Genomic DNA, 144,179 nt, shown 5'->3' with positions numbered 1-144,179 from the left:
GCATTCATCATTATCTTTTCCTTTCATTTTAGCCAATCTGACAGGTGTGTAGTGATATCTCAGAGTTGCCTGGACAAATTTCTTAACCTCATTTTCCTCAACTGTAAAATAGGGACAATAGTAGCTCCTACCTTGCAGGATTGTTGTGAGGTTTAAAGGAAATAATATTTGGCAAGTGCTTAGCATGGTATCTTGCATATGGTAGATATATGTGTGTGTGTGTGTGTGTGTGTGTGTGTGTGTGTGTGTGTGTGTGTGTGTAAATGCTAACAACTTGTTTAGTTTCTTAGAAGTGACAAAATATGATCCTTCATACTTAAAAGTGAAAAAAAAAAAAGAAAATATGGTAGATTTTAAACTAAGTCAAGTAGATTGAAACAATGTTTTCAGGCTGGCCTTTAAGGAAGTTCAATGGTATACTCTGCCTCCTATGAGGAAACATCTACATAATATTTTTTACTGTGTTCAATTATATATTCAAAATGTGTTTTGAAGTTTTAGAAAAAAAATGAAAGGATTGGCTTTCTTTCAGAACTTCAGTAAAGAGGAAAAAAAAGAATCAGGAGTGGAGAAGTAATAAAATGTTAAATGGCTTACTGATTAAAAGGAAAACTTTAAAGCAGGTATGCAGTGGCAAGGAAATTTACCAGAAACCCCAAGGTGGAATTGTGTTTATGTCTTTTCAAATGAGACCTGAGCTGAGCTGATTTTATAGCTGCCCTCTTCAGAGAAAATGGAACCTAATAAAAAAGAGGGAGATACATAAAATTTAGCAGCTGAACCTCAGGGAAAGGATCAGAGTTCATATTAACAACCGGTTAAGGCCCTTTTGTTGTTTAGTTGTTTTTTCAGTCATATCCAACTCTTTGTGATTCCATTTGGAGTTTTCTTGGCAAAGACACTAGAATAGTTTGTCATTTCCTTCTTCAGCTCATTTTTTTTTTTTAACCAATGAGGAAACTGAGGCAAAGAGAGTTAACGCACAGGATCACATAGCTAATAAGTATCTGAATCTGGATTTGAACTTAGATCTTCCTGATTTGATGCCCAGCATTTTATCTACTGAGCCAACTAGCTGACAAAGCTTTTGATAAAGTGGTCATCAGCTATTGATTGAGGACCTCTGGTTTTAAGCAGAGCTATATACATTAGGAAAATTACCTTCAGGGTAATGTGTCAAATGGATTGGATGGGAGGAGATTTTGGAAGTAAGGTGACAGTTTAGGATGTCATAGATGGAATTTCTGTTCAGGAGGGTTGGATTAGATGAATTCTGATGTTTTTTGCAGCTCTGAAATTTTTTGTTTCCAGGGAGCCTCAATAGAGGATGTGAATTAAATTAAAGGCATTGGAATAGATAGGAATGGATATTAGAGATCCTAAGTATAGAACTGGAAGTAAATTAATCTAACTTCCTCTTAATCAGCAGTCTTCAATCAATAGCTGATGATTACTTTGTCAAAGATATGGTAGAAGGAATTCTTGTTTGGGTCTGAGTTGGATTAATAGGCAGCTGGATGTCTCAGTGAATAAAGTGCTGGACATGAATATATAGCATACTGTTCAGAGTTCTGAGAGTTATCAAGTTTAGAAAAGGTATAACATCTTTTTTGGAACTTACAATCTTTTTGAAGAATAAGATATGTAGATACAAAAAACTATAATACACAAATAAGTGTTAAACTTATTAGCAAGTTATAAAGCAAAGTGCAAAATTTTAAAACATGAAAGTCGAGCAGGACAGTGTTTACTGATCAGAAGAATGAGGCAGACTTTCTAGAAAAAATGGCATTTGAGTGGGCTTTAAAGGTTGGACAAAAATTCAGCACATAAAGATGGGAAGGCATAGAAAACAATAAAGGCATGGAGGAGGGAGAATATAGGGCATATTTGAGAGCCAGAGAAGTACCCATGAAGGAGAGCAATAGGAAAATTTGGGTATATATACTATATTGCAGAAAAGCTTGAATCCAAGGCATAAGAATTTGAATTACTTCCAGTAATCAATAAGGAACTATTCAAGTTTTTGAGCAGAGAGGTCTGTGTGTGCCTAATACATATTTATCAGTCTGTATGGGCATGTTTTCCTGATATACACAAATGGCAATATTTTTAGTGTATAGTACTGGATTTAGAATCAAGTTGACTTCTGAATGATGTCCACCTCATTATTTTTTTCTTTTAATCCTGCTCCTGAGGTGCAGCAAGGTGGTGCAATGGTTAGAGCACCAGCCCTAAAGTCAGGAGTTACCTGAGTTCAAATCTGGTCTCAGACAATTAATATTTCCTAGCTGTTTGACCCTGGGCAAGTCACAGAACCCCAACTGCCTCAGGGGGAAAAAATCCTGCCCCTGACATTTATAAGATGTGTGATCCTAGCTATGTCATTTCACTTTCTTTGAAAAATTAATTTTCATGACTTAAAAAGTATTTTCCAGTCTTTCTCCCCTTTTCTTCCTTCCAGAATCATCCCATGTAAGAAATAACTTTTTTTAAAGAAAAAAGAAACCAAAAAAACCAGGAAAACTGATTGGGGGTTGGGAGTAAGGGGACATAATACATGGGGAAAAAATATGTGCAATGTATCACAGCCATGGATTTCACAGTTCTGCAAAAGAGTAAGGGTAAAAGTTATCTTTTATATCTTCATTGGCGACATGCCCATTCTTTGTAATTACGCAATCTTCCTTTTTACTTGTTTGTGATTGTTCTTTGCAGTTACATTGTTATAATCATTGTATATATTGTTTTCTCGGCTGTGCTTGTTTTATTTGGCTTTAGATGGAATAAATCTTTCAATGCGGCCAATTCACTCAACTTTCATGTATTCAGGTCTTACCTATTAAATCATAGATCAGGTTGGATCTGGGCTAAGATTTGCATTTGCCGTAGAAGTTCTCACGCTAGGAATCAGTAAAGAAACTTTGCATGCTATCTTTACTCACCCACACCTTCACCTCAGAATAATTCTATGCACTTGACCTTATCAGTGATATGTGAAATCAAAGCCCCATATGTGGGGAAGGTGGGGGAGACAAGGAAAAATAAAGAGAAGGAAGAAGACATTCTTATCCCTCCACCAGGTTGTAAAAACAAATGCAAACCCAATTCTTCTGATCATTTTGCTGTAGAAATTTTGCTGTAGACATTTTCCTTCCTGTGGACTTTCTTATTGTAGACACTTCCCCAGTAAGATGGCATTCTAGCTATTCTTCCTGTCTGGGAAATGTTACCCTCCAAACTCAGATAACTTGTGCCCTGATCATGTAGGGAATTTTAACAGTATCATTTAAAAAACCACTTCAAAAAAGACATCCTCTATCCATATTGTGGGAGTCATAGGATGTTTTTAGTTCTTTAATACAATCCTCCTCTGATGCCTGAATGAAATGGAGGTAGCCCGGGAATGCAATCACTATGCCATTTATTACACAAGCTCTGGCAGAAACTACCAGGTTGGAATGGCTTCAAATAGGAACCTGGCAGTGGGTTCTGTGAGTCTGTTGTCTGAAAATCAGCCCCAAGTTTAGGGAAGCTCAACATCATAATGTTGGCCACCAGATGAAGGCTTGGTTTTTTGTTTTTGCTTTTTTTTTTGCCATAGTAACTGTTTAGAGTCATTATTTACAGGTACTTGGAGAAGTTTCAGGGAGAGGTCAGGCGAGTCCCTGCCTTTATTCTGACATCTTGCTATTAAACTGTATACAAAGGCATACATAAGCTGAATTTTGGGTCAGTAATGTTAATAGCAATCAAAGGATGTCAACATAATGCCAAAGTATATTTTCAACTTAAAGGTTATTATAATGAAGTTACAAATTACTGCAGCTTGAACAGATTTTTCTTTTAATTTTGAAAATACAATTATCAATGCTACTAATGTAAAAGCTACGGTTTCTATAGCTGACTTTCCACGATTATGAAATCAGAAATGTCTTTAGTCAGAAGGAAACTCAGCAACCATCTAGTTCATCCATAACTGAAAAGGAATCCCCATTACAATTTATTTAAGTGGCCATCCAATCTCTGATCAAGAAGTTCAAGGCTTCACATACAGCTCTATTTTTAGTTCTTAGTGTGTTGGGGTATTTGTGTTTGTTGATGGTTGTTAAGTTTGTGATTAAACAAAATAAAAAATTTTAAAACCCTCTAAGACTTCTAGTGAAGGAATATCTACTAACTGAAAAGATAATTCACTCCACTTTTGACATAGCTCTAATTACTGAAAAGTTTTTCTTTACATCCAACCTAAATTTTCTATTTTTTCCCTCTTCTTTCCATTCTTTTTTAAATGGTTAAATCAAAAAAGTCAAATCTCTCTTCCATGTGACAGTTTCATGTACTTTTCATGTACTCTGAGTCATTTTATTCAAGCTAAACATAGTTTCCTTCTTCCTCAAAACCTTTAATTGAACTCAAATGACATAGACTTAAGCTGATGGTCCTTCTGGAAGCTTTCTTCTGGATTTTTATTCAGTCATTTCACTCATGTCTGATGCTATGTGACTCCATTTGGGCTCTTCTTGGCAAAGATACTGGAGTGGTTTGCCATTTCCTTCTCCAGCTCATTTTAAAGGTGAGGAAACTGAGGCAAGCAGGGTTAAATAACTCATCCAGGGTCACACAGCTGTCTGAAGGCAGATTTGAACTCGAAGATGTCTTCCTGACTTCAGGCCTGGCATAGTCTCTGGTTTATCAGTGCCTTTCCTAAACTCTGGTACCCTGGAGTTAACAGAATTCTTCAAAGATTTTTGTTTGTAAAAAAAAAGCTTTTAAATTTTATATTACCCTAATTTTTGTGTTTTGTAATTTTCTCTGTGTCTGGTAACAAACTCTTTCCCTGGCTATAGGAGAAGTAAATATGCCTTTCTATTCCCTTCTGATTTTTTTTTTTTCAGAGCTTGATTTTTTTGGGGGGGGTTATTTATCTATTTGGAATTTGTTGTGGCATATGGCAATCAGGTGTTTGCATAAATAATAATAACAACTAACAATTATACAGTATTACAATATGCCAGACACTGTTCTAAGATTGATTGTTTTACAAAGATTTTTTCAATGATTTTTTTTTTTTTAATACTCACCATTTCCTTGGGAAGTAGGTGTTATTATTCCCATTTTACAGAGGAAACTGAGGCAAATAGCAGTTAAGTGACTTCCTGAAGGCCACTAGTAAGGGTCTGAGGCCGAATTTGAATTCATTTCTTCCTGACTCCAAGTCTAGAAATCCTTTCATTGTGCCATCTACATATATTACTCTTTCATGTTGTGGCTTGTACCGTAGAGGGCAAATAAGGTTTAAGGCTAGAAAAGATTTGTTTGGAGTCTCCAGGCATATAAACCCCCGTGGTGAGATGATTTATATCTTCTTGGTGAATCCTTATCCACATGACACAAGTTCTTTTAGTGTTATTTATGACAAGAATTTGGATTTGGGGATTGCTGGGGGAAACAGTAAATAGAGCACTGGCCCTTGAGTCAGAAGGACCTGAATGTTCTTCTGACTGTTCAAATACAGCCTCAGATACTTAGTATCACTAGCCAAATCACTTAATCCCAATTGCCTCAAGAAAAAAAAAGAAAGGGTTTGGACATTAATCCAATGAGATAAAACAGATTAAAAAGTAGGGAAAGGATGTTTACATAGGAATCGTAAGTGGGGGTGAGGGAAATTAATAAGAGAAAAGATAGAGAAGAAAGTAGGGAGAATGTACTGCTTCATGCATTCCTCATCATTTATGGTTCTCAAATGTTGACTTGTGACCTCCTATAAAATCAAAATTTTTCTGTACAACCCTTAGAGCCCTTCATGCTGCAGCTTTAACCTATCTTTCTATACCTTTGCTCCAATCATGCTGGTCTACTTGCTCTTCTTCACATGCTGTGTCCCATCACCTGCCTCCATGATGTTGGATCAAGACTTCAGAGTTTCTTTTGGCAGATGTAAAGATGTAAAGTAGCCTGGCTGGCTATTTGAACCTCAGGGAAATCTAGGAACAGTATGAATCTTAAAGAGACAATGCTGCCTTCCCCATTGACCTAGAAGGAAAAAATATCCCTTAAAATGTATGAGTTGGCCTAGATTGAGTGGAGTTAGATTTGAGAGACTACAAGAGCCTAGAGGCAGGTTTGGTCTGGTGACTAAGCAGCAACCAGGGCTGTGAGATGGAAACTAGATGGTTTTTTTTAGAAGGATAGAACCTTCCTCCATCTTGTTTTGAACATCCATCTTCTCTCATTAGTCCAAAGCCAAGAGATTGGCTCTGTAGACTTATACTGATTTTTCCCCTCTGAGAGACTTGTTACAATATAGTAATAGCTACCTCCAATTCTCCACTTTCTCCTCAAAATATGTTAAATCTAAGGTTTATCTGTACATTAAATTTTGTTTACATTTGTTTAATTAATACTGAATGCTAGCTCCTGATTTATACATGGTTTGCTCTTTTCAAGAGCTCTTGAAAATGAGGAACCAGAAAAAAGAATAGTAACAGGGCTAACACAGAGAAAAAAAATAAAGAGAAAGAAAAATAGACTCTGTAATTGTTGGTGGTTTTTGACTGAGGACTCTGGAGCTAAATGAAAGAGAACTGTATTAATTTTTAATATTTCATGCCCCTCACCGAAAACAAACAAACAAAAAAATGTCAAGAGGTAAATAATCTAATTTCTTCCTTGCTGGCATAGTGTGTGCTAATCTTTTTCTTTTCTTTCTTTTTTTTTTCTTTTTTGCTAATTGGGGTTAAGTGACTTGCCCAGGGTTACAAAGCTAGGAAGTGTTAAGTGTCTGAGGCCAGACTTGAACTTAGGTCTTCCTCACTTCAGGGCTGATGCCCTATCCACTGTACCACCTAAAGAGAGTTAGTCTTGAAACCAGGAAGACCTGGGAGCATTTCTGGTAGGCTATATGATCCTGGGCAAGTCAGTTAAATCCTTGGCATTTACACAGAACTCAGAAATTATGCTACTGAAATATAAATCCACACCTAAAACTAGAATATACCTGTCCTATCTAATATTTGAGCAGAGTGACTTTAGGAGAGAAAAATTTACTTCTACTACTAGGTAGACAAAAAAGCCAACTGCTTCCCCTTAGGAATTTAGGCCCAAGAGATGAAATGACTTGCCCAATGAAACAGATAGTTACAAAATTATGAACTGGAGATAGGCTTTATCACTGCCAACTCGATTTACTATAACATGCTTGCTGACTGACTCTCTTACTTTTTCTGTAATTCAAATCCTATTCATTCTTCAAGGAAAATCCTCAAAATTCTCTCCAGTCTTCACTCTCTTATGTGAATTCTCTTATCATTTTCTGTCCATTGAATTCATATTTAGTACTTAATAAATATTTATTAGCATCTACTATATAGTAGAAAGGGGGCTATACAAAGGCAGAAATGAAACAGTTCTTACCCTCAAGAAACTTACAGTCTTCACAGATACCACCTTCTATGCTATTTAACTATTTCAAGTATATTTTTGTCCTCTTGCCCTAAGAAAAGATAAACTCCTTAAAGTTTAGACATCCTCCCTCAGTGTTTAGCAATGTGCAAACTACACATAATAGATATTTATTAGACATCCTTTTTCTATAAAGAGGGTACAAAAGCCCATGCTGTGTTTTTTTTTTTTTTTTTTAATTAGCAATAATAGCAACACTTTCCTGCTACAAAATAGCAAAGTATAGCATAGCCTACTAGGAAGAGCCCTGTCCTGGCACTGTCTGTTCCTAACCAGTCCTGTGACTTTGAGAAGTCCTAATCTCTTGAGACCTCTGTTTCTTTTTCTGTAAAATGGAGTCAAACTATGTGAAATGTTTTCCAAACCTTAGAACAATATATAAATGTGATTTATTATTACTAAAGGCTCTTTTCAGCCCTAATGGTCTATGATTCTATTTTATTTCCTCTTTTCCCCATCTCTTTTCACATCCTCTCTGAAATTAACCAAGCACATACCCAGCAGGCTTACGTAGTGCTTAGACACAAGCCCTGTTTGAATTTGGTTAGACGAATTTCCTGGCATCAGAAGCATGTGATTCAGCACAGGAAGAGTCTACTCATTTATAACCTCATTCAGTAGATTTAAAAACAGCTCTTCCTCTCTGAAGCCTTCTTCCGCAGGAACTTCTTTTATGGGCAAATACTCATCCAGGCTTGAGCAGACTTAGCTGAGCTGGGGGTTTTATTTCTTTAGAATATTTTGGCATTTTATATTGGAAAATTGCAAACAAAGGTGAATAAGCTATGTTTTGCAGTAAAGGCAGAAGGGACGAGGGAAGCTAATAGTAAATAAGAGGCTAAGTATTCCAACAAGTGCAAAAGAGTGAGTGAGAACCCCAGAGTTTTATGAAACTCTTACCTTTTCTTATCTTAACTTGTATTAAAGTTTTAGGGGAGTATTGCTTTTATCTTCTTGCTAAATTGTAAATTCTTTCTCTTCATTCACATAGTCATCATTCTAGCTCAGTCTCACTTCTTCTTGCTTGGGCTAGTATAATATATATATATAGTATAGTATAATAGCTCACTTTTTGGGTCCTCCATTTAAAGCCTCTCCTCTCTCCAATCCATCCTCCATATAGTTACCAAAGTGATATTTCTAAAATTTAACTCTGATTTTGTCACTCATCAATACAAAGAGTTCTAGCATTTCCCTATTGTCTCTAGGATAAAACACAAACTTTTGCACCATTTAGAGCCCTCTACAATCTGTCTCCAGGCTACCTTTATATACTTTTGTAATATACTCTTTAAAATGTAATATTCTCTGTTGAGGTTTTCTTGGGGTCTCTGGAGGCAGCCTTTGTTTCAGTTCAGTGTAATCACCACACCAGTAGCCAGGTATTAAAGTCCAAATCCTTTATTGTCTCCGCTAGTTTTCTTAGAGGCCTACCTCTCTCCTTGGTTCTGAGAGCTTGAGCTCCTGTCTGCCTTCTCTGGCTTCAGAATCTCCCTGAATTCCAAGGGTTTGTGCTTCAGCCTCCAGCCACAACAAAGGTGGAAGATGGAATGAATCTGTCTCAGCCTCAGAGAGCTTCTAGTGTGCTTCTAGTGATCCTTTCTGGCCCTGAGAGCTTCTAGTTTATATGTCCCACACTGAGTATACACCAATCATTATATCACTAGGAAACCATTATTTGTTGTAGGAATAAATCAATGTGAAACTAGATTTAACCATTGTCTCCTCAATTCCACTTAGTACCTTGTTTCAAGTTCTGAGTTCTAGCCCATAACATACTTATTACACATTCTATGTTTCTGCCAGACTAATCCACTGTTTCTCTTACATAATATTAGGCTTCCCAGCTGCATACCTTAACAGAGGCTGTCTTTCAATCCAGAAACGTCTTCTTTCCTCACCTTGATTTCTTAAAATTCTGAGCTTCCTTCAAAGCTAGCTTCCAAGTGAAGCCTTTTCTGTTTTGTTCAGCTGATACTGTCCCCTTCTCATTCAAAATTACTTTTTTTTTTTTAAATATCCTTTCTATATCTAACACAGAGACTGGCCAGGTACCACTTGTTAACTGAGGTTTGTCTTTTACTCCTGTTTGTGGTTTTGCCCTGGGTTCAGGGTGAACTGGAGCCAACTTCTACTAGTTTGCAAGGATAATTGTTAAATTTCCAGTGGGAGTATTTATGTCTTGGAAATTGGTGAACATTGCAAATTAGGTTTGATTCATTTTATTGTTGATTTTCCAGCCTTAGAGTGATGGAAAAAAAATGTTAATATACAGATTAAATTGAAGTGTTTCTTGCAAGCCTCCTTTCCCTTCCCCAACGTGTACTAGAACATTCTTTTCTGGTTTCACTTTTCTGGGGCAGCCTGTCTTCCCAATAGGGGAACTAGGCTCCTATTCTGTCCTATTTCAGATTCCTAAGGAAAAATTTTATTTTTGGATTTATAGTAGTTCCAAGAGGAATGGGTATAAGGAAGATGATGGTGGGGTGGGATTAAGAAGTCAACCAAAGTACCGATATAACTCAGGTATTATATCATCAAACATACATTGATTTTGTGAACCCAAAGATTTAAAATTGGAAAAGACCTTATGGCTAATATAGTCTAACTAAAACTTCATTTTACAGAGAAATACATTAGAGGAGGAAACAAAGGCACAGATAGTGACAGTACCAGGATTTGAGTCCCTATTCCCCAGCTTCAAAATCTAGTGCTCTCTCTATTACAGTATAGACACACATGTATGAATAAATCCCAGTAACATTTCTAATCATAGTTTTTATCTGAAAGACATGTGATTTAGGGGAATTCTGGCTTCTAAAAACTAGAACTAAGGGTCCTAAGGGCAAGGTGGGTACTCTGAGAAGGAGCATCCCCTAATGCCCCAAAGCCATTTTTCATGAGTTTAGACAAAGATAAGCAGGCTTAGAATGTTCCCTTCATGAGGCCTGTTTTGCTAAGGCTCTTATTTTTCTCAAGAGTTTTGTTGTTTGTCCTTCAAACAACAGAAACTAGGAGACAGCCAAGTGCTGAACTTGGAATCAAGAAGACTCATCTTTATGAGTTCAAATCTGGTCTCTGACACTTACTTACTGTGTGACTTGTCACTTAATCCTGTTTGCCTCAATTCCTCATCTGTAAAATGATCTGGAGAAGTGAGTAGAAAATCCTTCCAGTATCTTTGCCAAAAAAACTCCAAATGGAGTCACAGAGAGTCAGACATAACTGAAAAACAATTGAATGACAACAAATGAGTATATAAAGAATGATATCTGCTTATATATTCTCCTGTTATAGAAAACTTTCATCTGCCTAAGGATATGATTATAGTATTTCTCTTTTACTCCCAATCTTTCCTTTTTGTTTTTTCATACCTCAGCTGGTGCTGAGAAAAATATCCTATATCCCTTTAAAAGGAATAAAATCAGAGGCAGATAGATTGTTAGGTTCTTACTAAGTGCTAAGTTGGTACTTGACAATTTTCTAGTTCCGGCCTTTCCTGGTAGTTTTTACTTGTGAATTCCTGGAGAAGAGCTTGAATGCTCAGGAGGAGCAAGTTCATTGGTTGGAGTAATTCTTCCTAGAAGCCCTTGCATTATCCCATGCCCATTCTCTGGGAGGATAAAGAGGGCAGCTCTGGAGGAGATAGAGAGTCTCTGCTTTAGACCAGGCTTGAGCAATCGGCAGCTTCTGGAGACAATAGCACGTTACAATAGGTGTTACAGTGGACAGAGCACAGGTCGGGAGTCCAGGAGGAGCTGAGTTTAAATCTGGCTACAGACACTTAATACTTACTAGCTATGTGATCCTGGGCAAGTCACTTAACCCTAATTACCTCAAGGTGGGAAAATAATCAAAATCTCTTCTCAAATCTCAATTCTTGCATCAAAGAATTTCTTCAGACTTCACAGAAGGGTGCATAACAGAGATTGGTCTTTGATGGTGTCTCCCCATAGAGAAGGTGGAGAGCCTGTTTTTGGCAGTCATAATGACATGTAAATGGAAGTGTATTGGAAAGATGGTGGAGCATCTATAGTCATTAATTGGGTCTAGCCTGCTAATCATATGGTAAATGGCAGATGGCCCAGTCAGAAGTAGGGGAGTTTTCAAAAGGTCCTAGTCTGCCTCAGCCTCTCAATTTGGCAGCTCTTTTGGTTTGACTTCTCTGTTTGAATCAGAATATGAGCTGACCACTGGCTGAACAAAGATTGATTGAGCCCTGGGTCATCTTTAAAAGCTAAATATTACCCAATCTGGAAACAGTTCAAGATATTTGAGTCAGGGAGAAGCATCATGACCCCTGTGCTTCTGACAGATGGCTGAAAAGTCAGCGAGGGGACTTTCTCCTATCTTCCTATTAAGAGCAATTCATTTAGTAGGACATAATGAAACCAGTTGGGAGCAGGGAGAGACATATAACAGGTACAGAGTCAGAACCATGCTTCAAGAACTGAGGATTTTGGCAGAAAAAAAAGTGATTAGAAAGTCAATATGAAGAAAGCAGTAGATCCAAGGAACTCACATGAGCAACTGGCTCAGAAGAGGATGGCCCAGGTGGCCATGGAACAGGGATACTATTCAAAGAGGAAAGATGTTGAGACCTTGAAGTACCATAAAAATGAGTTTTCTTGGTTATTTGTGTTCTCCACATTCATGACTCACTACTAGTGGCCTTTGTATTAATAATAATGGATACTGCGTTTATTTGAGGATAAAAGGAAATCCTATTACACATCCCTCTGCTGCAGTCCCTTCACAACAGATAGCATCTGCCCATGGCTCAGGCTGCCAACTTCATCAAGGAAAACAAGCAAAACCAGATTATTCAACACAAAGTTTTTTCAAGGCCAATTCTTCATCATTTAAAAAAAATTTAAAGGCAATGAACCCTTTCATCTGATAATTACATCAATTCCAGGCAATGTGTACACCTTATTTGGAATAATATTATTTTATCAAGCCATTGAAGGGGGTAGGGTGCAGTTCTTACCATGTCATATTAGTAAATGTCTTTGTTCTAATTCTGTCTGTTAAAGTGAGAATTTGTGAGATTTGGTTTTAGGGGTACAAACCTAAAGAGTACTTTTACATCTAGGAATATTGCTGTCTTTTGGGAGTAATAGCCATCCTCCTGGGAACTCATGAGTGTTGATTTGGAAAGGTAGCTAACTTCCATAGCTACTCATATGCTACCCTCTAAAGTGGGATGTAGGTAATATCCAGAGGTTTTATTTGTAATCCTGCACAGAGACACACAGAATAATTCAAGGGAGAACCTGATCATGAGGTAAACAGCATAACTGAGCATTAGCTGCCTTTGCCTAGCAGCCAGGAGGGTTAGGCCTCTATTTTTCCTTCTGTCTCTTTCTTCCCTAATGGAGTGGAAAGAAAGGTAAGTCTAAAAATGAGCATCCCCTCAATTTCAATGATCACAATCTTGTTAAGCATCCCGATAAGAGTCTAAGAGGAATGGAACAAGGGATTAGACATAAAAGTCAGACAGAATGCTCAACCCTGCCAACCTCATTTTTATTTGCATCATTCATGAGAAGAACATGCCCTTCTGGCTTCTTTCTCCCACACATCTCCAAGGCTATGTTCAAAAATAAGTTACCAAATAATTGAATTCTTGGAGAATCTTCCATTTCTGGAAGCTATATCAATGCTTTGTGGGAAGTAATCTAAGGTTATGCTCATATATGTATTTATTTTATCTTTCCGTGGGAAAGAAAGTTCCTTGAGGAAAATTACTACTTATTTGAGATTTGCATGCTTCTGCTTATTTATTTGCTACTCTATTTTTCAGCTCTTAAAATGGCCCATGAAATGCCCTATGGCATTGAAGCTTTAATAGAAAAGGGGTTGTTTGCAATTAATTGTCTACATACAAAAGAGAAATATTGCATGGAAGCATTTTAAAAGCTGCAAAGCACTTTACAAATATCATTATATTTTATTCTTCTCACCTTCTCACCCAACTTGTGGATGAGGAAACTAAGTCAAAAAGCATTTAAGTAACTTGCCCAGGATCACACAGTCAGTAAGTGTCAAAGGCAAGATTTCAACTCTAAATCTGACATGGCACCTAACTGGAATGGTTAGGCAGACCTGTGTTCAAATCCAGCCTCAGATACTTACTTTTTTGACCCTGAGCAAGTCATTTTACCTTTAGGATTTTCAATTTCTCCATTTTTAAAATGGGAATGATAACATCTCAAGTAGCTATTTCATGGGGTTGTTGTAAGGCTTAAGTTAGATAATTTATGTAAAAGTGCTTTTTACTAATTCTGAATTTTTATATTAATGCTGCTTGTATTTAAAATATCTGGTGTCCAACTTTAAAAAATGGGAATTTCCTATCAATTTCCTCATTCTTTTTTAGTAGCTGCTGATCCAGTAGCCTGGGAAAGAGAGGAGATATCTCAGAGATAACTGTGAACTAGGATAAAGCAAGAGAAGTTCACTGACTCTGGCTGTATCCCAAAGCTAAGCCTACATTAAAGGACTAATTATTAGGCAGAGTCTTTCTAGCTTCCTCTGATACCTGGGAGAGTGGAGGATAAAAGGAAATCCTATTACACATCCCTCTGCTGCAGTCCCTTCACAACAGATAGCATCTGCCCATGGCTCAGGCTGCCAACTTCATCAAGGAAAACAAGCAAAACCAGATTATTCAACACAAAGTTTCTTCAAGGCCAATTTTTCATCATTTAAAAAAAAATTTAAAGGCAATGAACCCTTTCATCTGATAATTACATCAATTCCAGGCAATGTGTACACCTTATTTGGAATAATATTATTTTATCATGATGAACATAAGAATAACACAGGTCATGTTGATAGTCAGTCAGCCAATACACATTTATAAAGTGCCTGCTTTGTGCCAGGCAGTGTGCTAAGTGCTAGGATTTAAAGAAAAGGTAAAAGACACAGAGGAGGACTTCACATGCAACTCATGATTTACAAATACACCAGGAAATGATTGACAGATGGAAGAATTAAGAAGAGTTGGAAAGAGCTTCCATGGATAAGGTGAAACTGAGGTAGAGATTAGGATGAAAAATATGAGAAGGGCATGGGGAACAGCCCAGTCAGGGAAAAATGCTGGATATTAGGAGATGTTAGGAGAGTATATTGAGTATCTAGTTTGAAAAGTGGCAAGGAGTCAGTCTTACTGAATTACCTAATAGGAGTATAAGGTGGAGGGATGTAAGGATATAAGGAATAAATCTGGAAAATTCTATGAGGAGGAAAGAAAGAAGGTCAATGAAGGCTTTTGAATGTTAAACTGAGGTTTTTATATTTGATCTTGGAAGTTATAGGGAGCTACCATAGTTCATTTAATAAGGAAGTGATGGGATCAGACCTCCGTGTTAGGAAAATCACTTTGAGAGCTGAGTGAAAAATAGACTAAAGTAGAGAGAAACCTATGGCAGACAAGCCAGCCAGTAGGCTATTGTGAGAATATGGATTCTCATGAGGTGATGAAGGTCTGTACCAGGGTTCTATCAGTAGAAGAGGAGAAAAGGGGGCATATGGAAAGAGATTTTACAAGGTAAAATGAACAAGCCTTGGCCACAATTTAGCCCAATCACAAACAAGAAGCACATTGTTAAGTATGACTCATTTTAGACATTTAAGTGATTATATAATTACAGTGGGTCTGGAATAGTTTTGGTTTTTATCATATTTTATTTTCTCTGCCCTTCTACTAAATGGAATTTAAAAACAGGAGAAAATAAAGCCATCATCCTTCTTCACAAGGGAAAAATTCATTTCATGGAAGAAGAGATACAGAAAGTCAGCAGGAATTTGCAAAGATCACAACTGGAGAAATGTCCCAGTTGATTTTGTTTCCTGTTCCAAAGTGAAACTGACTCTCTAATGTCTTGTACCACCTTTCTGATAAGTGCAAGTTGATATAAATTCTGTCCCAAAATTAAATTTCTTGGAAAACTACTTGAGAGGTTCCCCCTCTCCCAGTTATTTATAATACAACATGCCAGATTCTCTTTGCTATATGATATATTTCATTCATTTGCAAATACACCAGGTTGGGATTTTATTATCTTTAAGGAAAAAGAGAAGTCTTAAAAATTTGAGAAGCATGTACGCTGATTCCTAAAAAAGGAAACAAACAGTCGTGTTATTTCAGATGACAACACAATAAAAGGCAGAAGAGAAGTAGACTCACCCCTCCCCAAGGACTTTCCTTTGTGGTTTGTGTGTTTTAAGTGAACTCAAGGTTGCATGAGTCAGGTTTCATTGTATAGAGCAATGGTCCTTCTTTGGTGGGAAATCAAAACAAATTGATTCAGAATGAATTTTTTTTAATGTTATACAAAGAGAAATAATAATATAAACTGTGAGAACTTAAGTGGAACCCAAATCTCAGCTCAAAAGGAATTGCTCATGAGAACAATGGATAATAATTCTGATATTAAATAATTTATTCTTAGCTCAAAATGCTGGTCAGATTAGGCAGCTGTAGTCAAGTGGGAAGAGTCTCTCAGAAAAAAAAAAAAGATAGAGAGTGAGAGAATATGGAATGTTAGGTGACTGGAAATCAATGAGAAATTGAAACAGGAGGCCTGAGTTTGAATCCAGTTAGTGATAACTGCTAGCTAATCATCTGGCTATTCTTCCCATCTGAGACAGTATTCCACTTCTGTGTCTTTGTACAGGCTGTCCTCTATGGCTGGAGTACACTCCCTCTTTACCTTTGCCTCCAAAAATTCCAACATCAAAACTCAGTTCAAGAACTATCTCCTACATGAGATATTTCCTGATCTTTCCAACTGGTAATACCCTATTCCTCTAATTAAATTGTCTTATATTTACTCTGTATATTATTATGCATAAATAAAATTTACTCTGAAAAATGTTGTATTTCCCTATTAGACCATAGCTTTAGACAAACATCTCATGTCATGTTCCACAATAAATTCCAAATAATTATATGATCTAAACAAAAAAGAAGAGGGAAGAGAAGAAAGAAGAGAGGAAGGAGGAAAAAAAAAGAGGAGAAGGAGAGAGATGAGGAGGAGAGAAAAAGGAGGAAGAGAAAAAGAACAAGAAGAAAATGATGATGATGAAGAAAAGAGGAGGAGGAATTGATTAACCACTTATATATAAGGCATTTATTAATTACTTATTATGTATGGAATTTATTAAACACTATTTTAAAAAACTACATATAAGGTACTTAACTATATATAAAGTTTTTAAAAAATGACATAATCTCTACCCTTAAGGAGTTTACATCCTTCTCTTAATATTTAGGTTTGGAGTGAGAAAGGGCAGAAATATCTATAATGTCCAATTCCAAATTTTTCCTTTTAAGTTAATAATGACTTAGATAATTGATAAAACCCCAGAATTGGATGGGAACCAAAAAGTATTAGTACAAAATTCCCTAAACAATTTTGTTGTTTTTATTATTAATCTAGCACTTAGCATAGTACCTGACACTTAACAATAGGTACTTAATAGATGTTTGTTGACTTCATTAAAAAAGCTAGGCTTTCTAAGTTCTAAGAACAGACAAAATTATTAATTAAATGTTTAATATTTGTTGTAGTCAGCATACCAATTTTATATTAAATTTATGATAAAGTAAAATATAGTTTATATGAGACTCATAAAGGCTTGGCATACAGCATACATATATCTTTTATTTGCTATTTTAAATAACATGGAGATTTACACATGGTTTAGTTTTGCCTTTAAGGCATAATGTTGGTCATTGCTATAATGTTTTAGTTGTTGTTTCAGCTGAATTATAGATGAAGATATGGCCCTCAATTATAACATTACTACTCTAAGTAAATATGGTCCACTTTCTCTGTTTTCCAAAAAAAAGCAGGAAAGTAGGGCTTGATATATATACTGTTAGTCCTGAAACTGAGTTCATTCTTGGAGCCAACAGGCAGCAAACTTATCACTAACTTTCTTTTTTCAATTACTCCTTTTTTGCTACCCCCCTCCAATTGGTGATCCTATGGGATCAAAGGAAGAAGGGGAAATGTCTTCCCTTTACTGATTCTTTGAAAGCATCATGGCATTGGTGTTTTCTCCCTCGTATGTGTCACTAAGTAGTTAGTGTTGCAACTGAGCTAAATAAACTTAATTTGAGATGAATGGATTCCTAGCAACACCTATCTTCTGTCACCACTTATTTTTTCCTTTGGAAGGATAACTGTTCTCTTTGTGACTGATGATCTATACTCCATTGATCATTCTATATGATCTACATCACTACTCATTTATCATCATCATGGGAAAAGATTTGAGACAGAGATATACTTGATGCATTTATCTAAGTTTTGTCTTCAGTTTGCATATACTGATAAGTCTGCTTTTACTTTTCCCTTCTGAATAATTGTCTCCTCCCCCCTTAAAAAAGAGGTTAGCATATGGGCAGGAATATTAGATATTGATGTTTGATTTGATATTAATAAGCAAACATTTATTAAGCACCATATTGTCAACAAAATTGTGGTAAATGTCCGTAGGAGATGAGGAGGAAAAAATAATAAGACACAGACAGACAGAAAAGACAAAGAAAGATAGACACACACAGACACAAACAGAAACAGAAAGACAAAAACAAAGAGAGAGAGAGAAATTGAGAAATAGAGAAAGACACACAGAGAGAGAAGTATTTGGCTCCCATTCTTAAGGAGCTTAAAATTTAGTTAGGAAGAAAATGCAAAACACTTAAAATGCATTTTTAAAAACAATATCACATTTCCACATGTAATGCAATGTACAAATTAGCTAGATTTGGAGTTTGGACATTCAGTGATTGTAAAGAAGTATCTGAGAACAAATACTTAAAACATGAATTTAGTGTACCTAAGATAAGAAGTCTTTTAATTTTTGGTTGTATATTAGATTTTTTCCTTTCATCCCACCTCCTTACACTCATGGAAAATTAGGTCTCCTTTAACGATACAATCTTGGTCACACTCTGCAATACCACATGTACTTTCTGTACTTTCTACCCCACTGCAATGTTAGACCAGAAGGGGGACTAAATATGTTTTTTGCTCCTTGTTGACACTTCCAGTTCTGTCCCACTTCCCTTCAATTAGTGACCTTTCTTTGCCACTATGCTTTTATAATTCCCCCCACTCCTCTGCCTCATCTCTGACATAGTACTTTAAGAACTCATCTTGGGATTCTGGTAAAACTGGTGAGCATTCACCATACATGGTTTGGTCCCATCAGAATACTACCCCATCATCTTCATGCCATGGAACCTGAATATACTTTTCTTGCTACTTCCATACTCTACTTTTCTCCTCTTGCTGTGAGAATACTCATTAAATCAACACCATCAAAATGCTACTTCCTGTCTACCATTACCCTACATGTATTTTGTTTCCTATTAAAATATAATCATCTTGAAAATGACAGAATAGAGAAAGCTTTACAGCTGAGCACTCCCAACATACCTTTCCAAATAACTTTAAAATAATATTTCAAATTGAATTCTGGAGCAACAGAGACAACAAAAGTTTGGAAGGGGACATTTTTCCAGTCCAAGACAAGTTGGGAGGTCAAAAGGAGAAATCCATGACCTTGGAATTGGAGCTGGTTCAGAGCACACATGGAGCAAAACCTTGGAGGAAGCTGTGAAAATGGCAACAGGAGTTTTGGGAATTTTCAGTCCAAAGATGGAAAGGGAGTTGAACAACTGGTCAGAAAGAGATTATAAAGGACCCCAGTACTAGCAGTGAGTTGTTTGGAAACTCCATTGCCCATACTCACTTTAGATCATGGTTCCAGAAAGAAAAGGAGTCTCATGGTCAAAAGGGATCAAGAATTCTTTCTGGGTTGAAACCAAAGTATAGATCAGAAGAGCAGTTACCAAACCTCTCCTAGATCATAACATCTTAGAAGCACTGAAAATTCCCAAAGCCCCAGAACTAGCTCTGAAAACAGTAATATAAAAATTTTGAAGATTAGATTAGCCCCGTTCCCCCTCTCCCTGTAGGTAAGCAGAATCCGATTTCAACATAAAGTTCAAAGCCAAGAAACAGTTTCACAAATTGATAAACAATTACAATAGAACTTGAGCATAAAAAGCTATTATGGTAACAGGAAAGATCAAGACATATTCAGAAGATAAATGAAGTTAAAACACTTGCTAACAAAGCCTTAAGGAAAAATGAAAATTGAAATAAACCCAAAAAGAATTCCTAAAAAAGCTAAAAAACAAACAAACAAACAAAAAATGTAAATCAAATAAAAATGGTAGAGGAAAAATTGGGGGGAAATGATAATTATGCAATAAAATTATGAAAAGACAATCAATAGCTTGGTAAAAGAGGCACCATAAAATACTGAAGAAAATAACATCTTAAAATTAGAATTGAGTACATGAGACATCAAGAAAGAATAAAACAAAGGCAAAGAATAAAAAAAAAAAAATAAGAGAAATGTAAAGTATCTCATTGGAAAAAAAAAACTGACCTAGAAAATAGCTAATTTTAAAATTATTAAGCTACCTTAAAGTTATGATTTAAAAAAGAAGATAGACATATTTCAAGATATTTGAAATCTTGATCTCTTAGAAACCAGAAGATAAAATAGAAATTGATGCAACACAGGGCAGCTAGATGGCACAGTGGATAGAGCACCACTCCTAAAGTCAGGAGAACCTGAGTTCATGTTTGAGGCCAGATTTGGTCCCAAATGCTTACTTAATACTTCCTTATCTGTATAACTATGGGCAAGTCTTCAATTGCCAAAAAAAGAAAAAGAAAAAGAAAAAAAAAAAAGAAATGGATGCAACATATATATATACACACACATCACTGATCACCTCCTAAAAGAGATCTCAAAATAAAAACTCCCAGGAATATTCTAGTAAAATTCCAGATTTTCCAGGTCAAAGAAACAATATTACAAGCATCCAGAAAGAAATCACTTAAATATTATAGAATCACAGTCAGGCTTACACAAGATTTGGCAACTACCACATTAAAGGAATGGAGGGCTTGTAACATGGTATCTTAGAAGGCAAAGGAGCTAAGATTACACTCAAAGATAATTTACCCAGCAAAATGAAGTATAATTTTTCAGGGAAAAAAGTATATTTAATGAAATAGAGGACTTTCAACTTTTCCTGATGAAAATACCAGAAATGCATAGAAAATATGACCTTTAAATACAAGATTCAAGAGAAACATAAAAAGAATTATTAATTATCCATGATTTTATTAGTATCATCACACTTTGAAAATCTCCACTCACTGGGACCAGGGAATTATTTACTGGTTGGATTAGCATCTATTATCATTCAATATGGATATACCCTATATAAAAGGAAAAGAAAAAACTTGGAATGTTTATCATGTAGAAGTATAAGTATTAACATGCACACTTCATTCTGATTTTTAAAATGCTCCAAGTTTTGAAATCTTCTTGTTATACTTGCCCTTACAAGTTGATTTTCAAGTATGATTAATAAATATCAAAAATGAAAACAAAAAAAATACTGTGGGTATCTGGAAATTGAATCCTATGCTTTCTTTTTTTAAAAAAAATTATTTTTAATATACATTGCTTTTTGAATCATGTTGGAAGGGAAAAATCAGAGCAAAAGTGGAAAACCATGGCAGAGAAGGAAAAAAAAAACAGAAAAAAAGAAGTTGATTTACATTCAATTTCCACAGTTCTTTTTCTGGATGCAAATCCATTTTTTGTTCAGTCTATTGGGATTGCTTTGAATCACTGAACCACTGAGAAGAACCAAGTATTTCATAGTTGATCATTGCATATTCTTGCTGTTATTGTGTACAATGTATTCCTAGTTCTGCTTGATTCACTCAGTTTGTTAAATCATTCCAGTCCTTTCTAAAATTAGCTTGTTCATCATTTTTTTATAGAACCATAATATCTCATTATCTTCATATATCACAACTTATTCAGCCATTCTCCAATTGATGGGCATCAACTCATTTTCCAATTCTTTGCCACCACAAAAAGAGCTTCTACAAACATTTTTACACATTTTGCCCTCTTTTAAGATTTCCTTGGGATACAGACCCAGTAGTGGCACTGCTGAGTCAAAGGATATACAGTTTGATATTCCTTTGGGCATAGTTCCAGATTGCTATCCAGAATGACTGGATCATTTCACAACCCCAACAACAATGCATTAATATCCCAGTTTTCCTAAATCCCCTCCTACATTTATCATTTTCTTTTCCTGTTATCTTAGCCAATCTGAGAGGTGTGAGGTGATACCTTATACATTTTGTTTGAGTCTCTAATCAATAGTGATTTAGAGCATTTAAAAAATTATACAACAAAGTATTTATAGGCTGATAACTTTTAGGAGCTGGTTAACATCAATACTGTACATTTTTACATTTTTATCAAATACATAGTTTGAGTTACAAAATAAGAGCATGCATTATTACCTCCAAGAATACTACATGTACAAGCTTTTTTAAAAAATCCCCAATGTCATAGAATGTTAAGTGGAAATAGTTTTATGTACAAACATTAAATCCATAAAACAGCAGTAATACATTTTCAAAACCTATTTTCAGTTTCTTTTGAGCATTTTAAAAATATTTATAATTTCTTCAAATCTTTTGACCATTTATGAATTGGGAATGATTTATATTCTTATAAATTTGACACAGTTCTTTATATATTTTAGAAATAAGACCTTTATCAGAAACACTGGCTGTAAAGATTTTTTCCCAGTCTTGTATTACCTTTTAATCTTGTTTCTATTGGTTTTGTTTATGCAAAACCTTTTTGATTTAATGTAATCAAAGTTGTCCATTTTGTCTTTCATAATGTTCTGTAGTTCTTCTTTCTTCATAAATTCCTCCCTTCCCCAAAGATCTGATAGGTAAATTATCCTTTGTTCTACTAATTTGTTTACAAGCATCATCCTTTATGCTCAAATCATGTTCCTGAATCCTATGTTTTCTTCTCTCTTCTGGGCCCTCTACTCTCACTTTAATTAGTTAATTAAATTAGCTAATTAATGAACCCAGGCTCAGGAGAGCAATAACTCTATGTTGTTTCTTATGTGAAACTGTCAATAAAAAAAAGATAAAATGAATTTTACATTGCTGACAACATGTAAGAAATGGGCTAAATTGCCCTCCTTTCTAAATGAATGGATAATTCCTTTGGAATGAATTGACTTAGAAAATACAGTTCAATCTTAGACATTTTAGGAAATTCTTCCTTTCTTTTCCTCTCAATCCTAACTCATCCCTTGCAAATCACCAGATCACAAGACTGAGTCAGATGAGGTAGTATTTCCTTAAGAAGAGATATATGTTCCTCAGCCACAGAGCTGGTTTCTTCTGGAAGAGTAGCCATTCAAGCCAAATGACCCCATTTAAAAATTATTTAATATACAAATTTCCAGTCCTCTCTGGTTAGAAAAGTTAATCAAGCAAATAGAGAGTCCTACTACTCTCAAATCTAAAAGCTATAGTTGATCAAAATAGAGGTTGAATCTGGTGTTTCTTCTCTAAACAGAGATTCAAGATTTAAGTTTCATTAGAACCTATGCTGTACAAGCAAAACTGTGGCACTGTTTTAACAGGGAAGTTTAAAGTTTCCTTTTCTTTGAAGTTACAACTTTTATTTATTAATTTATATACATCAGATATATTGGAAGAAATAGTAGCAAGAATGCATTGTTTTGTGAGCTTTATAGTGGAGTTTTATTTGCATCTAAAGGAGAAGAGGATAAATTTTGAAATATTTAATGATTATATTTTTCTAAAGTTTCTATTTGTTAAAAATAAATGATAAATTGTAGATAATGTATGACATTAATAATGCTACATTACTCTCTATATTCAATTTATGTTCAAATGACCCTGTTTTCCCCATATATTATATAACATTTCCTTGATTACTGTGAGATAAAATACCCACTAAGCTTTTTTTTTAGTTTAAATTTTCTTTTCCTTTTGAAATAAAAAAAAAGAATGCATCTCAACCTACTCTCAGAGAAAGAGAGCGAGAGAGAAAAAGAGAGAGGGGGGGGAGAGAGAGAGAGAGAGAGAGAGAGAGAGAGAGAGAGAGAGAGAGAGAGAGAGAGAGAGAATATTTTTTTAAAAGAATATAGGCACTTTATTGTCAGGGCTTGCTTTGCTTGATTATATTTCTTTTCCCAGAACTTGATAAAGTGTTTGTCACTGGTTAGTGCTTAACAGATGTTTTTTCACTCTTTCATCAATTTGTGTAACAATGTGCTTAGAATTATTTTACATAGGATAAACATGATCCTATAGTTTTGTTTACATTGATTTATCAAACCATTTCTTCATGCATAATAAAAAAGAAATATTTAACTCACATAATTTTTATGGATTCCAAATATTAATGAAGTTTATTATAGCATAAATAACTCAAATTAGAACCTTATTGTGTTAATATTGATTTTTTGGATCCTATTTATACAATTATAGAGAATCTTACAGGAAATTTGTCCTTGTTTTTTCAGGTATCATATTGAATGAATGAATGAATGAAAATATTTATTAAGTATTAACATACATGACGCACTGAACTAAGCTCTGGATATATGGGTACCAAAGTAAAATAGTCCTTCCCTCTTCTCAAGGAGCTCCCATTCTTATGGGGGGAACAGGGAAGGGAGAAGAGAAAACACACATGGAACGTTACAGATGCAAATTAGAAAGATCCCATAGTTTTGAGCAGAGGTATCAAAAATGCTGATATATGCTGTCCAAAGCACTCCCCAGTGCAGCCTGAACCAGATTAAAAGATAATTGGGAATTATTTAACAATATAAATAAAAATACAAGAGGACAGCAAAAAACACTTATATGTGGTTCTCTAAGTCTATGTGCCCCCAGAGGGATTCTTATGTATGATTTAGTGGCCCTAGGTTTCTATTTGAGTTTGTCTTGCCAAGTTAGTGCCCTCTTTGTTAATGTCATTTCCATTGATAATTTCATAACAATTTCTTTATAAAATCATGCCATATTATTTCATTAGTTCTTCAAAAATAAAGAATTTTATAAAAAGTTGTATAATAAATTCTTCACACAGAACATAAAACAATGAGAAAACATTTTACTTTTTTTTTTTAAGCAGTGGTTTCCCAAAACTACAGAAATGTCAAGTTCCTTTGTTTAAACAAACTAAATAATTTCTTTGTCCCTTGTACTCACAGCAGATTTTTTTGCCTTCCCTCCTGTTCCTGGAGGAAAACTGCTGGAAGTGCTTCCTAAGTAAATAGACTTTAGTATGAACTCTGTTCAAAAGTGATGTGCTTCTGAAAGCATTTATTTTTCCTCCAGGTATCAGCTGACTCATTTTAGATGTTTTTCTCAGCCTGAATACTCAAAATGCTAAAGATATGACATCTACAATAACAGATTTTTAAACACAATGAAAAAGAAAAGCAATGCACTAGAATAGCAGAACTGATGAACTTTCACTGGAGAATATTGACAAAACTGAGTGATATCCTACAGTGGGTCTCCTAGGAGTCAGTCTACTGTGCCCTATAACATTCCCAAATATTGCCTACAGTTCTGAATTATCCTCTGCTGTATATATTTTGAACTGAGTGAAGTGAGTGACTTTGGGAAAGATGTCAAAATAGGAATAAATCTATAAAGGATTTAGAAGGGCATTTGTTTTGGGCCTATAATCATCATATTGAACCTTAATTTTTTTTTTCCATTTGGGAGTTGTCAGTTGGTTTTGGCCCAAATATTCAGCCCTTTCCTTCACCCACCTATTTCCAAGAAAACCAAGAAAGATTAAGAATGAGATTTGTATCTGATAAGCCTAATTAGGTCAGAACTTTTTATATTCATTTTTTTCCTGAGTATGTGATTAAGGAGGGCTGTCTCAGGCAACTAAAACCTTGACAGTGGCCAAAAGTTTGGCAGTATGACCTACCTTTGTTTTGTGGCCTATTTTTTCTCCACAAAGAGAGTTTTTGTATAGACTACAGTAAGCTCTTCCTAGAAGTAGGGAAAGTCACGACAATGGTAGAGAATAGAACTTGATTTCTTTTTACATTATTTGCTACTGAAAATGAGAAAGGGTGATAGAATAATCTAGTCAAACCAATTTTTAGATGATTGGGATTGGGGTGGTGGAAGAAAAGGTGCTAACAATATAGGGAAGTCCACTTGCTGAGGGTGAGAGTGGAATAGAAGTACTGAAATCTTTTAACCATCAACAATTTCTGGTTTGTCTACCAATTTGGTCCTAAATTTACTCTGCAAGAAAAGTGGAAGTCACACTAGTCAGCTTAAATACAAATGCATTACAAATGTAGAATAGAAGGTTGAACCTGCTAATATTCCCTAATTCTAGTCCTCTACTGATATTCTGTCATGGGCCCTCTCCTCTTCTCTCTTTCTATTCTCCTTGAGATAATCTATCTCATCATCTATTGCTATGGGATTCATTACCATCTCAGCAACATGCCATAACTCTGACTGGGTCCACCACAAATTTATGTTACATAACCTCAACTGGGCCCTCATTGTTGATAGGTAATCATACTATAACTCCCTTATCAATTCACCATCCCACTCTTCATAGAGATTCTTCCAAAACTTTTTAATTCCTCTTCAAACCTCCTATGGTACACTCATTCCTTAGTCTCTTACTGAGAACTTTTCCTTATATTTTACAGAAAAAAAATTGAGGGCTTTTGTTATGAACTTTCTTTTCTCCCCCTTTCATCTCCCATAACTCAGATACCTTCTGCCACTTTCTTTTCTTTTACCCCTATTTCACATGATAAAGTACCCTCACTCCTTACAAGGCTAATTTATCTGCTTGTTTAGTCGATCCCTTTCCATTTTCTCCTCCAATAGGAATCTCCCCTGTTATCCCCCTACTTTCAACTTATTTTAAAAATCTTTCTCCCTCTCTATTGGCTCAGTTCTTACTGCTTATAAACATTCCTATGTCTTCCTTATTCTGAAATAGATCTTTTTATTGCCACTATCAAACTATATTCTTCTGCCCTTTTTCAGCAAAATTCCTAGAAAAAGGTCATCAACAATAGCTTCCAGTTTGTATCTTTTTAAATTCTTGTAATTTCTCACAATCTGGCTTCTGACCTTATTCTCCTGAAACTGCTCTCTCCAAAGTTACTAATGATCTCTTACTTGTCAAATCCAATGTTCTTTTTACAATCCTTACTCTCTGTGACCTCTATGAAACTTTTCACATGTTAAATCATTGTCCTTGATAGAATCTTCTAGGTTTTCAGTGCACCACTCCCTCCTAATTCTCCCATATATTTGATTGTTCTATTTCTGTTTTCTTTCACTCTGTTGGCCCTCTTCTTTCTCCCTCTAAACTATTTCACTTAGTGATCTCATCAGATCCCATGGATTTTATCATATCTCTGTTGATGATTTTCAAGTCTCAAATCTCTGATTGCCTTTCAGATATCTCAAACCAGATGTCCAATAAACATCATAAACTCAATATGGCCAAAATGGAACTCGTTCTCTTTCCCCTGTTAGAAAGCCCATACCAGAACCACTCCTCTCTTTTCACTCTTTTCTTATTATGAGGAGACAGTTTTGTTTTCCAGAGTGAAGGCCCAGCAAACAAGCTGTGCTTTGAGCCTAGCATAAAACTGTTATTTGAGCTCATCCAGAGGATGAGTTCTGCTGCAGCTAAATCAAACCAGCCTCCGCCAGTCCCTAAGCTTAGGCAAGCACCTGCAGGAACCACATTCCAGTCATGAAGCCTTGCTATGAATAGACTTTGTGTCACTAGACAAACTTGCCACTTTTTGTTGCCATTCCATATCATAGTTGCTGTTATGCAACTTTCCTTCATTCTTTGTCTTGCCATCTCTACATATTTCAATGGCTCACTATCATGGGACTCCTTGCTTCTAGACCACACTGGTATAAGTATTTTGTTTCCCTTCTGCAGTGGAATAAAGAAACTTTTTTTTTCCTATAACCATCATGCGCTCCTTGGTATTTTTCTTTTATTTTTCAGAGTTGACACCCCAAATCTTCCCCCTCCCCTTCTCTATTCTTATAGAAGACAGCACCATCTTCCCAGTCTCATAAGCTTTCAATCTAGGAATTATCCTGGATTCCTCAATATCTCTCATCCCTTATTTTTCAATTTGTTCCCAAGGTCCATCAACTTTACCTTTGGAACATTTCTTTTTTTATTATTATTATTATTAATTTTATAATTATAAAATTTTTGACAGTACATATGCATAGGTAATTTTTTACAACATTATCCCATGTACTCCCTTCTGTTCCGAATTTTTCCCCTCCTTCCCTCCATCCCTTCCCCTAGATGGCAGGCATTCCCATATATATTAAATATGTTAAAGTATATCCTAGGTACAATATATATTTGCAGAACCGAATTTTGTTGTTGTTGTTGTTGAAAAGGAAGAATTGGCTTCGGAAGGTAAAAATAATCTGGGGGAGAAAAAACAAAAAATGCTAACAGTTTACACTCATTTCCCAGTGTTTCTTCTCTGGATGTAGCTGATTCTGTCCATCATTGATCAATTGGAATTGGATTAGCTTTTCTCTATGTTGAAGATATCCACTTCCATCAGAACACATCCTCATACAGTATCATTATTGAAGTGCAAAATGATCTCCTAGTTCTGCTCGTTTCACTCAGGATCAGTTGATATAAGTCTCTCCAAGCCTCTCTGTACTCCTCCTGCTGGTTATTTCTTACAGAACAATAGTATTCCATAAACTCCATTCATTTTCCAGTTTCTAGCCACTACAAAAAGAGCTGCCACAAACATTTTGGCACATACAGATCCCTTTCCCTTCTTTAGTATTTCCTTGGGATATAAGCCCAGTAGTAGCACTGCTGGATCAAAGAGTATGCACAGTTTGATAACTTTTTGGGCATAATTCCAGATTGCTCTCCAGAATGGCCGGATTCTTTCACAACTCCACCAACAATGCATCAGTGTCCCAGTTTTTCCATATCCCCTCTAACATTCATTGTTATTTGTTCCTGTCATTTTAGCCAATCTGACAGGTGTGTAATGACATCTCAGAGTTGTCTTATTTTGCATTTCTCTGATCAATAGTGATTTGGAACACTCTTTCATATGAGTGGAAATAGTTTCAATTTCATCATCTGAAAATTGTCTGTTCATATCCTTTGACCATTTATCAATTGGAGAATGGCTTGATTTCTTATAAATTAAAGTCAATTCTCTGTATATTTTGGAGATAAGGCCTTTATCAAAACCTTTAACTGTAAAAATGTTTTCCCAATTTGTTACTTCCCTTCTAATCTTGTTTGCATTAGTTTTGTTTGTACAAAAGGAAACATTTCTTAAATATGCCTCCTTTCTTCTTCGGGAGATTGACACCACTCTATTGCAGTCTCTCATCATCACATATCTGGATTACTGCAATATCCTGGTCTACTTGAAGGTTCTCCCCAACTCCAATCTAGCCTCCATTCATCCATTGAAATGATTTCCTAAAGTGTAAATCCAATTATATCACTTCTCTACTCCATAAACTCCAGGGGCTTCCTATTATTTCTAGGATCAAATACAAAATGCTATTTTTTGTCATTCAAAGAACTTCATTATCTAGCCCTTTTTTACCTTTCCAGTTTTTTTATTTGTTTGTTTGTTTTTTTATATCTTCCTCCTTGACTAGTAACTTTCCATCTACATTCACTGGTGTTCTGACTATTCCACAAACAAAATACTCCATCTCTTGGCTCAGGGTATTTTCTCTAGCTGTTCCCCATGCTTAGAATACTTTCCTTTCTTTGTTCTCTCTGATCTCTCTAGCTTCCTTTAAGTACTACTGGAGGACTTTCCAGGTTTTGTTGTCATTGTTATTTTTCCTGAAAGCTTCATGTATCTCATTCCTCCTCCTATCTTCCTGCAGGATAAAATAGATTTCTTTACCCATATTGAATGTGTATATTATTTCCTCTTTAATCTAATTCTGAATAGAGTAAGGTTCACTCATTTACCCTCTCCTCCCCTTCTTTACCTCCACTGGAAAAGCTTTTTCTTGCCTTTTTTTTTTTTTAATAGCAGATAATTTACACCATTCCCCTTCTCCCTTTCCCTTTCTCCTAGTACATTCCTCTCTCACCCTTTAATTTCATCTTTTTTTTTTAAAGGATATTATCCCTTTATAGTCAATTCATACTTAAGCTCTCTCTCTCTTTCTCTTTCTCTCTCTCTCTTTCTCTCTCTCTCTCTTTCTCTCTCTCTCTCTTTCTCTCTCTCTCTCTCTCTCTCTCTCTCTCTATATATATATATATATATATATATATATATATATATATATCCTACTGCCATAGTAATGAGAAAATTCTAATGAGTTACAAATATTATCCTTCCAGGTAGGAAGACAGATAAACTTTATATGCTTCTCCTGAGTCCTGTGTTTAAAAAATCAAATTTTTCACTCAGTTCGTGTCTTTTCTTCACAAATGCTTAAAAATCCTTTATTTCACTGAATTTTCACTTTTTCCCCCTAAAGAATTATAATCACTTTTTCTAGGTAGGTGATTCTTGCTCATAATCCTGACTCCATTGCTTTCCAGAATATCATATTCCAAGTCGTCTAGTCCTTTAATGTAGAAGTTGCTAAATCTTGTGTTATCCTAACTTTGGCTCCACTATACTTGAATTGTTTCTTTCTAGATGCTTGCAATATTATCTCCTTGATCTGTGAATTCTAGTATTTGGCTATAATATTCCTGGGAGTTTTTATTTTGGGATCTTTCAGGAGGTAGCTGGTGAATTCTTTCAATTTCTATTTTACCCTCTGGTTCTAGAATATTAGAAATTTTCCTTGATAATTTCTTGAAAGATGATGTCCAGGTTCTTTTCTGATCACAACTTTCAGGCAGATGAATAATTTTTAAGTTATCTCTCCTGGGTTTATTTTCTAGGTCAATTGCTTTTTTCCAATGATATATTTCATTTTTTCTGTCCCCCCCCCATTTTTCAGTTTTGCTTTATTGTATTTTGATTTCTCATAAAATCATTAGCTTTCATTTTCTCAATTCTAATTTTTAAGAAATTATTTTCCTCAGTGAGCATTTGTACTTCCTTTCTTAATTGGCCAATTTTGCTTTTTAAGGCATTCTTCTCCTTATTAGCTTTTTTTGTATTTCCTTTTGCACCACTCTCAATTCTTTTCCTAATTTTTCCTCTATCCCTCTTACTTAATATTTAAAATCCCTTTTGAATTCTTCATGACCTGAGTCTAATTCTTATTTTTCTTGGAGGCTTTGGATGTAGGAGTTTTGACTGTTACGTTCTGAGTGTGTTTTGATCTTCCTTGTCACCATAAAAACTTTGTGGCTAAAATTTTTGTTGTCTACTAATTTTCCTAGTCCAATACTCAATTTTTTTATTTATTTATTTTTTTCACAGTATATATGCATGAGTAATTTTTTTTATAATATTATCCCTTGTATTCATTTTTCCAAATTATCCCCTCCCTCCCTCTACTCCCTCCCCTTGATGATAGGCAATCCCATACATTTTACATATGTTACAATATAACCCAGATATAATATATGTGTGTAAATACCATTTTCTTGTTGCACGTTAAGTATTAGATTCTGAAGGTATAAGTAACCTGGGTAGATAGACAGTAGTGCTAACAATTTACATTCACTTCTCAGTGTTCCTTCTCTGGGTGTAGTTGTTTCTGTCCATCATTGATCAACTGGAAGTGAGTTAGATCTTCTTTATGTTGAAGATATCCACTTCCATCAGAACACATCTTCATACAACATTGAAGTGTACAGAGATCTTCTGGTTCTGCTCATTTCACTCAGCATCAGTTCATGTAAATCTCTCCAAGCCTCTCTGTATTCCTCCTGCTGGTCATTTCTTACAGAGCAATAATATTCCATAACATTCATATACCACAATTTACCCAACCATTCTCCAATTGATGGACATCCATTCATCTTCCACTTTCTAGCTACAACAAAAAGAGCTGCCACAAACATTTTGGCACATACAGGTTCCTTTCCCCTTCTCAGTATTTCTTTGGGATATAATCCCAATAGCAGCAATGCTGGGTCAAAGGGTATGCACAGTTTGATAACTTTTTGGGCATAGTTCTAAATTGCTCTCCAGAATGGCTGGATTCTTTCACAACTCCACCAGCAATGTATTAGTGTCCCAGTTTTCCCACATCCCCTCCAACATTCATCATTATTTGTTCCTGTCATCTTAGCCAATCTGACAGGTGTGCCAACACTTAATTTTTAACTTTGTTTAAGTAGGGCTCTGTTTCCAGGCTGGAGGGTACATTGTCCCAGGCTTCAGTGACTTTGTGCAACTGTTTTCAGAGATCCTTCTAGATTTTTAGAGATATGACCACAAGTTCTCTTTTCTGCCCTGGAGTTATTAGGAGTATCCCCACCCTATTGTAGTTGCAAGATAACAGAGTCCCATTTTTCTGGCTCTGGGGCCAGAGCTAGGGCAGGGGATAGGGCAATCTGGTATGGCCTTTGCTGGGATTGCATGCTGGACTCCCACTCCATTGCCACAGATCTTTTTTGCTGACCTTCCAAGTCCTTGTAAATGTCTCTGGCCTAAAGGTCTGAAGCCACAAACCATTATTGCTGCTGATTCAGAGGTCCTACTTTGCTGACATGGGGTTGGGGCTGGGACCAGGACTAAAGATGTGCTGTTGCAGCCTGTACTAGAACAGCACACTGGTAACCTTCTAAGTTGTCTTCCTCTGGAAAAAGTTCTAGTGTCTTTTTGGGTGTTCTGATGCTCTAAAATTTATTTAATAATTATTTAAAGGAATTTGAACCATTTGGGGAGAAGTTGGGCTGTTACTTAGCCATCTTGGCTCCACCTCCTACAATACTTTCCTCTTTTAATCATTTCCTATTTATTCTGTATTCATCTTGCTTTGTATATATTTGTTTGCATATTGCCAACACTACTGCTCCCATTAGATTGTAAGCTCCTTGAAGGCAGGGAACTGACTTTTTGCCTCTTTTTGTATCCTCAACATTTAGCACAGTGCCTGGAACATAGCAAGCAATTAATAAGTGTATATTGCTTGATTTCCAAACCTATACATGTTGCCTTAATCTCTCCTGAACTCCAATCCCACATGATCAACTGTCTGTTGATAGTCCTTGTTATCTCAACTTATTTTAAACAAAATTGATCATCTTTCTTCCTAAACCTAATTTTAAATCAAATCTTTAAATTACTACCACCACCTTCCAAAAGTATTTAATACCTTCAATTCCCCCCCTTTTAAAAGTTATATCTCTGTATAGAGTTATGAAAAAAAAGGACAAAAGTAGAAAATAAGTTGCATTACTTTTGCTCATGTGATTCTATAGAACTGAATTTATGTGCCCCTCAAAACAGTCTACTAAAGTGTGGGGAGAATAGAATCAAGCTCATATACATATACTCTTAGTTCTTGTACATGCACAGATTTTTTTGCATTGTTTTGAATCTGTTGAATGTCTTCTAGGAAGCTGATGGTATAGTAGAAAGTGCTGGGTCTTCAATCAAGAAAACCTGAGCCTCAGATACTAAATAGTTATGTGACCCTATAGACAAGTCACTTAATTTCTGCCTGCTGCTTAGCTCAACTATAAAATGTGGATAATAATAATAGCATCTACTTTGGAGGGTTTTAAACATCTTTCCATACTTGTCATATTGTTCAAGAAAAAAAAAAATCAGACCAAAAGGGGGAAATCTGGTAAAAAAAAAAAAAAAAAAAAAAAAAAAAAAAACTTTGAGACTTTGCTGGCAAAGAAAGCAAGACAATTCCTGTCAAGGTGAAAATGTTGAATGAGCTGAATCAACTCATTATAGAGAAACTTATCCTCTGAAGGCTGGCCACAGGAATTTAGGAAGGTCCTATCTACCAAGTAAAGGAAAGGTTGTGATTATTTTGATGAAGGATGTGTCTATAGGAAATGAAGTACTGAGGTTCCTTTCTTAGGACTTACATGGGAATTTTTCACTAAAAAATAGATTTAAGATTATTTTTCTAACACAAATCTGAATTTGCGGAGACAAGGATGGGGATAATTTGTTTTTCTTTTAGAACTCAGCTTAGTCCCTTTGTCTTTGAAAAATCACTGGGAAGTTATTGGACCTGAAACATTGTCACCTACATGTATGATTTTTAAAGCTAGAGAAAACTTTGAGCACAGATAAAAGTCAGAAGAATATGTTTTCAATAATACACCACTATGGAAAGATCCAAAGATCGATGAAATCATAGACATAGAATTCTAATGACTTTTTTTTTCCATCTTGCATAGTTGATGAGCCTTCTAGGTCAGGGTTCTTTCAGAGCACCAAATTCTTCTTCCAGACTCCTGTGACTCTTCCACCAGATTTTTATACGTAAGATTTTATGTGGAGCAGTTACTAAGTAGGAAACTCTGAAGACTCCAGCTATAATCATATGTAGTACACATTAGTCATGTATACATGGTCACCATAGACCATGAGTAATAATCTTTTTAGAGTTGAGGTACCAGGAATTCTAGCCTCTGTTTATCATCTATGCAGAGAAGCAGAGACTATGGTCCAAGAGGGCAAAGGGCTTGTTTCACTAATTCAATTAGGATTAACAAATGAATTTAACTTTTAACTTTTAAAATGTAAAGAATGGAGGTCAGATAAGCATTACTTAGAGTGCTAAAGAGAGGTTATGTGCATTGAGCCCCCTTAATTTTATTTCCCTTTACACCTTTTATATTGCTTTATATTCTTCATAAGACCAACATACTACCAAAGTATGCAATAAATACTTGTTAAATCATATATAAAGTAGGGGAGTATGGAATTAAGACAGGATGTAAAATTAGCTATAAAAATATACAGTCAAGAATTATGCCATGAATCTAAAAAAATTGACATGAACTGATGTTGCCTAAAGTGAGCAGAACCAAGAGAACATTGTACATAGTAATAGCAACATTATGCAATAAGCAACTGTGAGGGTCTTAATTCTCAGCAATGCAATAATCCGAGATAATTCTAAGATTTGTGATGGGAAATGCTGGAATCTGAATACAGATAGAAGCATACTGTTTTAACTATTTCTTTGTTTTGTTCTTTCTCATGGTTTTTCCCCTGAGTTTTCTCTCACAACATAACTGATTTAGAAATTTTTAACATGATTGTACATGTATTACCCATATTAGATTTCTTGCTGTCTTGGGGAGTAGGGAAGGGATGGAAGAAGAGAGAAAATAATGGAGCTCAAAATCTTACAAAAATGAATGTTGAAAACTATTTTACATGTAATTGGGGGAAAAAACTATTAAGTTATAAAAAAATATGCCACAGATCTACAGAAAGTGATTCCTTTGTTGTACTAAGAAGTGATTAGATTACTAGAACACCATGTTCTGTTCTGTGTTCCATAACTTCAAGAGGAATAAGAAGAACCTGGAGGATGTTAAAGAAAAAAAAAAAGTGACAGATGGCTAAAGATTTAAAAAAAAAAAAAAAAAAAGGGCATAAGATAAACTGTTATTCATTTAGTATTATTTCTTCAGGAGAAAAAAGGATTAGAATATGACTGTTTTATCATTTAGCAGTAGATCCTGAGGATCTTCAAGAAGAAATGTTTCACCATAGTATTAGAAATTTCCATGAAAAATAAGGAAAAATTTCATGTCAGTAAACAAATTTATGGGATCTCCTTTTTTAAATTGTGAAGATGTTCCTCTGGTTTATGTGTCTGCTTTATGCTGAGGTGATATACTAGATGATTTTGTGTCTACACAAAAAATTTATAATTCTATGTGTTTAAGAAAAATATAACCTAAAAATAAGATTTATTCATTTTCTTCAAGAGCACTCTGAAAGAACAATGTCTGTATAATAGAATAAATTTGGCACTACTTTAATACACCTTAATACAAACTTTAGATATGAGGCTTACAATAAAGTCTTTATAAATAACATGAATAAATAGTTTTATGATGATGTAAAAATATTTCTGCTTTAAAGAAACTAAATGAAGAGAAAATGCCAAGTGACAAGTGAGAATATTTTAAGGGCCAATTTGTACCAACTCTTTAAGATGCTAATGAAGTTGGCAAAATTCCTGGTATTCTGGGTATTTTGATTTGGAATAATTAGCAAGTATAGTATTTAATCTAAAACTGTACAAGGCATTAAGTATTGATATTTTACCAACTGGTATCAAAAAGCAGAAAAATCAGGAATTAAAATGAAAATTAACACTACAAAAGGGGATCTATTTTTAACTCCATTTAAAACCATGGAAATCTTTCAGCAGTCCTTTTGTGTCATAGTTTGGGTCTTCCTGTCTGAGAATGGTTAAGGGTCCCAGATGATGCTATAGCTGTTCCCACCAACACAAAACTTGCATTTGCAAATGAGCTGTGCATTCATACAAAAAAGAACAAACATAAATGACCATCTTCCCATGCATCTGCAGGAAGGGAACACAGAGATACTTCATTTTATATCTCTCAGTAGCACTAATGAGGCAGAAGATTTGTATAAAATGGAAGGGAATTTTGGACAAAACAGAGCATCATCATGATTGTTTTCATATGCAAATCTTCTGATCATGTCAGAAAAAAGACCTGGACTTTATTTATATGTCTTAAGCTATTCCTGTAAGAAAAAGAATGTTAAATTTAAGACTTGTTCACTGCTTCCTAAAAATAAACAAAATAAAATAAAACCCCTCAAATTTTCTAATAGAAAAACCAGGAGAGGAAAAATAATTTACTTTGTATTTACTTGAATTTTAATTATATACATGAGTAGCAACAAAAGTACAAGGAGTTCAGGGACTTATAAATTATCTCTAGGTAAAAGGATATCAAACCAGTACATTCTGATATATGGCATCACCAGAGATAACAAAGAGAACAAGTGTAATTTTTTCATGAAAAAGAAAGATACTTTATTGCATTCAATATCAACATCTCTGGCATCTTTCTTTATCTGCTCAAAATACTGGTTTCTGAATGGAGTCTTTGGAGTACATCTAAAAAAAAGAGAGACAAGAAAAACAGAAAAACATGAACAAGATTAGTTCTGAAAAACAATGGCTACTATAAAAATTGAGGGTGTTCTTTTTTATAGATGTTTCATATTTAAATAATTAGAGAAACTATGGAATGAAGGAAAAGCAATGATATTACTACAAGACTAATGCATTCTAGGCTAGGAAAAGGGCAATTATTCTCTCTTTACATATGAAAAGCTGAGGCTCAGAAAGGTTAAAGTTCATTTAACATACTTCTGATTTTTTTTTTATCTCACACACAAAAAATTTTTTTCATTTATTTAAAGATACATACACACAACCCAGAAGATGTTACAACAACAATAAATTTTTTTTCTATATTAGTTTACTTCATAAATTTTTTTAAATTGAGGAACAGAGAAATGTTAGAGACTATTCATTAGCTATGTCTAGTACAGAAAAGAATACATAAACTAGTCAACATCTCATCTTTCTTATGATACTTTATGAATCTTTTCTGGATCTTCCTCTTAAGTGAATAGAAATTACACATAGAATGAAATGAGGCTACAATTCAGGGCATTATGGAAAGGTTTCATATAACTGAATGTAAAAAAAAAAAACACCAAAAAAATCTCCATGTTTTCTTTAAAGTTCTAAAGAAATGATTTCTGAGAATTTCTAAACAAATAGCCAGATTTGAATCTCAAAAGGGACTATGACTTCAAACAGTAGGAAAAATAAAAGGGAAAATAAGTCTTCTTAAAAACAATATTGCTCTTTAATCCTTTTAATTGCAGAAGATGACAGTCACTTTTTTTTTAAAAGTTCATTATTTGGTTCTATTGTGTCATTTACTATACTGGAAGTTGCTGAGTGCTTCAAAACTTTCTGTAGTTATTTTCTATATAGTAATAATGTGTGGGAAAAATATATATCTATAAAATCCACGTAGTAATAATTTGGGGAAAATAGTTCTAGTAACTTTTTTAAAATATTCACATTCCAATTGGCAAAATTATTTTTTAAACAAATTTTGTTATCCTCTATAATTGTGCTAAGCGAACAATCTGCATATCATATGTAATTGTAATGTTTTGTATTAGAACCATCTACTTAAAGATTTCAAAGTTCAAAAAATACTAGATATTTAAAGCAAAAGCTCAACATACCTTTATAACTAGTTATCTGTAAATCATATGGCATTATGTGCACAGATAGAATAATGTTAATAACTAGTGTGGCTGACATATTCAGCATAGGGAAAGGGGAGAATAATTTATTAAAAGTCTATTATTTGACATAAGAAAACAGAAGAAAGTTCACAAGGGGGATATAGATAAGCAGTTTTGGAACTACCATATAAAAATTTAAAAAACCAAGTTGTACATAATGGAGAGTCATTATTTCATATTCAGTGTCTTTTTCTGTTCTTTCTATAGTACAATCTCCTGTTTGTCAAGTTCACAATGATAAAAAAGAAAAAAATAATTTAAAGACTCCATTTTTGCTAGGCACTGTGCTAAGCACTTTACATATATCATTTTATTTGATTCTCACAGCAACCCTCTGAAGTAGGTGCTACTATTATCCTCATTTTATAGTTGAGCAAACTGAGGCAGGTAGAAGTTGAGTGACTTGTCTGGGATCACATAACTATTTAGTCTGAGGTCACATTTGAACTCAGGTTTTTCAGACTGAAGGCCCAGCATTCTATCTACTGGACCATCAGCTGCCTACAAGGGATTCAGTAGATTAAAAACAAAATAAAAACAAACAAAAAAACCTTTACATGGTTAACTGAACACAAATAAAGAAAATACAGTTGATTTCTTTAAACCTGACCTATTTATCCTCAGCTTACCCATTTGTAAAATGGGAATAATTATGGCTATATTACCTTTCTGTTTTAAAATGTACTACAAGCATACCAAGATAAGATCAAAATGGGTCCATGATTTAGGCATAAAGAATGAGATCATAAATAGACTAGAGGAACAAAGGATAGTCTACCTCTCAGACCTGTGGAGGAGGAAGGAATTTATGACCAGAGGAGAACTAGAGATCATTATTGATCACAAAATAGAAGATTTTGATTACATCAAACTAAAAAGTTTCTGTACAAACAATACTAATGCAAACAAGATTAGAAGGGAAGTAACAAATTGGGAAAATATTTTTACAGTTAAAGCTTCTGATAAAGGTTTCATTTCCAAAATATATAGAACTGACTCTAATTTATAAGAAATCAACCATTCTCCAATTGATAAATGGTCAAAGGATATGAACAGACAATTCTCAGATGAGGAAATTGGAACTATATCCACTCATATGAAAGAGTGTTCCAAATCACTACTGATCAGAGAAATGCAAATTAAGACAACTCTGAGATACCACTACACACCTGTCAGATTGGCTAAGATGACAGGAACAAATAATGATGAATGTTGGAGGGGATGTGGGAAAACTGGGACACTAATACATTGTTGGTGGGGTTGTAAAAGAATCCAACCATTCTGGAGAGCAATTTGGAACTATGCCCAAAAAGTTACCAAACTGTGCATACCCTTTGATCCAGCAGTGCTACTACTGGGCTTATATCCCAAAGAAATACTAAAGAGGAGAAAGGGACCTATATGAGCCAAAATGTTTGTGGCAGCTCTTTTTGTTGTAGCTAAAAACTGGAAGATGAATGGATGTCCATCAATTGGAGAATGGTTGGGTAAATTATGGTATATGAAAGTTATGGAATATTATTGCTCTGTAAGAAATGACCAGCAGGATGAATTCAGAAAGGTTTGGAGAGATTTACATGAACTGATGCTGAGTAAAATAAGCAGAACCAGAAGATCACTATACACTTCAACAACAATAATGTATGAAGATATATTCTGATGGAAGTGGATATCTTCAACATAAAGAAGATCCAACTCACTTCCAGTTGATCAATGATGGACAGAAATAACTACACCCAGAGAAGGAACACTGGGAATTCAATGTAAATTGTTAGCACTACTGTCTATCTACCCAGGTTACTTATACTTTTGGAATCTAATACTTAACATGCAACAAGAAAATTGGATTTACACACATATATTGTATCTAGGTTATACTGTAACACATGTAAAATGTATGGGATTGCCTATCATCTAGGGGAGGAAATAGAGGGAGGGAAGGGAAAATTTGGAAAAATGAATACAAGTGATGATGTTATTTAAAAAATTACTCATGCATATATACTGTCAAAAAAATTTTATAATTATAAAATTTTTAAAAAATAAACAAATTTTAAAAAATCTTCTTAAAAAGGTAAAAAAAAGTACTACAAGCATAACAGTAATCAGCAATATAATCAACTAAGATTGCTTTGTAATTATTTATATTTAAACGAATGACATTTAATGCATAAATTATCAAAAACTTTTCAGTCACTCCCTTTAAGCATCCAATAAATTTCTTTGTTCATTCACTCCCATTTGCTTTTTCTTTTAGGTAGTCAGTTGGCAGGACCATTTGTTCTGTTTCTACTTTTTTTTTCATTTTTCATAAAGTTCCCTTGAGATTGTTTTATCCTATTATTCTAATACATCAACATGCAAGAATTTAACAACTCCTCTATTATTAGATTTAAATTGAATCTAAATTTCTTTTTTTTAGTAACAAATAATGTTATAAAAATCTTTAACTACATAGTTACTTTTTTGTTCAGGTTTGATAATATTCCCAACAAGAGAATTATTAGGCCAAATGGCATGGTAATTTTGGTAACTTTAATTAGATAAATGCTTTCATTTTACTACCTTGAAATTTTAGCAGCAGTGACAAAAATGTAAATCTGTTTCTTCGTAACTATACCAAAATTCAATTTCATTGACTTTAATTGTTTTTTGTCAATTTTATGGGTGTGAAATAGTACTTTGAGTTATTTTAATGCTTAACTCTATTAGTAAGATTGAACATTCTCTAAGTGTTTGTTAACAATTTGCACTTATTCTTTTGTAAATTTTCTGTTTATATACCTTACATATTTATCTATTATGAGTGAAGAGTTTGCCTTGGTAAATTTTTTTTTTAAAGAGTTCCTTGTATATAATTATGTCAAATTCATATCTATTGTATTATATTGGCCATAAACATTTTCTTAATCAATTACTTTTCTTTTATTTATTGTTTTATGATATCTAAGAACTAAGTCTCTATATCTAAGTACTTATACCTGAATTGAATTTCTTTCTTTTTTTTTTTAGTGTTACAAAAAACTTTTTTTTTTAAATTAAAGCTTTTTATTTTCAAAACATATGCATGGGTAATTTTTCAACATTAAACTTTGTAAAACCTTGTGTTCCAGTTTTCCCTCCCCTAGATAGCAAGTAATCCAATATATGTTAAACATGGTAGAAATAAATGCTAAATCCAATATATACATACATATTTATATAATTATCTTGCTGCACAAGAAAAATCAGATCAAACAGGAAAAAAAAAGAAAAAAAATGCAAACAAACAACAAAAAAAAGTGAAAATGCTATTCTGTGAACTATATTCAGTTCCTACACTTCTCTTCTCTGGGTGTAAATGGCTCTCTTCATCACAACATCATTGGAACTGGTCTGAATCATGTCCATCAGAATTGATCATCGTATAATCTTGTTGCTGTGTAACATGATCTCTTGGTTCTGCTCATTTCACTTAGCATCAGCAGTCTTGAATTTCTCAATGGCACAGTGTAAATAATCACAAAGATTAAAGTATCATGTGTTCAAAGTTATCATCCCAAACTATTACTTTTTTATTAACTAAAATAAGCAAACTAATATCAACAATGCTATTTTAGCTTGCCAAAACAAATTTAGTTAAGTAATTTATATCATTTGAACATAAGAATTACATATAAATTGGCTAGAACATTACCCCATCTCCCAATTTTCCCCATCAACCTGAAATAGCTGTAAACAAATTCTTTAAAATTGGCTAAGATTATAGTTAGCAGGGGCAGCTAAGTGTCACAGTAGATAGAGCACCAGCTCTTTAGTCAGGAGGACCTGAGTTCAGATTTGGCCTCCTTAACACTTCCTAGCTGTGTGACCCTGGGCAAGTCACTTAACCCCAATTGCCTCAGCAAAAAAAAAAAAAAAAAAAAAAAAAAGACAAGAAAAAAGAAAAAGATCATAATTAGCAAAAAATATACACAAAACTCTTTTGTTTACCTGGTGAAAATGGGCGGCAATAGAACCATTCTATTTATTTCTTTGTTTAGATGACTGCTTCACATCTTCAGCCTTATAAAACAAAAATATAGAATTAATGCACAGACTAAGCAAGTTCAGCAAAGAACTGAGATTCAAAATCTGACTTAAAAACAAATCTTAAGTATTGTAAGAACATTTCTTCTATTAAAAAAAAAAAAGTAAATTGTTATTTACAGGCTTCACTTAACAAGTTAGTTTTTTTAAAGTATCTGCATAATAGTGCATAGCTTTTACTAATCCTGACAAACCTCTATATAGGACTACACCTTGACTTTTCCCTTAAACAGGTTAAACTGAACCACACCCACTGTGCCTCTCCCCAGTCCTGGAAAACATAATTACGGCACATCATGAAAGAAATGTGATCTGGGAAAATTACTTATAACTGAGAGTCAGACTCAACTGTAGCCATCAATAATGCATCATACATAAAACATGTGTGTAGTATGGAGGGAAAAGTTCATGTTCCCTAAGGCCAAAGCCTTTTTATTTTCATTTAGTTTGCAATTCTGAAAAGCCACATTTGTTAATTTACTAGTCTAGAATCTCATTAGCTTTTCTTGCCAATTAGTATTTTATCCTGTTCATACTTCTAGTACATTCAGGGATTTCCCATCTGCAAATCACATCATGATACCTCCTTCTCTCCCCCTAACTATGACCTTGAAATCACATTTTAGGCTGCCGGGTCCTCTGACTTAACTGAGAGAAATTATAAAAATTTCTGAGATGTAAAGAGTATAATCTGAATATCCTGTAACCAGTCAAAGGGATGTCCCTACATCTACTCATTGTATAGGTTCTAGGGCTACAGTAGCTTTCTGGTTATTTCAGGAAACCCTAAGGGATTCTGGTTTAGTTCAGAATTTGAATCTTTCATGAATCATCATCAGCATTATCATAACTTACACTTAATGTAGAACTTTAAGGGTACAAAGATTTTCCTCAAGATTGCATTATCACACTCATCTTTATAGAATAAGAAATTCAGGCTCAGAGAGTTACACTGCCGAGAAACCTGACTTAGGAAAATGACCAAATCTGAATGGCAGCTGGATCCTTGAGAAGGTTTCCAGAATATTTACTAGGGTCTACTGCACTACTTCACTACACATACCAGCCAGGGATTTCAGAGGCAAATACAAGGCTTTGGTATTTTTTTAGACAGAAAATTCTCAGAAACATTAAAGTGAAACAAAGGACATGGGAATGGTGAGGTAGGAAGGAAGGCTCCCCCCTCCCACACACACACACACACACACACACACTCAGGAAGTGATTTGCGCATTGTTCCCCATATCTAGTCATGCTTCCCCTCTTCCCTGTTTGGACAATGCATCAAGTAAAGCTCTGGTGACTTTAGGACCAAAAACATATAGCTGCAAGAGTAACAGAGAAATCACTTTACATTTTAAAATATAATTCAAAAGGAAGCTGTAGTATAAGAAAGAAAAAAAAGTATCTATCCACTTCCTCATATACCTTAGTTAGAAAAATAGTGATCAACTAATCTAATAATCCTGCATATGTCTGTCACTTAGCTCTCAGTTTCAATTACTTCATCTGCAAAATAAGGGGCTGAACTCTAGTCTCTAAAAACCCTTCCTATTTCTAAATCTACTATACTTAATGATCACCAACACTAGTATATTAATCACAAAACATGACTATGGAAGAGGACCCTTGACTTCCTTCCTAGCCATTTAGCTGTCCCATTCTCGAGATTAAATTCATGAGGCATACTCAAGAACAGAGGAGCTCGGAAGGAATGATAGATGTATCAGTTTGGTAATTACAGGGAAAGATTTTTATGCAGTTTTAGGACCTGGAAGCTGCACAGGACAGGAAACTGATTACAGGCTAACATACTACTGGATTTTAATCAATATTATAGAAACATATAAGAATTAAGAAGACCTGGAAAATTAGAGGGAAAAATAATTGGTTGTGAGAAAGGATGGGACACAGCCTGAAAAAGTAAAGTACAAATTAAAGCTTATCTCCAAGGCTATTGTGGTCCAAATTATTTTTGAATAATGTTTTTAGCATTCTCAATATAACATGATCATTGCTGAAATATTAGTAGTCATGGAAGTATGTCAGTCTTTCAAATGAACTATCCACTAGCCTTTTCATTTCTAGGGCCCTGGCTTGAAGCCAGAAAACAACCACATGAAAACACACTTCTGATTTAAGAAAACAACTCTTATTAGGAACACTTAGACTATTTAGACTTCAAAGGATAACTGCCTGGTCTAGCCAAAAACTTGTCACTGTAACTTCTGCATTTCCATCTGACACAATCACTTCTGCATAAAACCAGTTTCTAATATCTTTCTTAAATGTGACTTTTCATGGTAAGTGATCTTCTCTATAGATTTAATTTTATTTTCCAATTTGTCTTAGTTATTTCTACACTATAGTAAACAAGGCATTTCAATAAGAAATACATTAAGTATGAAAGATAATTTTCTGCATTTATTTTTAGGAAATGAGGACTGGAAGAAAATATGGGTGACCAAAACCTTTCAATTTTGTTGCCTGTAATGTGGGCTAGTTTAGTCATCAGAAAACAGAGTTTTGAGGGCCAAACTCAGAGCCTTCGAACGTGGGAAAGCTGTCATTACATCATGAGAAGATTCCGGAGGACCAATCTAGCTGAACATAAAGAGACATGTCACAGTAGGGTTGCCACCTAATGATGAAATGTTTTCATGTAAGTGAAGGAAAGAAAAATTTTAAATTGCCCTCAACCCCAGCTGATAAATGGTCAAAGGATGTGAACAGACAGTTTTCAGACAAAGAAATCAAAGCTACCTCTAATCATATTAAAAAGTACTCTGAATCACTACTGATTAAAAAAAGAAGGAAATTAAAACAACTATGAGATACTACTTTATACGAATCCAAATTACAAATATGGCAGGAAAAAATGATAAATGTTGGAGGGAATGTGGAAAAATAGGCACACTAATGCACTGTTGGTAGAATTGTGAATTGATCTAATCATTCTGGAGAATAATTTGGAACTATGTTCAAAGGGATATAAAACTATGCATATAGTCTTTGATCCAGAAATATCACTGCTCAGTCTATATCTCAAAGATATTAAGAAAAGAGAAAAGGACCTTATTTATACGAAAATGTTTGTAGCAGTTCTTTTTGTAGTGGCTAAGAATTGAAAATCGAGAGGATGCACATCAATTGGGGCTAAATAAGCTGTGGCATATAATTATGATGGAATACTATTGTGCTATAAGAAATGACAAGCAGGATGATTTCAGAAAAATGTGGAAAGATACATGAACTGATACAAAATGAAGCAAACAGAACCAGGAAAATATTGTACACAGTAACAGCAACATTCTAAAATAAAAAACTATGAATGACAGCTATTTTCAGCAATACAATGATCTAAGACAGCCCCAAAGGTTTAATAATTTAGCACAGTATCTGCCTCTAAGAGAAAGAATTGATATTGTTTAAATACATACTGATTGATGCTATTTTTCATTTTCTTTTATTTGAGTCTTCTTGTAAGAAATGACTAATATGGAAAGGTTTTACATTAATGCACATGTATAATTTACATGTGATTGCTTATCATCTTGGGGAGGAGGAAGAGAAGTTGGAACTCAAAACTTTTCTTAAAAATATTTAAAAATCATTCTAACATGTAGCTAGGGAAAAAGGAAATGTAGCTAAATGTTAAAAAAAATTGCCCTCAGTTATGCTTATTTGGTGTGGCAGCAGAGTAGTGATAAAAGGAATAGAAAATGGTTTTGGACAGACAACATATGCCAATTTTACTTTCAATCATCTAAATCTGAGATCCTTGACCAGTGATCAACAAGTCATATCAATTATGCTAAATCATATCAATTTTAATCATTCTTGCTATAAAGAAAGCCAGTGGAAAGAAGGAAATTTAATGGGAGAATGGCTCATAGGTATTATTTGGAACAATGAAGAAAGGAATTGGTGGAGTACGTTTTATCATACGTCTAAAAGTTTCAGGAAACACAATTTTATAGGACATTAGATTATCACATATTACAGTACCAATGAAAAATATTTGCTAAAAGACCACCATGAAAATAACTGCAACTTTATGTGGCAACATTGGTTGCTAAGGATGAGCCATCAGAGAAGTTCTATGAAGAACTTGATAAGATTCTTCAATCAAATCAAATAAATATTCACTCTGATGCTGTGTGAATTCAATGAAAAAGCGAGACTGGATAGAAAACACACATGCAAGTATGGTTCAGGAAAAAAAATGAGAGAAATCAAAGACTTGCCAATTTCATAAAAATCTCATACCACCAGATCATGAATACCTTGTTTAAAAAAAAAATTGGTAGACAAAGAGAGCTCTTCCACCCAATTTATGGAAAAGATGTTTTAATATATGAATTATCTTTGAGTTAACTATCTATGTATAATCAGATCAATGAATTGACAGAGCAAAAATAAACTTTATCAAAATAAAACCAAAACCCAATAAAAATAAAAATGGGAAAAAGGAAAGTGCAATTACAATGACTGAATGTTGAAACTATTTGTGAAAGTAACTGAAAAGCAAAAATGGGAAAATGGTGACAGAATTGACATCAACAATGACTAAAATGTAATAAAAATAAATTAATTGCTACAAGAACACCAGAAGAGTCCAGAAAAAAAGTGCTTTGGTCATCAAATGCCTGACTTATATGCCAAGTGGAAAGACATGACTAGGAAATTCTGGGTTAAAATATAAATTTATCTTTAGATTTTATAATGGACAATTATAATCAGTATGATCTTGTAAAGCACAGAAAAGCAATGGAGGATAAAACTAGTTTAAAGAAAATATGGAAAGATATTCAGCTAAGACCTTAGGACATCTAAAGAGGAAAATGACAGACTATAAACAAAAAAAAAATTGGAAAAGATCTGTAAAAGCCACTTTAACTAAATGACTTCTTCAACAAAGAGAATGGAATGACCAAATTTGGCTGCTATTTATCACAGTCCCTAAGGTGCTTAGAGGGAGGCAGAAATGAGATTAAAGTGAACATATGTGAAAAAATAGCCAAATAGGACCAAGTGTATATACAGAAGAGATCCCATGCTTGGGATGATTTAATTGTGAAGACATTGATGGACCAATAATCCAAGGTATCTGAAGGAGAACAAGATGCTAAAGGGGGGAAAAAAGTCTCAAACAAAATTATGGTAAATAATATTTCACAATGGACCATATCTTTTACTACTTCACAATTAGCTCAAAGGGGTAAAGAATATAAAATCCCATTGAGTTTGTTGATTATGAAAAAGCCTTTGATAAAATGGAACAAAATACTGACTAACAAGACCTTATACAGCAAAACACCTCCCATCCACAAATCAAAATTCATATTCTTGGAATATATATCAATAGAAATAATCCTCCTCAGTGATTTTCTGATAATAAATGCTAAACAAAGAGTAACAAAAGGACATGGGAGATACAAATATCAAATATCTGCCACTGTTATAGAAAATATTCAGTTTAAGGGCAATGAGGAGGTTCTGCAAACCCTCCTATTTGCAGATGAAATTTAAATTCCAACATACTGCAAAACCTTCTACAAAAAATATATAATTAGCCCAAATATATAAGTTTTATCCACAGAAGAAGCAAGTAAATAAAAATGTCTACTGTACAGATTTCAACGTACATTAGCATGGCTCCTCCTCTCTACTATCCAACAATATAGAAGCACTAGATAACACAATGGAGGGGCTCTGAGCCTAAAGTCAGGAAGATCTGAGTCTTAGACACTTACTGGTGATGTGGTCTAGGATGAGTCACTTAACCTCAGCACAGCACAAACAAATAGACAATGAGGTAGGCCCAGAATTGAAAAAGAGGGGTAACTGGTAGGCCAAGGATTGCTTTTTGAAAATGGCAAAGCTCTTTGACTGACTCAGCTTCCCACAGGCAGGTAGGTGATAGAGGGAATAGAGTAGTAGTTTTGAATTCTTTGTAAAGGGATTTGTCTCATTGGAGGAAGTACCCACATCAATGAGCTTACAGGTCCACTGAAGTATCCATGGCAGATATCTACAATTTTTAGATAAGAAAACATGGAACAAGTACAAATGAGCTGTTAAAGATTGCAAAGCAGGAGTTCAAGTTCCAGAAATGAGGCATTAAGGTCAGGAGTACAGACCCCACTATTCCACACAGAATCTCAGAAAAATAAGTAAAGCTTAGAATGTCTGTAAAATCTAAGTAACTTAGATGCCAGTATCAGAGTAACTAGGAGCCTTTTCTTGTCTTTTCCTGACTCTAGGACAGATGCATGTTTGCCCTTCTCCGACACCAGGGGATGTCGATTATTTCTGGCAGATGAAGTTCCTGATTAAGAGGACAAAAGTACAAGACCATTTTTAATCAAATGATTCTGTCATAGCCAAACTAAAAGTGTTTAGAAATCTAAGTAACACCATGTGGAGAAAGAGAAAACAGGGTATGTTTACTCAGGGTGGCTACTGCAATTTTTCTTTTTTTCTTTTGCTCAGCTAGCAAGTGTCTGAATAAACTTTTAAAAACAAGTTTTGAAAATTCTGCTAGGTCTGTCATACTATTCACATGTTTTGTTTCTTTAGAACAATACTTTCCCTTTGAAAATTATCTAAAAGTTTCCTTAACTAGTATCACTGACTTTGCCATATGTTTGGCTATTATAATTTTAACAAATTTGTTATATCTTTCCAAACCCAATAGAAGTCTAAAGTGCATCTTTAATGTGTCTCACCACAAGAGTGAGAATTAAATCATTTTAACAGATTTAACACAAGGTTATCAAAGAAATAAATAACAAATTAACACTTTGATACCTTCTGTGTATGAGCCTTAGATTATATTTCTTAAGTGCTGACACAGATTTAGTATATAGAGGAATAATTCTGAAATGCTTTACTCTGGTTGTCCAAATGAAAACTTTGATAGATTTTTGATATATCTTCAAAAGCTCCCAAATCTGAACCTTATTAATAATCCCCATTTTCAGTTTTAACCCCTAGCCATAGCCACAATGATCATATCTTCTTGCACATTTCTGATGAGATGTTATGTTTGCTTGACTATTAGAGTTAGGCTGACAAAACTAAAAGGCATTTTCACTCAAAAGATAGCAGACATATTTTCACAATGTATTAGTTCTTAAAAGTAATAAAGGATGAGATATGAAAAAATGTCAAAGATGTGTAGGGGATTTGGAGTAACCCTTGGACATTGAGTATTGGAAAGTTAACAACCAAGAATAAATTTCTTATATATAGTCTTTTATATCTTATTCAACACTACTACTTCTTATTCTAGAAAATAAAACTGGGAATTCCCTTTGTTAAGGAACATTTTCTTTGCCTAATACATGATTCACAAGTCGTTAGGAGAATTGTTCTTGCATGACATTTAGCTGATCTTAAAATCCCTGAAAATAATGACTGATCATCCAGCTTAAAATGTGAGTATTAGAAAAAAAGAAATTTATTGAACATGAAAACCATAATGTCATTGAATGAGTTAGCTTACTTAAGGGAATACCTACCACTACCGGTGCAAAAAGACTGCTAACACTTGCATGTGTGGTTGTTTTCCTTCATTATTTAAAAAAGGGGTAAGGGCTATAAAAATCTAATGGCAAAAACTAATTCTGTTATCTCTTAATCCTTACAATTTATAACAAATCTTTCTTCATCACTATTCTTACTGAAGCTTTCCAAGGAACTCTACTATTTTTCATTTAAGTGTCTCCATGCACTTAATTAGTATTATTTTAGCAATCTAGTCTATAAGCAGTATAAGGAGAAAGGAAAAATTATAAAAGTGGGCTTTGGCAGTATACATTTTAAGGCTCATTAAATTTCCATTGTATATAAAAAAGAGAAAGGAAAGAAAAAGGAAGAAAAGCCTCCCAAAAAGAGCCTACATGTAATTTTTTAAAAAGGTTCAGATCAGAATATGAGTAAATTTTATATATAATTTATGTAAATGGTTAACAGAAACCAGTTCTGTTGCAACATATGAATTACTCAAGGCAGAGTTCTGCCTCTGTTACCAAGAGGAGAAGTATGTTATTGCTTTGTGGTTTCTGGTGCTTATCTGTTCACATTTATCCTATAAACCATCCTGCATGGTAATTTAATCCCATTTTCCAAATTTCCTTACATTTCCTAGTTTCTGAAGTTTTCTTATTTACAATCTTCTATACTACCCAACAGTACAGATTAGCTTGGATTTTTAAAATGGAAAAACAAGATAAAAAAAATAAATTATATAGAAATAAAAGGTCTTTATCTTCAAGTGTGTAGTATTTCAGAAGGGGTTGCCAAATGAAACTTGATATAGTTAGAATTTCTTACTTCAAGAACTCATTCCAACAGACCCCTAAACAACTACTGCTTAGATCCAAGCAGGGCCAAAAGTCAATAAAGTACTTCACTGAAATAGTACAAGAAATTATACATGTGGATAATAGGGAAGGATTTGGGACTTTATTTTATTAATGACTTCAAAATTGTAATTGTTATTATACATCTGAATGCTTTTTTGGAAAACAATTTATTGTAAAGATTTTTGTGTCAACAATGAAGCTTATCTTCCCTCTATTTATAATAAAGAAGGTCTGCTTATGAACTTAATGAAAGCTAGATCTGCATTCTCCTATGTGCCAAGTTACTCTGTCCCCTGCTCACCCTTCTCAGAGGCAGACCACAACAATAATCTTTTATACTTCTGTGGATGCCGAAGCAGACATTTAATATGAGCTTAGTATATAGTTTTCTCCCTATGAAAGTTGCCAGATAGCATCCTAGGTCAAAGAAAATGAGTAACCTATGATAAACAGATATAAGTATACGTGTACGCACATACATACACGTACCACATAGGATTTTTGTACATATAAACAAGAATTTTGCATACATCCTCATGTACATGTACACATGTTGTTCACAAAGCATTCTAACTATGTCATTCTCATGACCAGGATGTGAAGTTGGGGGTTGTTTGGATATAGGTTTCCCTTTTAGAAGAAGTGAGAGGGATCCCACCTTATTTCTTTTGCCAGTTTTATAAGGAATATTACATAAAGTATTCTTCCATGGGCACACTTCCTTGTAGTCCAGGGGAATGGAATTCATTTCTAGAAGTAGCTTTGTATATAATAATCAAAAGCAGTAAAATAGATGAATTATGATTCTTATAAATCATAAATACAAAAAAGTGAAAATTGAGAGTGAGATAATAGCAGGACATAAATAAGGACATCACTGATTCAGGATTGCTGAGAATGTCCAAATGTTAAAGTGGTTTTGCATTTAGCCACACTCCTTCCAATCCCTACCAGAACTACAAGGATATGAAGTTTTATGTTCTTTTTTGAAACTCTGAACAAAGAGATTAATTTTTATTAATAAATTATTAAAGTCATTTATTACCTTCTCCTGCTTTGTATCCGTTTGAAAGTATGTCTTCCACACATCTTCTAGGATTATGAATACTCGCAGGCCCCAATCATACAATTTCTCTCCATTGATCTTAAAACAAAAGTTGAAGATTAATATAAAGGCAACATAAATATAAAACAAAGGTAATATTAAATAACAATGATTTTCCCAATTTTTGTTAAAAGTTTAAAAGAAAAAAAAAAGAGAGAAAAAAAAAAGTTTAAAAGAAATCATTATCTTCACATACCTCATAGAGATTTGGGGTTTACGTATTAAAAAACAGTATTAAGTAAGCAAAAATTAGGACAGTAAGAATGATTCAAAGAGTAAAAAAGATGACAAGGGAAGCCTGTGATCAATTGCAAGTACTTTAAAACTTTATTTGCAATAAATAAATGGAAAATACCAAAAATTTAGGCACACCAACCATTTTAACTCCATCCCTATCTTCTAATTCCACACATGTCCCATAAAAAAAAAAAAAAAAACTAAAAACAAAACAAAAAACTAGAAGATTAAACCCAGCAATAGTTTAGTTTTTTTTTTTTTTCTTTTTAATAAGGAGATGATCTAAAAAAAAAAAAAAAAACAAAAAAACTTATTAGAACTACTTAATTTTTAAGGCCCCAAAAATCATCGAATGTCTTTTTTTTTTTTTTTTTTTTTTTTTTTTTTGCTGAGGCAATTGGGGTTAAGTAACTTGCCCAGGGCCACATATCTAGGAAGTGTTAAGTGTCTGAGACCACATTTGAACTCAGATCCTCCTGACTTCAGGGCTGGTACTCTATCCACTACACCATTTAGATGTCCCTCATTGAAAGTCTTTTTAGTCCAACTTTTCACACAATGCTGTAATAGTCTCTATAACATGCAAAACATAAATATTTACTCTCTTTAAATAATTTTAATGACAAAGTGCTCATTATTTCATAACCATCTAATTTTTGAATACTTCAAATAGTTTTAAAGTTTTTTCTTATATCAAGTTGAAACCTGTCTTTTAACTTGTTCTGATTTGTCCTCATTCTGCTCTCTAATGAGACACCAAACTGCTTCCTCTTTCACCTGATAATTCTTCAAATATTTGGAAATATTTGAATAGTTTTCTTCTCCTCTTCCCCCACTGCCATGACTCACCTTTCCCATCCCCAGAATTTTCTTTGCCAGATTAAAAATACTTAGTTTTTTCATAGTTCCTCCAATTATTCCTAATGGGGCACAATTTCCAGACTTTTCATAATCTTAGAAGTACTTTCAAACTTTGAGTGGATATGGAAAAAGGATGCTTTAAAAACTCTTATCTCCAAGTATCTAATAAGCATTTGTTAAGTAGTGCTATATTCGAGGACCTGGGAATTCAAGGACAAAAATGAAATGATCCCTGCCCTTAGAAGCTTCTGGTGTATAAGAGAGGAGAATAATATGTACAAATGTAATTTTTTTACAAAATTACATAATTCTGGGTGATAGGCACTAATAGGAAATAGACAGACACTCTTTAGATTAAATGCTTGCCTAAACTATAAAAAGAAATCATGAAACAGTAATTTGATCTGAAAATGTCATCATGATCCCAAAGTTATTATTTAATAATATGCCCCAAATAACAAAAATTTATTAATATTTTAATATGAAAAGATAACTATTTTTGTTAGCTTATTGAACAGGTTAAATAATTTAATATTCTTTCCCCATATGTGTATGTAATCCTATCTCTGAAAAGAAAAATAAATTATATTTTGAGTGGGGATTAGAAAAGTGGGACAGCAAAAGAATATTAGTTTTTGAATTTGAGAAGAACAAGTTGGATTAGAAATGTTTATTACATCTAAATGACCACTGTATTTCATAAACATCTGCCTAAAAAACTCTCTATTGGAAAGATAATTTGTATGACTATGGTTAATTCCTTCAAATTTGTGGTAAGATATATTCAACATGCTAAACTTTTCCTAAATGATTATAATTAAAGAAATACTACCTGAAAAAAATTCTGTCACAACAAATAATTCAATTGCTCATCCTTAAGGAATTCTAATATTCATTTCAGAGAACATTTTGCATATGGTATAGTTATTCTGTTCTATGGACTCAACTAATTAATCTAATCATTCTAAAAAGTCAGTCAAATAAATAATTCACATGAATTTTGCACATTTATTTAAAAGTGTTCTTTTACAAATCAAATAAGGAATTTCTTATAAATTTGGACCTAAAGTGATTATATAGGAATCTGATTAAGATTCTACAGGCCAAATATTTCTTCCATCTCCAAATAGATACATATTCCAAAGAAAAAAAGATAAGAAAATATTTATTCAACACTTCATAAGACCAAATTTAGTATCACATCTAAATGTCTGACGTAATAAAGTAAAAGTATAATGAAATGTTTCACCATTAAGAAGTCAAATCCAGATATTCAACATCTAAATTTTATAAAAGCAACAAAATCTGAAATACAGAATATTAATACTAAATTCTAAATACAATCTTTCATATGCAAACATGCACCAGGAGAGACATAGAGGAGAGTTAACAATGAAAACATGGATTAACATAGTTAAAATGCTTAATATGATCAGATATTTCTGGGGCTTTAAGTGTTACTTGTTATTGCTGGATGGCAAACAGATTTAAGATTGAGCAAAATAAATGCTAAAATGAAAATCTGTAGTTCTAAAAAAAAGTGCCTTTCATGTCTTTGGAGAACTATTATAGATAAATATTCTTATTAAATGATGAAAATAAATAAGTGTAATAAAGAATATACTACCAACCAAGTTAGCTAAAGAAACGATATTTCATCATGAAAGAATGGATTTTTTTTTCTCTGTAATTCATACCTCTACTGAAATTTGATGTCAATGCCTTACTGGTATGGAAGAGTCCCTTAGTTTTTGAAAGCAAAAGAACACAAGCTCTGGCATGTCTTATTAAAGGATAAAGGCTTTGAGTCCACACCTCTAATATTGGCTAGAAAAGATAATGATGAACGTTGGAGAGGATGTAGAAAAACTGGAACACTGATACATTGCTGGTAGAATTGTGAATGAATCCAACCAATCTGGAGAGCAATTTGGAACTATGCTCAAAAAGTTATCAAATTGTGCATACCCCTTGACCCAGCAGTGTTACTGCTAGACTTTTATATCCTAAAGAGATCTTAAAGGAGGGAAAGGGCCTCACATGTGCAAAAATATTTGTGGTAGCCCTCTTTGTAGTGGCTAAAATTGGAAACTGAGTGGACACTCATCAGTTGGAGAATGGCTGAATAAATTATGGTATGTGAATGTTAAGGAATATTAATGTTTTGTAAGAAATGACCAATAGGATGATTTCAAAGATGCCTGGAGAGACTTACATGAACTGATGCTAAGTGAAATGAACAGAACCAGGAGATCATTATACACAGCAACAAGATTATACGATGATCAACTCTGATGGACATGGCTCTCTTCAACAATGAGATGATTCATACCAGTTCCAATTGTTCAGTAATAAAGAGAGTCATCTACACCCAGAGAGAGAACTATAGGAAATGAGTGTGGACTACAATATAGCATCTTTCTGTTATTGTTTGCTTGCATTTTTGTTTTCCTTCTCAGGTTTTTTCTTTCTTTCTATATCCGTTTTTTCTTGTGCAGCAAAATAAATGTATAAATATGTACACATATATTGGATTTAACATATACTTTCATATATTTAACATGTATTGGATTACCTGCCATCTAGGGGAGGGAGAGGCGGAAGGAGGGGAAATTTGTAACAGAAGATTTTGCAAGGGTCAATATTGAAAAATTACCCGTGCATATATTATATAAATAAAAAGCTATAATAATAATAATTTTTAAAAAATAAAATAAAAGCTCTGAGTATATATTACCTGAAAAAAATTCTGTCACAACAAATAATTCATTTGCCCATCCTTAAGGAATTCTAATATTCATTTCAGAGAACATTTTGCATATAGTTATAGTTATTTTGTTCTATGGACTCAACTAATTTACCTAATCATTCTTATAATTATGTAAGATTATGTATTTGTTCTCCAAGGTCTAACCTTGCAGAGAGTCTCAGAGAGATTCACTACTAGTTTGGTTTCAGGGTGATGGGATTTTTTTTGACAATAGCAACTCTCAAAAACTGTCTATGTGTACTAAACGATCGATTTAATAACAACAGCCTCCTTGAAGTTCATGAGCAAAATACTAAATCAAGACTTCAGATTTTTAAGGTTATCATACCCCTCTGCTGAATGAATCAGTCAATATGCACTCATTAAGTACCTACAAAGTGCCAGGTACCATGCTATGAACTAATGATATATAATTAATAAAGTTCCTGCCTTCTTCCTGCTCACAATCTAACAAGGGAGATAACATGCAAACAAGAACAAGTGATAACAAGACTCATATTTAAGTTGCTTTCACCTATCATAGCTATGTGAATTCTGAAACTCTCCTCTTGACAGGAAATGCTAAAGTAAAGTGTTCATCCTAGGAACTTAGTTTTCCAGTTTGTATTATTACTATAATTAAGGCAATCATGATGTTCCTATAGCATCTTTAAGATATCTATGATAGGAACTATTTTGTTTTGCTCTGATGGGAACCAAGTTTTCCCAGAATATCTTTAACACAGCCTCAATATCTCAATACCCATACTTTTATCTCTTCAATTCTTCCCTGGTACTTCCCCTGAGAAAACCCATAGTTATTTTTCCCCCTATAAAAGTTGTGCTTATGATGAAGATTTTTGCTAAGTCCTTTTCAGGACTAAGCTCACTATGAGATACTCTCTCCCTCCTCATAATGTCTTCCATGTAAAGAAGTCTTTCTCCTTGTTATAGCTAACTTTTTTAGGGTGCTACATCTTTTTTGGGATAGCCCATCATGTAATACATGGGGGTCTCTCTTCTCACTTTCTTTTCCCCTTTGTCTCATGGTTCCTTTCTCCCTATTATAGCTAACTCTGGTTAGTTTGCTAAACTCTTATGGATTTAACCTGCCAATGATGTATTCCCACCTCATGGTATAGTTCTTTAATGTGTCTTTCAAATCCCTTTCCTATATAACTATAATATTCTTTCTATTGCTCTCCCAAAATCTATTTCATATTTACCACTCCTATTATCTATTTTGCCTCTTAATTTTGTCTGTAATTTCTTCATATAGGATACATATAATATAAGGATAAAAGACTCCCAAACAGGAATTTTCACACAAAACTATGTTAGCAACAGAGCCCAACTTCAATTTAGTTCAATTTTCAACAAAATACTATGTGCAAATGTTGAGGACCATGCCTAAGTTCGAAATACAGAAAGCTTGTAAAGGGTTAAAGGGGACTGTATCATCAAGGGGCAGGTCTGTTCTCTGAAAGCCCCCACAGCTGTGAATCATAGCACATATGAAGGAATTGCAAATAGGCCTTTACTGACACAGATGTTGCTTGTGAATTGTGAATGAAATAAATCAGAGGCAAGAGGGAAGAGGAGAGAAGTCAGAGAATGCAACTGCCTCTCAGTCTCCTTATATTGTTATCATCTTGTCACATGAAGGGATCTATTCTGCTGGTCAGAATTAGATCCCCAGCAAGCACTAGCAGGTAACTCCCATAACATCAAAGGTAAGCATTGATGATACAATGATAGATACAAAATATACCCTGATTTCAGGGAGTTTATAATCAATGATAGGGGAAATAAATCAATACCCAGCTAATATTTGGGGAAAGGCTAAAATAATCATGGTATATGAATATAATGCACTATTATTGCATTAAAAAATTATGAAAGGGCCAGATTTAGAGAAACTAGGAGAGATCTATATTAATTAATTCAGAGCCAAGTGACTGGAGGCAGAATAATTTTACATAATCTACAACACTGTAAAGGAAAACAACTGTTAAAGAACTACGTGCATAAGAATTATGATTAATGCAATGTCCAAATGATGTGGCACAAGATTTTTAATCAGTCCATTCTGCTTCTATTGTCAGAAATGATATAGAACTTTAAATTAATACCAATATTATTTACTATTCATGTAATTATGGAGGGGGTCAGCAACATTAATTATCTGCTACACACAACATGCTTATATTTGTTATGGCAACATAACATAAACATAACATAAATTGTGATTTTTCCTCTTTGAGATTCTTCTTTCATAACATGACTAAAGTGAAAATATGTTTAACATGGTTGTACATGTACAACCTATATCAGATTGTTTACTGTCTTGGGGAGGAGTGAAGGAAAGGAAGGAGAGAAAAATATTTGGAATTCAAATTCTTATAAAATGAATACTGAAAATTATGATAACTCAGATACTACTTCAATCGTTTCAAGTTGGCTAAGATGACAGGAAAAGATAATGATAAATGTTGGAGGGAATATGGGAAAACTGAGACACTAATAACATTGTTGATGGACTTGTGAACTGATCCAATTGTTCTGGAGAGCAATTTGGAACTATGATCAAAGGCCTATCAAATTCTATATACCCTTTGATCCAATAGTTTGTCTACTGAATTTGGATCCCGAAGAGATCATTAAAAAAAGGGAAAGGGACTCACATGTACAAAAATGTTTGCAGCAGCCCTTTTTGTGGTAGCAAGGAACAAAAATTGGGTGGATGCTTATCATCTGGGAAATGGCTGAATAAGTTATGGTATATGAATATTGTGGAATATTATTGTTCTATAAGAATTATCAGTAAGATGATTTCAGAGAGGCCTGGAGAGACTTAGATGAACTGATGCTAAGTAAAGTGAATAGAACCAAGAGAACATTGTACACAGCAACAAGATTATGTGATGATTAACTGTGATAGACTTGGCTCTTTTCAACAATGGACAATTCTAATACACTTGTGATGGAGAGAGCCATCCACATTCAGAAAAAAAAACTATGGGGATTGAATATGGATAACAACATAGTATTTTCACCTTTGTTGTTGTTGTTGTTTGTTGATTTGTTTTTCTCATTTTTCCATCTTTTGATCTGATTCTTCTTGTGCAGCATGATTAATGTGGAAATATATTTAGAAGAACTATACATAAAATGTTTGTAGCACCTTTTTCTGTGGTAGCAAAGAATTGGAAAAGGAGTGGATGCTCATCAATTGGAGAATGGCTGAACAAGCTGTAGTACATGAAGGTAGTGGAATATTGCTTGCTATCTAGGGGGAGGAGGAAACAAGGAGGGAAGGAGAAAATTTTGGAATACAAGCCAATGTTAAAAACTATCTTTCCAGGTATCTTGATAAATAAAAAAAAAAGCTATTATTTTTAGATAATAAACTAAATACAATAAAAATTTTAAAAATTATCTTTCCATGTAATTAGAAAAAATAAAATATTACTGAGGAAAAAAAGGACAGAACTTTAGATTTCCCAAATTATTGATTATTAAAAATCATTTTCCTCAAATAGGAAAAAAAAAGAAATTTACCTTGAAGTTTGGAATCTTTAATTTATAAAGCTATCATCTAGAATTTTGACATTCACAAAATATTCATGAGCCCAAATAGCCTGAATGAAGCCTGACTTATTTGATTTAATTGTGTCCTAAATATTAAGAGATGAGGGGAAGGGGAGAAGTAGCAAAGGATGTAAACGGGTGGGTGGGTGTGCCAACAGTTCCTTTAAAAATATTACTCTGCCAACCTCTCTGGCATATACTTTAAGCCACAAGAGATAAGCAGAGCCCTAACTACAAGAGTCAGTTCTGACATGGGACAAGGTTTGACCTACACATTGAATATAGATCCAAAATTAACTTTTATGGCAAAAAATTTAGGCTTACCTAATACAAAACATCTAGGTAAATTTATATTTAATTCTATAAGTTTTTATCACACACATATTACTATGTGCAAAGCAAGGTATTAGGTACTAAGGATATAAAGACAAGAAAATAAAAAGTTCTTTTGTTTTTGTGCAGCTGACATTCAACTAGGGATAGATATGCCAGGTTAACAGGTAAATAAACATAAAATAATTTGTGGGGGAAGAGAACAATTAAGGAAGGGATGCCTGAGGCAATAAAGGAAACTAAGGATTTGAAGCTTTGTCAAGATATATAATATCTGGTGAATTCAGAAAGGTTTGGAGAGACTTGCATGAACTGATGCTGAGTGAAATGACCAGAACCAGAAGATCACTATACACTTCAACAACAATACTGTATGAGGACGTATTCTGATGGAAGTGGATATCTTCAACATAAAGAAGATCCAACTCACTTCCAGTTGATCAATGATGGACAGAAACAACTACACCCAGAGAAGGAACACTGGGAAGTGAATGTAAAATATTAGCACTACTTGTCTATCTATCCAGGTTACTTACACCTTCGGAATCCAATACTTAACGTGCAACAAGAAAATTGGATTTACACACATATATTATATCTGGGTTATATTGTAACACATGTAAAATGTATGGGATTGCCTGTCATGTATGGGAGGGAGTAGAGAGAGGGAGGGAAAAAAATGAATAAAAGGGATAATAGTATAAAAAAATTACTCATGCATATATACTGTCAAAAAAATTTATAATTATAAAATTAATTTTAAAAAGATATATAATATCTGGGAGAACTGCAATTTGATTTTAGATATAGCTTATCACAACCTATCAAAAACAAGTCAGACTGAAACCCCTAAAAAGAGAAAGAGAATAGAGGTAAGGAGATGGGGGAATGGGGAATTCTTCCAAAACATTAGAAATGGAATGAGGAACTTCAGTGTCTGTTAAAACAAATGGACAAGGGGAGAAAACCCTACGTTTCAGAATTAGAGATTCCTGAAGTCCCCCAAGTTATCTGCTCTAAAATCTAAATCATGAAGTAAGTTTACAAATATAGCTAGCACAATTTGGAACTATGCTCAAAAAATTATCAAACTGTACATATCCTTTGATCCAGCAGTGTTACTACTGAGCCTATATTCCAAAGAGATCTTAAAGAAGGGAAAGGGACCTGTATGTACAAAAATGTTTGTGGCAGCCTTTTGTAATGGCTAGAAACTGGAAATTGAATGGATGCCCATCAATTGGAGAATGGTTGGGTAAATTGAATGTTATGGAATATTATTGTTCTGTAAGAAATGACCAGCAGGATCATTTCAGAAAGGCCTGGAGAGACTTACATGAACTGATGCTGAGTAAAATGAGCAGGACCAGGAGGTCATTATATACTTCAACAACAATATTATATGATGATTAATTCTAATGGACATGGCTGTCTTCAACAATGAAATGAACCAAATCAGTTCCATTTGTTCTATAATGAAGAAAATCAGCTACATCCAGGGAAAGAACTATGGGAAATGAGTATGAACCACAACATAGCATTCCACTCCCTCTGTTTTTGTCTGCTTGTATTTTTTATTTCCTTCTCATGTTATTTTTACCTTATGTCTAAGTCCAATTTTTCTTGTGCATCAAAATAACTATATGGATATATAAACATATATTGTATTTAACATACACTTTAACATATTTAAATGAAGGGATCTACCTGCCATCTAGGAGAGGGAGTAAGGAGAAGGAGGGGAAAAGTTGGAACAGAAAGTTTTGCAAGGGTCAATGCTGAAAAATTACCCATGCATATATCTTGTAAATAAAAAGTTATAATAAAAAAAAAATCACAAAGGTAGCAAGTAGCTGAGTTGAAGTTGGAAAAAAAAAAAAAACAAATATAGCTAGCATCTGTTAATTTTATTCTCTGAAGGAAGATTTTCCTGAAAAGTCTGAGAATAAAGACACATTTTTGTTCACTAGTATTTTACAGAAGTTTCTTTAAACACTTCCTTTCTTTTCTAAAGAGAGTTCAGTGACCCTAAATAACCTATTCTGATGACTCAGAGCTATAATGACATACCTCAGTGAGTGAGATGTAACACACTAATTACATCATTGCTAGAAGCATGTACAATTTACTGACTGTCCCTTCCACTAAATGACTTCGTACTTTCAGTTATTAGTCATTATTATTATTATTGGTGAGGCAATTGAGGTTAAGTGACTTGCCCAGAGTCACACAACTAGGAAGTGTTAAGTATCTGAGGATGGATTTGATCCGAGGTCATCCTAATTCCAGGGCTAGTACTCTATCCACTGTACCATTTGCCTGTCCCTTTTTAGCTACTCCTTAAAAGGCTCTCCAGGCCTTTTTGCTGGTTATAATCCGATTTACATAACTGAATTTTTAAAACCAGCAAGTTTAATTTTATCTACAATTCTAACCTTTTTTTTTTTTAAATGTTAAGGGAATGCTTCCATACCTCTCTGACCTACATAGTGAAGGGCATGGAGTTAATGAAGATATTTTACACGAAGGAATTTTTTTCCATTTGCTTCTAAGTTCAAAGCTGTGGTTGAGGTGACTGAAGTTACCAGAAGTCAATCAAAGGAAGCATTTTGGCATGAGGGAAAAAGCCAGAGCTTTGGAAATAAAGAAACCTAGGTTAAAGTCCTACATCTGACACTTAGTCTTCTGAATGACATTGGATAAAGCATTTTACTTGTGTGGACCTCAGTTTCCTCACCTCTAAAATGAGAGCCATGAATTAAATGGTCTTTGAAGCCTCTTCTAGCTTTAAATCTATGGTCCTATGAAAGAAGCAAGTCCACAGCTGTATGAAATTTAGAATAGCCACAATTAGGTTTCATGGAAAGAATAAAAATTTGAAACTTGTCTAAGACAATTTTTTAACTGGGAGGAAGGGAGAGATAGAGACATCATTTCAAGATAATGAGAGAGACTCCAGGGATTGAGTGCCTATGGGCAGAGATCACAGGTTACTGGAAGATTCTTGATATGAGAGACTGAGGCAACAGGACACAGAAGAATGTATTTGCAGTAGTTGGAAGAAGACATATTTCAAGTAATTTTTCTTGAAAACTAAATGTTAAATCAACTGTTTATGAGTGGGATCCAAGTGGTGCCCAAAAGTGAAATTCCAGTCTCTTAGGCTCAATATCATTCAACTCCATGCTCACTGAAAATATGACATCATGTTAGCATAGGATTTGTTGTTGTTAAGTTATGTTTGACTCTTAAGGAGTGGATTTATTTTTACTACTGGAATAGTTTGCTATTTCCTTCTCCAGTTCATTTTATAGATGAGGAAACTAAGGTAAATAGTGTTAAGTGACTTGCTGACCAGGATCACACATAAAGATGAGTCTTCCTAACTCCAGCCTGGCATTCTGTCAATTGTATGAAAAATTGTCCAAAAGTATAAACACCTAACTTTAAAGAAGTAAGAACCAATGGTCATCTCTACATAGATACCACATTGTCTTCAAACTCAACATATCTGAAACTAAGTTTTCTAAAATAATTAGCATTTTTCATTATCCTATCAATAAAACTAGCATTTTTCAAGTATTCCATACTGGTAAGTAATCTTTGAGTTAATCTTTGCAATATCTCCTGGAATGATCTCTTTTCTTACATACATTCCCACTTGTCAATCTCGTAGGACCATCCCTTGTCAATTCTTAGCTATGTTGCCTTTATAGCCTCCTACTGATTTTCTTCATTTCATTCATTTATTTACCTCTAATCTTTCTAAAATATTGTTTTTATGATACTCCTTTATTTTACAGCCTGGAAAAGCTCCCATTGACTTATGAGAGCAAGTCCAAATGCACCCAAGGTCTTTTCCACTCTGATTCTGTATTGTGACCACTCAAAATGTTTTTTAATAATCCAAAATATGGATGACATGATGGTATACTTAGAGAATCCCAAAGACTCTGCTAAAAAGCTATTAGAAATAATTCAGAATTTTAGCAAAGTTGCAGGATACAAAATAAATCCACATAAATCCACAGCATTTTTATACATTAACAACAAAATCCAACAGCAAGAGATACAAAGAGAAATTCCATTCAAAATAACGGTCGATAGTATAAAATATTTGGGAATATATCTACCAAAGGAGAGTCATGAGCAAAATTACAAAAACTTTACAAAATTACAAAACACTTGCCACAAAAATAAAGTCAGATTTAAATAATTGGAAAGACATTTAGTGCTCTTGGATAGGCCGAGCGAATATAATAAAGATGACAATACTCCCTAAACTAATCTATTTATTTAGTGCTATACCAATCAGACTTCCAAGAAACTATTTAAATAACCTAGAAAAAATAACAACAGAATTCATATGGAACAACAAAAGGTCGAGAATTTGAAGGGAAGTAATGAAAAAAAAAATTAAGTGAAGGTGGTTTAGCTGTACCTGATCTAGAACTATATTATAAAGCAACAGTCACCAAAACCATTTGGTATTGGCTAAGAAATAGACTAGTTGATCAGTGGCATAGGTTAGGTTCACAGGGCAAGATAATGAATAAAAATAGCAATCTAGTGTTTGACAAACCCAAAGATCCCAAATTTTGGGATAAGGATTCATTATTTGACAAAAACTGCTGGGAAAACTGGAAATTAGTATGGCAGAAACTAGGCATGGACCCACATTTAACACCACATACTAAGATTAGATCAAAATGGGTCCAAGATTTAGGCATAAAAAACGAAATCATAAATAAATTGGAGGAACATGGGATGGTTTACCTCTCAGACTTGTGGAGGAGGAAGGAGTTTGTGTCCAAGGGAGAACTAGAGACCATTATTGATCACAAAATAGAAAATTTTGATTACACCAAATTAAAAAGTTTCTGCACAAACAAAACTAATGCAAACAAGATTAGAAGGGAAGTAACAAATTGGGAAAACATTTTTATAGTTAAAGGTTCTGATAAAGGCCTCATCTCCAAAATATACAGAGAATTGACTTTAATTTATAAGAAATCAAGCCATTCTCCAATTGATAAATGGTCAAAGGATATGAACAGACAATTTTCAGATGATGAAATTAAAACTATTTCCACTCATATGAAAGAGTGTTCCAAATCACTATTGATCAGAGAAATGCAAATTAAGACAACTCTGAGATATCATTACACACCTGTCAGATTGGATAAGATGACAGGAACAAATAACGATGAATGTTGGAGGGGCTGTGGGAAAACTGGGACACTGATGCATTGTTGGTGGAGTTGTGAAAGAATCCAACCATTCTGGAGAGCAATCTGGAATTATGCCCAAAAAGTTATCAAAATGTGCATACCCTTTGACCCAGCCATACTACTACTGGGCTTATATCCCAAGGAAATACTAAAGAAGGGAAAGGGACCTGTATGTGCCAAAATGTTTGTGGCAGCCCTTTTCATAGTAGCTAGAAGCTGGAAGATGAATGGATGTCCATCAATTGGAGAATGGTTGGATAAATTATGGTATATGAATGTTATGGAATATTATTGTTCTGTAAGAAATGACCAACAAGAGAAATACAGAGAGGCTTGGAGAGACTTACATCAACTGATGCTAAGTGAAACAAGCAGAACCAGAAGATCATTATACACTTCAACAATGATACTGTACGAGGATGTATGCTGATGGAAGTGGATATCTTCAACATAGAGAAGAGCTAATCCAATTCCAATTGATTAATGATGGATAGAATCAGCTGCATCCAGAAAAGGAACACTGGGAAATGAGTGTAAACTGTTATTTTTACCTTCTGAATCCAATTCTTCCTGTGCAACAAGGAATTCGGTTCTACACACATATATTGTATCTATAATATACTGTAATATATTTAACATGTATAAGACTGCCTGCCATCTGGGGGAGGGGGTTGGGGGAGGAAGGGAAAAAATCTGAATAGAAATAAGTGCAAGGGATAATGTTGTAAAAAAATTACCCATGCATATGTACTGTCAAAAAAAAAGTTATAATTATAAAATTAAATTAAATTAAAAAAAAAATAATAATAATCCAAAATATGGATCTACAATTCCAGTAAATGTAATCTCTTTACTAGTTTCCCTTTTGCCACTTTATGTGCCTCATTCCCATCTTTTTGACCTTGTTCCTACTATTTGGTCTTCAGCATTTTCCACCTACCTCAAGACCTAATTCCTCTCTAAAGACTCTACTAATCCCAGCCCATATTCTTCTTATTCTAAATTTCTATAGAATTTGTGTAATTTCTACAGCAAACTCTCCTACTTTGCTAATAGAGAATTTTTATATTTGAAAGCAAGAAGGGACCTTAGAGATCAACTAATCTAACCTTATCTTTTAATAGCCAAAAAGCTAAAGTCCTAAGAGGCTAAATTACTTTCACAAGGGCACAAAGTCATTGGCAGAGTAGGGACTAGAATCTAGATTTCAGGGTGAGCTCTCCTATGATCCCTTTGAAATAAGAAAAGGGCAGAAATCTGTCTGCATTTTGTTTCTTTAAGAAGACAGCGCATCTATGGCAGAGACCTTGGCTTTTTTTTCCCCCTAGAACTCACCACACTTAGTACAATTTGACATTCATTTCCTTCTGCTGAAATCCTTCTCTTCCATCTAAACCCAGTTTAGATTCTATACTTCAATTCAATTCAACATTTATTAAGTACCTAACTATGTCCTGGATCCAAAGACAAAATTAAAAGGGGTAAGTGTATCAATCAAGGTAAGTGTAATACCAGGATAGGGAATGAATGGGGGAAAGAAGAGAGATCAGATAAGAATTCTAGAAATATTTAAGGAGAGAGTGAGCATGAAAAGCTAGAGGAGGAGGAAGAACAATAAAGGCTTCACAGAACAGGTGACTCCTAGCCTCAGCCTTGAAAGAAGGGAGATTCTGAAAGGCAGAGATAACCAGAGAATACACTAAGCATGGGGGATAAACTGGGTCAATGCATTGAGGAAAGAGATGACAGCATGTTGAGCACAGGAAAGAAAAAATATAGTTCAGTTTGAATGAAACATCAAGCACAGAAAGAGAAATAATGTGAAACAAAGCAGAAGAGGTCAATTAATTATAGCTAGAAACTGACAGTTTCTTCCAGGAAGGAATTTCCACAAGCAATGCAGTTTTGGTACCTTCTCAGCTCTAAGTCTCTGGATGTTGCCTGGGGGCACTGAGAAATTGAGAGAACTGCCTCAGGGTCATAGAACCAATCAGTCAGAGTTGGCCTTGTACCAAGGAGTTCCCAACTTCCACAGGTAGCTCTCTAGCCATACTGCCTGTCTACCTGCAAATAATAGGTGCTTCATATTTGCTGAATTAGCATACAGCAGATACTAAATAAACATGCTTAAAAAAGCCAACATGGTTAGTTGCACACATCTATGGCCTGGGTTCAAATTCTACTTGATTTAATGACTAAGATATTGAGTCAGAAACAATCACTAAGAATATACTCCTCATCTGTAAAAATGATATAACTTACTCTACCTACCTGAGAACCTTATCTTTTACTTTACTATGAAAATTAAGGCCATTCAACATGAGCTCCCTCTTTTTCTCTTTCCCTTTATCTCAAAAAACCTTGATATAATCCTTTATTTTCTAGTACTTTCCCCCAGTCTATGATAGGTGACCCTTCATAAGGAAACCAACTCTTTTAAATGTGCCCCCAATTCCATCCTCATCTCAAAAAACCTTCATATAATCTTTCATTCACATTGAGCTTGAAAAGGGTCTTTTGTATGTGTGTGTGTGTGTATATGATTCCTTTTTGTAATTTAAGTCCTTACTATCTCTGACCTCATTTATTGTAACAGCTTCCTAAATGTCCTTGTCTAAAACTGCTCCACTTCATTCTATTCTCCATGTTGTTGCCAAAGTAATTCCTTAAAAGGAATCTCACACACACACAAAAGACCCTTTTCAAGCTCAATGTGAAAACTGCTGAAGATGATAAGAAATCAAATATTATAACTGTTAAAAAAAAATTACATGAAGAAAACACAGGCTATTTTGGCTTGGTAAGTGTTAACTGACCTGTGCAAATTCAAAAGCTTCTTGTGGATAATAGACAGATGCAGTAATGCTCATGAAACCAACTGGATACAGGAGCTTCTTTAATTTTGAACCTGTTAAAAGAAAGTCCCCCCATATTCCCCAGCTAGTGAATTCTGTTACTCTTTTTATCACATAATTTGCAATTCACCGTTAATATCGATAGGGTACAATGGATTTGAATCTTAACTCTACTATTTACTGCCTAGGTATTTTGAGGTAAATTCATCTCTTAGGGCCTTAGTTTCCTCATCTGTAAAATGGGAGAGGAAAGCAAATGATCTCTAAATTCTCTTTAAGCTCTAAATCCGAGGACATTATAATAAAGACTGGAAATAACATTATTATGTTCACTGACTGATGATACCTCCTTTCTAATATTAGGCTCTAAGGTGCACATAAGTTAATATTGTAATATGTGGCTCTATTGTTATTTCTAAGCTTTAGATTTTTTTTTAATTAAAAAATAAAAGATTTCTTACTATGGTATTTCTCTATAAAAAATATAAAAAATGGGCCTCAATTTCTTCACCTGCAAAATGAGGGGATGGGCTAAATAATTACTAAAGTCCCTTCCTATTCAAAATCTTATGAACAACAAATTCACATTTATGTAGCAGTTTAAAGTGTTTTTATTTTCTAAGTGATGGAGTCTTTCAACGATGCAATATATTGTTTCTAATTAAAAAGACAATTCACTAGCCTAACACTAGAAAAACTTTACAAGTTAGCATTTCTCTAGTAACAGCAAGATTAATTTAATATAAGCATTTAAAAACCATTTTTCAAATTTATTTGTAACAGCTGTGATAAATCTCTAATAATTCTACTGAACAGGTAGTTTCCATTTAAATTGACATACCAAAAAAATCTTCCAGTGTATATGTATATGTGTATATATACATATACATATATATATACACACACATATGTATATATGTATATATATGATATGTAACTTACATTTAATGTCATAAAACTTTATAACATATTAGTTAGTGAAAATCACATCATATAATAGTAATGAATTCACTTTTCCAATGTTTATAATCCTACTAGTAAAAACAATAGAACACTTATTATACAGAGATTATAAATAGCTTTCAGTGACAAAAGTACTTCTATTATGTACAGAAAAAGACTTTTCAGCCGAGAAAGTGTGTCCAAAATGTGATCAATTTCATTTTTCACAAGTAGGATCTGGACTAACATAAGGTACATCATAATGTAAACAATCATTAATAAACTCAAATTAAGTGGAAAGAAAGCTACTGCTTAGCATTGTGACCTTTTAAAGAATGCTTCTTTCATATAATAGTCAGAATTTTGTGCAACTCAAAATTGAATTATATATGCCTTAGCTAAATATTAATATATCTTAAAAGAATTAATGATTCACTATTAATTATATGATTCCATTTGAAAACAAGACCTACCTTTAGCAAAAAAGTATCCCAAAATTCCAGAAAAACCAATCACACCAAGTCTTGGCAAAAATCCTGGAGGTGGATTTTGAAAAAATTCGCAGCTGGCTAGAATGAAATCAGATCACAGAATGTTTACATAAAGTGTTTTAAATAATAACAAAAATACCTTTGATGACTAATTTCAACAGTATTAAATATTACCGAACAACAGTTTTTAAATTGTTTGATTTTGCTGATCTTCCTGTCTATAGACAATATACAAATTTGAACCAATATAATATAATTTAAAGGTCCCTTTCCCTAACATGCTTAGTTGGTTTAGTATAAAACATAAATTTGTTGAGCCTAAGTGTGTTTTGCTACTTAACATTGAGGAAAGATTCTCACACAAAGCAAAAAAGGCTGTAAGGCAATCCCTACCATGTACCAGTAAAAGTGAACATCATAAACAAAACTAATAAAAATAAACTAAGAGTGGGAGAAACTCTATAAGACAATGATAGCTGCCATGGTAGTAGCTGCAACCAGAAATGATCATCATATATTGCTTATAAACATTTTATTTTTCAATCACCCACAAAAATTAAAAACCACCCCTGGCAAAGAGGGTTAACAGTATAAGTTACTCCTTCCACTGATGTTTCTAATCATGTCTATATACTAGTCATACTACATGACTCCATCTGCTATATTTTCCCTACATTCTCCAATCAAACTCTATCTTCTTTCTCTCACTTTTCCCTATTATCTGGAATTTCTCTCCCATTCTACCTGAATTTTTATTCTTTTTTTTTTAATCAAAATCTGTGATGTGATATTCCACTTTTAAGATCCAATGCAAATTCTCTCTCTTACACAAAGCTTTGCTGGTTCTCCTTTGGCTAATAATTTCCTCCCTTGGAATTAAGATTAGTAACAAATAAAAGTTTACTTCTATAAATGTATTTACCATATACTACTGAATACAAGTTTTTCATTACACTCTTTATTTCCCTAATAGCATTATAAGTTCCAGAAGGGAGGTTATATAAGATCTACACATGGCAGGTGTATGATATATGTTTATTGCATGGAAAGAAGGCAGAACTAGTGTTTAATCAACAAGCATCAATTAAGTACCCATTATGGGCTAGGTACTGAGCTAGATGGAGGGAAGGAGTAGCAACTAGAGAGGAAGTAGGGGGAAAGAACAAGAAAAAACATATAGTATTTAAATTATACTTTAAAGGAAGCTAGGGATTATAAGCAGCAGAGATGTGCAATAAATACATTCCAGGTGTGACAGTCTGTATAAACACACAGAGATGGGAGAATGGGTATCATGTATGAGGAATAATTAGGAGGCCAGTTTGGCTTGAACACATAGTATATACAGGAAAGTAACATGAAATAAGGCTAGATATGAAAGCAAACTAAAACTAAATTGTGACAGGTTTCAAATGGCAAAGAAAAGAATTTTTGTGCAACTGTAAGCTTTGTAAGATGGGGAATGATATGAACAAATGTGTTTTAATAATGCCACTGGCAACTCCGAATAATAGGAGACATACTCAAGACAAAGAGACCAATCAGGAAGCTATAATAATCTAGGTAAGAGATAATAGGAGTTTGAACTAGGGGATTGGCCCTGTAAGTGTAAAAAGAACAAGGGACAAGCAAGACTTATTCTGTATATAAAACTGACAAGGCTGGGACCTGATTTTATATTGGAGGTAAATAAGTATAGAGACAAACCTGGGTAACAAAAGAATAACAGTGCTCTCCACAACAGAGATTTGTTTAATCCTATTTAACTCAGGACTGCAAGGGTTCCTAGATATGAAAATCTCTCATCCTACAATGAGAAACCTGAAATCCAAAAAAAATTAAGTGCTTTGGCCACACAATTATACAAATTCTCCAGCTAATCAGTTCAATCAAAAAATGTTATACATGTGGGCTAGAATAATTAAATATAATGTAAAAATGTTTTGTATAAATTCTAATGATTATTAGAGTTATTAATTATAAATCAACTCACCTATTCCTTGTTGAATGGCACCATCTATTGTGGGCTTAGTTTTGTCATAAGCAACCTGAATAAGGGAAGGAAAAAGACTATCACCAAATAGTATTAATACTAAAGTAAGAAAAAATTTACATCTAAACAGAATGAAATGCTCACATTCTGTAGTTTGGTTTTTTTGCTCAAACCTTTTAAAATATGGCTCAACTGTTGCCACTGGAAGAAAAAACAAACCCCAAACCAAGCCAAACTTTCAATTCACAATCTTCTCATTGTTTCATATAAAATTAAGAAAAGTTGCAGTCTAATAAATTAAGATTTTTTTTGATCATCAAAACCAACTTAATGCTACAAAATAAGTGATAGTTTTTTCTCACTTTATCAAGTCAATTTCTTTCATAAAAGGAACATGTATTAATCTGATAGTATATTATAGCTCACTATCAGCAGATGAGCAGCTCTGTCTTCTAACGGAAAAAAACTGTTCTGTCCCAGTTTAAAAAACAATTTGGAACTATTCCAAATTAAATTAAGCCAGTCTTTTTTTTATGATGAAATATCATCAATGGATCACCAACTATTAAGCAACAAGCCCATTTAGAAGATATTATTTAAAACACATCTTATCTAGGTTATTACAATAATCTCCCAATTATTATTCTGCCTCATCTGTCCCCATTCCAATGCATTTGCCACAAAGCAATCAATGTCACTTTGTCAAGTGCATTTCTACGACATCCTTTTACCCATAAATTTCCATTTATTATTTCAATTCCAATTATTCATGTTCAAATATAAACTCCTGTGTTAACCTTTTAAGGCTCTTCATAACTTGCCCTCTTTTTTATCTGTCTAGTCTCTTTCCACCTTATATCCCCTAGATATATTTTACAGTCCAGAATAAAGGATTCCAAGCTGTCTTTCTCATCTCTCATTTTCATACCTTTGTACAAGCTAAGAGAATTCTATTCTAAAATTTAACTTCATTAGTAGCTTTATATGTTTGTATTTTTCAATGTATACATTACTTCCCTTATTAAAATATAAGTTTCTGCAGGATTACAGATAATGAATTATATAAGGAATCAGCCAGGTTACCTAGTCCAATACCTTCATTTTATAAGTGAGGAAAATGAAGAAGAATTAATGATTTGCCCAAGAAAATAATATATATCAGAGGCAGAATTTGAACCCAGTTCTTCTGAATCTACAACCAGTTTTCTTTTTCCCTTGTCTTATCATCTTTCTGGTGTGTGTGTGTGTGTGTGTGTGTGTGTGTGTGTGTGTGTGTGTGTGTGTATGTTGTTTTGTTTATAGAATTTACCATAATGTCTTGCATATAGTAGGTATTCATAGTGTATTCATAGGTATTCATCAAAGTGATGGAGCCTATAATATAAGGGATGGACAAATGGTCAATTTATGTTTATATTCGTATCTAAATGATTTTTACGTATCTGCGTATTTTCATTTATCTTAAAATGTCATTATGTGTATGTGTTTATAAATAATCCATGCCTTAACTTTCATTCTCCTGTCTCTACATTGTGTATTTGCTATTTAAAGCATTATTTTATGTCACACTGAGATAGTACCAAAGTAAAGTTAAACTGAAATGCTGAGCTGTACTTTTGCTTTTAGAAAAGTGACAATTTGCATTCCCTGATGTTTGTAAGATTTAAAATACTCTAAGGAAATATTGTTCATGAGTGCAAAGTATTTTGGGTATTTTAATAGCACAATGCTATAATAAAATGTTAGCACTTTAAAAAAAAACAAAACCTGTGCAATATATTTTTTAAAGTGGTTTTTCTCTTTTCTTCTTCTTTCCTTTCTTCCCATCACTGTCACTATTGAAATACTACACCCTTTCCCATAAGAAACTGTTCTTTATAAAACATAACTAGTCAAACCAAACATGACACTGGCTATTTCTGAATATGTGTGCCTCATTCCATGACCAGAGTCAAGTACTCTACTAATGGAGATACATTTCATCATGACCTTTGTTGACTGTGGTCTGAAGTCAAAATAGAGGATACCTAATTAGTTTAATACATATCTTTAGATATCTAATGGTATCTTACCTATCAATGTGATCATGATGCAAATTGTTCTGCTTCAATTTACTTGACTCTGCATCAATTTATATGTATTCCAAAATTATTCTAAATTACTCATATCTGTCATTCCTTGTCATGAATATCCTATAATATTCATATCCCATAATCAGTTAATGGATACTCATTTTCTCTTAATTCTTTGCTTCTATAAAAATGCTTCTATTAAATTATTATGATTCATTATTGAACTTTTGTTTCTGTCACTGATCTCCCTGAGGTATATACCTAAAAGTAGCAAATCTAAGTCAAAGGGTATGTAAATTGATTTTTTTTTTTAACAATTCCAAATTGTTTTCCAAAATGGTTGGATCAATTCATAGTTCAATTCTAGTTGGACCATTTCATAGCTCTTCCAAGAGCTTCTTTCCCACATGCCCAAATGTTTACTGTTACCTTCTATCAGTCCTGAGGTAAAACTTACAAGACATAAAGAAAACAGTAGAATGAGTTGATTCTTGCCTTTCACATATTTGGAAGGAGAGATGCTGACAGCATCATTTATATCTACATCTATGTATGTATTTGCATGTATAGTATGTATGTGCACTAATGTGTATGTTTAAATAAGTATATGTGGTAAAGTATAATAACAGATCCTGAAGGACCAATTTCCCAAACAATGTTGAAGAACATGGTTCTACTTCCTAATTCCAATGCTGTTATCCTTACATTTTCTATGTCACATATATTATAGAACACTAAGGAACCTTTAAGCTTAAAAAATATTCCCAAATTGGGAATATACTATATTTGGGTTCTCATAATCAAGCATCTGCTTGCAGTCCAGAAAACTAATACATGTAGTATTAATAATTCATTTGAACAAACTCCAAATGGGTACCTGATTTATATATAAAGGGTGATGTAAACATTAAGGGAGCTTGGAAGAAATTACCTCTCAGATCTATGGGTAAAGAAAGGATTCAGGACCAAACAAGAGATAGAGGTTCATAAGAGATTATAAACAGTTTTGATTACATAAAATTTAAATTTTTTCGTGAAAGCAAAACCAATGCAGCCAAAATCAGAAAAGAAGTAAGAAACAGGAGAACAAATCTTTGCAGCAAGTTTCTTTGGTAAAGATCTAATTTTGAAGACATATTAAAAAAGTAAGATATTTATTAGAGTAGAGATATTCTCTAACTGATATATGCTCAAAAGATATGGATAGAGAGTCTTCAGAGGAAGATGTCAAAGTTATCAACAGATATATGAAAAAAAATTTTTCTTCTAAATCACTAATACTTGGAGAAATATAAATTAAAACAACCCCAAGATATTAAACTGACACACACAAAAAAAAAAAAAGAAAAAAGGAAAATGACAGGTGTTGGAGGAGCTATGGGAAAAGGGAGGATTTTTTTAATGAACTACTGGTGGCACTGTGAATATATCCAACCATTCTGGAAAGTAATTTGGAATTATGCCCCCAAGTTATACTCTAAGTCCATAGCCCAAAGAAATTAAAGAGGAGAAAGGATCTATATGAACAAAAATATTTATAGTAGCTCTTTTCATAGTGGCTAAGAACAGAATTGAGAAAGTGTAGCCCAACAACTAGGGAAAGGCTGAATAACTAATGGTATATGAATGTGATAAAATACTGTTATGCTATATGAAATAATGGAGCATTTTAAGAAAAGCTGGTGAAGAATTATATTAATTGATGTAAAATTAGCAGAAGCAGGACAACAATTTATGCAGTAACAACAATATTGCAAAGAAACAACTTTGAAAGATTTAGAAACTCTGATCAATTCAATAACCAACCATAATTCTAAAGGACTCAAGATAAGAGAGATGTTATCCACTTCCAGTAGAGAGGCAATGGACTCGGTGTAAATGGAGGCATATATTTATTTGGGCATGGCTAATGCAGAAATTAATTTTTCTTGATTTGCAATAGGTTTTGTTATTCACAAGTTTTATTCTTCCTTTCTCAATGTAGGAGAGGTAGAAATGGGAGAAAGAAAATTGTGTAGGAGAGGTAGAAGTGGGAGAAAGAGAATTCAGAGCTGACAATAAAATAGAATTTTTTAAATTTATTTGAACTTTTATTTACTTTAATTTACGTGAAAAAATGCTATACCTGAAACCAATATGTATATGGTACAGCATACTTTCTTAGCTGTGAAATGCCCTCCTCCAAGGGACTTCTTGGTTCCTCCACATATTTGGATTCAAAGCTTGGAATTGAATAGAGTGAAAGCTGTAAGTGTAAAAGAAAATTAGATAAAGTTATAAGTCAACTCTTCATTACAACTTTTTTACAATTACCTTAATCCAAAGTATACAAATTTTCAGTTATAAATCCAAAATAATTTTACCACATCATTTCACCTCTTTACAGATTATTTCCTTCCTATACAGTAAACATTGTCTGAGCCATTTAATTCAATCGAGAAAAAAGATCATTTGATTTGAAGTCAGAGGACTTCAGTTCAAATCCTAACAGTATCATTTATTTTTAGGATTCTAGGCAAATCATAATCTCTCTGGACCTTAATTTCTACATCTACAAATTTAAAATAATAATACTTGCACTATCCCTACCTTTTAGGATTATAAAATAAATGAGGTAATATTAATGTTAAAACTAACTTTAAAAAAAAAACTTCCTATAAATATTTTATTACATCTCTGTAGCACTATACAAAAATGAACAGTAAGTGGAAATATTTTTTAAATTTTATGCAAAGCATAGTTTTGAAAATCAATATTAATTTTTATCATGAAAAATGAGGTCACTCATGAAAATCTCAATCAAAATATCTGCCTTAGGTGACGTGGGGGGAGAAGGGAATTAATCCTGAAAATAAACTAGAGTATATTTGCTAGAAATAAAGTTTTTAAGATTCTCTGGAAGCCAAATATAATATTTCATTATTCAGGACTTCATTCCAACTACATTTTACCTGGATAGATCAGATTTGGGGGAAAGGTAGGAAAAACAAAAGTAGTTAGAAAAGGAGTCTAACACCTAACTAAAAATCCTTAGTATAGTCAAGAGTACATATTTGAGGGCTCTGACAAAAGGTCAGCTGTCTAAGTCCATTTTGAGTATATCAAATCAGGCATTCATTAGCTCAGTCAGACTCTGAGGAATTTGACTTATAGACTTCTTTTTTATTCTGCCAAAGTAAACTAATGGTTGAACATATTTAATGAGATACTACAATCTATATTCTCATTTCTGATCCTCATCCTTCACACAAAAAGTATTTCGGCAGAAATTTGAATCCTAGGAAGGATCCCAGAAAAAACTTAAGTTTTAAGAAAACTGGTAAAAACCACTTTTAAGGTTTTCAAAAAGAGGAAAAGTTGTTCTTCTACCTGCTATGTTTTTTAATAAAAAAAATCCTTTAAAACAATAATCTAATGCTAAATTAAAATTTTAAGTAAACAAATATCAAGTCCTACCTGCTAGGAATAAATAGAGATCTGAGATCTAATCACTAGTCTCTTCAATCAACTGTAACCTTTTCAAATTGTGCAACTGTCATCTATAGATGCTCCCTAAATCCTTTTATATTTTTGTGGTTACTTTTGATTGATCTCTTTTTCCAGACATACATTTCCTTTAGGATAATCCTTAACTTCATTTTTTTGAATATAGGTCCTTGTTGGAAATGTTGCATAGTTTTACTTTTACCTTTTTATTGGACCTCTCCAGAAACCTCTGTGTCATTTACCACTTTGGTCCCTTAGAAATTGTGGTGTTAACAAGATTTATAACCAAACAACAATAGAGGAAGAACAAACAACCATTTTGTGAGAGGCTTTTTCTTTATAATTTAAAAAAAATTTTAAAAATTTTGTTTTAAAGAGCTATTTTAGATCGCTAAAAGTGAAAATTGCTTTTTTCCATCCGGAGTGCCTGTTTCTGACATATGTATTGTACTTCAATGGATTTGCTGTCCAATTGACAGAATTTGGATTATATTTCCATTAATTTTCATTTATTATATGGATTAATAGGCCCCTTGCTTTTCAGTAACGATGGACCTCATTGAAGAGACTTGAGAATGATCAAAAGCTTGATGTAATAAGCAAAATATCAGCTGTAATCATGAATGTATGGAAAATCTCATCATTTACTGGCAATCCTTCCATTTGGAGTCTGTGTAGAACATCCTCCTCATTAATGGTGAACTTTTGGCAAGTATATAACTTCTTAATGCATAGCTTATTATTAATAATCACAAAGTCATCTAAGAGTTATCTCTCTCTTCAGCTGCATTTATCAAGGAATCTTATATGATCTAGGCATACACATGAAAAACTTGTTAGGGGAAAAATTCAGGCTGCATTCTGCTCTATTTAATCAAATATATTTTTGTATCAATAGACAACAAAAGGCATTTATGTCTTGAATTCACTATACTTTTCAGTCAATTGTATGACTATAAACATGTTCTTTCCTTTACATTGAAGAAAATGAAGTCTGAGAAATGCAATAAACCAAATAATGAAAGGTACTTTGGCAATTGGCATAATGGAAAGAAAGCGAAACTGGAAGCCAGATTTGATTTCTACCTTTGGTTTTATGATACTGGACAAGTAAGCCATTTAACCTCTCACTCTCTAGGCAATTGTCCAAAACTATAAATTGCAGAGAAGACGCTAATTGCATTGGTAGAAGTAGTATCTTCTCCACAAGTTCCCTGAATGAAATCCCTATCCTATCAGCTATTTAAAATGTTAAGAATCTAAACAAAGTAGTTTCAAAAGTCACTGATGATTAAGAAATACTGGACAATTTGCTGTATTTTATGTTCCTGTCAATCTCCTCTCGAACAAATTGTCTTAGGATGATATTCTTTACTTTAGTCTCCTGCCAAGTTTCTGTGGGTTTATTTTTGTCTTAGGTTTTTGATTTGTATTTTGTTTGTTTATTTGGGTTTTTTGTTTTTTGGGTTTTATTTGGTTTCTCCATTCTCCATACTGTTTTATAAAATGAGTTTGTGCCCTAATTGGAGATGCTTTTGTTGCCAGCCCTCTCTGTTTGGCAAAGAGATCAAGTGCTTGCTGGTCAAAATGATTTCTGGGCTCATTTAGTCTCTGCTGCAGCAGCTGTTTTACTCTCATTAAACTTTTGCAGAAAAGAGTGATGATTAAATCACTTCCTTTGCCTTTTTCCAGTTCCTACTTTTTTCAAACATCAATGGCTTGTTTAATTAGTTTAGTAGAAACTATTTCATCTGTATGAATTATCTTTTCATCTTTTTTTCTTTCTTCTAATTTGTTGTTTATTTTTGGCCTTTGCTCTAACAAACTGATGTTCTGATTGTACAAAGATAGTAGATTCTTAAATTAATTTTATTGTGTAACCAGCTATTTCCTCTCTGCTAAGAAAGAGAAAATTTAATTTAAAAAAAAAATGTTATACAGTGTTTGACATGTTCATTATCCTCTCTTCTGGGAGAAAATGTTCAAGATACAGAGTCAAGAAGCTTCTACGTATTTTTCAAGCTTCTGTCCTTTTTTGTTTTTTAAATCTAAATTCTTTTTCAACATTGCTACTCACCTTCATGATAATACCAACAATATTTACGTATCTGATAACTTTTTATAGAAGCTCTTGCCAAGTTAGTCCCCTTACCCTCCTATTTCTTGACCTACACAGCCTTCTAAGAGTACTTCTCTTCTAATTCCTTGCCCTCTATTGTTCTGTACATTGACATACCCTTCTAGGTGTATGTATATTATTCCTCTTTAACCCAGTTCTAATTAGAATGGTTCTAGTACTACCAGTCTTCCATTCACACCTTATTTGTAGGAGATAATCATTCCATTTTATCCAATTTTATTCTTTAGGATCATATTCAATTCAACTCTAAGCCTTCTACCTATGATTTTTAAAAACTATTTGATCTTTTCCCAAAAATAACTGAGGAAAAAGGAAAGAACCCATATGCTCTAGACTCTCTTTATGGTGGCAAAGAACTAGAAATTGCAGGGATACCAATCACCTGAAGAATGACTGAAAAAATGTGGTATATAATTGTGATGGAATACTACTATTTTAGAAAAAATGATGAGCTGATTGACTTTAGAAAAACATGGAGAGACCTGCACAAAATAATGAAGAGTGAAATGAACAGAATCAAGAGAATGAACATTGTTTTAATTGTTTTAAGAATGACTGAGTAGATAAAATGTTTTGTCTATTATTAACACCCAAATTAACTATAAAGGACCTAGGAAGACACAATCTGCATCTAGAGAAACATAAAATTTTCAGAGCTACCTTGCTTTTCTGTATTTCCTTCTAAGATTTCTTTTATTTTGTACTATGCACTTTTTTTTCACCTTCTAAGTATATTCCCCTATGATAGTAAGCTCTATAAAGATAGTAGTCACAGCTTTTAATTTATTTTTAATTCTTCTCATTATTAGTGCTGTAAATTTTCAAGATTTTTTTTAAGCTGACTAGATACTACTTGATAAAAATGACCAATATTTTATAGGAAAAGCTATTTTGAAAAGAGGACTTTTAGAAAAAAACCAATCATCTGGACCGCTAGTCATCAACTATAAGTGGTTCTCTCTATTTTTAGTTTTCCTCTACCTTTCAGGAACCAATTTCTGCAAAAATTTTGTAAAAGCTTGTTTTGCCACTTTCAAGTTAATTTTCATATATATTCTTTTAAAAATTGAATCTTTAAAAAAAAGGAAGAAGGACTTTAATTTGGTGAGGACATATATATGAAGTTAGCAGAAACATGATATAGAACTAAGTGATAAATTGGGGACAGGTAAGTTTCCATTATATTAAAAGACAAGATAACTACACTATTGCACAGAAAAACACATTACCTCAATCAGCAGCCCAAACTGTTTAATATAATTCTCTAAACATATGAGGCCTTCAATGTATGATGTAATTTCAAACTTGTTACAGAAATGAATAGATTCATTTCTTTTTTGCACCCAACCCTAAATTTACCAAGTTCCTAGCTATACATAACAGGGACAATTTATTTCTGCTGGCAGGCTTACAAAGTCAAAATTATCCAAAGGGGACTATGGTGTTCAATAAATAATTGCACAGTAAAGTCTTACAGTAACAAATGTTATTTTTCTTTCTTCTCATTCTTCAGAGACATTTAAGTTTATATTCAAAAATCTTTATTTTAGGAGGAAACAAAATGTTGGCAATTTTTTATTGCACAAACTTTTAAGTATGGCATATTTAGACATATCACTGAGAAACAGATAACAGAGTAGATAAAGGGCTGCTGGCCCTGAGGTCAAGAAACTCTAGGTTCAAGTCCTGAGTAGACTATATAGTCCCTAGGTAATCTTAGGTAACCTCCTGGTATTTCAGGAAAAGCTCTAATACTGTAAGCTGAAGAATAGCTGGTGATCTGTACTGGTATAATTCTGGATCAAAAAAAAGGAAAGGGAAAAAAAGAGAGATGAAAATAGAGAAGATACACAGTAGTATAAAAACTATAGACAAAAGAATATCAGTGAAAAATGAAAATTTACTTTAATGGATCAAATAGAGAATTATGTCACAGGTTATGAGCTAAAAGAAATCTTAGAAATACTTTTTGTCTTCCTCATTTTAAATAAGGAAATTAAATGAATGTATATGGAAAAGAAGAATGAAATACAGAGAAAAGAGTACTAAATTATTCCAAAACTTTAAGAGAATGAAGATTAAATTTCATTCTTGGGAAAAATAGTAAGAAAGTTAAACAAGAAACAAAAGATCATACGTTTTGACAAGCTATTTTATGCCTTTAAACAATTTCTTATAAGTTTCCTATGGGAGAAGACAAAAGTTAGAAAATTTAAATACTATTTATTTTTAAAATATCAAAATTATCTGGATACCTTATAATATTCCATGTTGGCTGAGAAAAAGGGATATTTCAGTTGTTTTGTTTTCTCAACTTTTAAGTAATTTAATTTAATAAAGTGAAGGTTTGTTAATTCACATAATGAATTGATTTAAAATATTTAGGAGATTCTAATACTTCTTTTACTGATTCTAATCTTACTGATTCTAACACTTCATTTACCATAATATAATAAATCTATTTTTAGAACAGGTACAATTTTAAGCAAACTGAGTATCTACCAAGTGGAATTTTAAAACTGCTTTTAAGGAGAAACATGTCCTATGACAAGACTAACTTCCTCCTCACTTTGGCTATTATATTCTTACACATCCTTTAAAGTCCAATTCAAATACCACCTGTTCTGTGAAAAATTCTGACAATTCCCCTGCAGATCTACTTGGGACTTTGCTTGTAAATGTCCAATTTACTTATAATATATTACTGAATATTATATTCATTTTAGGTTATATCTTAATGTCCCTCCTGGGTCTAAGCTATATGAGTGGAAAGAACTATGTTTTATTAAACTCAATAAATCCTCCCATATCTAACACAGTATTTTGTACACAGTAGTTGCTAAATGTTTGTTAAAAGTATGAGGAATGGCAACCATTTTAGATTTAAATAAATGGGTTTCCAACCAAATAAATCTAAATTAGGTACACTCAGATTCCAAATTAATTGTCTCGCTATATTTTTAACTATAAATTAAGTAAATCTTCAATTAGCATTTTTGATAAACTATTTAAAAATATATTTTATCCATGTTATATTTGTGGATGATACAAAGCAGCTAACTTTGCAAAATTAAAAGAATTTCTCTTCCCTCTGCTTCTTCCAAAACAGCTTCTAATCTGTATAACTTATCCAAGAGGGTAGATAAGACTGATTCCTCTGCCCATTTTTTATATGTGTATTAGGATCATAGATCAAACTATTTATATGAATAAGAATAGATTATATAAATGAGAAAAGGAAGGACCAATAGGGTTAAATAAACTACCATAGATATTATGCCTTAGAGACTAGATTTGAAACCAGGACTTCATATTTCCATTTTCCCACACTATCATCTCAATACTAATGATAGATGTTCAGCCTAAAAATTATACAAGCTGAAATTTTAAAGGATGGAAAAAACAAGCTAGAATGCCTCCAATCAGAATTCTTTTTATTAAACAATTTTCATTATGTATTAAAGCATATCTCTGAGATTCATTTCTTGGATTGTTAGGTAAATTTGACTTTGCAAGTTAATATGTATCAAGATGACAAAAGCTTGAGGCATTTCTGAGAGAAGACTTTTTGAAGGCCAAATTGTTGGAAACAATTTACATGAGTATAAAAGGTTCAAAGCTAAATTAATAGAATATGCACAACAAACTGATACTACAAGTTTAGTTAGAATTTTTAGAAAGATACCCCATAATAATGTATCCAAATTTTTTAAAAGAAAGCATTTATTTCAGGCTTTTGAAATTTTTAATCAAACATTATCAAGTTATGACTATATAAGACACAACAAAACCAAAGGTTCTATCCTGGGCCTCTTCTCTCTCTCTTCAAGATTGTTTTAGCAATCTTTTTAGTTACCATGGGCTCAACAATCATTTCTATGCAAGTGACTCACATATAAAACTTCAACAGAACCAAAGTTCACAAACATAAAAATTATACAGTTTAATCAATCTTAATATCAGTTTTAATGTGGATACAACAAAGAATGAAGCTTTTTCCATGTGTTATCTGTGTCATATTGACAAGAAGAATTTAAAAATTCATTGAAAATGATAGATTTTTGCATATCCAGTTGCTAGCATATACACATAGTATGCACTTAATAAATGCCATTTTAAAATACAAATGTCAGCACAGTTGAAAATATTTTAAGTGTATCTTAACCTATCATTAACCCTTTCTCAGTTACATCAGATTGTTCACTAGAAAGGTAACAATTGAATCTATTGCAAATCTGTGTAGCTTATCTCAACTCAGAATGAACTGTGAACAGTAATTCTTTTATTTATACTTCACTGATCTTCTATCATACTGATCATAATATAAAAACAAATCATTTTGAAGAGCATTAAAAGCTCTCCAACAATCTACTCCAGGATTTTTTTCTCTATATTTTCTAAAGGCAAATCACTTTTGTTTTCAAAACAAAACATCAAAAACAAAACAATGAAATGCAAAAAACACAAAGGTGTAGTTGAGCACAGTTTGAGCATCTACTATGAGAGCAAAGCAAGAAAATCTATATCTAAACTGAACAACTTCTTGATCATGAATTATGTCTTCTAATACTTATTTTATAAATATCCTAGTGTTAAACCAAAAAATAAATTCCAAAGGAAATTGTATATTACCTCATCAACTTTGACTGAACATTTGTCCCTTTTCTCCTTTTTATGAGATGCATAGACTTTGAAGGAAAGAAGGCTCAGACTGGCAGAACCTGCTGACCATTTAATTACCTGAAAAATAGAAGAGCCGTACATCTTAATGTTGTAAATTCTTATTTCAAAAGTAAACTCATCAGTAATCTCATTCACTAGCAAGTATCTTTCAAGATAAATTCCTAAAACCAATAAGTAAATATCTAGTATATATAATTATAATTTTCTATTTATATTTCAGAGATGCTTTATTTTAATTTCTGATTAATATTCAGTGGACATCAATCCTAAAGCTTTACTTTATCTAACCAGTTAAATAATAACACATTTTAAAATTTTTATCATATTTTTATATTTTCTAATATATTCTCATCCCTTTTCCTCCCAGTCTTCCCTTATAATAAAGAATTAAAAGAAGAAAAAAATATTTTAGCAAAACTAATCAATTTAGTTTTATAGTACTTGTAAATTTTCTTGCAAAGTGGCTTCTGACCATATCATTCAATTGAAACTATTCTCTCCAAGGTTACCAATAATGTCTTTAACTACCAAATCCAAATTTCTTGATCTCAGCTTATTTGACTCTGATAATAATCCATTCCTCTTGAATACTTTCTTATTTCAGGATTTTTGTTTTGGTCCTCCTGTCTGGCTACCTCATAGTTTCCTGTACTGGATCCACCTTAATCCATGTCCAGCCCCACTACGTGTGGATGTACCCAAAGATTTTATCCTGGTACTCTTCTTTCTCTCTTCAAGATTGTTTTAGTGATCTTTTCAGTTACCATGGGTTCAACAATCATTTCTGTGGAAGTAAATGACATAGCTAACCATCCAACCATATTATCTCTACTGAACTCCAGCCTTATGTCACTAAAGATCCATTACATTAGATACTATCTCCTATAAGCCATCTGAAACTCAACATATTTAAAACAACTCTTTTGGAAGGGATTGCATCTTCAATTTTGTCCTAGAAGCAAACTCCCAATAAGGAAACTCCCTCTACTAATGCAATTTTTATTGATGTATTTTTATTACATTCATTTTTATATATGTCCTACTCTCACCTACCCAGCAGGTTATCTTTGTAAGAAAATTAAAGAGAGTAACAATAGTTTAGCAAAACAATCCAACATATCAACTGCATATGACAAAATAGGAAACATTCCACACTCAGAGCTTCCTACCTCTCCAAAAAAGGGGAACTGCATTTTCTTCTCTTTTTACCAAGGTCAGAGTAGTCATTATAATTATGCTATACACACACACACACACACACACACACACACACACACACACACACACACATGCATACTGTATACATATAGATGTTCAGTTTTGTCTTACTAGGTTTTTTTCATGCTGTTGTCTTTACATACATTGTTAATTACTGCATATGTCACTCTGAATTAGTTCATCTAAGGTTTAGAGAGCTGCCAAACTTTATTATTTCTAGCTCTACAGCATTTCTTGTATTATATCTCTTCCTCTCCATTCACACAACCACCATTCTTGGTTCAAATCTTCATTGCAATGCAGACAGCAAGGTGGCCCAGTGAATAATAGCACGTTGGAATCCAGAACACCTGAGGTTAAATCAAGCTTTAGACATAGCTAGTTGTATGACCTGGGCCAGTCACTCAATAGCCTTAAGTTTTCGCACATGTAAAATGGGAATAGTAATAGGAACCACCTATCCAGGGTTATTGTAAAGATCAAATGAGATTATCTTTGTAAAGCACATTATATAAATATTAACCTGTCATAAGTCTCTCCCCACTCTAATCTATCCTTAACCTAGCTATCAAGGTGATATTCCTAAAGCACAGGTTAGATCTTCAGAGATCAGTGTTTTTAATCTTTTTATGGCCCTTTAGAGCAACTCACTAGGGCTCTGGACCTCACCTAAGAAAAATGTCTTTAAATTTATAGAATAAAGTTCACAGGACTACAAAGGATGTCATAGATTAGTGGAAATCAAGATGTAATTTTTTTTCCTCATCTAAATTTACAGACCTCCTGAAATATATCTCAAGAAACCCATAAGAGATGAAGTCAACAATTTTAGTTTGTAGTCGTAAAATGAACATGCAACCAATATGCCCTAATGATTTTTTTCTATTTTAACATTTCCCAAACACATAAACCTCAATTCTAATACTACCTTATTTATGATAAGGCATTAAATAGGATAACGGTTTCTTAATTTTTCAACTATAAAATGGCAGTCTATTTTCCAAATGGGATTACTGAAACTTAGAAATTAAATGATGTATTCAATATCACACAAGAAATTATACTAAAATAGCACTAAAACCAGATATCAGATTTCCTGATTCTAGGTTTTAAACTTTATTCCATAATGTCTATTCTAAATCTCATTACCTTCTCCTTTTCTTTTGACTGCTTTGGGTATCTCTTTAAATAAAGGATTACATTAATAAAGTAAGTCTGTCTCAGGAAAAGCATAAGAGTATTTAGCTGTTATAAGTTGTATGAGAATAAAGTGATTGTCCTATATAAAATTATTGCTCTCACAATAGTAACATTATTAAACATAATAATTCTGAAAAAAGTTATTAATAATGAACATTTCCTTTATAAAATTATTCATATTGTTTTTAATAACATGAATACTATGTAACATAAGATAACAAATCATACCTAAGATAAAATTGTAAAAAGGAAAAAAATTAATAAAACTAAAAATGAATGAAAAGTGTTGTGGAACTCATTCAATCAACAGGATATTATTTTACAGAGCTCAGGAACTATACAATGAATTTTGGTATTTTTTTGTAACTAACTTGGAAGTATCTGAAGTTTTTTTAATCGTATGATGCTCAAATACACAAATGTTATTGTTAATTGCATCACTATGAAAATATTAAACCTCAATGAAGTACACAGAACCTCATCCAAGTCTTCCATCCTATGGGACTCTGCTCATGTCCTCCCAAAAATCTGCAATAAAAGGGCCAGCAAACTCATTGTGCAAGCTGCCTTTTTCCATTTTTCTTGACATTACAAAGGAATACACGGGTGGTTCATCAGTTATCCTTGATGTTGGGTACATCATAAGTTCATCTTCTTTCATATATTTAGATCTGGAAAGGCCTTAAAAGGTCACAGTGAAACCTAATCATTTTACATTCTACAAATGAGAAAATGGGCTCAAGCAAAATTAGCCCATTTTCCAATTTTAAGTATCTAAAGTGAAGATTTGTTAGCAAAGACCAAGGGATCTTTTCCTAATCCTCAAGCTTTCCCAGACTTATAGGATTATAGACTTAAAAGGAACCTTCAGAGATCACTGAGTCCAATTCCTTCACTTTCTAAGTAAGAAAAAAGTATTGTGATGTCTTACATAACAAACCTAGAATCAGTAAAAATGTGAAGTGAGATTCTAATCCAGTCCTTCAGTTCACATGAAGCCTCCCTTTTCTTACATTTCCAACCAAGCTTTCATTTAGTTCAACTCTTCAGCTTTTCCTACAAGGAGACATTCTTGTCACACTGCATCTAATTTTAATGTCTTAAGAAATTGTATGATATACTAAACAGACTTGTACTTCCCAAGAATGTAAACCCAGAAAGATTTTTTTTTAAAATAAGAGGAAATTGGGAAGGGGTGAAAAGTAGGAAGGATCCTAAATACATCAAAGAGACTTTCTTCACAATTTTGCAAAGAAAACTGATCATCCCTTCACTTTCTTTTTCTAAAACAATAAAACAAAAGAGACTCTGGAAAATCTGAGACTTTCCTTAAATTTTTTGTTATAAAAAAGATTCAATTTGGGTACATATTAGAGAAAATGGAGGTAATGTCCCCTCCAAAAAAAGAGTATAACAAACTTAATCAAAAGGTTAAAGATTATGGTTGTAAAACTCACCTATAAAATATGGACATATATTTTGTTTTCTTTTGAAATTAAGTAAATAAAAACTCCTTGCTAGCTATTCAAACTAGCATATTTATATAAATGAGTAACCCAAACTATTGCTACATGCCATGTTATTTTTATGAGAGGTACCTGACAAGACCTGAAGCACTTTTACTTGGGGCGCTTCCAAACTTAATAAAAATGTAGTCATGGACTTATAAATTATAGTTTACAAATTACTATCCTTTAAAGCCATAACAAAGGTAATAAAAGGTTGCAAATATAAATAATCATTTATAAAATGGACACTGAAGGATACTATACCTTTGTAGGATGCTATCTTATCACATTCACTATTTGTGATTAAAGAATATCTTAATGACATTCTGTAAAAAATGGACTAAACATAGATCTGATAAAGTATACTTACCTTAAAGATCAGACTTTATAACATGCAATATTGTTAAGTGGGAGCAGGTAGGTGGCAACCATGGATGGATTGCTGTGGGCCTAGAGTCAAAAAGATTCATCTTCCTGATTTCAAATCTAGCCTTAGACATTTAACTATGTGATTCTGGGGAAGTCACTTAATCTGTTTGCTTCAGTCTCCTCATCCATAAAATGAGCTAGAAAAGAACCTCACAAACCACTCCAGTATCTTTGCCAAAAAAAAAACCCAAACAGGATCATGGACATGACTGAAAAAAAAAAAAAATGACTGAACAACCACAAACATTGTGAATCATCTGCTTAATTACATAATTTTAACTAAAATTGTGGACTGAGTATACAAAATTATTACATATATTACATACATAATACATAATTAAAAGATGAATTCCTACCCACCCCCAAATTATACAAAGAATAAGATGAAAGTTACTTCACTTTTTAAGAATAAGAGGCATAATTTTTTTTTAGAAAAAGAAAATATAGGGGCAGCTAGGTGGCACAGCGGATAGAGCACCAGCCTTGAATTCAGAAGGACCAGAGTTCAAATCTGGTCTAAGAAACTTAACACTTCCTAGATGTGTGACCCTGGGCAAGTCATTTAACCCCAGCCTCAGGGGGGAAAAAAAAAAAGAAAGAAAATGAAAAGATATATGGCAATATATTAATATAAATACATAGAAATTTTTTTTAATTTTAAAAATTAAAATAAACCATCCAATAGACTAATCTAAACCCCAGCTCCTATCAACCTCACTGTCATTAACCTATTCAACAAATCTTGATATTACACAGAAAGATATAATTTTGTGAAAAGAACATGTGCATATTAACTAGTTTTTAAAAATAGTTTTAAAAAAAAATACCACATACCCAGAAGTACTAATAATTATTTGCTTATTCTTCCTCTATGTTACTCTGCTTGGTGTTCCCCATTGGGGTTCAGCTATCATCTCTAAATTGGAGGAAATTTGCAAAAGAAAAAAGAAAAAAAAGATACTCAAAACTGTACCAAAATTTTGAAATTAGTCACATAGTAGTATATCTAGAACTTATGTTTTTCACTAAATTTACACCAGACAAAGTTTATACTCTAATATTTTTTTTTAACTTTTCATGATTTATTTGAAAGGAAATGGAGAGAAATGGCGAGACAATTTCTATCATTAGTACTAGAGTATGGGACAAAAAGGTAAGGAGGAAGGAAAAAATGCTTGATTTTTTTCCCCAGTAATCTGTTCATCATTTTCTGAATATGTGCAAAAATATAGCTTCCTATTTTAAAATTTAAAAGACAAAGTTATTCTTTTACAGTAAAAATAGTTAAGTAAAATTATTTGTATGTTACTGTAACTTAAAAATTCCAACCTAAAAATTATCTAAGGTTTATGTATCAGAGATCTGAAAACCTCCTTCATTTGTAGTTTCCATTATTCTGGTGATAAGAATCAGAAAAAGAAGGCATATTTGATTTTGCTATCTATATTTCTGTCCCGTGACATACTGAATAGTAATAATTATTGCGGCTCCTTGTTTCAAATCTTATACCTCCTCAAATCAGCCCAACTGTAAAAGCTGGCTGAGTATGTTTCCTAGGTTAATGTGGGTAAGTATGTCAGCTAAACATCTAATTTTCAAAAAATATATATCAATTTAAAAAGGAAGAGATCTCAATAACAAACATTTTCTGTATAAAATTGTTCATATTTTAATAACTTATTATATAACATAAGATTACAACATGGGATTGACCAAGATAAAATTATAAACACAATTTAAGAAAACTAAGAATAAATGAAAAATGTAGAATTCAGTCAACAGGATTTTATTTTGTAGGGCTGAGGAATAATAGCTAGAATAAATTTTGTACTTTAAAAATTTTTTTCTTGTGATTATGAATTTGAGAAACTTCAACAAACAAAATTTCCTCATAAAAGAGAAAAAGAAGTCTGTATAAAGCAAAAATTTATACCTTCCCCCCCCTATTAAGTAAGTATAAATGTTAAATGTAACATGGGAGTTTTAATTTGTTCTTGTCTGTGTTCCTATCTGAATATTATGCTGTTTTGTGTATTTAAAAAAAAAATTTCCAACAGAGTTCTAATCTTTTACTATTACTGTCACTGTGCTTTTAATCCACTCAATAACCTGCCCTCTCATCATACAAAAATTTTCAATTGTACAAAATTATGGTAGTCAAGCAAAACAGATCAATGTACTGGCCATGTCTGAAAACATGGATCTTGTTCTCTCGTTAGTCAAATAACACCTCTGCCAAGAAGCAAAGCAACTCATCAGTCTTCTAGAATCATGATTGTTCACTGCATTTATTTCATATTTGTTTTCTCAATTCTTACTTTATTTAACCTTTTTTAAAACTCTAATAGCTTTGACATCATTGACCACCTTCTCCTGGATACTTTCTCCTCTTTAGTTTTCATGACAAAGTTCTCTCAGAGCTCTTCCTACCTGTCACTCCATTGTCATCAATATCCCTTTAACATTCTATCCTGGGTATTTTATTTCCTCTATTACCTCCCATGGGTTCAATTATCTTTTTTGAGAAGATTCTCAGATTCATAGATTTAGACCAAATTATACCAAATTCCAGTCCCATCCTATGGACTTCTTGAACTGAATAACCTATAGACATCTTAAACTCAACACATCAAAAACAGAACATATTACTTCTCCTCACCCTTACTTCCAAACCTTCCTTTTCCAAACCAACTTCCCAGGTGCCCATTAAGTGCTCGATGTCTGTAATTCTCAAGTATCATTCTTATTCACTCCACAGAAGCAGGTCTCTTGTACAGAACTTCTTCCCACTCCTACGGCCCCTACTCTAGTGCAGGCCCTTATCATTTTGGCCTAGACTATTGCAATAACCTTCTGTTTCATCTCTGCACAAAATCTCTCCTCCTTTATCTGGCAATGTTTTCCTAAAGCACAGCTCAGAATAAGTCATTTCCTCACATAGAACTTAATGAATGATTCCTAATTGGCATGTTTCCTTTATAATGTTGTAGGCATTGTGTAATTTATTCTCTTGGTCATGTTTAATGATTGCATTAACTGGTACAAGGCCTCCCAAGTTTCTCTGAATATGTCTCATTTGTCATTTCTTATAAAACAATAGTACTCTATTACATTCATATTTTGTTTAAACTCTAGCTGTTTAACAATCATTCCTATTTACAATTTGTTGCTTTAACAAATAAGTACTGTTATGAACATTTTTCACATGTGTCCTTTTCCTCTTTTTTCCTCTTAATAGTATATGTCTAATAAGATATAATTGGGTGAATGGTGTGCATGGCTCACACTGCTTTCCAAAATGATGAGACCAAGTTACAACTCCACCAATAGTGCATTAGTGTACCTGTCTTCCCCTAGTCCTTCCAACAACTGTTACTTTTCCTTTTTTCCCCATCTTTGTCAGTTAATAGAGTGTAATCTCAGTTATATTAATCTGTAGCTCTTTACTAGTGAATAGTAATAATGTTTTCCACAAGGTTTTTGATAACTTGCATTCCAACAAGTCAACAAACATTTACTAAATATTTACTCTTTGCCAGAGACTCTGGTTAGTGCTAGAGACACAATGAAAAACAAAAAAACAGTCCCTGCTCTTAAAGAGCTCATAGACAGGAGACATGCATATGACTATGTATACATAGAAGATACACATATAGTAAATTGAAGGTATTGAAATAAATCTAAGGTATTGAAAACTGAGAGAGGCTTCTTGAAAGAGATGAGATTTTAGCTGGAACTTGAAGAAAACCAGGAAAGTTAAGAGGTAGAGACAAGAAGGGGCAGCATTCAAGGAATAGGGCACAGATGGTGAAAAAATACTGAGCTGGGAGAATGAAGGTCATGTGTAAGGAATAGCAAAAGGGCTTGTGTCATTAGAGAATATAGATATAAAGAGAAATAAGTATAAGAAGATTAGAAAGGTAGGAAGAGAGTTTTTGTTTAGAAAGGGCTGTAAAAGCCAAAGGACTTTATATCTGATCCTGAAAGTAAGAGGAAGCCAATAGAATTTTTTGACTAGGGTGGTCATATGGTCAGACATGCACTTTAGAAAGATCACTTTGGTAGTTGATTTGAGGATGGACTGAAATGATATTTGAGCCAAGAAGCCTAAGCAGAAGGCTTCTCTAATAGTCCAGGTAGGTAATGAGGATCTGTAACAAAGTGATGACGACATCAGAAAAGACAAGGGGACATAAATAAGACATTCTATGGAGATAAAAACTAAAGGACTTGACAACAATTGGGATATGTGAGATGAGTGTATGTGCTGAGTTAAGGATGAGTGTGGTTGAGCCTAGGAGATTGGGAGAATGGTGAGGCACTAATAGGGAAATTAGAAAAAGGGATGGTTTGAGGAGAAAACATTAAATTATGCTTCCTTTGAAAATTACCCAGTCATATCTACTTATCACTTATCTATTTGGGGATTGGTTCTTATTCTTAAATATTTAAATCAATTCTCTCTATATAGTAGATCTCACTTTTATCAGAAATACTATTGTTGCAAATATTTTTCCAGTTAACTGCTGCTTTTGTTTTTGCAAAAACAATTATATTGCAAAAAAAATTGTTATTTTTTATTATATTGATATGACCCAAACAAAGCAGCTAGATGGTGCAGTGGATAAACTATGGGTCTGGAGTCAAGAAGACTGATCTCAAGTTCAAATCTAGCTAGCCTTAGATACTTACTTAGAAGTGTGACCCTGGGCAAGTCACTTAACTCTGTTTACCTCAGTTCTCTCAACTATAAAATGAGTTGGAGAAGGAAATGACAAATCAATATAGTATCTTTGCCAAGAAAACTCCAAATAGGTTCACAAACAGTATCAAATGACTGAAAAAGACTGAATATCACCCAAACACAATTAAGATCTCTACTACTTAAATCTATCTTTATTTCTGTAAAGAAATCTATAAAGAAAGTTGTATTCATTTATTTCATATGTCTTAGAAGGTGGAATAACAGACTATTTTATTAATTTTGCAGTTATTTACAAAGGATTTGTTTTCTATCTCTTCCCTCTACAGTATTATGCATTTAATAAATATTTTTAGACTTACTCCACCATACTTGAAATTTTTACTTTTGCTAAATTTGGTTCATGAAAAGAGATGATCAGATAAGAAAGAAAAGTTTTGTTGTTCCTGATTCAGGTCAATATGTAAGAGTCTATTACAATTTGTTTTAACTGCTTCTACGAATCTTCCTACCCATTATTTTTGGGCCCATGTTTTGGGGAAAAAAAAAAAAGTCCTCTCCAGCCTTTCTTAATCTTTTTTAAAAATGATCTCTAATTTATCCTGTCTAAACAGTTTTGCTATAACTTGACATGTATTCTCAAAAAGAGCAGCTATGTGACATAGAGAATAGAGCACTGGGCCTGGAATCAGAAAGACCTGAGTTCAAATGATTTCTCAGGTACTAATCTGTGTTACCCTGGCCAACTGACTAAAACTCTGTTTGACTCAGTTTTCTCATCTATGAAATAAGCTGTTGAAGGAAATGGCAAACCACCCCAGGATCCTTGCCAAATGGGGTCAAAAAGCACTCTACTTATGTGAAATTGTACAATAAAAACCACAGGGCTTAAAGGGGAAAAAAGGGTTTAGGTTACAATGCTTAAAAATCTTGTCAGTGACATAAAAAAAAAAAAAAAAAAAAAAAAAGGAACATAATAAACAGTAGCAGTTTTCTAAATGTTAAATAGTTTTAAAGTACATAAATACTATAATAAATAGAGGCAATGTCCACAGCCTCAGACTATCCACAATCAGGGCTAAGGTTTGACCTGCATTCTATTCCCCATGACCTGGGTTAGCAAAAGTTCTGAATATGATGAGCAGGCCCCACAGTTCCCATTGTAAGACAAGATACACAATACATGGCTTTTTTACCTTGACAAAGAACTAAAATTTGCTTGCAGAAGTGGGCATCATAAGGCTTATAACTTTTGAATTACTGTGAAGTGCTGATTTTGTGCATTCGGTGTTTCTTGTGGAAAAAATCGTAAATATACAAATCTGAAATCTGAATAATATTAAGTTGTGTTGGGACAAATTTGCTTTTCCAAAATATATTTTGATAGAAGTGACAGAAAGTGTATTGTAGCTTAGAAAGATTTGTAAACTGACTCCTCAGATAGACCTTAGCTTAAAAAGGTCAAGGTCACTTGATAATAAATGTTTGTTGATTCAAACAGTGTCTTTTTTTTTTTTTTTTTTTTTTTTTTGGTCTTTGGGTCACAAAAGCCTAGCCATTACATATTATATGCATATACATACCTATTATTATATCATCATACATACATTATACATAGATCTTGAATTCCATTTTCCCACTTGAAGTAAAAGAGGAAACAAAGATAAAAGAGAAAAAATGGAGCAACAAGTACCTAAAATGTTCCTCGACTCTTTCAATTTTCAAATTAATTTCTTTGCAATTTGGCTATATTTATGGTCAGTTCTTCCACACAACAAAAAAATCTCACAACTCAAAGGGATCTTACTCCTCCAAACTCCTCAATTTATAGTGGAGGAAATTAAGTACTATCAGAGAGGTAGAATAACTTAAGTTCTCATTGGTAATAAGTATTAAAGTCAAGCCCAGATCCCATGTCTTCAAATTCTGAGTTCTTGCTATGCTTTCACCTCTAAAATTGGTTTCTCTGGTGTGAATTTGATGAAATTTAAAATTATCACAACCTAGGGAAAAGGTAAATATATGCTCCAATTTATTCCAGACTGAACTAAATTTATCATTTTGAAAGCAAAATCACTTACCTTTTCAACATAGCAACTTTTAAAATCCACCAGTGCCCTCTATCGGTCTATAGATATATGTACATACACATTTACATGTATATATCTATACATACACCTAAGAGTCAGGATTAGCAGTTTATTCACTCACTATGTAAAGATTTTGTCAAGATAAATTAACATCTACAAATTGCACTTCTCTTGTACCAAAAAAAATCATCATCTAGATATGCTGGAAATTTCCTCTTCTTTTATGATCATTGTCCATATTGTAACATGGGCAAGGTTCAAAATTCTAAATATTTTGGTGTTCTAAGATTTTTAAATATCTTCAATGAAATTCACTAGAGTGGGAAGGGTCTAAAAAGTCCTGTTAGTGGATAAGACTGTGCTGCCTTCATCAAGTTTCAGAACATTACAGGGCCTCCTCAATGAAACCCATGGTTATCAAATGAAAATGGCCTAAAAATCCACACTAGAAAAATTAAATGGATAAAAAAGGTTTGGGGATGTTCTATGAGTATAAATCATGGAATACCACAATTTTCAAATAATCAAAATTTCAGGTTTTCTACAAAGGGCTCTAGAAAAACGGATGCAAATAGTGGTACATCATCAACCATGAATACATGTGAGACAGGACGTAAAAATCATCATTCACATACAGAACTAGAAAAGGAACTGGAATAGTCATGTATTAAGTATGAGAAATAACAGGCCACATGTACTACACACTAAAAAAAGAGCAAGAAGTTCAATGAGTTGTATGTGTCATCATAAATATTTTTTGTGAACAGCATGGAGGGGTCGTAAATTAAACTATGGGAAGCAGTATTTACACACAAAATCATAGCTCTATGGAACTCAATTTAATATTAAGTACCTAATACATGCAAAACACCCTGAGACCCTTTCTTGGAGCTGGGGATAGTAAACAACTCAGTCTGAAGGGGACTCTAAGCCATGTCAATCCTGAGCTTCAGCAACCCAAAATATTGTGAAAGCCTTTGTTTTTAAGAGACTCAGAATTTAGTAGAGTGATTATCCCAAGAGAAGTAACCATCACTTTGCTCTGGGGTCTCAGAAACTTAAGAAATATTAGTCCTCCACACTTAACACCACATACCAAGATCAAAATGGGTCCCTGATTTAGACATAAAGAACAAGATCATAAATAAATTGGAGGAACATAGGATAGTTTACCTCTCAGACTTGTGGAGGAGGAAGGAATTTGTGACCAAAGGAGAACTAGAGATCATTATTGATCACAAAATAGAAAATTTTGATTACATCAAATTAAAAAGCTTTTGTACAAACAAAACTAATGCAAACAAGATTAGAAGGAAAGTAACAAACTGGGAAAATATTTTTACAGTTAAAGGTTCTGATTAAGGCCTCATCTCCAAAATATATAGAACTGACTCTAATTTATAAGAAATCAAGCCATTCTCCAATTGATAAATGGTCAAAGGATATGAACAGACAATTTTCAAATGATGAAATTGAAACTATTTCCACTCATATGAAAGAGTGTTCCAAATCACTATTGATCAGAGAAATGCAAATTAAGGCAACTCTGAGATACCACTACACACCTATCAGATTGGCTAAGATGACAGGAACAAATAATGATGAATGTTGGAGGGGATGTGGGAAAACTGAGCACTGATGCATTGTTGGTGGAGTTGTGAAAGAATCCAACCATTCTGGAGAGCAATCTGGAATTATGCCCAAAAAGTTATCAAACTGTGCATACCTTTTGATCCAGCAGTGCTACTGCTGGGCTTATTTATACCCAAAGAAATACTAAAGAAGGGAAAGGGACCTGTATGTGCCAAAATGTTTGTGGCAGCTCTTTTTGTAGTAGCTAGAAAGGATGCCCATCAATTGGAGAATGGTTGGATAAATTATGGTATATGAATGTTATGGAATATTATTGCTTTGTAAGAAATGACCAAAAGGATGAATACAGAGAGGCTTGGAGAGATGCTGAGTGAAACGAGCAGAACTAGGAGATCATTATACACTTCAACAATGATACTATATGAGGATGTGTTCTGATGGAAGTGGATATCTTCAACATAGAGAAGAGCTAATCCAATTCCAATTGATCAATGATGGACAGAATCAGCTACACCCAGAGAAGGAACACTGGGAAATGAGTGTAAACTGTTTGCATTTTTGTTTTTCTTCCCAGGTTATTTTTACCTTCTGAATCCAAATCTTCCTGTGCAACCAAAAAAAATTTGGTTCTGCACACATATATTGTATCTAGGATATACTATAACATATTTAACATGTATGGGAATGCCTGCCATTTAGGGGAGGGGGTGGAGGGAAGGAAGGGAAAATTCAGAACAGAAGGGAGTGCAAGGGATAATTTTGTAAAAAATTACCCATGCATATGTACTGTTAAAAAAAATGTTATAATTATAAAATTAATTTTAAAAAATAAAAAAATAAAGAAATATTAGTCCTCTGGGAATCAGGGACAGTGAGAGATCACATAGTCAATTCAGAGTCCTACAAGATAGTTAACTACTATCAACTGAACATTCCCCCCGCTATGCAAAATAAATTCACAGCTTCTCTGTTTTAAAACCGGTATCCATTGAGATAAAATAGTTTTAACCCCCCCCCCTCCCAATTCCAAACCCTCCAAGTCCATTGAACCTTCTAGAATCACCCACTGTTAAAGTCTGCTGAAACCTAACTCCACACTTTTTTCCTTCATTAGTTTTTAAAAACCTTGGTTTTTCCAGAAAAGTGGAATCCTTGGCCACTTTTTCCAATGCCATATCTCAGGTCTCCTGACACAAGGAACCAGGAAAAGGAATAGGTACAATCTTGCATACTATTTCTAGTGTATCCCCCTTTACCTTCATCACTGTGTAGTGCCATAGGAATATAGTGCGCTGTCCCTGGAGTAAGATATGCCTAGGAACAAATCCCTCTTCAGACAAGACAAATCCCTCTTCAATACCTGTGGTAACAGGTACATATTGTACATGGGTACAATACCTGTTCCACAGATCTTTGTGAAGATCATATGTGATGACAAAGAAACCCCAAAACTCTGAAAAATCCTTAAAAGAGAAAACCTCCTTGGACTCTGCCTCAGGGAGGGGACTCTACCCCAAGCACAGTTTCATCTTTGCTATCTAGATGGGGTTGGCTCAGTCCCTAAACCCACTGAATTCAATTTCTAATCCTGGCTGAAACCCAGCCAGGAGCCAACCTGGGACTTTGCTGGAAGATATAAAAATAAATTATAAAACACCCTCTGCCATCAAATAGTGTACATTTTACTAGAGGGGTAAGTTGTAGGGTACAACATGTTCATGAATAAATAAGTTAAAAATATATAACTAAGTGGCCGAACTCCCCAAACTTTGGATTTATGGATTGGAACACTCCCCAAAACTACTTTTTTAAGTGTATTGTGCTTCCACCAACTTGTGTGTAGGTCTTTATAGATATGAGTAAAAAAGTCTCAGCTTCTGTTCAAGTACTCAAGTACAGCACAGAATAGCTTTTATTCTACACAATAAAATGTGCAGAAAACCCAAAGACTTAAGAGGATCCCACAAGCAATGCACAAAATATATAAAAAATGCAATTCTCTTCCATTCCAGCCCTAAAAGTCAAATGTTTTCATATTCTTTGGTAAAGAGGTCACATTACAGGAATCTAAAGTTGGGATTAGAGATGCCACCTTCTGGAACGTTCATTACTTGAGCAAGAAGTTCCTCCCTCCATTACATGTGTCAAGGATACTATCTTCTCTCTATAAACGCTTTTCTTTAATGAAATTAGCACAGCTTCCATGGGTTCCAGTTATGCTCAGGGCTTTCAAATCCATATAGAAAACCCTAATCTTTCTCCTAAACAGTAGTCCAGTATTATCCATTGCTTGCTGGAAACTCTATCTGGCTGCCTTGAGAACATTTCAAAATCATAAATACAAAATGTTTCTCATATTTTTCTCCAAATGCACCCCTACTTTAAACTTTTCCATTTCTGTTTAATGTTGGCAATATTCTTCCAGTCATCCTAAGACTCATTTACTCTTCTCTCCCCAATCTCCATTTTCAATTTTGTTGCCAATTCTGCCTCTACCTCTGTCAAATCCAACATCTATTCTAATTCAGAGACTCCTTATTTCTCAACTAGACTATTGCAATAGCATCCCATCTCCTTGCTTTCATTCTCTCCTCCCCTATCCCATCTGCCACAGAGCTACTAAATCAGTCCTTTTCAAACACAGATCTTACCACATCATTACTCCTACTCAAAAATTTTCAATGGCTTCCTTTTACCTCTAGAATGAAATAAAAAAATCTCAACCTAACAATGGACTCAAAAACACAAGAACAATTTTCAAAAAAAGAACTAGTATGAAATGGTGAACTAGTGAGGCAGTTTATCACCTAAAGTGCATGTTAAATTTAAAATATTAATAAAATTGTTCAATTTATTTCTCAACTTTATTTTTCTGAACTTTATTTTTTGGTTACAGATGTTCCCTTTTCTTCCATCCCTATTATTTTTCCAAAATTCATTCCTTCTCCCTCAATCCTCCAATAGAGCTTTCTCTTGCAATAAAAATTATCAAGTAATAGACAGCTTTTAAGGCCCATCACAACCTGATTTCCTTCTAACCTTCTAGATTTATCTCCTATTATTCCTATTTACCTACTTTATATTCCAGTAAAATCAGACTTCTTCAGACATAACTTTCTCTGCACCTTTGCATAAGTAGATCTTCATGTTTGGAATACGTTCTTTCTCACTTCTAACTTGAAAACTATTTTCCTTCAAAGCACAATTTGTCTACCACCTCACAATCTCCCTTTATGTTTGCACTGTGGGCCTCTTGAAATTACTTTGTATTTCCTCATTTGTATTCCCATTCTAGGTACCTTTCTGTCTGCCCCGGTAATTGAGAACAAGGCCTGTTTTATTTTTGGATACTCAGCATCTAACAGTGCACTGCACACAGCAGCTAATTAATTCATTGAGCTTTTCATTATTTAATTTTATATAATAACTTTTTGGAAACTCAGGGGTTTTTTGTTGTTTTAATTAGGAAGGAAAAAAACAACTGACATGAAAAAGATAGGCCAGTCATGAAGCAAAAGAAATGTAACAATAACATTCAATCATTTTTCATCCACTATGGAAAAGTTACAGAAAGACAAATAAAAATTGCACACGAGAAGGCAAAGATGTATTCCAATCTGTTTGGTTGGGAAGAGAATATAGACATATAAGTATTCAAAGAAATAAATTAGCAACTTTAAGAGATAACAGAAGCTCCTCAAAAGAAGGAATCTGCCCAAGACTAAAAATTGTTACCTCCTGACAAAGCAGAAAATTATAGTAACTGGTCTTTTATGTTTTTTTAAGTTGACATATTTTGTGTTTTATATCACTTAACATTTCTCAAAGGACTGCCCCTCATAACAAGAGAAAAAAAGAGATCAGCAAAACACTGAGAGGCTAATTTATGCAACATTTCAAATGCACAATCCTGTTTATGTGCAAAGAGAAAAAGGTAAACCATCCCATCTCTTCTTTGGGATCAACTGAGTCTAGACATAATAGTTTTATAGCATTCAGCTTGGAATGTTTTATTATTCTGTCCAATTTCATTGTTGTCATTGGTCTTTTTTTCTTCATCAGATACAATCACTGGGCTTGCATCAAATTTCTCCATCCTCCAATCTACCCTGCACAAAGCTTTCAAGATAATTTTCATAAAGCACAGGTCTGACATTGCTACTCTCCTGCTCAAAAAGCACCCAAAGGACAAAAATAATAAATTCCTATTTGGAATTCAAATCTCTTCCCAATCTGGCTTCATCCTGCTTTTCCAGGGGTGTTATGTGACTTCCTTTCTTGCACAATCTAGTCCAAATATCCTAGTGACTATTTCTCATATATGACATTCCATCTCCTTGCTCAGGCTGTCATCTCATCCTGGAATGCAATCCTTTTACTCTTCAGAATTCTAAGCTTCTTTCCAGCTTGACATGAGCTTTTCCTCACATGCTCTTCTTGCACCTCCTATTATTCCTTCTCTTCAATGACATTACATATACTTTGTATTTACTTATGTAAGAACAAATTGTTGTCCCTGATAAAATATAACCTTTTTGTAGACAGGGATTGTTTCGGGGATTTTTTGTAATCCCAGTATTTAAGACACTAGACACAATATTTGTTGACTGATTTCTCTACTAATGTTCTATCTACTCTTCTGCTCTGTAGTGGGATCCAGTGGCGTTCTAGACACTGAGAGTATGCTGTCCTACCCTGTGGGCAAATCTTCAAGTATGGTCTCAGCAATTGGCCTGGAGGTCCATTTTTTGTCAGTGGCTAAGACCTAAGAGTCTTCAGCACAATTTCCTTGAAGAAACCTTGACCTTGGATCATGATCTACCTGGTAATATTATGGATCCTTCAAGTATTTTTATAAATGTCAACTACAAATCAAATTTGTATAGAACTATACTATGACTTTCTTGAAGTAGGTAGTAAAACCATTTTACATAGGCTTAGAAAGGTTAAAATAGCTTTTCTAGTTCACAAAGCTAGTAACTAAAACTGGATTCTAACCCAGATATCTCTGTACATATATACAAATACACACACATATTTCTACCAAGGGTTCTTGTGTTGTAATCTTCTCTACTAAACCTGTTTTAGATGGAGTAAAAGGTTTAGTCAGCAAGACCTGACTTTGAATCTAATTTCAGTGACCAGATTTTTCTATCCTGTTCAAAGCATTTGACCTCAGTTTCAGTTTGCTCACTTATAAATCTGTCTTTATTAACACTAGGCCCTGGGATTAACAAAGATAAAATTTAAACAGCTCCTTTAAGGAACTTACGTTGTAAAGGGAAAATTTGTAACTAGCAAAGCATATACAAAATCACAATATAATAGCATTTTTCCAGCTCTTTAATGTTTTCAAAGTGCTTTATAAATATGATCTCATTTAAATATCATAACCCTGTGAAGTACGTGCTGTTTATTTTCCCAGGGGTAAAATGACCTGTCCAGGGTCACACCGCCGGATTTGAATTCGGGTCTTTCTGACTCCAGGCCCAGAGCTTCATTCACTAAGAACCCTTGGGGGAAAGTCTCTAGCAGTTGAGGGTGAGGAGGGTATGGGAACGCTGACATTTAATCAGGGACTTAAAAGGATACCAGGGAATCGAAGGGGGCTGCAGTGAGAAGGAAAGGCATCACAAGCAGGGCCAGGGAGGCAGGTGGAGGAGCGTTTGGCATCAGGTAAAAGGTGAGGGAGGCTGCAATGGCAGGTCCGGAGCAGTTTTTTTTGGAAGGCTAATAAATAGCCCCCAGTCTCATCGGGTTGTCTCGGGGCTCAAAAGAAGTAACAGGTGCAAAGTACTTGGCATCCCTTGAGGTGGTATAGCTATCCAAGGCCATTACTCGAGATGTTCCGGACCGGGGCCCGGGATTCGCGTTTCACGCGTCACGCGTGCGCGTGGGGGAAAGGGGCACGGGAGTTAAGCGCTTCAAGCGCCTTGCAGACAAGGACTGACTCGCTGTCCCCGGGCGCAGCCTAGCACCACACCGGTACAGTTCCCGGGAATGTCCGAAGCGGGAGCCGCGAAGAAGCTCAGCGAGCTGGCGGAAGGGGCAAAGGGCGGAGGGAGAGACAGCTGCAGAGGGGTTCAGTGTGGCTCACCTTGAACATGTTGCTGGCAGCGGCGGTGGATCCGGCTTGGGGGGGGGTCACCTCAGTTTAACTCCACCCACCACAAAAAGGCCTATTACGGCGGCCCAGTCAGGACATTATTATTCAGAGACCAATGCGTACACAGAAAACTAACGACGACCCGTAGTACAAACTTTATTAATAATCTATCCACAACCGCTATCACCTGCAGTGGTATGGGTTGCCAAGAGCAACTGGATGGAGAGAGGGAAGGTCGGACCTTCCAGTTTGCTAAGCAACGGGGAAACCGCGCCCACGCGCGATAGCCCAGGCTGCTGGCAGTAAGGTTGCAAAGAATTTACAGGGACTTCGAGGGGCTGCCGGGGCTGGAGGAACACCGGGATGCTTGCAGTCCAACGTTTGTCCCCATCCGCCCCGGCGCGAGGTCCAGAGGCAGAGACTGACAGGGACTCGTCGAAGAAACTACTCTTATTGACACGGTGGATGCCGTAGCTTTTTTTTTTTTTTTTTTTTTTTTTTTTCCCGTCGTCGTCGTCACCAACTGAGCCTTTTTGTGTTGATACCCTTGGACTTGTTTTCACTATGAAATAAAAACTTCCATCCCATCTTCCACCCCCGAGCCCTTGCCTTCTCCCCGAAGTCCAACCTTAAGTCTGCCTTCATCCTTCCCCAAGTTGCACATGAGTCTCCAGATCCGCGGACCGGACTTTGGAAAGAAACAAAGAAAGAAAAGAGAAAAAGAAAAAAAAAAACAAAACCAGACAATTCGAGACCCCCGGTTACGGTCACTGGCAGTGAGGACCCAAGGAGAGGGGCGCGTTAGAAGCCCTTTCTCAGCTCGGCCAGAAAGTGAGAGGTAAAGCCCAGGGAGCTTGAAACGCCCTCCCCTTCCTCCCAACTCCCGCCCAAATCCGGCAGCAGACGTTGCCACGTGCAAGAGGGAAGGCCTGAGTTCAAATCCAACCCCAGACACTCACTGGCACTAGTTACTTCTGCTCCAGTGTCCTCAAACGTAAAATCGGAATAATAATAGCCCCTTGTTGTGAAGGTTAAATAAGATAATTGTCAAGCGATTAGCACAGGGCCTGGCACCTACCTAGCAAGCTATAGGAATGTTTAGCTATTCATATTACATACATGATCTCTGTCCTAGAAAGCCTGGGAGGTAGGTGGTACTATTTATCCCCATTTTACAAATAAGAAAACTGAGGCGAGGCCTGCTTGGGGGAAGAGGGAGATGACGCAGTTGATTGGTTTTACCGAAAGAGGGGTTACATTTGTTTTATTATATTCCCAGGGGAGAATTAGACGCAATCATTGGTGAAAGGAAAATTCAGGGAAATTAGAGTTAGAAGGAATCTGAGGTCTTTGAGTCCAGCGCCTTCATTTTACAGATGAATTAACTAAGGCCCACATAGATGTATTGAACTATCTGACCAAAGTCACAGGTAATGAAATAGAGCTGGATTATCTATGGAAATAATATAGGCGGTACAATCGAGGAGAGTCCTGGCTTTGGAGTCACGAAGCTAAATTTGCTTCAGACTCGTAATAACTGTTACTACAGACAAGTCTCCATCTCTTCCAGTTTACATTTGCTCATCTTAATTTGAAAATTATACTAGCACCTATCTTCCAGGGATTGTTGTGGAAATGGAATAATTGTCAAAAACTTCCCAGCTCTTAAAGGTCTATACAAATGCTAGTTCTTCATTTTAATAATAAGGAAAAATCTATTACACCCTCCAAACAGGTAGTCATCACTTTTACTGTGTCAGGGACTTCACCCTGGCAATTTGATGGACCCCTTCCATAGAAATATTAAAAAAAAAAAAAAAAAAAAGTTAACAGACCTCAGTGTTTAGAGCTGTCATGAAGTACACTGAGTTGCCTCAGGAGCTGGCTAAGGCAGGATGATGACATGTTGGGATTTTTGTTCAGGTATAGGTTTGTATAGATGGCCTCTGAAGTACAAATTCTGAAGGTTCTATGGAAACTAGAAGTGGAGTACAATTTAATCCATTAAAATTTAGGAGAAAAGATTTTTAGAGTTTGCTGGATCTTCTCTCATGTTATTTCAGCTCCCATGGTTTCTGCTGTCTCTATGCAGATTAATCTCAGCTCTGCAAATATTGGGGTGTGGTTTTTTTGGACAAATAAGTAAACTGAGACTCCAAGAAGTTAAATGACTTTTCCATAGTCGCACAACTATTAAATATGATCAAACTTCATGACTAAAAAGTGCTTCAACCTGAAATAGAGACCTAGATCATCTATGTCTGAGTCTCTTTCCACTATATATACCATGTTCCAGTTATAGATTTTAGGGCTGGAAAAGGTCTTAAAAACTCATTAATCTAAGTCCTTCGTTTTATAAATAAAGCTGAATATGGGGTCAGTAACTTGTCCAAGGTCACACAATTAAAATTAAACTTAGTTATAAATTAACTTCGGACTATAGAATCTAGATCCTCCTAACTTCTATGAAATTCTGTAAACATAAGAGCATCCTAAAAAAATCTTTGCTTTGCTTTTTAAGGGTTTGAAATTAGCATTAAAATCAATATTTCATATAAGCTATCTTGACTACAGTTCCAGCAGTGTTTGAAAAATATGTTAATTTTCTTTGCTTTCAGATTTCTTCACTGTGAAAAATGTCATCTGTAAGTTCATCAGAGCTGGAGGGAGACTCAGATGATCCAGAATTAGCAGCTGAATTAGGAGCTGAATTTCAGGAAATAAATTTGTCAGATGTACCACTTGATGACCTTAAAGCGTAAGCACTCAATTGTTAAATAAGTATAAGTTTTGGCATTTCTACCAATATCTTTGTCATTATCCCAGATGACACAGAGTAGTTTAAAGATATCTTGTTTATTGGTCATACATTTATTTTTAAATTAATTTTGAATTCATTTGAACTCTAGCTTTCGTGATCATCTCCATGAGACTTAGAAAAACAACTCTATACTCTTGCATTTTTCTTATATATAGTAAGATTATGCAAATTGATTTGCATATTTGCCAGATATCTTTTATATACAAGACAATGTGCTAAGGGAGATTAAAAAAATAAAATTTGACACTTAAATCACATGGAACTCAGCTTACTACTAGAATCATATTTATGACATTGGAACATGCACAAATAATAGGTAGTTTGTTGGTCACATTTATTATAATTGTGGCAAGAAGCAGGGATAAAAAGAATGTCATAATGTCCTTGCCTTCAAGAAGATCACCTTTTACTGGGGAAGATAGCATACATATGGGTACATATAAAATTTATACAGAGTAGAGCAAAGGTAGTTTCAGAGAGGAAGGCAGTAACTGTAGTTGAGGTGAGGGAGGTATTAAATGAAGGCCTCTTTGTCAAAGAATAGATTCAAACTGAGTATTGAAGGAAGCCAGAGACCTTCAGAACAGTTAGAAATTGGGAGATTGAAGAGTTTCTGAGTACATACAGCCTGACCATCATCCTTCCAGTACAGTCAAGATTAAAGAACAATAATGTTGGGGCCTTTTTATAAACATTCTCAATTCTGCATCAGAAAACAGTCAAAATGCCTTTCTTCACTACAAAATAAGAGAACAAGAAAATAGTTATAGAATGCCTGTGAATCCTCTGAAGTGCATGTGGGAGTTGTATCAGGCCAAACATGCTGCATAAAATCTTAACAGCCAAACTCTCAGTGATTGGTTAGTTCTATTAGAACAAGCTAAATAAACTAAAAACAAGAGCCTAAAGAGAGATAAAAGGGAAAATATAATCCTCACAGAAATTCTGTTAATTAAATAAATACTATGAAATGAAAAAGTAGGAAAATTCCAGAAGAGGAACACAATTTTGCAAAAGCTGCAATTATACCCTTCAAAAATTTAGATAGGCCATCAGAACCTCTTTACTGGGGAAGGCTTGAAAAAAGAAGGAAAAAATAGATGAAATTAAAACTCTAAATGAAAATTTCAGAAAAAGAACAGAGGCAACCTTAATCTTAGCAAAGTGGTGTATGACCTAAAATGAAATCTAGAGGATGGAGATCAAAAATGCCATGATACAATTGTTGTCCATCTTTCACTTTTTGAAAAAGACCAATGAGGAGTGACTTACACATGAATTAGATTTAAATGAGGCACAGTAATGCAAATTGTCAGCTTCCCTCTCTCTTCCAGAGTTACTGAAGTCAAATGGTAAGATATTAAAGTCATGACAATTAGTAGTGGCCTGGGATGCAATAGGTGATCTTGGCATCTTTGATGTCTCACTAAGTTCTAAGCACTTCCCAGCTTATGCTTCAGTCACATTCATCACCCTTGGAACGCATTGTTCTTATTCTCCTATTGTACCGGGAAAAGTCTTTACATGCACAGGGTAGCCAAATCCCTAATTCATTAATAGGTTGGGGGCCTATTTTCAATCTGGTTTAGCCCACCTGCCAAGATGTTTTCAATGGTGTGGGGGCCACTATGCAAGCTAAAGTTTCTTGGAACCATAGGTGATTTGGGTGAAAAGTGTACACCAAAGGTGATGAGCACCCCTGAAAAGGGCTTAGCAAGCCCTTACACCAACAATGCTAGTTCTCCATGAAAACCCTATGCACTTTCAATTATACCAAAAAAAAAAAAAAAAAAAAAAAAAAAGCTAAAGGAGAACAAAATTGAACTATCTAGAAACATTTACTTTATCATCTTTTTGTCCCTTCTTCCCAACCCATTTTGTTGCTAAGAATTCTGTCCTTGACCTTCCTTTGCTGTCTCTTTACATTCCTTAACTATTTCAGCCACATTTAGCTTCAATAATCACCTCTTTGCTGACTCCCAATCCATATTTTTAACTTTCACTTCTCTCAAGTTCAGAACTGTATATCTAATTGCTTATAAGATAATCTAAATCTAAGTGTCTTAGTATTTCAAATTCAGCATCTTCCAAAATACAAATTATTTTCTCCATCAAGCCAGTTCCACCCCTGAATCCCTATTTCTGTCAATGGTCATCTGTTTTCCCATGTGTAAAATTTTATGTTTTTACATATCATATCTAATGAGTTCTTATTGATCCTTCTTCCAAAATAGTTATGTCATTGCCCTCACATACAGAAAATATATAGAAGGAAAAAATTCTAAAAAGAGCATGAACAAACAGGACAAATATCAATTAGTTAAAAATCACTGTTAAAATCCACAATAGGACTTTATGGTTTTATGTGCAATTAGTTTTTCTCCCTAATTTTGTGTTTGTGTGTGTTTGTTTATGTTGTTACTAATTTTATAACTTAAAAAGAATTATAAACAGAGAAAAAATATCATTAAACTCCCTCACAAAGAATTTTTTGTTTTTTTTCTACACCTATACCTGGAATATCCTTTCCCATCATCCCTGATTAATGAAATCATACCTATCTTTCAAAATCCAAATTAAATTGTACCTTCTCCATGAATATTTTTTCATTTTAAATTCAGTTCAGCATTTTAAAAGTATATGTCCAAGACACTACACAAGATGCTAAAATAACTAACTATGCCCATGCCCCCTATAGATAGAGATGTAACAATTATTGCCAATCTATCCTCCACTATTCTATTCCTTTGACTATGTATGTTTGGAATGGGGGAGGGGTGGTCAGTGGAAGGATTACAAAATGCAAGGGTGATTTGAGGAACCTGAGAGTATTAACTAGAGAATCAGAGTCTGAGAAGTAGCTTTAATGCTTAAAACTAAGCAGTAAGTGAAGATAGTGATCTGAATAGCAGAGATGATAAGTGGCACATTCCATATATGGTGCATGGCATACACAAATACGGGCCATCTCTTATTCTATTACAGTTCAAAAGACTGATATAGTATATTTCTTATCTCTCAGATATAGCTGGAGTAGGTATGGAATGAATGAATGATAAAACATTTATTATTAAGCACTTCTTATATGCAAAATGCTGGGCCAAAGAAGAGGGATGAAAATGAAAAACAAAATGCTTGCTCTCAAGGATTTCACATTCTAATAGAAAACAATCAATATAGGACGTTTCAGATGAAATATAACACGTGCAAAGATAGTTGCTGGTTCATATCTCTTTGCAAGGATCATTGCCCTCAATGGCTATAGGAGCTTACAGGTAAACTGGTAGTTAGAATGCCCAGACATTGTGCTTAGCATTCCTTATTAGTCTCAGCTTTACCTGAGAAGTTAGAGTGCCCAGAAGGAAAGGTGATCAGCATTGTTAAATGCAGCATGAAGGTCGGAAAAAATTATTGAGAAAGATACTTTAAATGACAGAGGACTTTATATTTGATCCTGTAGGTGTAATTCACTGAGTTGAGGGGAGTGGTTGTGTTGGGATGTGGTGAAGGGTAGTAGTGCAGGGACATAGGTAAAATTATGCTCTAGGAAAATTGTTGATAGCTAAGTGAAAGATTTCAGTGGTGAATCACAATTCAACATAAATTTAACAGAATAACATAGTAAGAAAAATAGCAATAAAGAATTTTCCCACAATCTAAAACTTTTTATACCATCAATGGGAAGAATACCAACATACTGGTATATACGTATATATACATGTAGAAAACATGTACATGGAAGTACATAGGAAAGACATGTAGCCACAGCACAAACAGAATATTTGTGGCCAACACATATATATGCATGGTCTACTTACTACTCCAGCTACAGAGTTAGTGATGTTTTCTGATGATATCATATTGCTCCTCACTGGGCTTGCATGACATGCAGTCTGTGCTTGGTGCATTAACTCTGCTAGTCTCACGGCTGCTTCTTGACAATGCTCCAGTAATCCACAGCCACTGCTGGGCATTGTCAAGCATGTCTTTCTAGGGCCTAAGGCTGTGGAACAAATTTCTACTTCTGTCTGGCCAAAGCTAAAATCTTCAGCAATAGGTGGAAATGGACTTTATGGGTTGTTCATTTAATATAGCTACATCCCAGAGACTTTCCTATAAATAGCTTTAATAAAAAGGCCACAAGCCCTATCTAACATACCCAGTTATCAGACTGGGGAATATTTTTTTATCCTATAAGGACTTCTTTTCTCCAGGTTCTATGTGGAATATGGGTATCAGAAGCCAATCTCTTTGGAATAGCTTTAGAATGAGAGCCATCAATTAAGAGCCATTTAGCTTACCCCTATCTTTTCTTTTATTATTATTATTATTTTTTTAATTAATTTTACAATTATAACATTTTTGACAATACATATGCATAGGTAATTTTTTAACAACATTATCCCTTGTACTCCCTTCTGTTCCGAAATTTTCCTCTCTTTCCCTCCACCCCCTCCCCTAGATGTCAGGTATTCCCATACATATTAAATATCTTATAGTATATCCTAGGTACAATATATATGTGCAGAACCGAATTTTGTTGTTGTTGCAAAGGAAGAATTGGATTCGGAAGGTAAAAATAATCTGGGGAGAAAAACAAAAAATGCTAACAGTTTACACTCATTTCCCAGTGTTCCTTTTCTGGGTGTAGCTGATTCTGTCCATCATTGATCAATTGGAATTGGATTAGCTCTTCTCTGTGTTGAAGATATCCACTTCCATCAGAATACATCCTCATACAGTATCATTGTTGAAGTGTATAATGATCTCCTAGTTCTGCTCATTTCACTCAGCATCAGTTGATGTAAATCTCTCCAAGCCTCCCTGTATTCATCCTGTTGGTCATTTCTTACAGAACAATAATATTCCATAACATTCATATACCATAATTTACCCAACCATTCTCCAATTGATGGGCATCCATTCATTTTCCAGTTTTTAGCCACTACAAAAAACCCCTATCTTTTCACTTACATTTCCTGGTAGCCAAAAACAAAATCTGTCTCAGAAACTTTACCTAGGGTTAGAAATTTCTTATAGCTTCCCATTTAATTTCTAATGGCTAAATTATATCTAATCAGCATCCATTTGGAAACTTACCAAGGTTTCTCAAGGTTTGAACCTCCATAGTTTCTTGACTCTAAAATGTCTTTGTTCTTCTATATGTATGTCTTGAAATGACAGGGTAAGGCATAAGAGCAAAATTTATCTTAGGTATCAATGTCTCCCCTTGCCTGCCTTCTTTCCTGTTTGTCTCAGGTGGGTGGGTGGGTGTGGCTGTCAGCTCTTTACTGGATTTCAGGTTGTTCTGCAAGTTAGGGAAAAGAATGGCTTCTATTAGAGAGGGTTAAAATGGATATGGCGAAAATAGAGGAAATGCCAAGTTTTAGTCAAATCTAGGAGTGAAGAGAAATGCTCAATGAAAAATCCAAGGATATGGAAAACATCAGGATTCTTGAGAGTATAGCACAATAAACTTAAGGAAGAAGTAGGGTTAAGCTGAATAGTGTTGAGGGTGCCAGAAAGTGTTTATAAAGGGGAGAAAGGGTGGTTAAACAGGATGAAAGGGATGTGAGAATTACATGGGAGGTAGACTAGAGTAGGGAGTAAAGCCTCAGTATGTAGACATTAGAGAATAGAAAAGCATTACTAACTGACCAAGTTCTAATCATAACTTAGAACATTGGTATTTGAGACTGTGACCTCACAAATCCTTTATTGCATTCTTTAGATTTGGCTGATGGCATCTGTTGAGCTTCAGGGTGGTCAAGAGGAGCTTCAAGAGCTCTCTGAAAGGTGCCTTCTATTTATGTGTTGTTTGACTATAGGAGTGGTTGCTCTGGGGCCTCTGGGTGGAAGGAAGGGTATGGAAGTACAACTTTTAATACATCCCTTCATATGGAATCATGATTGGTAAAGGACTTAGAGGAGGAAACAATATTGCCGTTGTTTGTACTTCCCTACTTAGGAACAGCATCAGCTACTTCAGAAATTAGTGGCTAGCACTCAGGTTCAGTTTTCTGCTTTAATCAGGTATCTTCTTCAGAGTGTGTTGTAATTTTCTGTAAAGATTTTAAGCAGATAATTTGACAACTGCATTTTGAATTGTCATATAGCAATGGAGTCAAACTCAGAAATGAGGCCATTAAACTATACATAAGGATTGGCGGCATATGATCTTTTAAAGTCAAATTTTAACATTATCTCTGTTGTATTGTATTTTTATATATTTTATTAAACATTTCTCAATAACATTTTCATCTGGTTAGGCTGTCTTCCAAAGGAGTGTTGTAAGTTTGACACCTTTGTTACATAGCCTGACAACTGGAAAGAGAGTTGACCTTGGTGTCAGGAAAAGTCTAGTTCAAGTCATGTTTCTGACATTACATTAGCGTTATGGCTCTGGGTAAAACATTTTTCAGATCCAGGGAGCTCTATAACTATGAGTTGCAGAGGAGGTTCTGATCTGCATTGGTAGAAGTTTCACATCAAGGAGTCCTATAAACTGATAAAAATCAAAGGTCTAGCCAAAATAAGGACAAAATTTAGAATGACTTCACTTTTTAAAAATTATTTTATTGTTTCTGGTTATACATTGTTGTAATTATACATAATATAATATAATATACAATATAAACAACAAATAGAATACCCTATATTAACTTTTTAATGCACATTTATTTATCATATTGGGAGAGAAAAATCAGAACAAAAGGGAAAAATCATGAGAGAAAAAAAAAGTGAATACAGTATATATATTGAGTTAACATTTATTCTCCATAGTTCTCTCTCTGGATGCAGATGGCATTTTTTATCCAAAGTTAATTGGGATTCCCTTGAATCATTGAATCGCTGAGAAGAACCAAATCTTCCTCAGTTGATCACTGTACAATCTTGCTGTTACTATGTACAATGTATCCCTGATTCTGCTTGTTTTGCTTAACATCAATTCGTGTAAATTTTTCCAGGTCTTTCTAAAATCAATCTGTTCATCATTTTTTATAGAATAATATTTCATTATTTTCCTATTCCATAACTTGTTCAGGCATTCCCTAATTGATGGGCATCTACTCATTTTCCAATTCTTTGGTACAACAAAAAGCTGCTACAAATCTTTTTGCAAAATTTCCCTCTATTTTCCTTATCCCTCTATTATGATTTCCTTGGGACATAGACTCAATAATGACACTGTTAGGTCAAAGAATTACTGTATTTTTAATCTTCAAAACACTTGTGCTAATTTGATATTACTGTTGGGTTAATAATTAATAACTTATGTCATTTTAGGAATCTTTGGCGATTTAGGAAATAGATTGTGGTAAAGATCATTCAGTTACTTTGATTTATTGATTATACATTTTTATAATTTTCTGAACAATGTATTTTGGGGATAGGGAGCTTAGTAGGGGGGAAAGTTAATTCAAGTCTCTGGTATTCCATTCCCTTTCTCTACTTAGTAGAAACAAATGCCAAAGCTCAAAAAGCTATTTTGTAAACATTGTATTCTGAGAAGAAAAATAGTAGTAATTCAAATATCTAATTTCCTAAGTATTTAGGAAAGAATTATGTCTGTTTATGAATATGGAAATATGTTTGGAAGAACTACACATTTTTAACCTCTATTAGATTGCTTGCTGTCTTGGGGAGGGTAGAGGGAAAAAAATTTGGAACACAAAGTTTTGCAAAGGTGAATGTTGAAAACTATCTTTATATTGGAAAAATAAAATACTTTTAAAAAAATTTTTTAAAAGAATAATGTCTCCTTTAAACTTATTCATTTTTTTCCCTATAGAATTGAAAAAGCCCATGCTGCTCAAGTGATCCAGAGAGCTTGGTGTTCTCATATGGATAAAATGATGTTTCAACTCTTAAAACACACAATTTGTGCAGCGGTATGTACCAGTTGTTCCCTCTCATTGTTAGACTTGCAAGTGATTTATACCCCAAAGATGTATTTATTGAGGATGTTCATTGTATCCTGTTTTCTGCCAATATTATCCAAAAGCATTAGATTTTGAGTTTACCCATTAGACACTTCTATTATATGCATATGTGTATATTTATCACTTAACATTTATCATTGCTATTTGTTCTTAAAAGAATAGTGAATTTCTAATAAATTGGAATCATATTTGCTTTTAGATTCTATTCCAAAAGAAATGTGAGACAGCTACAACACAAAAGAAGTTATTGATAACTTCAGAAGATAATGTTAAAGTCTGAAACACCCACTATTTAGATAGCCTGTAGGTCTTGAAATTTTTTATTAATAAAACATTAGAGGAAGTAGATCCAAGAAATGCTAAAAACTTGGCAATTATTTATTCACAGTCTAATCTGCTAGATAAAACTTTTATTAAATAAATACATTGGACCCATTGTCTTAATGTAAGGGGCATTAATTATCGTTAATTATAATTTAGTGTTACAGAAACAACCTACTAGTGGCTGCTGGGTGTTATGGGAGCCATCTGCTAGTCACTGCTAGGAACCTAATTCTGACCAGCAGAATAAATCCCTTCAAGTGACAGAATGATAATGATACAAAAAGACTGAGAGGCAGTTGCATTCTCTGACCTCTCTCCCCTTTCCTCTTGCCTCTGATTTATTTCATTCCTAATTCACAAGCAACATCTGCATCAGTTAAGGCTGATTCCTAATTCCTTCAAGTGTGTTACACTTCACAGCTGTGGGGGCTTTTGGAGAATCTATGTGCCCCTTCATACTTACGTGGGATCCTTAACAATTTAGATTATATGAATGTTAACAAATTCAGGAAAATTATATAACACATGAAATGCTGAAAAGTGTTTACAAAATCTTTTAAAAGTAACATAATGAATTTTCTTTATCACATATTATCATACATAAAGCACAGAGCAGAGCTCTCACTGTCCAAAGAGAAGCAGAATCACTTATAGATAAATGGTGAGAACAATATGTCTAACAACACCTAAAGGAAATATCAAATAGATAACTGCCAGTTTTGTCTAAAGAATACTATGTCATTAGATTATCAATGTATTAAGTTAGTACATCAGGGAAGAAGGAAGAAAGGAAGGAAACCCAAAAGAAAAAAGATGCTTCCTGAATATGAGAACCTTTCTAACACCAGTTTTCTTCCAATAATGCTTTGAAAATTGCAGATCTTGAAACACCACAATTTCTTTAAAAATTAAAAAAAAAAAAAAAAAGGTATTTTGGTTAACCCAAAAGTCAGTATATATATATATATATATATGTGTGTGTGTGTGTGTGTGTGTGTGTGTGTGTGTGTATAAATAAGCTGCAACCTACTTAACAAGCACACAAGAAGTGGCATAAATACTATCACCAGGAAATATATAATTGTAAAAAGATGAGGCCAGTCAAGTGGTCAGAGAAAAAAATAACAGGTGGAAAACTTGAATGTTATAGTGGCACCCATGATAGTGATCCTGGGTAGATCCTCAGTGAAAGATCTGTGGAAGAAAAATGGAGAAGAATCAGATAAAATAAGAAAGGATCAATAAATTGTAGTTGATAGTGATGGAAGTATACATATCGATGTTTTCCTGGAATGTTATCTAAAATTCTCTTCCATTGCAAAGATCAGATGCTTTAACAAAGTAGGGAGGTGATCTTGGCTTTTCAAAGGCTATTCCAGTGAAGACTAAGCACTGAAAGGTACTAATCAAGCAGGGAAGCCTTAGCGTATGGTCACAGAATGGACCACATAGATCTAGATTTATATAATCTAGATATGTCTGGACAGAGATGTAGAGTACACACACACACACACACACACATATATATATATACATTATATAATATTGTATATTATGTAATGTGTTAGTACTTTAATATTCTATGTATAGATATATCTATATTTGAAATAAAGACCAAAAGTTATATATAATATATATGTACATACATACATTTATATATGCATGACCTTTGGCAAAAGGCTTATCTTGAAGACAAGCATTTAGATGGGTTACAATGTATATCAGTAGAAGAAATACTTACTGCAATGAAATCAAGAACTTTTAAAATACTGGAGGTATTTAAAAGTCATATTTAGTAAATCACATTTAGGATGTTTAGAAATTATTAATTATACTATATCTGTTTCAGGAAAATTGTGTAACACATGAAATACTGAAGAAAGTGTGTCCCTTAGAGGCTGCTCTTGTAAGAGATCCTAGTGTGCCATGTAAAGTTAGATTCAGGTAATAGTTTGTGTGTTCATTAAGATAACAGCCATTAATCTGATACCAACTGACTAACTTTTAGTGTCTTTTCAGATTTGGTGGCAAGAACTTTCCACCTTTTATTGTATTTAAAATTTTTCTTCACACTGGAGGCCATGGAAACAAGTATTTCAGTGGAAAAAATACATTGAGGCCATCAAGTGAGGTGACTTATCCTTTTTTGCTAATAAATCATAGCTTCTTAGAATCATAAATTAATAGGTCATCAGTAAGTCACACTAAGTATCTGAGGTCAAACTTGATTCAAAAAGATGAATCTTCTGACTCAAGGCCTGGCACTCTATCTTTTGTACCACTTAGCTGCCCCAGATCAGGCTACATGGCAGATATTATTCCTACTGTACTGTTTTAGGTTTATTCATTGAATTAGTACAGTATTTTAAGTTTATTCATAATTAATGATTATACTTTTAACATTTTCAGCTTATTAGGTTAGAGTTTTAATTCATTTGGTAAATAATTGAGAAAACGTTTTCTATATATAGACTAGTTTTGTGAAATTGAAATTATTGTCTAATCAAAATGTCTAAAAGAATCTTGGAATATATTCTCTCTATATGTGCGTATGTGTATCTGTGTGTGTATGTGTGTATGTGTTTTAGAGATCGTCATTTTATCAGTAAAGAAAGTGAGCACCAGAGTAAAGTGACATCTTCAGTGTGGTAGGAACAATACCTTCTATGTAGGCTAAGCAGATTTTTGTTCCTACAAGGCAGAGAAGTTGTCCTAAGGATCAGATATATAAGGATCAAGCTATTGAAGCTTCCATTTATAAATTCTGATTCTAGCTCATAGTGGGACACTAGAGACCTTTGTCTGTTACTGCTCTGTTTTGTGACTTTAAGCACATTATTTCTCAAGGCTTATTTTCTCATTTATAAAACAAAGTGATCAGATTAGGTGATAATCTGAATGTCTTTCCCTTTGATTTTTTTTTTTTATTGGTTTGTTTTTTGCTGAGGCAATTGGGGTTAAGTGACTTGCCCACAGTCATACAACCAGAAGTGTCTGAGACCAGATTTAGACTCAGGTGCTCCTGACTTCAGGGCTGATGCTCTATCCACTGCGCCACCTAGCTGCTCCACTTTGATTTTTTAAATATGATACTGCAGAGCAGATATCTCTTACACAGTAGTTCTCTAAGAATGCTAGAATTTCTAAGTTGTCCATTAGCTCAGCTATGTTGGAGTGACAGTAGAAAAATGATTTTATAAAACTCTTCCAAAGATGTTATTTTTCTCTATTAATATTGTAAAAATATTTTCCTTTTGGATAAGTAGCTTTTGGAAGAAAAAGATATGAACTCTCTAAAGCATATGGACACATCATGATTACAAAAATATTTCTGTTATTTGTGAACTTTTAAAATATTTTAATAGTTTTTATTTACCAGATACATGCATGGGTAATTTTACAACATTGACAATTGCCAAACCTTTTGTTCTAATTTTTCCCCTCCTTCCCCCCTGCCAGATGGCAGGTTGACCAATACATGTTAAATATATATGTTAGAGTGTAAATTAAATTATTTGTGAACTTTTTATTCACTGTTCTCTTTCACAGGCAGTGGTTGATGCTTGCAAACTAATGGGAAATCGGAAATACTATGACCAAATAATTCAGGACCAACTTCAATTCCAAAAGTACAAAGTTGCTGATGAAATTGATGTTGTTACTATGAAGGATTATATGCATGTAAGGAATATTATCATTATTTTTTAAATACTAATGAGAAAAGCTTCACTCTATAATCATATATTATTGAAGAAATTCTTATTCTGTGTAAAGGGATAAGACTTTAAAAAGAAAAAACCTAACTCATTTTTATAATTTCTAAAAACTTCGTCTTGTAACACCATATTGGTATAATTATAAGGCCCCTTATGATGTTGACTACTTCCCCAAAATGAAATTTCTCAAAATAAAAAGTTTGTAGGTTTATGTAATGAAATACTCAAAATGCCTTCATTTTAAAAAATGTATCTATTTGAGGGGAAATTATTTTTCTAAAAGCAAACAGCTATGCTTTTACCAAACAAAGTATAATAATAAATTAAAGGAAACTAAGAGCATGGGGAAAAAAATTAGAATGACAGAAAACAAGTAAACCTATCTTTATCAATGTACTCCTATCATATACACTACCAACTTTGTGGACACTAAAGTCATTTAGCTAAAGTTTCTCCTATAACTGGACCCATTAAAAAAATCTCTTCCATGTTTGAGAAAGAATTTTGAATGATAGAACTTATGTAGGCTTTCTGGCACCTGAAGAAGAGGACATAACAGCTAGAATAGTCTTGTTTGCCTTTTTTCCATCTGGTTCACCCCTCTTTTCTCTAATATTAAATGCCTCCCCACTCACAAGGCCCTTGGAAGTATCACTGCTTTCTAAAATCTATACTACTGCTTCTTTCTGCCGCTATTGTCTCTCCCCAAAACACACTTTCTTATTTTTCTGCTGTTTGGCATTGAGTTCCATAGAGCCACGGAGCTCCATATTATGTCTCTAAAAATGGGCAGTAAAGCCCCAGGAAAATATACATTTTCCTTATTACATTTTTTGTGCTCCTAAGAATTCTCTTACACTATTTACTTCTGATAGCTTTCTGTAACTGTGGAGACACAGGGGCATTGTTTATACTTTACTTTGTGATCTATATCTTTTAAGTAAGTCTGTCTCCCTAACCTTATATCATTCAGAGCTGAATGTGTGTGTGTGGCTAATGAAAAAACATTTGCTATTAAACCACTTAAGTTTAAGTTGTGTCTATTGTAGTATGAGTCTGAAAATAGCTAGTTTGGGATTCTACATGTTAGAATTGGGGTGTATAACCTATATTTGGACCAAATCAATATTTTAGATACAATAATCTTTTTTAAATTTAAATTTTATTATGCTATTGATATCTTTTGTCTTTATATCACATTTGTTTATGAATCTGAACTCCCCTACCTATCCCTTGCAACTTTAGAAGAGAGGCAAAAAAACTCCCAGAAAATCAAAACTTATTAATATCACAACTGTTTCTTATGATATATACAAAATTCTACACTCATATTTTCTCATCCTCACAATAAAGGGAATGAGATGCATTTTCTCATCTCTACTTCAGAGCTATTTCCAGAGCTTCATTTTTTAAATTCAGTTTCTTTTTGTCATTTACAACATCAATTTGGTTTTTGTTATTTGTTTCTTTTGTTTTCATCATGTATGTTGTTTTGATGGATTACTAAGTCTTCATTGCTTCTTTGAATTATTCATATTTGTCATTTCTTATGATACAATAATATCTCATTTCGTTTGCATTCCATAGTTCATTTGGTTACTCCTCAATTAATGGGCATGAAATAAAATATTATATACAGAATTGAAGAAATAAAGACAAAATTTCAGACTCATTTTATCAATAATGTTAAAACTAAATCAGAATAAACATGAAAGTTCAACAAGAATCATACCTTAAGAGTTATTATATAGCTAGTACATACCTTAGAGATCTCCTAGTCAAATCTCTTTGTATGTTTGCTCCTGTAGAGGAAAAAAATGGAGAACCAAAGAGGTTATATACTATATGTAATTCTTTCACTTTCAATAAATTTTTTTTCTCTGCACTGCTTTTCTTTCTTTCTATTTTGTTTGTTTGTTTGTTTTCGCAAGGCACTCAATGTTAAATGACTTGCCCATGGTCACATAGTAAGTGTCAAGAATCTGAGGGCAAATTTGAACTCAAGGCTCTTCTGACTTCAGGACATGGCCGATGTATCACTGTGTCACCTAGCTGTCCCTATCTATACTGCCTTTACTTAAAACAATTTGCCATGAACATATAACTATCAAAACCTTATTGAAAATTAAAAGTTTTATATAATTATCTTTCTCCCTAAATTAATCCACCCTTATCAAAAATCTCTCTCTCTCAAAGTACCATCATCCTTCTAGTCACTGGGGTTGAAAGCCTAAGAGTCATCCTTGAACACCAAATGTGTGTTAAAATGCTATATTAGTGCTAAAAGAAATTTAAAAGAAAACAAGATTCATGCATTCATGAAGACTGATGATGTTGGTGTATCTCTAATTTATACAGAGCAGAAATTAAGAAACTTCCACTGAGTCCATCAGGTAATTAGTCTTGGTTTTTTTGTTTTACAGTTTACCAGTTTTCTAGATGAAACCCCAGCATATCTTGGTGGCAAAAGTAACTGCTGGAGAAGGCTAAGCCTGCAAAACTTCCCAAAGACAATGATAATGTATGACATAATGGATTATGCAACATCTGGAACACTCTCAGATCGTCTGCAAAAAGAATTGAAGTATCTATTGCAAAAACCAAAATCTGAAGAGATGCAACATGACCAGCTCCGGATTATTTCTCAAATTAGGTAAAAATGATCTATCATAATTTAACTGTGAGAAATGTTTAGTTAATCTAATATTCTTTATTTAAAAGAGTACCAATTCTCTTAATATGAATCTCTATAGCATCATTTAGGAGCTACTTCCACCAAATCCAAAAGGTCTCAGCACAAGAATATTGATGATTTATTAAAATAGCAAAATATTTTAGCCCTTCTCAATTACTTTTTTTAAAAGCAGCATTATTTATGTTATACCAAGATTTTCTTTTTTAAAAAAAGTTATTATAAACTTGTTAACCGTCAACATAAACACAATCACCACACTTCCATCTGTTAACTTCATTGGCTTCCTTCAAGACTCATTTTTTAGGTCTCACATCTTACAGGAAGCTTTCCCTCTCCAATCTCTCAGATCTTCCCTCTGAGATTACTTTCAATCCAAATGATTCAGACAGAGAGACAGATAGACATAGTTAGTTTGTATGAACACAGCAATTTATGTCATCTTACCTCTTAGAATTTGAACTCATGGAGGAAAGAGACTGTGTTTTTGCCTTTCTTTGTATCTCTAGTATTTAACACAGTACCTGGTATATATAGTAAGTGCATAATAAATGTTTGTTGATTGAATGATTAAATGTGTGAAATAGAGGGGTAATTATACATAAAATCGTTAATGTTGACAAGATACAATAAAATGAATAAATCTTTTTTGTCTTCTCTTCCATATATAAAGTTCTGCTATATTTTTTCTTATTCTCAGATTATAAGAAACTACCATGTGCTTTTTAAAAATTGAACAAATAGGAAATCTAAAGATTTCCTATCCCTCAAAAAATAATTTGCACTTAAAGTACTGCTTTGCATCACCAATATGCCTCTAGAAATTGCTACTGAAAGAATATTACCAGAGCCCTTTAAAAACTCTCATTGTATTGTCAAGTTAATAAGAACAAAAGATGGCAGCTCTAATTTTACATTTATTTTTCTTCTATGACTTTTAACCTCATCTAATTTACCAGTAGTCAGAGAGGCAGTATAGTGTAGAAAGGGCCAACCTTGGAGTCAGTGAGATCTTGATTTAAATCCTGTTTCTAATGTATGCTAGCTTTGTAGCCACAGGCAACTCATCTAACCTTTCATTGCTCCCCAGGCTACTATAAAAGACTTCAAGTTTAACTTTTAAAATTAATTTCATTTCTTGTTGTATTTGGAATTCCAAGTTTTCTCCTTTCATCCCTCCCAACCCCATATTAGAAAAGCCTTCATTTGACATCACTATATATATATGTGGAACCATACAATACATGTTATTGGAAACAGATAGCATCTTCCTCTGGAGATAGATAGTATCTTCCTTCATGAGTTTTTCATAGTTTGAGTTATCATATTCAAAATACTTTAAGTATTCACAATTACTCTTAGAACAATTTTGCTGTCACCATGTACAATGTTTTCTTGGTTTTACTTGTTTCACCCTGCATTTTTTCATGCAAGTCTTTCCATGTTTTCTAAAACTATCCTGCTCATCTTCTTGTACAAAGTAGTATTTCATCATAATTAGGGAAAGAGAATTAGCCTTTCTCTAATTGATGAGCATCACCTCACTTTTCAATTCTTTTCTACCACCAAGAAAGTTGCTATAAATACTTTAGAACACAGAAAATATTTTCCTTTTCCCCTTATTATCTTGGGAAACAATAGTGATATTGCTGGGTCAAAGAGTATGCAGTCTTACAGCTCCTTAGACATAATTCCAAATGGCTCTCCAAAATAGTTGGATCAGTTCACAACTCTATCAACAGTATATTGATGTCCTAATTTTAGCACAACTCTTCTAATTAGCCAGTCTGGTGAATATGAGTTTGTACTGAAAATTTGTTTTAATTTGCATTTTTCTAGTCAATAATGACTTAGAGGTATATAGCATTGATTTCTTCATCCCTACACTTCCTCTTTATATCCTTTGACCATTTATAAATTGGGGAATGACTCATAGTCTTATAAAATTGGGTCAGTTGTCTATATGTTTGAAATATAAAAACTTTATCTGAGAAACTGATTTTAAAAATATTTACCCCAGTTTTCTGCTTTCCTCCCAATCTTAACTATATTGGTTTTATTTGCACAAAACCTTTTTAATTTCATGTAATCAAAAATATTTTGTATCAATACTCCTTTCTTCATAAATTTTTCTCTTAGCTGTAAATCTGATAGGTAAATTTCAATATTTTAAGTTCTTCTAATTTAACTTGGTTAATTTAGTCTTCTGCCAGGCCACCTTTCAGTTTTTCCAGAAAATTTACCAAGTAGTGAATTCTTATCAAATATAAGATTACTATAATCATTTACTACTATGCATTATATACCTACTCTATTCCACTGATCCACCATTCTTTCTTAGCCAGTAGTAGATACTTTGGATAATTAATGCTTTATACTACAGTTTAAACATCTGATACCACTAGCCCTTTCTTTGCTTTTAAAAATTAATTTCCTTGATAATCTTGGTCTTCTGTTCTTCCAAATGAACTTTTTGGTAGCTTACTTGGGATGGCACTAAATAAATAGATAAGTTTAGGTATAATTGTCATTTCAATTAAATTGGTTCTGCCAATCATAAGTTTTTTCAATTATTTAAATCAGATTTTATTTGTATAAAATATTTTTATAATTATATTCATATAATTACCTGGGTTTGTTTCCCAAGAATTTTATGTTATTGCCTAGTTATTTTAAATGAGATATTTCTTACTATCTTTTCTTGCAGGGCTTATAGAAATGCTGGTAATTTATGTGGCTTTATTTATATCCTACTTTGCTCAAATTATTGTTTCGACTAGGATTTTCCAACTACATTATCATATCACCTGAAAAAAGACATTTAAAACCTTATTTCTCATTCTTGTTCCTTTAATTTCTTTTTCTTCTATTATTGCTATTTCTGGCATTTCTAATAAAATACTGAATAATATTGGTGATACTGGAATACTTTGTTCCATTCCTGATCTTACTGGGAAGGTGTCTAGCTTATCATCATTAAAAATAATGCTTGCTCATATTTTTAGGTAGATGTTTCATATTTTAAGAAAAAAATCCACTTAAAACTGTACTTTTAGTGTTTTTAATAGAAATGAGGGCTATATTTTCTGTATCTGTTGACGTGATTTTTGTTACTATTGTTATTAATATAATGTTATGTGAATAGTTTTTTTGTCAAACCATCCCTGCATTCCTAGTATAAATCCCACTTGGTCACAGAATATAATTTTTGTGATATATTATTGTAGTTTCCTAGCTAATATTTTATTTAGTATGTTTGCATCAGTACTTATTAATGAAATTGGTCTATAATTTTCTTTCTCTGATTCTGCTGTTCCAGGTTTAATTATTAGCACAATATTTTGTTTCATAAAAGAAATGTGAATAGAACTTTGCCTATCATTCCAAATAATTTATTTAATAATGGAATGAATTGATCTTTAAATGATTAGTAAAATTCACATGCAAATCCATCTGGTCCTGAAACTTCTGTTAATATGGGCAGTATGTATTTTTGTAAATATTCTTCCATTCAACTTAAATTGTTAAATATATTGTCATATAATCAGGCAAAATAAAAAAAATAATTGTTTTCATTTTATCTATATTAGTAGTGTATTCACTCTTTTTGTTTTTGACAATGATTTGGTTTTCTTTTTTTAAAAATCATGTTAATCAATGGTTTGTCTATTTTAATATTTTTCTTTATAAAACCAGTTCCTACTTTTATTTATTAATTCAAAGGTTTTCTTACATTCAGTTTTATTGATCACATCTTTCATTTTCAGGATTTGCAATTTGGCATTTGAGAATTCTTAATTGTTCTTTGTCATTTTTTAATTGCATATCCAATTTCTATTTTTATGGATGTAAACACTTAAAGACATAAAATGTCCTCTGTTGCTTTTACTTCATCCCATACATTTTGGCATTTTTTCTCATTATTATCATTTTCTTTAATAAAATTATTTATTGTTTCTATGATTTGTTTTTTGACCTACTCATTCTTTAAGATTAGATTATTTAGTCATTAATTTTTAATCTCTGTTTCTGTGGTACTTAAATGTAATTTTTATTGCATTATGATTTGACGATGCACTTAATATTTCTGCTTTTCTTCATTTGACTATAAAGTTTTTGTGCCTTAATATATAATAAATATTTGTAAAGATGCCATATATCACTGAGGAAAGGTATATTCTTTATATTTCCATTTATTTCTCTCTAGATATCATACATAATATATATATGATATGCATGTCATATATGAAATTCTATTCATTTCCTTTACTACTTATTTATTTTTTAGTTAGATTAATCTAAGAGGAAAGTTGAAGACCCCCCCACTATTATAGTTTTGCTATCCATTCTATATGTAATTCATTTACCTTTTTCTTCACAAATTTGGATTTATTTATTTATAAATCCTATAGTATTTGGTACATACAGGTTTAGTATTGATGTTACTTTATTATTTTGATACATTTTAACATAATATAGTTTCCCTTATCTCTTTTAATTAAATCTGTTTTAGCTGGGTTTACAACCAAGAATAATTTATCCAGCAAAGCTGAGTGTAATCTTGCAAAGGAAAAAAATATATTTAATGAATTAAAGGACATTGAGACATTCTTGAAGACCAGAAATGAACAGAAAGTTTGACTTTTAAATACAAGAATCAGAACATTGACCAAATGGAAAAAGCTGTACAAAAATTCACTGAGGAACATAACTCCATATAAAGTAGAATTTAGCCAAATGGAGATACGAAAGTTACTAAAAAAAAAAAAAATCCTTAAAAATTAGAATTGGCTTCAAAGAAATTAAAGCCGTCTCTAGTCATATGAAAAAATTATCTTAAATCATTATTTGTAATCAATAAAGACAACTCAAAGGTACCACTTCACAATTCTTAGATAGGAAAAGATAATGATAAATGTTGGAGGGGATGTGAGAAAACTGGAACACAAATGCATTGTTGGGAGAGTTGTGAAATGATCCCAACATTCTGGAGAGCAACTTGGAACTGTGTCCAAAGGGCTATCCAACTGTGCATACTCTTTGATCCAGCAATGTCTACTGGGCCTGTATCTCAGAGATCATTAAAAAAAAAAGGGGGGGGGAAAGGGGGACAGCTAGGTGGCGCAGTGGATAGAGCACCAGCCTTGAATTCAGGAGGACCTGAGTTCAAATCTGGTCTCAGACACTTAACACGTCCTATCTGTGTGACCCTGGGCAAGTCACTTAACCCTAGCCTCAAGGAAAAAAAAAAAGGGGGCGGGGAAGGACCCAGATGTGCAAAAATGTTTGTAGCAGCAGCCCCTTTAATAATAGCAAGGAACTGGAAACTGAGTAGATGCCCATCAGTTGGAGAATGGCTGAATAAATTATGGTATATGAATGTTATGGAATATTACTGTTCTATAAGAAATGATCAGCAGGAAGATTTCAGAAAGTTCTGTAGAGATTGTTGCCAAATGAGTTGAATAAAACTGAGAGAACACTGTACACATCAACAAGATTATGTAATGACCAACTATGATGGTCTTGGCTCTTTTCAGAAGGCAGGCAATTCTAATAGACTTGTAATGGAAATTGCCATTCAAAGAGAGAACTATGGAGACTGAATGTGGATCAAAGCATAGTATTTTCACATTTTTATTGTTTGCTTGTTTTTTCTTTTTCATATTTTTCTCTTTTGATCTGATTTCCCTTGCATAGCATGATGAATATGGAAATATATTCAGAAGAATTGCTTGTGTTTAACCTTTATCAGATTGCTTGCTATCTTGGGGAGAGGGGTGTAGGAAAGAAAGGGAGAAATATTTGGAACACAGAAGTGAATGTTTGCATGTATTTGGAAAAAATAGATTTTTATTTATAATTTAAACTATTATGGGCAAGTGGAAGCTAATGACTCCATGAGATATCAAGAAACAGTAAAAACAAAATCAAAAGAATGAAAAAAGTAGAAGAAAATGTGAAATAGCTCATTCACCTGTAAAATAGATGAAGAAGAGGAAAATTTAAGAATTATGGCACTCCCGAAAAACCTTGGTCAAAAAAAGAGCCTGTATATCCTCTTTCAAGAAATCATCTAGGAAAACTGATCTGCAATTCTAGAACCACAAGTAAAATAGAAATTGAAACAATCTACCAATAACCATTTGAAAGAGATCTCAAAATGAAAACCCACAGGAATACTATAACCAACTTTCAGAACTCACAGATAAAGGAGAAAATATTACAAGCAGCCAGTAAGAATAATACAAAATTTAACAGCTTCCACACTAAACGATCAAAAATCTTAAAATATATTCCATAGGACAAAAGAGCTAGGATTACAGCCAAATTCATACATCATCAAAACTTGAGTTCTCTTCCTTCTGGAGAAAAATGGATATTCAGTTAAACTGAGGACTTGTAAGCATTGATAAAAGAGCAGGGCTGAATAGAAAATGTGACTTTCATTATTTTCTTTTTGTGTTTGTGAGGCAATTGGGGTTAAGTGACTTGATTAGAGTCACACAGCTTATAAATGTTAAGAGTCTGAGGCCAAGATTGATAAGTCCACCTGACTCCAGGGCAAGTGTTCTATCAAATGCACCATCTAGCTGCCCCCAAAATTTGACTTTCAAATACAACAGGATCATAAATAGGTAAATAGGAAAGAAATTATAAATGATTCAATAGGTTAAATTGTTTATATTCCTATATGCAAAGATGATTTGTGTAAGAAGAACTTGATCATTATCAAGAAAATTAGAAGAAATATATACAGAAAGAAGATAGGGGTGTGAATTATCTCATAAAAAGGAGACATGAGCTTTTGCAGTGGAGAAGATTGGGTGGCAAAGAGTATTAATGGGCACTGCTTGAAACTCATTCTCATTGGAACTGACTCAAAAGAATTACATATACATTAAGTTAGGTATAGAAATTTATCTTAATCTATAAGATTAAAGGATAGAAAATGTATACACAGCAACAGCAATGATGTTCGATTCTGATGGACGTGAGATGATTCAGGCCAATTCCAGTGCTTTTGGAGGAGAGCCATCTACACCCAGAGAGAGACTCTGGGAACTGAGTGTAGTTCACAACATAGCATTCTCACTCTTTTTGTTGTCTGCTTGCATTTTATTTTATTTTTCTGTTTGATTTTATTTTTCTTGTGCAGTAAGATAATTAAATATGTATGGATATATTGGATTTAACATGTTTCTACCACATTTAACATATACTAGATTACTTGCCATCTAGGGGAGGGAGTGGGGGAAGAGGAGAGAAAATTGAAACACAAGATTTTGCAAAGGTTAATGTTGAAAAATTATACATGCATATGTTTTGAAAATAAAGAGTTTTAATAAAGAAAAAAGAAAAAAAGAAAATGTTTAGGGCATCAGCAGAAAGGAGGATATATTGGAGTACTGTTAGAAGTAAAAACTTTTTTTTTTTAATTTGGATAGGGTAAAAGAGAGAGAATAGGACAAATGGGTAGATGCTGAAAGGATGAAAGGAATTAAAGAATGAAAGGAAATAAACAGTAATTATAACTGAAAAACTTTTTCATCAAATTTCTCTGATTCAGAGAAATGAGGAGATGAGGATCTCTCAAATATCTAAAGAACTGAGTCAAATTTATAAAAATAGCCTTCCTCCAAATGATAAATGATCAAAGGATATGAAATTTTCAGATGAATTAATCAGAACTATCTGCAATCATATGAAATATTCTAAATTACTATTAGAGAAATTTAAATTAAACCAACTTAGGTTCCATTCCATTTGATTTGCTAATATGATGATCAGTTCTGATGGATATGACTCTTTTCAACAATGAGATGATTCAGTTCACTTCTAATGGTCTTGTAATGGAACGAGCAATATGTATCCAGAAAGAGAACTGTGGGGACTGAATGTGGATCACAGCTTAGTATTTTCACCTTTTTGTTGTTGTTTGCTTGATTTTTATTTTCTTTTTTTCCTTTTTGATCTGTTTTTTTGTGCAGCATGATAAATGTGGAAATATATATAGAAATGCATATATTTAGTGATATGGATACATGGATAGAGAGAAGGGAGGGACAAAAGTTTGTAACATGGGGCTTATAGGAGTAAATGTTGAAAATTATCTTTGCTTATATTTTGAAAATAATATGCTATCATTTAAAAAAAATTTAAAGTTAAAAAAATGTTCAAGATGCAATCAGAAAAACCTGAAAAGACTTTCATAAATTGATGAAGAGTGAAATGAATAGAACCAGGTGAACATAGTATACAATAACAAAAATACAGTAAGATGTTCAACTATGAATGACTTATCTATTCTCATGAATAGAGTGATCCAAAACCATTCCAAAGAGCTTAAGCTGAAAAATGTCCATCTCCATGATGAAAAATGATAATTATCTCCTGAGAATTAACTGATGATATCTGAATGCAGACAGAAGCATCCTTTTAAAACTATTTTTCTTGGATTTTTTTGTGTGTGTTTTCACAGCATAATTAATATTCATGTTTAACCTATACCAAATTGCTTTTCTTCTCTATGAGAAGAGAGAGAACAAAGAGAGGAAAATAATTCAAAACTCAAAAATTTTAAACATGAATGTTAAAATTGTTTTAAAAATGTAATTGTGAAAAAATGCAATTTTAAATACATTTTTAAAATAGTGATGTGGAACATTTTCATGGGACTATAGATAATTTTGACTTATTGAAAACTGCCTTTTAATATCCTTTGGCCATTTTCCACTTGGGGAATGGCTCCTATTTTTATAAATTTTACTCAAATCAAAGTATATATATTTGAGAAATGAAGCTTTTATCAGAGAAACTTGGCTATAAAAATGTTTGATCATGTTATCTTTGTTGTCTATGGTTTCTTTTGGCATAATTCAGTATTTCTGATTATCTCTTTTAATTAGGTCTTATGTTAATTTTGCTTTGTTTACTATCATAATTTCTACCCCTGCTTTTTTTTTTTAACTTTGACTCATATTAGATTCTGCTCCAGTCCTTTATTTCAATTTTATGTGTGTCTGTGTTTCTTTAAGTGTCTCTTGTAAATAACATATTGTTGAATTCTCATTTCTGTTTCATTCTATCTGCTTCCATTTTATGCATGAACTCATCTAACTGTATTTCCTGCCACCTCATTTTCTTTTATCTTATCTCTCTCTTTTTATCCTTTCCCTCCTCAAAAATCTATTTTGCTTTTCACCATTTTATTTTCCTTAATTTGTCCTTCCTTTTATCATTCCTATCTCCTTTTCCGTTCAGTTTTATATACAATTGAGTGTGGTGTGTATGTATGTGTGTATATGCATGTGTGCATTTACATATATATATATATGTGTGTGTATATATATATATATATATGTATGTATGTATTTTTTTTCTTCATTCTGAACCAATTCAAGCACTGACCACCACCCTTTCCCCCTCCATTTTTCCTTGTCCCAGTGCATCTCTTTTTTTTCCTCTCTCTCTCTCTCTCTCTTTTTTTTCCTCTCTCTCTCTCTCTCTCTTTTTTTTTTTTTTTTTATCACTCCAACACAATTCTTTTTCTAGGGATGGTAGCTTTTTTTTTTTTTTTTTAAACTGAGGCTTTTGGCATTAAGTGACTTGCCCAGGGTCACACAGTTAGGAAAAGTGTCTGACATCAGATTTGAACTCAGGTCCTCCTGACTTCAGGGTTGTTAATCTATCCACTGCTCCTCCTAGCTACCACAATAGCATTTTTTGTTATAAGTTAAGAATCATTTTGGATCACTGTTTGTATTAGAATAGCTAATCTTAGCTAATCACCTTACAACATTGCAATTACTTTGAACACAATACATTTTACTTTGTTAGCTCATGTAAGTCCAGGTTTTTCAGAAAGCATCTTGTTCATTTTTATAGCATACTAGTATTCCATTACAAGCAATTGCACAGTTTTTTTTAGTCATTTCACATTTGATGGGCCATCCCTAAATTTTCAGTTCTTTGCCACCAAAAAAGAACTGCTACAAATATTTTTGTACATAAAGTTTTTCAAATCTCTTTTGGGATATAGGCCTAGTAAAATTGCTGGGTCAAAGGGTTAAAAGATCATGGTTGTGTAGCCCTTTGGGAATAGTCCAAATTGCATTCCAGAATGGTTGAATAGTTTACAACTCTACCAACTGTACATTAATGTCTCGTTTTTCCCACATCCCTTCCAACATTGGTTATTTTTCATAATTTTCCTTTCTTGTCCCATTTGCCAATCTAATAGCTAAGAGGTAGTGTCTCAAATTGTTTTAATTTGCATTTCTCCAATCAGTAGTGATTTAGAGCATTTTCATCATATGATTATAGATAGCTTTGATGATTTCACACGAAAATTGTTCATATATTTTGATCACTTATCAATTGGGGGATTGCTTTTATTTTTATAAATTTGACTTCTTCAAGACAACAGCTTCTAGCTGTCTCTCCCCAATTTCCTCTCTCCTATTACCCTCCACCACCTTTCTTATCCCCGTTTCCCTCCCCCTTCCTGTATGATAAAGTAGATTTCTATGCCAACTAAGTATGTTATTTCCTTTCAGCCAATTCTGATAAAAAGTTCATTCACATAGCCTCCCACCTCCCTTACCTCTCCCTTCCACTTTAATTTTTTCTTGCCTTTTTTATGAGAAAATTTACCCCATTCTTATCTCTCCCTTTTTGTCCCAGTGCACTCCTTTATCACCTTTCATCCCTTCATACTCAATTCAAATCTATGTCATTATATATACACATATATATATATATTCTCCTTCTAACTGCCCTTATAATTATATAATACTTAGGAGTCCTTTTTCCATGTAAAAATTTAAACAGTTTACCCCTAAATCTCTTAAGATTTTCTTTTCCATCTTTTTGTCCTTCTCTTGAGTCTTCTTTTTGAAAGTTAGATTTTGTCATTCATCATTGGTCTTTTCATCAAGAATATTTGAAAGTTATCTATTTCACTCAATATTCATTTTTTCCTTGAAGTATTATACTCAGTTTTATTGGGTAGATGATTTTTGGTTGTAATCCTACCTTTTTTGCACTCCAGAAAATCATATTCCAAGCCTTCCAATCCTTTAATGTAGAAACTCCCAAAACTTGTGTTATATCCTATTTGTGACTTCATAATATTGAATTATTTCTTGCTGCTTTCAATATTTTCTCCTTAAATTTGGGAGCTCTGGAATTTGATTATAATATTAATTTCATTTTGGGATCTCTTTTAGGAGATGATTGGTGGATTCTTTTAATTTCTATTTTACCCTCTGACACTCAGGGCAATTTTTCTTGAAAGATTATGTCCAAGCTCTTTTTTTGATCATACTTGCAGATAACCCCATAATTTAAAAATTATCTCCCCTGGAATCATTTTCCAGGTTCTTTTTCTGATGAGATATTTACATTGTCTTCTATTTTTCCATTTCTTTGGTTTTGTTTTTATTGTTTTGTGATTTCTTATAAAGTCATTAGCTTCCATTTTCTCAATTCTAATTTTTAAGGATGTGCCAAGACAGGCCCCTACCTTGGTGTCACAGATTGCTCTGGCTAAATGCTTAAATTTTTTACTCCAACCTTTTAGTGTCTCTACTTCTCCAAAATTTGATTTGAGGAATTATTTTAAAGTTGGCTGTGAACACTAAAGAGAGTTCAGATGAGTGGCTGCCCCTAATTTGCCATTTTGGTTTTGCCTCCTCAAGTGCTTTCATAAGTGATTCTGTGAGTTGTGAAATCTCACTTATTATATAGCTAACTACAGTGTTTCAAGTAATCATGTATGTTCACAGGATCATAAATTTAGGACTAGAAAAGACCTTGGGGGCCATGTAATACAACCCCTTTAATTTTACAGATGAAAAAACTGAGTCCCAGGGATAGAAGTAATACTGGGGTTTAAAACAAGGGCCTTAAATTCCAAGTTCAATACTCTTTCCACTGTGGCATGCCTCTAGAAACCTGAAACAGGATAGTGGTTATTGATTTATTTACTAATTCACATGGTTATTACAAAGTATTTACAACTTAACTGTTTCACCCTCATTTCATTTCATTTCACCTTCAGATCATTAGGTACTTGTTTGTATAGAGCACCAAGCATTATGCCATGTCATTAAACAGAAATTATCTCTGCTTTTTAGAATTCTATTTTGGGGGTCAGGGAAAGAGGGGGTGAAAGATAAAATGACAAAGGACAATAAAGATTCAATCTTCCTAGTGTATTAATTTATTAAGCAATGCATGTTAGTTGCCCAACAAATCAGACCAGATTCCTCCTCAACTTGGATCTGTACCCCAAATATAGGGGGAAATAGACTTATATTTATACATTAAAAACAAAGACCAATTTATTAAAAGGAAACAATTCAACATTAGTTATCTGATTTCTAATTGGATGAAAAGGTAGGGACTTTCTAAATTGGGAAGGGGAAGTATACATTTCTCTGAATTGAGAAGAGGTGTCTCACTCCACAAGTATCTATAAACAGGGGAACATGGAAACAATAACATCACTACAAGGCCAATTTTCAGATAAGACATAGGGGTCGCTTGAGATGTACAATTGTAAAACAAAAAGAAAAATAACTCTACACTTCATTCTTTGGATCTAGTTGCATTTCTACTCAACACAACCTAGGTCCTTGGTTAAGATAACCTTCTCAAGCAATTGTCCAAGTGTTCCAGCTTCCCAGTCACACAGGACTGGGTTCAAACAATGCAATAAAGGTTTTCTCCCAATTCCCACAATTGAATAAACTCTTCCCCCAAGAATAGAATTTGGACTAGACCCATAAGTGAATAGAAAATGGAATTGAGCTAGCTCCAGAATTGAGTCACAAGACGGATTCAATATGGTTCACTCAATTCCCACAAACCATTTGCTGTCCTAATCCCCTAAATTTTGTATATATTAAATGGATTATCCTCTGTTCTCTAAACAGATTTTGTGATTGACCAGTCATTAAAATAAATTTTTGACACATAATTTTTGCAGGACTTCTCCTTCATCCTCTTCTGTAAGTGTCTCCTCTTTACAACAATATTATCAACAACTAGTAAAGCCCAAGCATTCAGGCCGTCGCTCAAAGCAAGCACGAATGAAGATTGCAAAAATGAGAAGAACTTTTAAGAAGGAAAAGGAGAAAAAAATGGAAGTAAGTCCAAAGTGCAGAATGAGTCAGAAAAATGTTTAATCTGCTTGTAGGTACAGTTGCCCAGGAAATACTATTCATTTTCTTAACTTTTAGATTTAATTAGAAGCATTTATATAAAAGCTATTTTCATTTTAGTAAAAAAATGATGTTTTTAAAACTTTACAATAGAAACTCCTTCACTGAGAATATATCCTCTTTCTGATATGTTGCTACTATGAAGTTGCATTCATTACAGTCTACTATTGGCAGAAAAAGAATGTTTTTTGAATTGAAAAGCAATGTCCTGACTTTATCTCAATATTGTGATTCAGCATATCACTGTTCATATTCTTCTCAAGATGCAAGAAACTTCTATCTGAATTTATTTTATTTTAAGATTGCAGTAAATATCACAATAACAATAAAAGCAATGTCTCACTTTTATTTCTTTTAACCAGGAACCAAATATGCAAAAAAGAAATGAAAAAAATCAGCATCAAATCGTTATCATTACTCCATCTTATGAAATTTTGGGAATTAACTCACCTCCTTCTGATGATGAGTTGGAGCAAGAAGCAAAGGAATTATTTACTTGGACCAGAGATCTATGTCTTGATAACTCATAGTTAATTAATAAAATAATCAATATATAAATGATTAATACAAGTATTAACAAATACAGGTATGTAGATTTTGCTCCTAATCCAATATAAGTGGTTAAGTTTTCTTAAAAAGCAGTAATACTTTGATGTGCTTTAAAGAGAAATATTCCTGTCCATCAGAATTTGAATAAAAATACTTTAATGAATGTGACAAAATGTTGTTTGGTTTTACATGATTAATGAATGATTCACTTCTTAGAATCTTAAATCAGTTTTGTGGTTCTACCATTTTCTTAACCTAAGCATTCTTTGGTTTGCATAAAGAAAAGAATTCACAGAATATACAACTTGTATTCTAGTTAGCTTCCAAAATATTTTCTATTTCTCTCTCTGCAAGATCATTACTGAAAAATTTTATCATGAACACAAAATAGAATGTTTAGTACTTTTAAATATTCTCTTGGGTTTTTCGAATCCAAAATCTAAAACTGTTTTGAACAATTAATCTACTTAAGGTTTTAAACTTTTGAATTCAAGTATCTAACTTAAGGAATTGTTGACAATGACAAAAACTTTTCTGTGATTCTAATCTAATTTTTCCCAATAGAATTTCCCAATTCATTAATACCAGTTTCAGTATTTCAATGACTGGCCATTCATAATAATGAATCACAAATAATTATATAATAGTCATTTCTGAAATAACAGGATTTAATTTCCATTTTGATGAACAGTAGAGGTTTTGGTCAAAAAAAGCGAATTTGATAGACACACAAAAAATTTCATCTGGTGCTAAAAATATCCTAATAATAATGCTATTAACTGATATTCTTTCCATGGGCACATGCTAAGGAAATTTAATAACAGACATTTCATACTCATTTCATATCCACAAAGTAATACACTATCCCATGGGTTTTAGAACTGCATCAGATAAAAGTGGAAATTGAATGAGTTTTTCCTATCATTAAACTAAGTACACCTATCATCCAAACCAATTACAAATAAAAATCAACAGTCAGATGCAGGAATAAAGCCCAGAAACAGAACTGTTATAATTAAATAAATCTCACTTGCCATTCAATTCAGTAAACAGTTATTTATTAAATACCAAGTACTAATTGGTTTAATCATAACATCTTTAAAAACCATACCCTTATCTTCTTCACTCACTTGGCTGCTATTCTTAATGTATAGGCCTTCTTACCAGAATATTGGAATAGACTTCTAGTTGGTTTCCCAGCTCCCCTTCTCTCCCTTGTTTCAATTCGTCCTTCACATAGCTGCTAAAATAATCTTTGTTAAGCACAAGTCTTATCATACATTTGCTATATGTAAAAATCTACAGTAGCTTATTAATAAAATAACTGAGACACAGGGGTCTCATAGTAGCCACAGGAAATTTTCTTTATTCCAACATCTGGACTTTTGTTTTGATGGCTTGTTTATTTAAAAGATAAAGGAAATGTGGGCAATTATTGTGCTGAGTCAGTCTGAAAGACTCTATTTAAAAAAACTTGTTTAAAGACTTAAAATCCTGAACCTTTGGCATACTCACTGATATCTGAATCTATAACAGTAGCCTCCATGGTGGTGGTTCATACTCCATCTCCTCACTTGAAACGTGGTCCAATCAAAACTGAAGCAGCATTAATTTTACCCCCCACGATTACATGATCGAATCAAAATATCTTTGTCTTTATATGGAAGACATTTAGCCCTTTCTATAAAAAGCTAGACCCAGTTCATGACACTGGCTTCCCAAGCATTTTTGCTTTGATGTTGAATAAACACCATCTAAATTGCAGTTTCCTTCTAAAATCAAGGTGAAATCCTGAACAAGGATTTCTGAGAATGAACAAAGGGCATTCTCACATCAGCTGGGAGGAATTTTTTGCTAGAGTTAAAATGACTGGAATGTTGTAAGCAAGTGACTAACCCATCTCAGATAACAAATTAAAAATAATCATTTTCCCTAAGAGTTAGGAAGAACGGGTTTCAGAGGATGCAGAAGGATAGAAGAATAGGATGCAGGAAAAGTTGGTCCAAAAAGATAGAAAGTTTAAGAGAAAACCATTGAGGAAAAACAGTGGTGTGAATAAAATGAAGTGACTATATGAATAGATGGGTGGATGAATGAATGAATGAAAAAACACTAATTACAGGTCAGGAACTATACTAGAGACTGGATCCCAAATACAAAAATGCCATCAAGGAGCTTTCATTCTAGCCAGGAAAGATGACATATGTCATGCTTATTACCATTCTTAGAGCTGGGAGCGATATGGGGAAAGACAGAAGAATACAAGTATGACAATATAACATGAAGATGGCTAGAAAGCAGCAAAGTGGATTTTAGGACTAGATATAAGGGAGAATTCTTAGCAATCAGGAGCCCAGGACCTCAAGACAGGAGTTGGTGTGCTGGGCAGAAGCCAGAGCCATGAGTCTTGGTTTGAAGCTGGCTAAAACAGTCTGGAATAAGGGAAAAAGAAAGTCTCACCCCTCAAAAGATACTTGGTGCAGAGGCACAATGAAGTCAAAGGAGTGCATCCTTCCGGGAAATAAGATAGCTGGCTTGGTCACCTTTCTTAAATGTAGATTCTGTGATGAACTCTCTGCTCTCTAAAGAGTATTTGATGAAATGTGAGCTTTAGAACTGACGTGAACTTGCAGGATGAAGAGGTTCTTGGGGCATGAGAACTCCAGAGGTAGATGAGATGAATGCCCAGAGTGGGCAACTCAGAGCAAGGGGGGGTGTTTGATAGTTTTAAACCCATAGGATCTTCAAGTTGGGTGATATAGGCTGGGACCAGCAGCAGAAGCCTGGCAAATCAGGCTCAGGAATTTATAAAACTGAGATAAGATTTAATCTTAGATCAGATTGCAGGTTCCCAGCCTAAGCTACCCTGGGATCCGTGAAGAATACATCCTGTCCAGAGAAAGCAGCAGCAAGACATACAAATACAAGAGATACAAATCAGAATCAAGTAAGAACTGGTTGTTCCTTCCAGAACTCTTAATATGATATCTCAACTTCTTGTAAGACTGGAAGAATGAGAAAGTAAAGATTGTTATGATAAAATGTTATTACGGTGCCAGGACTCAAAGCCAGAAGATAATTATTCCAAAGCACATAAAAAGAACACAGCTTTCCCACAAGCTCAACTAGAATTCTTAGAAGGAATGAAAAATGATAAATGGGCTACTTACTATCTCTTTGCTTCAGTTTCCTGACGTATATAATAAGGATAATATACAGGGGTTTGTGGAAACCAGCTTGTATCAGCTTATGAGAACCAAATATTAAATTCTTAGTGTAATGGCAACCTTAGCAACTGGCAACCACTATGAATCAGGCCTTGGTTTGTTTTTGTTGATTTTCTGGTTTTAAGAAAGTAATGGATAAAATATTACTAATGCAAATTAAATTTTAAAACGTGTTGTGTACATCTGGAGAGACAATTGTTAAATATTTTATCAGCATATCATGCAATCTACATTCCAGGTTGTTGTGAGGATCAAGTGACATAACATAGGCATAAAATTTAAAGTGCTATATAATTGCTATTAGTGTGATTATGAAATAATACTACAACAAAGAATTGGGAAAGACATAAAAGCTTTGAAGGAAATACTTGTAATTAACTATATAGTACAAGGAAATATAAAACCTTCCCAGTTAACATACATTCTGAAAATTAAAATTGGTGAAATAGAAGTTAACACTATGAGAAAAATATTAAAATCAAATGACTGAAAAAAATTTATTAGAAAGTGTAAGGTAACTCATATCTAAAACAACTTATCTGGAAAACTAAGGATTTGAGAATCATTGGCCTTTACTGAAAACTGGAAGAAAAAGTCTGGATACATTTCAAGAAATTACAAAAGAAAACTGTCCACATCTACTAGAAAAAAATGGCAAAGTAAAAATAAAATCCACCTGTTAGAAAGACACCCTAAGAAACCCTAAATGAAAACTCTGAAAACCGGTTCTCATAGGAAAAAAATTATTGCAAGCAGAAATAAAAAGTTCAGCTCCTAAGAATTATAATAAGGATCACACAAGATATAATAGGCAACCTATAAAAGAACAGAGAACTTGGTTGTTCCAAGTATAACTATATATATATAGCAAAACAACATACTATAGGGGGAAAATGGATTTTTAATGAAAGAGATAATTTTACAAGTAATCCTGAAGAAAAAATCAAAGCTGAGTAGAAACTTTGACACACACACACATACAAGAAACAAAAACACAAAGGCAGTAATTAATTGTAAGATACTATATAAGGATGATTTTTTTTTCTACTAAGAGATATTTGTCCTGATAAAAGCTGATTATCATCAGGAGGCATAAAAGAAATAGAAGGGCTGGGGTGGTGGTGTTTGATGATCTTTCCTAAGAGAGGGAGAATAAAAAGCAATAGGGAAAAAATTAGAGAAACTAGAAAACTTACACAATAGGAACACACAAGTATAAGTTTATGCAATAGGAAATGGCAAGAAGAGGAGTGGGATTCATTTAAACATGTCACTTAAGGTCAAAAGAGAGTAAAATACCTTATTTTCCCCTTTTTCACACATATTTGCTATCAAAATACATATTACAAGGAAAAAAGGTACAGATAAGAAAATATTTTGGAGGTATTATAACTAAAATAATAAAATAAAGGACTTCATTGGAAACAACCAAAATAAGATTCTGATTAGAATTTTATATAAGTTAGATAGGAGCAGCTGGAAAATGGGCCTAGAGTCAGGAAGACCTGAGTTCAAATCTGATTTCGGACATTATCTGTGTGATCCTGGTCAAGTTACTCAACCCTATTTTACCTCAATTTCCTCACCTGTAAAATGAGCTGGAGAAGGAAATGTATCCAGTATCTCTGACAAGAAAACTACAAATGTGTCACAAAGAATCAGAAATGACTGAACAACAAGAAAAAGATAGTACATATCTCTACTGGTTATCAAATGGGAAATTAAAAGAATATACATATTCTTTTCTAACATTTCTAACAAGAATTTCTAACAAAAATGATCATATTCAGCATTAAAAAAGATCACAGAACAAATATTAAAATATATTCTTTATTGACCACAATGCAATAAATGCAATAAAATTATACTAAATAAAAGGACATTGAAAAAAGGATTTTAAATGATTGGAGATTAAATCTGATCCTAAAGAACTGGTGGTGTAAAAAAAATTAAATAAAAATAATTTTTCATAATTGGAGTGTGTAAGGAAAGGAGGGCATGAATAAAGAAGTCAGAGGAACCAGAATCTCATGAATATCTTATGAAAAGAAGAAAATACACACATACTCACAGAACCTGTTATGCTAAAACATAAAATTTAACAAAGAAATAGAGGCATGTCAGAAGGGAAAGTAACATTTAAGTGTAGAGAAAGAATGATTGGGTCATACAGTTTAGATGAAAGAGTGCTTAGAGGTCATTATTTCAATTCTCTCATTTTATAGAAAAGGCAACTGAAGTCTTTTTTTTTTTTAATATATATATATTTTATAATATTATCCCTTGTATTCATTTTTCCAAATTACCCCCCCTCCCTTATTCCCTCCCCCCGACGACAGGCAATACCATACATTTTACATGTGTTACAATATAGTCTAGGTACAATACATGTGTGCGAATATCATTTTCTTGTTGTACAATAAACATTAGAATCCGAAGGTACATGCAACCTGGGCAGACAGATATTAGTGCTAACAATTTTCATTCCCCTCCCAGTGTTTCTTCTCTGGGTGTAGCTACCTCTGTCCATCATTGATCAACTGGAAGTGAGTTGGATCTTTTTTATGTTGAAGATTTCCACTTCCATCAGAATACATCCTCATACAGTATTGTTGTTGAAGTGTACAGTGACCTTCTAGTTCTGCTCATTTCACTCAGCATCAGTTGATTTAAGTCTCTCCAGGCCTCTCTGTATTCCTCCTGCTGGTCATTTCTTACCGAGCAATAATATTCCATAACCTTCATATACCACAATTTACCCAACCATTCTCCAACTGATGGACATCCATTCATCTTCCAGTTTCTAGCTACAACAAAAAGAGCTGCCACAAACATTTTGGCACATATATGTCTCTTTCCGCTCTTTAGTATTTCTTTGGGATATAATCCCAGTAGTAGCGCTGCTGGGTCAAAGGGTATGCACAGTTTGATAACTTTTTGGGCATAATTCCAGATTGCTCTCCAGAATGGCTGGATTCTTTCACAACTCCACCAGCAATGTATTAGTGTCCCAATTTCCCCACATCCCCTCCAACATTTGTCATTATTTGTTCCTGTCATCTTAGCCAATCTGTATCTCAGAGTGGTCTTAATTTGCATTTCTCTGATCAGTAGTGATTTGGAACACTCTTTCATGTGAGTGGATATAGTTTCAATTTCTTCCTCTGAGAATTGTCTGTTCATATCCTTTGACCATTTATCAATTGGAGAATGGTTCGGTTTCTTATAAATTATGGTCAGTTCTCTATATATTTTGGAAATGAGACCTTTGTCAGAACCTTTGTTTTTAAAAATATTTTCCCAATTTGTTACTTCCCTTCTAATCTTGTTTGCATTAGTATTATTTGTACAGAAACTTTTTAGTTTGATGTAATCAAAATCTTCTATTTTGTGATCAATAATGATCTCTAGTTCTCCTCTGGTCATAAATTCCTTCCTCCTCCACAAGTCTGAGAGGTAGATTATCCTCTGTTCCTCTAATCTATTTATTATCTCCCTCTTTATGCCTAAATCATGGACCCATTTTGATCTTATCTTGGTATATGGTGTTAAGTGTGGATCCATATCTAATTTCAAGGCAACTGAAGTCTTGAGGGGGTCAAGTGAGAGCCCAAATCATGCAGATAGGTAATGGGAATGTCACGGTTTGAACCAGGTCCTTTGGCTCTCAATCCACTGCTCTTGTCATTATATTAGATTACAAATTTAGATATACTACAACCCCTGTCATTTTTCAAATGAGAAAACGGAGGCCCACAAAGATTAAGTGATTTCTCTAAAGTCATACTGAAAGTGGCAGAGCTCAGATTGAAACCCAGGGCCTTTGACTCACAAATCAGGACTCTTTTTTTTTTCCATTCCGTACAGCCCCTATACTGACACAAGCACGCACTTGAATCAAATCCAGACCTCCCATGTGACAGGCAAGAATACTATGACTATGTTGTCAAAGAATCACAGGAAAACAAACTTCAACCTCAGAGAGGATAAAGAGATTAAAAAGAAAAGAAATAGAAGGAAGAACCCCTAATTTGGCTAGATGAAGAGTACAGCAAAGGATCAAGAGAAAAAAAAAAACAATAAGAGAACACAAGCTAGAAAAAGATTTTTTTTTTAAATATGAATAAGAATGGCATGAAATCATCCATATAAAAAGGACAGGAAAATATATTAGAAAGTAGGAACTAATAGGTTCTTTATGAGAGAAACACAAAACAAAAGACAAAATAAATTAGAAGGGAATTATGTCTTAGGTTACGTACAGCAGAAGTAGTAAACATCTCATTTACAACAATAAAAATAGATGTGGCTAAAAGAAATAAACTTAAAGGCACCATTAATAATGAAATATCAACAGTAATGATATCAACTTAATATATGTGCACCAAATGGCTTAACATATAAATATTTAAAGGAAAACTAACAAAATAACAGGAAAAATAGATGAACTTATAATAGTTGAGGACCTCAATGTACTCCCTTTTTAAGTCTAAACAAAGATAAACAAGTCCTGAATAAAAAGGATTATGCATGTTTTTCAGCTATATATTGTGCCTTTATAAAAAAATATATGAACTAGAGCACTGAAATTTCATAAACAAATGCATAACAACAAAAATGCTAAATATTTATCTTTTACTGGCCACAATACACATAGAAAAATATAATCAACAAAGGTCAGGAATAGGGAGACAGCAGTCACTATCCTCATCAGACCTTATCTATAGTATTATGTTTAGCTTTGGCAAATATGGTTTAAGCTAGCTGGAAAATATGTAATGGAGGACATCCAGTATGATGAAGAGCCTTGAATCCATTACATAAAAATCAGTTGAGGAAAACAGACATGTTTATCCTAGAGAATAAAGCACTCACAGAGCCAAGGGGAACAATAAGATGGGGGGAACATAATAATCATCTTCAAGTATTGGAAGGACTATCATATAGACGAGAAATTAAGTCTGTTCTGTTTGGCTTCAGGAATAAGTGGAAGCTGCAATGAGGCAAATTTAAGCCAGATGTCAAGAAAAGCTTCCTAACAACTGTCCAAAAGTGTAATCACCTGTTATTAAGGGAGAGGTCAATTCTCTGAGAGCTTCCACAGCTGTGGATCACAGCATCTGAAGGAATTGCTGGGCAATCTTTGCTGACACAGGTGTTACAGACTAGGAATGAGATAAATTGGAGGCAGAAGGAAGAGGAAAGAGGTCAGACAACGAAATAAACTCTCAGTCAGAGAAAAGCAATTGCCTTTCAGTCTCCTTGGATCATCCTCTCACAAGAGGAGATCCATTCTGAGTTAGATCTCCGGCAGCCACTGTCAGGTAGTTCCCATTTATTTCAGCATCTCTCCCATGTGTTCCAACAACCTGTTTTGAGAGGTGATCAGTTCCTGTTCCTTGGAAGTCTCCAAACAGACACTAGGTAATCATTTGTCAAGTATCATTTGGTGTGGATCTACCAAAATCTTAAGGACATAATGGAAGTAATTATTTAATACGTATTTCTAAATATATATTTCTAAATATTTTTACCAACAATGGAAAAAAAGAAAAGAACAATGAATTGGGCATGAATTTATAAAACAAACACAAAAACAGAAAATTTGAAAATAAAAGATAAAAATTAAAAGCAAATTAAAAACAAAAATTGAATAAAGCAAGAAGTTATTTTTAAATAATAAAAATAATACTATCATAAATGTGGAAATATGTATAGAAGAATTGCCCATGTTTAACATATATTGGATTACCTGCTGTCTAGGAGAAGGGGGAAGAGGAAGGGAGGGAGAAAAATTTGGAACATAAGGTTCTGCCAGGGTGAATGTTGAAAACTCTTTGCATATATTTTGAAAATAAAGAACTATTAAAATAAAATAAAAATAATGCTAGCTAATCTTATTTTTAAGAGAAAAAACCCACATTTCCAAAAACAAAAAAAAATTTTGAATTCACAATAAAACAGAAACATAGACTTAATAGAAATAATTTACTTGGTTGTAGATCATCTTCAAAGTTGCTTGCTTTACAATGCTGTTATTATACATACATATATGTATATATACACATATATATATATATATTGTCTTTCTGGTTCTGCTCACTTCACTCTACATTAATTCATATAAATCTCAGGTTTCTCTGAAATTAACCTTTTTATCATTTTATGGCACAATAATATTGCATAACATTTACATATTGTAATTACTTCAGCCATTCCCATTTTAGAAAAGAAAACCAAAAACCCTCATACTGCCATATACATAGCAGAATGAGACAATAAATTTCCATTTCAAGAAAGTCCATATAATAAATACTATACATTATATTCACAGCTATGCATCTTTTCTTTTCTTCCTTGTGGATTTTCTTCTGTTCTTGGCTGTGTACTTTGCTCCCCTGGGAAGGCTATAATTAAGTGGGGATATGTATGTGTGTGTATACACACACATATGCGCGCACACACACACACACACACACACACATATACACAGATATCTATAATCAGACACAAAATATACACCTACACATTCACAGACATCTATGTAAGACCATCTTATATGCTTATTTATCCTGTTTCTCTGAAAGTGGATGACGTCATTCTTTCCCACTCCCACCTCACCCCCAAGCAATTGGGGTTAAGTGACTTGCTCAGGGTCACACAATACTCTCTTTACCTTTTTAATATGGTTTTGCTTTTTAGAATTACATCTTACTCAGCTCTATCCCAATCTTTCTTTAAACTATCCAATTACTAATGACAATCTTAGATTTCCACTTATAAAACATAAACATTTGTCCTTATTGAGCTCCTTGAAATGAGTCTTTGATATTGGCTTTATATTTTTTCTTGGATCTTATATGTTAAATTTTCTATTAAGTTCAAGATTTGGAGATTATTTTGGGGGGAAAGGTTAGCAAAATAACCCCAGTCTGGAAATTCATAGAATGCTAGATCTTATGTGACTAACTGTTTGTTGCTTGCCATATTTGAATTTTTTTATCACTTGTATTATTTTCTCCTTGATCTGGGGATTTCAGAATTTGGCCATGATTTTCCTGTTGATTTTTTTTCATGGGGTCTCTTTTGGAAGGTGATCAGTAGATCTTTTTTTATTTCTACTTGCATTATGCTTAATAAATTATGTGATTAATTTATCTGCATTTATTTATGAGATTTGTATGTCTAGCATGCTCAATTTTTGTAAAGTATGGGAAGATTTTATTGCATTGTTTGAACATAGTTCTGGTATGGCTAAAATACCAGAGTTGTTGCTTAGAGACAAGATTTTATTGTTTAACTTAAGACATGCAGATTATTCTGACCCCAAAAACCTTTCAGAAATACAAAGCTTGATAAAAGAAAAAAGGAATTTCCTCTTGTTATACATCTCAAACAACCTACAGAAATCATCTGGAAACTACCTCCAAGCTTGTCAGTTAGTTATTGTCTTCTTGCACCTCTGAATCCTATATAATGTGTAACTTCTAGAGCTTCAGGGGGAACAGACCACCTATTTCAGCTCTCCCCTTCATCAGATGATTTAATAAACTTCTTTCTAAAACTTAATTTTAGTTCTGGGCTTATTTGACAATTTTGTTCACAATTTCTGATAATCTGACAATTGATATTTGACTGTCAACCTGAGAAGCCCAAAGGCTTACCTAGACCAAAGATGTTGAATAATTCATGATCTCAGGGTCAAGGCAAGGGGGCAGGACCAGCCTATATAGGTTTATTCTGTACAGCAAGAACCTGAGTAATGTTAGGATTTGGGTAGAACACAATAAAAACTAGGGGTCCACTACTTGAACCATATTATCTGCTGGAAGAGAATCTTTTATTAGCTGTGTTTTATATCTTGTCTTGCCCAGTACCTGTTTAGCTGATTGAGTGACCT

At 33.5% G+C, this 144,179-nt stretch overlaps 2 protein-coding genes across 4 annotated transcripts; one reads left to right on the top strand and one right to left on the bottom strand.

Moving 5' to 3' along the window:
• Window positions 1-36,240: 36,240 nt before the first annotated feature.
• Window positions 36,241-101,897, bottom strand: APOO (apolipoprotein O). Its single transcript, XM_074300919.1, has 9 exons — window positions 101,770-101,897; window positions 82,882-82,989; window positions 74,749-74,868; window positions 70,552-70,606; window positions 68,541-68,636; window positions 67,087-67,178; window positions 51,209-51,307; window positions 41,696-41,767; window positions 36,241-36,506 (listed from the first exon to the last, which is right to left on the bottom strand). Exons 1-8 carry the CDS (start codon window positions 101,776-101,778, stop codon window positions 41,726-41,728), a joined length of 621 nt encoding a protein of 206 aa, XP_074157020.1. The 5' UTR covers window positions 101,779-101,897; the 3' UTR covers window positions 36,241-36,506; window positions 41,696-41,725.
• C3HXorf58 (chromosome 3 CXorf58 homolog) lies at window positions 101,576-133,225 on the top strand. Of its 3 annotated transcripts, XM_074300916.1 has the most exons (9): window positions 101,576-102,616; window positions 104,397-104,536; window positions 112,392-112,491; window positions 114,716-114,810; window positions 114,886-114,997; window positions 116,416-116,547; window positions 119,006-119,235; window positions 132,269-132,428; window positions 132,866-133,225. In XM_074300916.1, the coding sequence occupies exons 2-9, from the start codon at window positions 104,415-104,417 to the stop codon at window positions 133,031-133,033; spliced, it is 1,119 nt and encodes a 372-aa protein (XP_074157017.1). In that variant the 5' UTR covers window positions 101,576-102,616; window positions 104,397-104,414; the 3' UTR covers window positions 133,034-133,225. The 3 variants fall into 3 exon arrangements, with proteins under 3 accessions (XP_074157017.1, XP_074157018.1, XP_074157019.1); XM_074300917.1 differs by lacking the exons at window positions 101,576-102,616; window positions 104,397-104,536 and adding an exon at window positions 110,324-110,395; XM_074300918.1 differs by lacking the exons at window positions 101,576-102,616; window positions 104,397-104,536 and adding an exon at window positions 110,382-110,632.
• Window positions 133,226-144,179: the final 10,954 nt, after the last annotated feature.

This window comes from Sminthopsis crassicaudata, chromosome 3, assembly GCF_048593235.1.
Source record: "Sminthopsis crassicaudata isolate SCR6 chromosome 3, ASM4859323v1, whole genome shotgun sequence".
NCBI lineage: Eukaryota > Metazoa > Chordata > Mammalia > Dasyuromorphia > Dasyuridae > Sminthopsis > Sminthopsis crassicaudata.
This window is presented reverse-complemented; position numbering and strand designations above follow the sequence as displayed.

What these genes read in the sequence shown, in the direction of transcription:
- C3HXorf58 (XM_074300916.1), top strand. Translation starts at nt 104,415, where the DNA reads ATGTCATCTGTAAGTTCATCAGAGCTGGAGGGAGACTCAGATGATCCA. An exon ending in CATTGAGGCCATCAAGTGAG is followed by an intron (nt 114,998 to 116,415) that starts GTGACTTATCCT and finishes TCTCTTTCACAG; the next exon opens with GCAGTGGTTGATGCTTGCAA. An exon ending in CGGATTATTTCTCAAATTAG is followed by an intron (nt 119,236 to 132,268) that starts GTAAAAATGATC and finishes TAATTTTTGCAG; the next exon opens with GACTTCTCCTTCATCCTCTT.
- APOO (XM_074300919.1), bottom strand. An exon ending in GTTCAGTCAAAGTTGATGAG is followed by an intron (nt 74,869 to 82,881) that starts GTAATATACAAT and finishes TTACACTTACAG; the next exon opens with CTTTCACTCTATTCAATTCC. An exon ending in GGGATACTTTTTTGCTAAAG is followed by an intron (nt 67,179 to 68,540) that starts GTAGGTCTTGTT and finishes TTCTTTTAACAG; the next exon opens with GTTCAAAATTAAAGAAGCTC.